This window comes from Nesoenas mayeri (assembly GCF_963082525.1).
Source record: "Nesoenas mayeri genome assembly, chromosome: 3".
Classification (NCBI taxonomy): domain Eukaryota; kingdom Metazoa; phylum Chordata; class Aves; order Columbiformes; family Columbidae; genus Nesoenas; species Nesoenas mayeri.
The window spans coordinates 38,593,895-38,738,073 of record NC_137544.1 but is presented as its reverse complement, the minus strand read 5'-3'; the positions used below and the strand labels follow the sequence as shown (position 1 = coordinate 38,738,073).

Sequence of the window (144,179 nt, the reverse complement as noted above, 5' to 3'; positions counted from 1 at the left end):
CAGAGATTGAACCCCTCAGTATAGTACTACAGCGATAAGTATTAAAATGAGGAAACAAAAAACCACATTATTTTCCAGATTTCTGCGTGGTGTAAATTCATGCAACAGCATACAGCAAAAGAAATGGACGTACAGAACATTATGGTGATTTTGATGAATGTATGGGTTTAGAAGTGCAACAATAAACCTAAGGAACAATGTTCACCTTGAAGGAGTTAATGTAACACTAAAGCTGAAAAGCAAATCATAGGGAGGGCAGGAACTGCCATAATTAGTCAGCTGCTGTTCCCGATGGTGCCAGCCTGCGCTTGGGTTCCAGGTCACAGCACCCACACAAAAGCACTCTCGTACCTCTCTCCAGCCCTGCCCAGTCACGGCTGCTCCTCTGCACCACACCAGGCATGTCCCCACTGAATCACACCTACACCATGACGTCTTTAAGGTTTACACCACCGCATTCTTTCCTTACAGTTTTTTATGTATAATTTCCCTTTTAAATAAAAGCCATAGAAACCCAAATATCCAGCGGTACCCCATGCCTCTACCTTCTCTCATCCTACTTGCCTATGCTACTGATCCACACAGCTTGTATTCAGGGTGTTTAAAACCACATTACACACCTCCTCCAGTACTTGGACTAGAGGAATGAGCACTGGAAGAAACAAACAAACAAGGCAGCAGAAGCAGGAACAGAGGAACAGAGTGAGGAACAGAGTCAGCTTCTTGCCAAGGACTCACACAAATATTTGTAAGACATGAGAGGAATGTTGGGAGTCAAGCTTTTGTTTTTTTGGAGTGGGGGGAAGTGAGGGAGGTGTTACTCAACAGTGAAAAATTATGTCTACTGGCTGGGTTCAGCATAAATGAGAACAGGTATGGCACTTTCTGTAAGTCAGCGTAGATGCAGGTAAGACTTAGGGCACCTGTTGTAATTGGTGTCCTCAACATGGGCTGGAGTGGTTTTCTATACCCATAAACATGATTATGAATATGAATTATTATTACAAATGTACGGATATAAATAATGCAGAATGATTGTACCTGTCTTATTTCTGGGGCTGTAACATAAAGCCCTGCTCAAAAGCAAACAAAAAAAAATGAAATGCACACATTAACACAGCTGGGTTGATGAATAGGAACTAACAGCCAAGACCTGTTGCCTTGTTCATCTCACTTTGTACAAGTTACAAAAACCTCCTTCAAACACTACAGCAAACTGCTAAAATACTTTCAGCTTTATTTCTCACAGCAAGTTACAGGAAAAAATTGCAGGAAACATCCAATGCTGAAGCCCTCAACATTTCTTTCTTCCATAATTTAACAGAAAGACCTCTAGTCCTTTACCTTTCCATTTCCCTCTCTCTAGAATTGTGTTGCATTTAAGCAGATAAAGAGTCTATACTTCTAAGTGGAAAACAGGTAAACATTTGCTTATTCAATTTGCATCTGCAGAAGTTAAGCTGATATCACCATTAAGTAGAAGGCAAACATTTTAATAGGCATGAGGATACTGTCTCTGTGATTTTTTTTTCCTTTTCTTCATAAATCAAGGCAGGAATTCTAAAGCTATTCTCATTAAAAACACCCCTTGGGTTCTCTGAAGACGTGTTCTGACATGCCAGTAGGATCTTTACAATTGCAGGTTTGGAGGGGGGCGGTAAGGGGCAGAGTTACGCTTGAGAAAAGGCTGCGCTGGGACAGGCTGCACAGCAATGACAGCAGCAGGCTCTTGGTATGAGATCTTCATCAAAAAGTACTGGGCTGAATACATTAGTAGGACACATTTGCTGATTCCGATGTTACAATCTGAGACTCCAGGAATAAGTTTAGTTTATACAATACACACTTCTGAAGACAGCCCCAGCACTGGGTGAATAGCATTACTGGCAGAGGTTTGAAGAATTACCTGCAAAATGCCTTCGGCTGCACTGACCCATTGCACACCGTGCCAGCTCTTGTTACACCTTCTACATCAGATCAGCAGAGCTGAAATTGTTTGCCAAGGTCTCAGTCCTTTCCAACTCCTTCACGTTCAAATATTTCAGATATCAAGTATTAAGGAATATCTTAAACCACAAAAAACATACATTGCCTGTAGAATTGCTTCTTGAGACAAATCTCTCCCCCACCCCACTCCAGGTCCATACTTCTCAGCCCTGCTTATGAACAATTCTGTTAAACCATCTGTGTACAGTTTTAATGGATTGTACAAAAATTTTCATACAATCTTGCTTGATGGAGCACTGTTCATTGCAAAACTAGCAATGATTTTTCAACCAAAAAGAGGTTAAAATATCCTTCTTAACCACTATCGAGCCTTAAGATACGGGTGCGTGAATTCCTTTAAGGTACAGAACATTCAAACTTTCAGATATATAACAAGAACACAAAACACTGCAAGAAACTATTAATAAGTAACCTGGACAACTAGCTCTAGGTGATGGTACCTGAGCAGGGGGTTGGACCAGAAGACCTCCAGAGGTCCCTTCCACTCTCAACCACTCTGTGATTCTGCGATCCACCTGAAATATATTCAGTAACTTACACAATACGGATTTATGGTTTTTAGTTAAGCATTTCAAGATGAATAAACTCGGTTGCTATGTTAGAAATCAGAAATTTGTAAAGATGTATTCAAGCATTTATTCCCAGGACAGAACAAAGACACAAATGAGGACCAGACCAGAGTGTTCCACACACATACGCTGAACCACTCTACTCCCTCAATTCATCCCAAGATGTTTAACTATTGAAGAAGAAATGGTACAGCAGCAATGTTCTCCTCCATGCACATCTGAGGATGTCCAACCCAACCTAAAGTAAGGCAATCTCTCTGCAGCAAACACAACTAAATCAATAATTCTAGTAAGCATATTGAAGTTTTGCTCCTGAACACTTCATATCCAAGGGTGCGATGCTGTGATGCTCAGATCTGTCTTGCACAGTGCTCTTGTTGGTAGTTTACAAGATGTAAAATAAACACAGGTAGTCGAGAACAGGGGCACTAGTCTAAAACTCTATGATTCTGCTCCTCTTACACACTTATTTTGGCAGGGAAGTTTAAAATGCATCAGCCCAAAGGACCTAGAGTGAGTGTCATGACCACACTAAGTACAATAGCATTACATTTGAATTTGTAATTCCTAAAGGTTTTGTTACTGAAACAAAAAAAAATAATATAGTTAATGCAAAGAAGAATTAAAACTGAAACAGGGTTTATCACTAAAGCTGCAAAGACAGAATACCACCACGGGAATTATCCTATGTAGAGAGATAAAGTTGGCAATTACTACATCAAAAATCAGTTCATTCTTATTTTTAAGTCAGTGGATAACTTGCTCGGGTGTAGCAAATCACCCATCAGGGTGGTTGTCATGAACCATGAGAAAAATATCCTTTCAGCAAGTCTGACAAAGCACATGCATAAGACTTGCAATTACGGAGGGAACATACGCATGTTTTATGCCCTATATCAGTCTGAAGGTTTTCTGAAGCTTTTCCCACTGGATGCTTCAAACAACAGAAAAGAACAGCTTAATTTTACCCCCAGGTAATTACAGAGTGTTAGTGGAAAGTAGATATCTGAAGTAATTAAAAAATGGGAAAACGCTGACAAGGTTGACAATACTGGACTTGGGGGACTGGACTGGGGACTTGATTCTCCAGCAAAACAATACGTCAGTGCTTAATGCACTCACCATTATCAACAAATGGCCAGGGACAGGAAGAGTGAGATGCCATGCAGATAGACATGTGCTCCAAGTTCTTTCAGAAGGAAGACCATCCAAAGAAACAGTACCTGTAAGAAATAGTCTTAATTGCCCTATGAAGCTGTAATTCTGTACAACAGCTGATGGTTAGCAGCAGAGCTCTCTTTTTCTGGTGTTTTCTGGCTGATGGATGGTCAAGCTGCCCTCCACAGCAGTATCTGTATAGGTGAGGTTTGTGAGTAATCTCCAAACTGGTCATGACACACACAATACTTTGGAAATCCTGATCCCTATGTCTGATTGCTCGGCAGACATAGAGTTGAAGGAGCTCCTGGTGCACTGTGGGCACCTTCTATGCTCTCTTTAACAATTGATAAATTTTCTGAAGTTCTGCAGAAGACTCCTCCCCACACCTTACTGGAGTCCAGTGGTGGGACTGTCATAGAATCACAGGATCATTTTGATTGGAAGAGACCCTCAAGATCATAGAGTCCAACCACAGTTAGTCAGGTAACAAAAGTCTGACTTACAGTCCCCTACACCAGGGATCTTCCATTTCAATGCACCAGCTAGCCCAGCTCCCAAAACATCCTTCCTCATTTGTTCTGGCAGGGTAAGGCCATGCAGAGCAACAGTCTGCTGCCTTCAGCTTAACATCTGACTCACGAGGAATGCCTCCACATCAAGCTCAAAATAAATAAAGTCCATGTTCCTGCCCTATTCTACTTGTATTGCAAACTAGGACCTCAATGAATTCATTTCAAAAAGTTGTGTATAGATACAAGGTACTTCAAGGCCAAGTAACCGAGCTTAGTCTTACGCAACCTCACTCAATGCAGGCTACAGCTTGATTAAACACAACTCAACTAACCTTAAATATCACATTGCTTTTCCATTTACGTCTTGAGAATCTTGCCAGCTGTACAAATATAGGAACAACAGAAGAAAGCAGGTATTACAAAAGCTTGGATCTTGCATCAAGTGACTATAATGAGCATTGCACAAGGTTGCTTTGATGTGACAAAAGACATAAGAAAATACCAATGCGTTAGGATGTATTCTTGCTATGTTTACTCTCTTACCAAAGGACATTTGTCAGACACATGCTATCTGCTGCATCAAAATGTGATACCCAGTCAGGTAAAATAAAAATCTCTCATACCAGCAGGATCTTCACACTGGTAAAAAGGAATACCACTAACATAATTGTAGGTGATTAAGGAGAGTCTTCCCTACAGAGACCGCTCCTCTAGCAGGACAGAATCTCAGCTCTCAGTGAAACCTCCGCCCTAATGGCTACATACAAGAAGTCACGGGTTCATCATCCAGAAATATTTGTACTTGTGTCAAGTACAAGGAGCTGAAAGTGCAAAAGGAACACAAATACCCTCGCTACTCCCTGTTTCCTCACCTCTTCCCATGTGCTCACTGGCCCTGCAGGACCCCAAAGGAGCAACCCTGCAATGGAAGCCATCTCACTGGGTTTAAAGAGCCTCTTAATGCTTGTGGAGGTTTCCCATAGCCTGGAAGATAAGAAAAACTGGAAAAGGCTTATTGCACAGGCCAGGCTACTGCGACTTGGTCACATCAGGATCCCTTAGGGTAAGCACCTCCTTGGTCAGCCACTGGTAGGAACCGTGGAGGACAACAGTATTTGTTGCACTCATTCCAGTCTCCTTATGATTCTGTTTTGTCTACAACCAAAAATAGATGCTTTGGCCTTATTTTGAGTACTGAAAAGGATCATGCAGTTCAGTGTACCTGCTTTATAGTTACTAAATATTTTGAAATTTCAGCGTATCTACGCCTCCTTCATATTTTACAAGGAGCTAGCTCATGCAAGGTAGTGTTACGACATGGAGAATATCCACATTATCCACCCACAAAGGCTGCCCACGTCCTGAACAGAAATATGATGCAAAAAACCAAAACCAATGATGGAATAATGGAGAAGGGCAGGCCCATGTTACAGGGACATCATGTTCCTGTACCATGTTCGCAGAACCAGGCAGGATTTTCCTCCTGGCCTTTTGCTTCCCTACCCTCACGAATCTCAGCACACCTGTGCCTCCTGTATTTCCAGACATCCCATTTCAACTTTCACAGCACACAGGAGAGAAAGAAAAAAAAAAAAAAGAAAAAAATCTCAAGAAGAAGGCCGTTCCTGCCTTCTGGTGAAGCAGATATTCCTTCACCTGTCATGTCCACAAAGGAACACAGTAGACCAGCATTATCAAAAAGCACTGCACCACTAAGGACTGGAAGCCTAACAAAGCTGGAAGAGCAACCAGAAAAGCCCATGAGCTGCTGATGTTGGAATAGACAGAGTGAAAAGAAGTCAGAGATGGAAAAATATGCCCCAAGACCCAAACATTGCTAAGGCTGAAGAGAAAGCAGAAACAAAGAGATTGCAAACTGAGACAGGTAAAGCCTAGAAGAGAGGATGAGGAAGAAAATCTCAAACATTGAGCTTTTAAAAAGTCTCCAAAGACACGTTACAACAACCAGTCTTGTAAAGAGCACCTGGAAGAGCACAGGAGAGGGACTGGGATCCTTTTTTGTTCTCTCACAGATTCTTTTTTAAAGGTTTGTTAAACTACTTTTTGCTCTATTCATGGTTTGTCTGGGTTCAAAGTAGTGACTCGGCACTCATTAACCACTGTCAGGAACACAAGTAGCAAAGGAACAGATTTATAAGGGATGAGAAACAGATCAAAGACAAGCAGATGATTCACAGATCAAGGATGAGACATTATAACTAGGACAAAAGACAAAGGTGAGGAGCAATACAGAGAAACTTTTGGAAGTGGCACAAGATGAAGAGGAATTTTGCTTGGGAAAATGAAACAGACAGTACCAGAAAAAAAGGTGGAGGGTACCTTCATTACCTTAAAATCACAACAGTGGTCTAATACGGCCAAAACACACATTGGCATTTCAGTGCAGACAAGAACAAACTGAATCGTACCTTATCACGGGAGCTGCATTGCCACACAACCATCAGCTCATAATAGTGTATAAAACAGAGAAAACTAAGGAAAAGGAGGACTTACTCTAGTGCCTTATCCTTTTTCATGCACAAAGAAAGCTGAGAATTTCTTTAGCTTGTTTACTGCTCCCGTGATTGTAACATACCATGCAGAACTGACAAGTATCTCTGTGTCAAACATCCTCCACTGAGAATGCATTGCACCTTCTTTTGCAACACATGTTATTTTAGTCAGGCTATCTGTACCTTAAAACACTCAGCCTATTGTTTCAACAGCACAGACCTGCATAAAGAATTATAAAGAATTGTCCATTATCATATCATCTTGGCTATGGATTTCATTTCACAGAATATGAAACTTCACTGAAAATCATTATACAACAAGACAAGGAAACACAAACGTTGGCTTCTTTTTCTTTTCCCTTTTTTTTTTTTAAGTGCAAGCCTACTACAACTCCCTCTGGGAGGATGCTTTTCATACGAAGCCAAATTCTTCGAGTCTTACTAGCATAAACAGATTCACTGAATTAAATGAGATCAGTCACACAAGCAGGGAAATCAGGTTTTAATCCAGCATCACTGTTACAAAGTACAGCATAAAAATTCATTTTTAAAAAGCCCAGGGTAATAAGCATCCATCTTTAAACTAATAGTGCAAAGATTAGTTGAAGGTTTTGTTTTTCAGGTCTACCCTTCTGAGATTTAAAACAGTAAACTAATTATAAATTTACTGCACGCAAGTTGTTGATAATTACCTCTCTACGGGCAATACTGCTATTCAAGTACAAACCAAGACAATTTTGCCATAAGAAGAGTAATTACTTTAGTATCATTTTATTATTGATCTTTAATTAAGCAAGGCCTGAAAATCCCATTTACAGAGCAGAAGAGTAGTTATTTTTAATGGTACTTGGTAAAATCTGCAAACTTTTGCATTACAGACACTTTTACCCTATCCTGTTTTTCTTGAAAGACCATGTATATTTGGAGAACTAGTAAGTTTAAGACATACAAACCACAAGAAACTTCTATGTTAGCAAAAGAGTGAATACTCATACTTAAAATCTGAAGGATGAGAACTAATCACATGAGAGTTTGTTTGTTTTTCTACAAATAAATAGCACAGACATACAACAGATGCTTGCCTGCTGTGCCAGAATTTAAAATGTGAATTTATTAGTAAGAATCAGACTGAGATACTACCTGTACGGTTAATGTATTTCAAAATCCTAAGATTTTAGAGAGGATGATGGAGGATCCTTAGAATGATAAGAAAGTCCATCTTAATCGCGTGCTGAGAAATCACATCCTAGTTTCACTCTGCTAACCCTCCCTGGCTTAGCTTACTGGAAAAGCACATTTGGTGTTTTTTCCACCAAGGCAAAGAAACCACATTTCATGAGAACTTCAGAGGAGTAAAAGACAGGGCAAGATCTCCATTTCACCAACACTCTTTGTTGCATCCCTGGGAAACACAGACACCAGGTTCCAGATAATACTGGCTTTACACCGCAGCCTAACCATTTGGTCAACAGTTGCTTCAGCTTAGTCAAAGAGAGATTCTTCATTTCAAATTATGGGAAGGCTAATAAATAAACCTTTAAAATGTTGTGTGTGTGTTTTGTTTTTTTTTTAAGTGCTGTGCTCAGTTCTACTGAATGCACCACTACCTGTTTTCTTGGTTTGCCTTTGTACTACCAAAAGCAGCTCATCCCATGTAATTACATTCAGACACATGCTGAAGATATAAACCCACGTACAATATATAAGCAAATCCATATTAACAAAAATAATTATTCTTAAAAGCTGGAAATACGTGCATCCAAATTGTGGATACTAGATTTTGAATAAAATATGCTTCTAGCTTCCATGCTAGCTTCCAAATCCACTTTGAGGATTAAAAACAAGAAGAAAAACCTGACATGATTCTAATAACTGAAGCAGCAACATCCTCATTTGTCTGTCTGCACAGCTCTAGACACGAATGGCTACATTCGCTGAAAGAGTAATGGAGTGTGGAGCCAGAGGTTTGATTTTAAACTTCTCAAGCAGTTGCGTTGGTGGGTAGGGATAAGGGGGAACTGATAGAAGGCAGAAAAAAGTTGGGATTTGTTTTTTTGACTTAAGTTACTCCTGTAGGCACAAAATTAATCTGGGAATAATTTTCAAAAACAGGTATTTTTCAGTTAAGAAACTTTGCCAAGGACTAGACCTTATACCTACGAATTCTGCTTCAACTTACGGGTGTGCCATGCTACTTGGTGCAAGTATTCATACCAAGCTTTTAATTCTGCTGTTCACTTTTAACATTGGGTTCCATCCGGCTTCCAGATAAAGAGTGTAAAATTGCAACTGAGAAAGGACTGGAGACTTTCTGAACAAGCAAGGAAGGCCTAAATGGATGAACTAGGAAGCAGAAGTGAGTTACTCCAAACAGTTTGTATTTGAGACCTCTCAAACAAATTCACCCAGAGCACTCTGACTAAAACTAAATCCCAAACAGCATACTGAAACTTAAAATTTTATGAAGCAAGCTGGGATGCGACTGTAACGTAGACTTAGTTATAGCTGACTGCTGATTATTTGGACACAAGAAAGATGTTTAAATTAAGCCACTTCACATTTGTGGTGAGTTTGTACATAGCCTGTTACCACAGCTTTGCTGATGTAAAGTTATTCCTCAAGCCACAGTAATATGTGTTCAGTCCCCAGGGATTCCCCTCAAAGGAAGGCAGGCTGCTAAAAAAATAAAAAAATAATAATTTAAAAAAATCAATATTATAAAAACTAGGCAGCTGTGGGATAACAGGAAAAGCCCTAATTTGTATAGAGAACTAGCTAGACAGGAAATAAATGGTAGAAAGAAAAAGCAGTCTGTCTTCATAGCGGAGGGACACTAACCCTGCCAAGCCCCATGGCCATCTATTAAGAATACATTGTGTTCAATATACCCACTAATGAATCACGGGGGAACAGGGAAAGATTACAACAGCTAAGTGACAAAACTCACTGATAATATTAAATTATTCAGGATAAAGGCAAGTGCTGACTACAAAGAGATAGAGAAGGACTTAATGACAGCAAATAACCAGCCAGTAAAATGGCTGGCAGAATGCAATACCATTTAAAGGCAGACTGATATTCATGGTGGGGAAAAAACACTTCAACTTCATATGCATAATTATGGGCTCTGAATGAAATCTTGGTTTTATAATGGATTCTTTTTATGAAAGCATCAGCACAGTCAAAAAGCAGGAAGAGCACTAGAAAATACTGCTGCAGAAAATAAAACCAGAAGCACCTTTATTCAACCATCTGAAAAGTTCAGCTGCATCCTGAAAGTTGTAACTCTGTCCCTCTCTTCTCAGAAAAGGTTTAAGAAAACTCTAAGACTTTCAAGGAAGGAGAATATTAAAAAAATCAAAGGCAAGACACAATGAAGCAGGAAAAAAACAGCTTGGAGAAATACTAAATCAGCATTAGATGAAACCAGCGGATGTCAAGCTCAAAACAAGTGAGAATAAATAGTTATTCTTCTCATAAAGCAATTTTCAAGCTGCGGTGCTCCTAGACCGCTCTTCTGGTTTTCTCAGCCTGTTTCCCACTCACTCACATTCCCTGCTCAGCTTGAGAGAGTCACTGACATGACTGTCTTAAAAGAAGACAAGGAATTTAGGTGATTATACACCAACCTTCCACACAAATGAAATACAGCCATGTAACAGAGGTGAGAATTAGCCAGACAGACCACGAAAGCCTCCCCCTCAGAACCAGGCTCACGGTGCCTGCAGGCGTCTGCTCAGCCGCTGGCCACCGCACGGGAAGAACTGGACAAAATCCTCCCCAGGTGGACAGTCCTGTCCCAGGCAGCAAGGAATTTTTTACAGTGAGAGTGGAGAAACACTGGCACAGGTTGTCTAGAGAGGTGGTAGATGCCCCATCCCAGGAGACATTCAGGGCCAGGCTGGACAGGGCTCTGAGCAACCCGATCTAGTTGAAGATGTCCCTGCTCATTGCAGGGGGTTTGGACTAGGTGAACTTTGAAGGTTCCTTCCAACCCAAACTATCCTATGATTCAATGACATATCCCTCCCTCCCTGTCTTCAGGTTGACTGAAACAATGTGATTCATGAAGATGGCCACACAGAGAAGCAGCTAACATTAGGCAGTCTGCTTTTTCAAGCTATGTCAAAAGCATCTGTATCACTTGGTAAGTTTCTTAAGGCTCTTTATCTTATTAGAATTTAAATAAATTAGATTTGTTCTTGCTTATTTTGAGACTAGTAGCAACTAAGACAGCTAACATCAACCCCTTCCTCTCTTGACTATGGCTTCACTTGCCCCAAATCCAGTCCCGCTTTACCAGGCACACTGGTAACTAAGCTGTCCGTCTGCAGAGGCATCTCCACTTGCCAGTCAAGACACCTGAGAAAGTGAAATGGATGACAGCCTCACCCAGTGCATGCCAGGTCAGGATTTCTTAAAAACAGGCTTCTCCAAACTGATAAAGTGTAATCTTATGGTGGAACAACAGGATCTAACTGGGTAGCTGATTATTCATTAATACAACACTGTACTTTAAATTCACGCTTCAGCTTATTCTACACTGGAGTCTCCCATTCATTTCAATAGACTTATACCACAGCTACACTAATGCAGGGCATTCCAGCCTACTGAACAGACAGACATTCCTGGAGGAAACCAGCACACCTCTGGAAGAAAACATCACACATTAAAACAGAGGTACCATCTTCTGTGCTGAAGCAAATGTATACCTGTTCAAAGGGTGGAACATGTGATCCTCCACAATAGCTTTTTGCGTGGCGGAGAGCATCTGGCATAACCCCAACAAGTCCAGAGACTGGATTTCAGCATGTCTAAGAGAACCTAGGCCCCTGAAAGAAGTGGATATTGCAGGCAGCATAACACAGAGGCAGGAGGAAAAAACAGTTTCCAATGACATCTTGCCTTTGGGTTTTTCCATGCTACCAAGTTTTTTGGGCAGAGACTCATATTTACCTGTAGGGCACCATACGACAGCACACAAAAATGATAACATAATACAAGTTAAAGCACAGCATTTGTTCTTATTGTAACTACCTTCAGACTCTTAAATGAAAAAACAAGCTGATTGGCAACAGCTGCTGTGACATCCGCCTGCAACTCCATCATCCAGCACTGGTCAATGAAAAAATGTACCATTGAAGACAGACAGACAGACAGACAGATAGATAGATAGATACTTCAGCCGTTTTATTGCCAACAAAAATCTATCCAACTGTCTGTGTTTCCACACAAGTGAATTTTAGATCTCAAGGGCTAGTCAAAGGCTGAACTTGTACCACAGTATAACAAAAGAGGAAGAATGTGAAGATTTGAGACCAATGCCGCTTAGAGGGAAAAAAAGGCACATAAAAAGACCATGGTGTGATTTTACACAGAAACTACAAAAATCTATTAAAAAAACCCTACTTTCAAGAATTCAGAGGCTGTAAATTCTGGAAAAGATAAAATTATAAGAAAGTGCTGTACTTTCAAAATCTGGATTTAAACCAGAATAATAATGTCAATGAAAGACTGCAGATGGCAGGCAGATAATTCCACATCCAGAAGAAAGACCAGCCCCAGCCCTCCTTCCCTAAATCCTCTCAAAAGACTTCAGCCAGACACAGTCTAATCACAAAAGTGGTCAGAAAGAAAATAAAGGAAAATTACTCACATGTAAGCTTTACAATACACTAATGAACTGACTTAAGCAATGAGTACGCCTTGTGGATGTTAGTTCAATTATCTGGCACAGTAGTGATATGGTGACTCTGAACCAGCTGCGATTTCTGCAACTGTAGCACACATATAGACATCAAACTCTTAATAGAAGTAAAACATACCTGAAATTATTCACTGTATTCACTACTAAAAGGTTACTCAAATATTGAGCTGATATATGATTACCATACATTCATGGTGCTTTTTTGTTTTTTAAAGCTGGCACCTTTCTCAGTGACTGATCCCATCTGAGACAATTTAGGGAATTCTGACCCAGAAGTGTACCAGCACAATATAAATACACTAGCAACAGGTCTTGCTAAGATGTCACATTGCAGATGCTGATAAAAGCAACAGAAAATATTTCTGACTGGATCAAACTGGAAAAGAAAACTACCCCGCTGCACTGTGGACACAACAACGCAAACCCTTCTGGAATTCATTCTCATCAAATCCAAATGCATTTTCCATAATATGATGAAAATACTTTCATCCAAAACTATGCCAGTTCATACACTCAAAAACCTTATCTTCAGTGGCCCACTTTACAAAACCAGATGGTGTTTATCTGGAGAAGAAGGCAAGTCACAAGAGAGAAAGGGAAAGGGATAGACTGTTAGAAGAAGCTTGTTTTAAACCAGGATTTGCAGGAGGTAAGGTTTCATTATCTGAAGAATACTCCAAATGCGCTTTTTATTGCAACATATACAACTTTCTTCAGGATGAGGGCAGCCCTGCTAGGGTGCCCACACTTGGTGCATCACACCCCAGCTGCCCCACAGCCCCAGTACCCTTCGCCTGGCACCCGCACCAGCTGCTTCCATCCTCTTCCCACAGATGCGCGCAAACCCCATCCCCAACCACAGCAGCTTCCCCCGCAGCCACGGCTTGGCTGAAATGCACTTAGGGTTTGGAGGACCAGCAGTCCAGGAGTAGGAAGAAGCGAGAAAGAAAGGAGTGGAGAGGAATACATGAGTGCTGGCAGTAAGACAGAACCTTCCTAATGATTGCAAGGGCCTGGAATTTCATGCCACGCATGGCAGCATCACTGACAAAGACCTATGAGAACAAAGTAAAATGGTGCAGGAACAAGGCAGCAACCTACAGCCCTGCACCATATCGTGAGCTAGCTATGCACTCAGTATTGCATCAGAAGTACACCACAGAGGCTAGGCTACCAAGACAACCAGATAATGCAAGAATTCAAGTTGTTGTACTGTACTCATTAGGTCACCCAATGTGGATTCCTTTATCACAAGAGGACTGTTTTCACAGGACATCTTCCTCTTTCAATACACCAGAATAACTGTTAGTAGCAATGTGCTAGATTTATTGTAACCGTAAAGTCCTGTGCAGCCTCAGTGCTTGATTTATCACATACTTCTCAAAAACATGTCCTAAATTGACATTCATTTAATCACTGTTTTTTGATAGCATTCTTAAGCCTGGTATCAAACTGCTGCACACCAGCAGAATCTGTTTCACTATCAGGACCGGCACGTCCGCAATCAGACCTCCAGAGTTTTCCAGAAAACACGAAAAATACCTGTATGGCCAGACTAGCACCACCTTGGATACAGAGCATCACTGTGTCAGGTACAACCTTATCCTCTGGGGAAACAATACCCAGAGAACATCCCGACAGGTGTGCATTTGAAAGCTATGCAACAAATAAACCAGGAATTGGCATATGTCAATTCTGGCTCTTCCTATCTTTTGAACACCTGCCTTCACAAGCCAAATAGTCTTTTGAATGGCAGCATGAGATACACCAAATACAGACATGAGGAGAAGAAAAAGTTCAGAAAGGAACCATTACATATAATTCAATGAAAGGTCACAGAAATAAACAGGGGAGGCTTCCCCCCACTGGCACTGTTGCTAATAAGAAAACTATATCGAAAAATGGATTTTTAAATTTAATACCAGTTAAATAACCAATCTCTAAAAGGAAATATTAACAAGCTATACTCATAATGTAATTTGTGGTTGGCTAAGCACAGATGACAACAATAACACAATCATTTAAATAGCCCTTTTTCATCAGTCTACCTCAAAACACACAAAACAGACAAACAATTTAAGTGCAAGAACCCAGAGTCAGAAACAGAGGCTGTCCCATGGGATTACCAGAGCTAGAAGCTCCCAGACGAAAAAAAAAAAGCTTTACAATCAATTAAATCTTACAAACTGCAGTTTGAATCAAAAATCATATCTTCTTGTATTCCTACTAAATAACCACATGTGTGCCAAGAAACACATTACCTATCAAACACTGGTTTGCTTACAATATGTAGAAAAGAAAGCTAAATCTGAAGTTCATGCTTATTTTAATTCCCACTACTTATCCTTGTATAATACATACAATTTTAACTCCTGTAATAAATACATTTGAATTTGAACAGAAATTTTTAAGAAGTTATTTCATTACTCTAAGGCCTATGGCAACCGGCCCACAAGTAATTATTTGTTTGACCTCAAACAGGCAGATATTCAGGTATTTTTCTGCTTGAAGTGTTAGGATGAAAAGAGTCTTCGGTTCAATTTCAGTCAAATATCTAGATTAAAATTCTCAGCAAGATGCTAAAATAATAGTAGCTTTAAAAAATATGTATTACTTATTTAACTGATGGCTGAAAAAATAATTTCTCTTCCACAAGTGTCATACTTTTGGAGGGTAAACTGTAAAGGCAATCAGAATCTAATGCTCTATAATGTGCTGACAAATGTTTTTCACTATTAATAATTTTTGCCTTTGCCAATCCTTAGAAATCTTAAGCCTTTGAGCACTAAAATAATAAAACCAAAAAATACAGCAAATAGCTCTTTTGTCTGGTGTCACTAATATGGAAGATGCTCCGAAAGAAGCTAAGAAAACTCTAAAGAGTTAAGCAGACACTAGGAGCAACTGCACCTGTCAGAGATACTGAAATTGGTATTTCTGCTTTGCCTCATGTAATCATTCATCCAGACTGTAATCTGAGGTTTTATTAGAAGGTTGCTTCCCCCCTGCTGAGTAGGACAAAAAATCAATTTAGACACAAATTTGATCCCATAAAATCCTAGTACGAAATTTAAATAACCTATATTTACATAACAAGTAAGGCTGTACTTCAGCCTATCACATTTCTCCTTGGTACAAAAGGAATATGCATGTTCAGCAGACGAAACTATGTTCAGAACAGATTTTCATAAACCTGTCAATAATTCTCTACATCATACACACCATATTCTCTACCAGTATATCCACCTTATTTATTCACTCTGTTGAAAAGACTTCCAGAATTATTTCTGAGTAAAATAACAGAAAATATTATTGCATACCATTGGTAGCTTATGGACCCTTTAGGGAAAGCTTAGTTACTTATCTCTTGACTGTTCCACTCCCTGTTAGCTGGTATTGCTGAAGGATAGTTTGTTACAGTATACCGATAATATTTGTGAGAGAGAAAAGTGAAATCCTGAAATGCATGGACAGGAGGCAAGGAAGAAAATTAGCCCCTTGCTATACTGTTCGGGACTGGGGTCTTTCCAAAATGCAGCTCTACACCTTCTGGTTTTGGTTGGATCATTTTTGAAGAAGTCACATATTTCATTCCTTAATAACCAAAGGGAGCTAAAGTGACTTCTTTCAATTTTTTATTTGTCCAAAGCAATTACAATTCATTCATGTCTTTGACAAACATTTCCCTAGGTCAATCTTGCCAGTGAAATATGGTATCTCACTTGTGGTTTTAATAAAATACTTCTGCTAGTGACATGTTGCACTGATGTATCTCTAAGAAAAGATACAACTGTGAGTTCATCCAAAGTCCTAACTGTTGAGGGAAAAAGAAGAATTGCAAATCTGAAACTAATGAGAAAAAATAAATAAAAACATCGTTGTCAGATAGTATAATTAAAGAACCTAAAAGTGCTTTACAAACATTCATGGTTATGCCATCCATCCAAACAGATAAATATTGTTTGTCCTGCTGTACAGATTTACAGAGTAAGGGGCGGCAAGGTTTTTTCTTACATCACAATATGACTCACTGGCAAAGCCAAGCAGAGGTGAAGCTGAAAATAAACTGAGAAATACATCTCAAGGGTCGATTGCTCATTACCCTACCCTGCAAGTATCTGATTTATTAAGATATCATTAATCTAATCAAGTCCAAGAACACCGTACATTTGACAGTGCAAACTCCAAAGTGTGCAACCTGTGACAGAGCATGATGCTCAGCCTGATGCTGCAACTACATTATATCAGCAAACACTGAAGCCCCATTTCTGGAGCCAGCTGCCCACAGTTTCTGTTCCCTAGAAGGGAAAAGACCTCTGCAAAAAACCTGAAGAAAAGCACTTGAATGATCAGGAGGTTAATCGCTTTATTTTTACCCATCATGTACTGATCATTTTATTTCCAGTGTTCAAAGGCAGTGTAATCAACATGAGGTTGGGGTAAATATCAAGAATTAGGGGAAAGTGAAAACACTCCCAAGTACTACTACAAAGCCATTTTTTTATTTTATTACACCTACTTTTCAAATAAACAATAGGGAGAGAAGCAACAAGAATCCCCTGTTACAGAATCCCCATCCACTCTTGCAGACTTAAAGGTCCTCACTGACACAAACAGGCATACATCATCTACATACCAAGCATCTAAATAACGATTTCTATAGACCTTAAGAACTCACTGAAATCTAAAGGCAGGTGCCTAATACTTTATGTAGCCTGCCAACTGTAGTTTTGGTACATGCAGTGGATGTAACTAGTATTTTCTGCTCAGAAATTGTTATGGAGTTCTGAACAAGTGTCATATTATGCCATATCTTGTGGTCTGCAGCATAACTGATGATGTTACAGGTAATCATACATCTCCAGAAACACTTTGTTTTCCAAGTATCTAGAGAATGAAGATTACACAATACTTGGAACTTGAGTCTGCCAAAATAAGTTGTTATAAAACCAGCTGCACACCTCAACATATCATGTTGAAAGCAAGCAAGTTAAGTAAATACCATTCACCTCAGAATAAGCCATATACTCAAACAGACATGCTAGAGGAGCTGGATGGTGCCTAACTAATGCTGCACAACAATTTAGTCTGTTACACTGTCCGCCTTTGAACAGAGACAGATTTACTGATCTGTCCAGTAGACTGCTCCTTTAAAATTGGTAGGACATTTTAAGCTCATTTAAACAACTAATGGAGAGAAGATGCTCCTGCCAGTAAGGCACTTACTCAGGATTTTCCCTGTGAACAAAAACTAGACAGTGGCAGACAAAATGTCCTTTTGGTCATGTATATTGTACAAATACCAAACAGAAAACAAAATAATCACTTCACATATAATTATAAAAATACGAAGATATTGGTTATGCCTTTTAAAAAAAGCAGAGCACTGTCTACAGCCTGTGCTGTAACACACACAACACCCCAGGGCACGATAAGCCCTTTATTAACGCTTGCAATAAAATGAACACTGCAGAACAATTACCCGCTGTAGCCATGGATTTCTGAGAATCAGAGCGCTCTACCAGCAGCGAGCGTATACTCACAGGGTGTTGAGTCCTCAGGGCAAGCTGCTGTTTGCAGTAAAGTAGTGAAAATATTTTCCAGCAGAGTTTTCAGGTGATGTCAACAACAGGAAGGATGACTTTGAGCCAGATTTCCATTTCTCATCAGACGTGGCCTTAAAAGTTGCAAGAAGAGCGTTAAGCCTCCTCGTTTATGCTCCCAAACCCACAATTAAGCCCCTACGTAGATCCAGGCTCCTGCATCTGTGCATCGGCCCGGGGAGTTTCCGTGTGCATGAAGAGGGGTCCCCTCCCCGGACCCTAATAAGGAAACACTTTAATTACTTGGGCACTGAGTACTGATTTTGCAGGGCCCAGGGGCAGCCCCGCACAGCCGCGCCACCCCCGCGGCCACCTGTCCGTCACAAGCGCTCCCAGCGCCGCCGCGGCCCCAGCCCCCCGCCCGCCGCCGCCCGCCACGACGCGCTCTCCCCCGGCCCCCTAGCCACACGCAACCCCGGCGGGTGGGCGCGGGTGCGCGGCCGGGGGCCCCGGCGTGCCGGCGGCGCCCCGCTCACCTGCGCTCCGCTCGCGGCACAGGCTCCCGGTCGGGCGCGGGGCCGGGCACAGCCCCGCCGGCTCCAACGGCGCCTCCGCCGCCCGGCTGGGGCTGCCCCGGAGGTAGCGGCGCCGCCGTGCCCGCTGCGAGGGCGACACCCAGCGGCCGCGCCGTGGGAGCGGGCAGCGCCCCGACAACCCGCCCCGCTGGCCCGGGTCGCTGCCCGCCCGGCCGAGGGGCCGTGACAGGGCGGCTCGGCCAGGCCTGCGCCCCGGCCCCTCGCAGCCATTCCCTGCCGAGGAAACGGGGAAGGTCGCCAGTGGAGGCGTGGGGCCACGGGCCCGTACCTGGCACCGGAGCTAACGCCGGGCAGGGGTGGGCTAGTGCGAGCCCGGAGCCAGTCTTCACAGAATCACACAGAATGTCAGGGATTGGAAGGGAACTCGAAAGATCATCTAGTCCAATCCCCCTGCCGGAGCAGGAATGCCTAGGTGAGGTTACACAGGAAGGCGTCCAGACAGGTTTTGAATGTCTCCAGAGGAGACTCCACAACCTCACTGGGCAGCCTGTTCCAGTGCTCTGGCACCCTCACTGAGAAGTTTCTTCTCATATTTAAGTGGAACCTCCTGTGTTCCAGTTTGCACCCATTGCCCCTTGTCCTGTCATTGGTTGTCACTGAGAAGAGCCTGGCTCCATCCTCGTGACACTCACTCTTTACATATTATAAACATTAATGAGGTCGCCCCTCAGTTTCCTCTTCTCCAAACTAAAGAGACCCAGCTTCCTCAGCCTTTCCTCATAAGGGAGATGCTCCACTTCCTTAATCATCTTTGTTGCCCTGCGCTGGATCCTCTCCAGCAGTTCCCTGTCCTTCTGGAACCGAGGGGCCCAGAACTGGATGGACACAATATTCCAGGTGTGGTCTCACCAGGGCAGAGTAGAGGAGGAGAACCTCTCTTGACCTACTAACCAAACCCTTTCTAATACACCCCAGGATGCCATTGGCCTTCCTGGCCACAAGGGCACAGTACTGGCCCATGGTCATCCTGCTGCTTGATCATCAGCATGGCCTTGAGAGGGGCAATTGATTCACCACTGGCTAGGAACGTGGGGCTCCAAGCTGGAGCGATGCTCCTGAAGAGCTGGGTGTTCTCCTGAACTGATGCTCCTTTGCAACTTAATTGTGGAAGTTCATAATAATTTGCATAGGAGCAGAAGTGCCACAAGGCCAATTTCAGGAAGGCCAGATGCCCTTCCCTCCAGCAGGGAGCCAGCCAGAGGGCTTTGGAGTCTGGGCTGAAGGTCAGGGAAGGCTGGCTGGAAAGCTGGCTGTGCCTGCTCACCGTCTCACCCACACCTCCAGCTATGACAGCATCTCAGGAACCTTCGGTTCACCCAAGTCGTGTATGTGTGGAAAATTACATGTGTACATCGGCAATTCACAAACTGATAGGGAGGCAAGTTAGATGGGACCATCTGTAGACACCAGCACAGGACAAAGTAGTTTGTAAGAGTAGGCCAAGTAAAATGATGGAAGTGGGATCTGAAGAAAAAGGAGAAAGCAGAAATCAAGCAGCTGTTCCCCACCTGGTCTTACAGGCACATCACTTTCAAAGGCTGTTCCTCTGGCTCAAAGGCATTTTCAGGATGATGCTCTAAATAAACTAAACGTTGAAGTATCATAGGCGCCATCTAGGTATGTAACAAATATATTCTTTTGCATGTTTTTGCAGATGATTCTACTTACACATTTTTCACTAAACCATTACTATGGTATTCATAATTCTGTGGCAATAGTCACATCACAGGTTCCCATCAAACTCCTGGTGTTCCAAAGGAAAGATTTACTCACTGAATTTTGTGTTCTGACCACTCTCTGATCTCAGCAAAACTTTATAGCTTTGTCAAAACTACACTAGCCTGAAGTCTGGTGTCATCACTGAAACGAGAATGTAATTGCTAAAATACGTAAAAATATGTTGTGGTTCCTCACACTATAATTTTGTTTGCTTATTTCTGTATTCAGGATAGGCCCACTTCATGGGAATTTTATTTTACTTGATATTGCGTAAAATTCTGGTGTAGGAATGGAAGTATTCATGTGAGTAACAGTTAAGCTATATGTTAAATAAGTTTCATACATGTAAATGTTTGCAGGACTACTTTGGCTGTGTTTGATCATTATGATTGAGAAACAAGACATTAACATATTACAGAAAAAGGCTTTCTTGGCACTGATCTGCCACCAGTCTATTTAACCGAAGTTTTCCCCCTTTAACAGAAGCAGGATGAGGCACTGTCATGATTCTGTAAATCCCTGTGTGGATGTCAGTGGGAATATTCCCTGTGCTTAATTATCATTAACCTTTTCTAATCCAGATAGCCAACTTTCTATTCTTCTTGATTTTATTTTATTTTTTTTTTTTGTTAGGAAAATAAATTAATGAGGGATTCCCTCAGTTGCCTGAAACAGAAAGTACGGCATGTCCATGAACTGCAGCTCCCCGCTGACAAAGTCCAGTCACATCTAACATTGTACACATCATATATTCAAAGACTCAGCCCTGTGTCTACCTGCCCTCAGTACAAATCCTGTGACTGAAGGCTGGGTGCTGCTTCATTATGTGCAACAGGCTTCAAAGTTAAATGACCTGACAAAAGAAAAAGAAGAAGCAAATTAAAAGGCCAGGTGCAGAGGGGCTGGAGAACAACTTGGGAGCAAAGGAGGAACAAGTCTGGAAGCTTATGTAGAGTCCAGGACAGATTATATTGCCAAGGGGCTTGCAGAAGTGCTTGAGTCCTACTCGAAAAAACCTTTCTGGTGATGGGCCTGGAGTCTACACGGCTTAGAACCTGAAGCTGTGGTCAAGCAGGAGGTGACTGACGTCAGTATTGTGGGAAGAGCTGCACTGAAACCAGTTGTGTCATTTCTGAGCTTCTACACCCTGATTTAGTATTGTAATATATCCAAATTATTCTCTGTCTTTCACTGGTGATGTTTTGTAGCTCTTTGTATAAAAGAAACCTAATACAGCCAGTCAGATTTCTGGGCAAGACCCATTTCCCATAGCTGACCTTGAAACTAATAGCCCTTCTGTGCAGATATGGTGAGCCAGTGAGTGAGATGGTCCTTCATTACAGACCTGGAAACTCTCCTCTTTCCTTCAGGCATTTTCAGCAGATTAAGGCCTCCTGGGACTGCCCCAGACACAATGCTGAAAACCTGACTGGTAAAAATTCCTACTCCAAACTTCACTCCTAATTCTGTGTAAGGGATTTAACTTTGAAGTGTTTCCCATAATCCTTTAATACATTGTTAATCTGTTCAAGCAAAACGTCCAAGCAGGTTGATAAACTGAGAATAAAGAAAGGCATTTCAATAAGTTTGCGTATCAGTAGATTTGTCACGATATGGAACATAAGAGGGGAATTTCTTCCCCTTCCTGGACAAAAGTGTGCCTCCATTATCTCAAGTGGGTTAGCACAGCCTGGAAGGCCTGGTGATGAGAAGACTGGCATACAGTGTAGACGTGGGAAGATAATCAGCTGCAGGAAACACGTGGAGACTCTGAACTAAGTCCAACCACTACATTGAATGCAAAGAAGGAGAACAGGACCCGAGGAAGTAGTAAGACAGAAACAGAGGAAAATGTGCTGCTGGAGAACCGAAAACTCAGCTGCCAGTCACCACAGTGGGCAGCGTGGGACGACAGTCGGGCTGACACACGCGTTCTGGTGCCTGTACCAGACAGCAAGAACATACTGGAAACTCCTGAGAAGGGGCCTGGCTGGGGCAGGTCTGTCTTCATGGTGCAGGTCTGGGGAAAGCAATGGCAGGCAGCTGAATGCACTTCAGTCTGCCAGGGGCTTAAAAATCCCACCCTTTTCCAAGGAAGTTTCACTGCTATGCCTTTCTTTAGTCTTCCTTGTTCATCCGGAGTATTATTTCTAACACGATATCGCCCACACTGCAAATCGGGTGCCAACTCTCAGGGCCAGCTTTCGGGCTCGGTGCACGGCGAGGCTGCAGATCTGGCTGACCTCGAAGCCCCCCAGGAGGGCTACCTGGAATAAAACCGCCAGCAACGATTTCGGTGCTGCAGACTGGCACACCTGGCCGCCCCGCTCACCCACCCCGGCCCCCGCAGGCCGCGTCTCGCGTGTGTGCAGCGGTCTCACGGGTGTCTCCAGGGCCGGGGCGGGAGGCGGCAGCACCCGGCAGGCCCCGCAGCCCGCCCGCCAGCTCTGCCCGCCAGCGCCGGGTGCCCCCGCGGGGCCGGGCCGGGCCGGGCCGGGCCGAGCGGCAGGCGCGGAGGCCCCGCCGGCCCCTGACCGGCCGCGTCAGGTGACGCGGGTCACGCCGCCTCCCCCGCCCGCCCGCTCCGCCGGCAGGCTGCGCCGCGCTCCGCCGAGCGCCGTGCGGGGGAGGGGAGCGGCGGCGGGCACGGTGCGGCGCGGCACGGCACGGCACGGCACGGCGCCAGCGCGGCACCTGGGCCCCCCCGCGCCCGCGGCCAGGCGCGCCCCGAGGCCGGCCGGAGGCAGAGGGGCCCTCGCAGCCCCGCCGGGAGCGCGGCTGGCATGAGCCAGGTGCCGAGGAAGCTGCCGGAGGAGGAGGAGGGGGACGAAGAGGAGGAAGAAGAGGAGGAGATCGTGGGCTTGGCGGGCTACGCCGACGGGGCCGAGTCTTTCTCGGACGGGGACGCGGAGAGCGGCGGCGATGAGGCGTGTGAGTGTCACCCGCGGCGGCCGCAGCGGCACCGGGGGCGGCGGGGAGCGGCGCCGCGGCCGTCGTGGGGCTGCAGGAGGCGGCAGCTGCTCCCGGGGGGCCGGGGGGTCAGGCACCCGCCTCGGAGGGGCCTGCGGGTGGCAGCGAGTGCGGGGGTGGGGGGCGAGAGTGGGGCAGGGCCGGCCCCGTGTGCGCGGAGCTGGGGGCGAGGCGGGGCGGGACGGCGGCGCCGCCGGGGTTTGGCAAGGTCTGGCTGCCGGGGGTCGGGCCTGGCTGCCCGGGTCAGGGGAGAGGGCAGGGCTCCCCGGGGATCTGGGGTACGGCGGGGGTGAGCAGGGCACGAAGGAGCCGGGATAGCGGTGTGTGGGAGAGGAGGCGTCCAGAGGGAGGGCAGGCCTCGCTGGGGCCGGGGGTGGGTGATAAGAGGCTGGGCTGAGTGGGGATGCTGCGGAGGTGCGGGTGGCAGGGGACAAGGTGCTCGATGGGCGCTGCCGTGGGTCGGAGGGAGCAGAGAGCTCAGAGGCGAGGTAGCAGGAAGGGCTGGGGGGCAGGGAGGAGGCAAAAGAATTGCAGACAAATTGGTGTTTGGGACAATCTCCTTTCAGTATTTTCCACGTCTGGGGTGAGAGTTATTAATTAGTGGCCACAGCCTGGTAATGTGACTTGAGTGCGCCAAGGAGGCGGGGGGGGTTGGGTGTCAGGCTATAAAAGGCAGCGGCAACACGCAGCTCCGTGTCCAGGGCTGCGCTGCAGCTGTAGATGTCAGTCCCCAAAGTGGCAGACCCCGTTAAATGTCTGTTATAGCTGTGTCTGGGCACATGAGGACCCGCATTACTTGCTGTGTATCTTTGTTAATGTGGACGATGATGCCAGGAAGGACAGGCTCACCAGGAAAAGCAGCCTCATTCAGTAAAAAGAGGCAATGCCAGCGCAGAGCCTGTTGCTTTCATTCAGAGCCTGGATTCATTCTTCCGAGACGCATTTCACAGAGGAGCTTGGAGAATTCTCAGTATCTCATGGCAAAAAAGGAATTGCATTTTATAAGAGCATAATAAAAGGCCACATGTTTTAAGGCCACTTTTATTATTAGCATGCAGAACACTTCTTAAAGGCCCAATCCTACAGGCTGCCCTGGGAGTTATTGCATTGGCTAATGCAATTTTGAGGGGAGGGGGAAGGTCCATGCTTTGAGTATCAGCCTTCATGGTGAAAAGCTGTGGGATGCCAGGATGTAAGAGCTGTAGCTGAGATTAACTTGAAACTTACTTGAAACTGCTAAAAAAATGCCTTTATTTTCATGCAGAGAGAATATATTTCAGCATATTCCTTTAGTGCTAAAATAACTTAGCATTTTCTGTAGAGAAGTAATCCATATTCTGTCCTCAGAGGAATTTATTTCGGTATTTTTCAATAGGAACTTTGTTAGAATGCTAACAATTTCAGTTGCTTCTTCGTAGTTACACCAGATTGTTGTATTTAACAGAAATAGACCTTTACATCCTGAATAGCAGGAGAATACAGTCCATGCAGAGACCTTTTTTACAAAGGATTAAAACAAAGGGCCATTTTAACAGCCCAGATCCCCTATCTTTCTTTTTCATTCTGAAGTGTCTAGAGAAAGAGCCACAGGGCATCTGTGATGGAGGCGGTTGGAATTTGGGTCTGTGTTTTGTGTATTTAACACTGGCTGCAGGGCAAGGGGCTTTCCTTTTCCTAGTTTTTGTTCTCTCTCTTCCTGGATCTTTACACTAAGTAGTCTAAAAGTCAGTGTCACAGCCTCCACTTTCCTCTCTGCAAAGCAAGAATGGGAAGGACAATGTAATAACACCTGCAATGCGTGGCCGTTGAAAGTGAAGGGAGAAGCCAGGCTTGAAAGTAAAAACATAATTTGTGCTTGTAGGCATATAGAGGATTTCAAAACTTCCTATTGGTCATTTCTCACTCCATACTGGTTTCTTGTCTCCAGCCTGATCCATATCTCTTGTCCTCTTCTCAATCTTTTTATTTCACACATGGGGTCACATTCAGAGACCTTAAAACACTTAGTTTACAGAAAGGCTAGTCATATATTTTATATATGGCATTAAAAAGTATTTAGAAGCAAGGAAAGCCTCTGCAGAGCACCCAAGGAAGTAGCTTTAAGACATATCATTGCAGGGTGCCACACTTGTGGCAGGCTGGAACCAGGTCTTCTGGTTCTGAGACTTTTCTTTAGCCACAATAATTTCCTTCCACCAGGCATTCCTGCAATGTTTATGAACCCACAGTAGCCAAACAGCTTTCTTGCTTGCATATGAGATTTTCTGGTAACTCTTTAGGCTCAAGCCATCTATTAGCATTGAAGATGTTCGTCGTGTGTCTTCTGTAAACCTGTTGTCTTGAAAACGCTCCAAAGTGCTGCAAATATCACAGCCAAAATGCTTTATTTGGATGTTTGAAAATTGGTGAGATCTACAAATACACCTTCCAACGTGACATCTCTGTCACAGATGCCTGTGAAGCACTGATAGGCACCTGCCATGACAACTAATTGCAGCTGATGTGGAATTCAGGATGGCTTTCAAAAACTGTTTTAGTTAGCAATGTGTCTAATAGCATGAAAGAGATATTAGAGTATTCATTGAGTACTATGTGTCCTGGTGAAACAGGTCAGGACTGCTGCATGCAGTTCTCAACTCCTCAGAGCTGGGCACTTCTGCGTGTTGCAACACATGCAAGTTGCACTCCATAAGCAAGGACACCACTGCAATTACAAAAATTTTGTAAGGAATTGAGTGCTTCTCTGTGGGGAAAGTGCTTTTGGGTTTGTTAAGTTTAATTTGTGAATACTTCAAAGGATACAGCCTCTAAACAGTGTGACTTCTGTTCTCTATGGCTGCTTAGAAAAGCCAAAATATGAAGGACTGTTGGTGTGCATTAGAAACTGGCATTTTATTACATGCACTCTTGGCAGAACTGAACAAAGCAGGAAATGTGTTGCATCTCACAATAGGGAAAATTATCTTTCCCATTGCAGAATAAGAGTTTAGTGTTTCTTTTAGACATGTTATGATCTCACTCAGCGTAGCCTGGGAAGTTGCAGTGATACATCTACTGGCATTTCTGTGGCAAATTAAAGAAGGAGTTGTCATGTACTCTGCAAAGGAATGTGGGCAGGCAGCGCATCGTCCAGTTCCTTTACATATAAGGTAATCTCTTAACTCTCTCGCAGAGGAAAGCGCTATAGCAGCATTGCTATCTAGTCAGGTTTAGATGACACATATTTGCATGTCCCTCTCTTTGAACTGGCAGGATTTCAAAAGCTAAATAACAGTCTTACTAGCAACTGTATTTTTTTAGTATGGCTTTAATACAAAGCAATTTCTAGTAAGTATTACAGTCCATAAAAATCTAACAGCTTGGAATAATTTAATACAACAACGTAAAACACCAAGTTATTTAAAATATTTTTTTAGATACATGTGAGTTTTTAGCCTGTTTCTTAAAGAGAAGGGAGTTATGTAGGTAGCTTGTCTTACGGTTGTCTCATCACTGATCAGAACTTTGGAGACTACTGTCCACCTTCAACCAAATTTGGACGAAAGACATCTCAAAGATCATTAAATTCCCTCAAGTATGGAAACTGGCACTCAGAAGTGAAGAGAGACCAAAAGGGAAGTGTCCTCGGAGAAAGAGGCAAGCAGATATGCGTGTTCTGTGTGGCAGCAGCTGGCAAAGTGGTGTACGCATGTGGACGGTCTAGCCAGCCAGCACGGGTTTAGCTCCAGATTGGCCACAGCCTGTCGTACTTGGAGGATATGTCATAAGACGTACAGAAGGAAGTTGGTGTTATTGTGGTAGAGAGAGGAAGGGGACACAAAGTACAAATCCATAACAAATTAGACCTCGTAAGTTCTGTTGTGTACAAAGCAAGTGGGAGTTTTAAAAATTTTTTTGAAACATGCAATAAAGCCTCAGCCAGAAGGCTGTTCTTTATATGCCTTTATAAAGTATTTTATTCGGACTAGTTCTTATAAAGCTTTGAATAGATTGGTTTCCCTTCTGATGGCCAAAATGCAAATTGCATGACGTATGGATATATGCACACTAATGAAATTGCAACTATGCATTTGGTGGCTGTGGAAAATCTGCACGTTAGAGAAGGGATTGGGATGGAGGAAACACCATTAAATCCTGTACCTTTTGTTTGCTTTATTGGCAAGACTACACCCCCAAAACACAAAATGTTGTTACATTGTCCTAGAGCAGATGTTTATTATTCCTCTGTAGGTGTGAAGTATTGTAGACACATGTTTCTTGCAGCCACTGAAGGGTACTATCACTGTTCAGGTTGGTAGGAAGAGTAGAGCAGCGTGTTGACTGTGGATCAGCAGAAGCTGACTGTAGCTGTGTTAGGAGGATGATGTTCTTACAGAGTTACCTGTTGCTGTCTGTTTGAAGGGGTTTCACCTGTGCGGTGCTCCAGCCTGGCAGTGTTTCATGTGTGCTAGTTTACAAGGGCACAGTAAGTGGTAATGCCCGTCAAGACTTTTCAAATGTATTTAAAATGGGTAGGATCCCACCAATAGTGAGTTTTCAACTGCTGTCCGTCACTGTGGTGACAAGAGCCCACGTGGAGTGGTATGGCTGCTCACAAGCCAGTAGATGGTGCCAAGAGGATGTTCTGTGCCAACACTACAAGACCTTCTGTTGAGAAGCCCTGATTCTCCATGAGTGTAGCTCAGGAGGCACAAAATGAGGTGAACAAGGTTCTGTGCCCTCCTGGCAGGCACATCCTGCACTTGCATTTCTGGAAGTTGTGAGTGAGGCTTGAGGAACACAAGAGGATGGATGTGATCACCACCCCTGGGTGCAAAACATGCTCCAAGGCAGAGGATTCCTTCAGGCTTTCCAGGTTTTTCAGCCCATAAGGCTATATAATAAATTGACAGGGACAAAATGTTGTGGCTGAGGTTTCTTGGTCAGGATTTTTGTGCTTTTGGAGTAAAGTTGATCACTTAAAGTATGCAGGGCACATGGAGGAAGGATGCATATGAACAAATGTGTGCCGGTTTTCTGCAATTCAAAATTTCTCCCAGCAGAAAAAGACAAGGAAATGCAATTATGTTGTGCTCTAAATGATGTTGAATAGTCTGTGCTGCAGTGGGTGGGAGGTCTGCCTGACAGCTACTGTGTTTAGCCTTGTGTCTCATCAGTATTTTAAACCTGAGCACTGCGTGCTCTGAGCCTTACTCTGCACATTTGGCCTGGACAACTAATTTTTTTGCATTGCTTGTGTTTGATGCTGCAGACAGGATATCACAGAGTGGTTCAAAAGCTTTTCACATCTATGTGCAGTAGTTTTCAGCTGGGACATTTCAAAGTTATGGCCCAATAAATGCAGCAATTGAGACTGTTGTAGTTGTTTTGATTAGAGATACCTGAAGCTGGTGTGCTTACAGGTGTGGATAGCTGTACACTCATGTCCTTACAGATATAACAGTATCGTTTACTCCCATAGCTACCTTTGTGCTAATATAATTGCATCAGCACAAGAAAATGTTCTGCTTCAGTGGTACCAGTTTCAAACTGGGGTAGGTAACACAATGAAATCACTGTGTTCCCAGGCCTTTGTTTTGCAAATAGGCAGGGGATATGCTGTAATCTTATTTATTGGATAACAAACTTTTACAGGTTGTGACACAAATTATTCAGTAGCAGGTGAAATCCTAACTACCTTAGAAAAGGACTCCTCCTGAGCTCTGTACCGTGTTGTAAGCCCCAGCACAGAGGAATTGTTTGCCTGCTGAGTTATCCCCATAGCTCCTGAGATATGTGATTTAATTTATTTTAGAGGAATGAAGCCTTTGTGTAGCCTTAGGAAGATCGCACAGATGCAGCTGACACAAAATTACTCCTTTCTTCCAGCAGTGTGATGTAGCTATCAGTTGACAAGGGTGTTTGTTACTGGATTATATTTGTTGTAGGTTGGGTTAGAATGTGTGTGGTTTGGTGTTAATTACAGTAAAATTAGGTATTTTAGGTTTTCTGTGTGTGATAATACATTTTTCACATATAAACTGAGTGATCAAACCTTCTGCGGTAGTATGTGTCTTGCAGGTGAGACGTAGGTTTTCTGATAGTAAGGGGCAAGTAATTCAAGTTAAAATGCCTGTAGCATTAGCCTCTAAGCTTAAAAATTGGGAACATTTGCATAACTCCAAGTAAGAATGTAATGAAAATAGATGTCAAATGTATGTTATCTGACAGTTATTAATTATATTGCCATAGTATATGACTTTTCTTGTTGTGTGGTTTTATTCAGTCTTGGATTTCAATGATCCCTTCAGTACTGAAGTTAAGCCAAGAATCCTGCTCATGGGATTGAGAAGAAGTGGGAAATCTTCCATTCAGAAAGTTGTCTTTCACAAAATGTCACCAAATGAGACTCTGTTCTTGGAAAGCACAAACAAGATCTGCAGAGAGGATGTTTCCAACAGCTCCTTTGTCAACTTTCAGATATGGGATTTTCCTGGGCAAATTGACTTCTTTGACCCTACGTTTGACTATGAGATGATCTTCAGAGGCACTGGAGCACTGATATTTGTTATTGATTCTCAGGTAAAAAAAGGGGATTTAAGCTACCTTTTTATTTTCTTCCTTCAGCAATAGACAAATGGGTTGAAAAGCACAATTTTTTTCAAAGCAAATGAATAACTTGCATCACAAAAACACACATTAAAAGAAAGTAATTAAAACTTGAAGAGCTGCTCAGTTATTTTTGATCTCTCTCTGCAGTATGTTCAAAAGTTAGCTAATTTGCTTTAACATCTCGAGGTTCTTGCTCAGACTCCTGAATGCTGAGAACATGAGGCTGGTGCACATGCTGGCTGGAGTATCAGGCTTCTACTTATAAGAAATAAAAAAAATAAGCTGCTGTTGAACTGTAGTGATATTTAAGTATCCTAAAGTTTTATATATATTTTTAAGAACTTTCCTACAGTTGTAGCTTTTCTTTTTCCTTTCATTAGGATGATTACATGGAGGCATTAGCTCGGCTGCATCTTACTGTGACCAGAGCCTATAAAGTGAATCCAGATATCAACTTTGAAATCTTCATCCATAAAGTGGATGGTTTATCTGATGATCACAAGATCGAAACGCAAAGAGATATTCACCAGAGGGCAAATGATGACCTTGCAGATGCTGCATTGGAGAAGATTCATCTCAGGTGAGAAAAGCTCCTGTATAGCGCATCTTAAAGAGGAGAACAGCTTATTTGACAAGCTACTATTTTCTGTTCTCTTGAAGCAGCAGGCAACAAGCTATTGGTACATGAAGGAAAAGGATAAACAGAGACATTGCATTTGACCTGAGCCAAACTAAGTGTTATATTTCTGATTGCTGTCTTGGAAGGAGAGATGTACCTAAAAACAAATAACAAATATGCCAGAGTCCTACCAGTTTTTGCTGCAGCTGCTGCCTTGAAATAAGTTGCTTGGGTAGCGGCAGCAACGAGTAGAGCTCCAGGTAGTAGAGTGTATATGCTACCTACATAATTTTTAGCTTCTTTGAAACCTCTTTGCTTCACAGTCCCCTCCCAATCCATAGTCCTCCTTGCTGCAGCCTGCTTGGAGCCACTTGGGAAGACAGGTGCTGTATCTTTGCTTTATGTCTGCTGATAAAGCAGGTTGTTGTAGAAAATAATGAAAAATAGTGGAATTCTGCAGACTGGGAACTAGTGGACATGACGTTGTCATGTCTTTCTTAGCATTTAAAGCCAAGTACAAATGCATTAGAAAGAGAGACCAGCTCTGTGACCATGCCAGCTCTTTAGAGCTCTTAACAACTTGACTGCATCGTTACATTGATAAATGTGTCAACAACTTTCAGAAAGTAGATCGCAACAGACGTACTCGGTAATATTCCTTTCCTGCAATTCGAAAAATACTTTCATAAGAATACCAAGGTGGGAATTGCATCATGAAGTTCTTCATTGAGGTCTATTTTGCAGTGTCTAGTGTTTGTTTGGTTTTTTTGGTGTAGAAATGAAGTCCTATGCTTCAATCATAACATGTGACTTTTAATCACAAGAGGTAATTGCATAAGTGTAGGCACTTGCTGTTTGACAACATTTCATTTCACTCATATTATGAAAGGTACATCATGTTCACAGTATGTGGCTAAAAGGAAAATGTGGTGACCTTTTTTCCAGCTTTTATCTGACAAGCATATATGATCATTCTATATTTGAAGCATTTAGCAAAGTGGTACAGAAACTGATCCCGCAGCTCCCAACACTGGAAAACCTGCTTAACATCTTTATTTCAGTAAGTACTTGTTATATTTTGTCTGTAGATCTGGCTATGTCCACCATGTGTGTTCAGATATTCTGTTCACTGCCTTCTAAGAGATTATGAGCAATGTGAACTCTCAGAAAAATTAACAAACCTTAGTTGAAATGCACCCACGTGCAGCTTGGCCTCATGTCCCTGTCTATTCCTATAGTGTTGCTGAGCTGCTGAGGTACAGTATTTCCCAAATTACATCAAGTGGGTTAGCAGCCATCGCTTTTCTGCTCACACATTAATCTGAATGTTGCAAAGGTCTGTGCTGCATGCATTTGTTTAAGTAGTACTTAAAATTTGTGTGAATGAATTTTCAAAGGAACATCAGCTAACCTGACTTCTTATGGAGAACTTCCTAGAATTAATTCTACTATGTATCACAGTTTAACCCACTGAAGAAAACCTTCTCGAAGTTTTTAGAGGTAGAGTCCATCACAACTTCCACAGTTACTCCCGAGGCCAATTAGAGAGCTTTGTATATCTAGTGGCTTGTTACCATTCTGGAGGTAATTGCTGCTCTGCTCTTCCTGGAGGTGCGGTCCTTTCGTCTCCTTTGTGCTGGTTCTGACACTTACCTGTTCCCTCCTGGAGTCACTGACACACACTATTGCACTGTTTCATGTAGTTAAAAATAAGCCACTGAGGAATCCAACATCCTCTTGTTTTAGCACAAGATAAAAGGTGGGAACGTGTGGCCATGAGCAAAGGTGAACACAGTGAAAAGGGATAACTCCCTATTTTGGTGGTGGTTAGATCATAGCAGCTCCTGAAACTGTACCCTTTCACACAGTATTCTAATTTTGCACCTTGCATCTAGCATCTATTTGTTAAGTTTCAATTTGGAGCAAGGTATTTGCTTTTGCCTTTTTGTAGCTTTGAAGTAATGAAATTATTTAATATCATTCAACAGCCTGTAAGATAAAATTAGACTTCACAGTTTCTCAGTGTAGGGTGTGAAAATGGAGAGAGAAAACAGTTGGATGTGTTGCTGAAAGGGAGAGCTAGGATTAGAGGAATGTCTGCCAAAACTTACTGTCTTACTATTAAGGAACAAATGATGCTATTTCATAATGAGTGGTTCGTTATAAAGATCTGTTTCTACCAAAATGACTGGACTGTATACCAGTTATCATCCAGTCTTGAACTCTACTTAGGATGGAAGAGTAATGAAGGAGTTTATGACAGCAGTTCTGGAGCAACTGGATATTGATTATGCTACACAGCCTTAAAGAGAAGGCTGAGTGGTAGTCTTCCTTGTGCCAGAGTCACCTCAGTCATTGTGAGTCCTATCTCTGTATGGGGTCTTCTCACTGTCTAGAGTCAGTGAAGAATTCAGCAAACCACCAGATGAATCAAGCACAAACTGCTTCCTGAATGACTGGTGACAGTCGCCTCTGTCTCTGGAACACCCAGAAGGCAGCTCCAGTAGTATCTAGAATATCCGACGTAATTTCTAAAGGAGAACAAGTCTTTCAAATGAATGGGAAGTCCAAAAAAGTGTGAGAGGTATTCTATTTCCCCTATTCAATAGGGGAAACAGTCTCAGACTGTTTCTTAGCTCCAAATAGAGCAAAATCCAGTTTGTTGATGACCTCTGCCAAGGTGTAGTTGCATCTCTATGTCCTCAACATGCTTGCTGTCTGGTTTTACAAGTATCTTCTGTCGTTATAAGAGAGACTCGGAATGACTCTATTTGCAACCATGACAAGACTGAACTTTATTCTCCAGCACAGAATTAGGTAGCAGATGCCTCTTTGGCAAATTAGTGACAACAAATCTTGACATGGATTTTGGTCATGCCTTACCTCAGGAAGCCAGTCTGCTGGATATCAGAGTGTGGGTGTGTTGGTGTTCTAGTTTGGGTTTTGCAGCAAGATTCATGAGGATTTGCTTTCATTTATGCCATAAAAACTTCCAACACGAAAAGATGATGATTACAAAAATACATCTGTGATCACTCTTGAGTTCACAGCAGGTTTTTGCCTAACTTTGTAGTGCCACAGTGTGTTAGCTTGTACATCTGAGGAACCACCAGTGTGATAATACCGCTTCTACGTTCTTTAATGTAACTGTTTGTAAAGCATAAAATGATGGTTGGTTGGCATTCAAAACCCCTGTAAATCTTACCTGACTAACACTCTATCAGCTTCATATAGAAGGATGTCTGGTTTTTAATTATTGTGGGCTTACCAAGCAATCAACTGGTGTGACACAGGAATGTGGATTTTCATTTTAGGGTTGCTGGGGTTTTTTTGAGGGATGTTAAAAAATATGCATTAAAAGCAATGAGTTATTGTGGTAAAAATAAAATTAAAAACACTTTTGTTTATTTAATTATTTAATTTTCATAATATGTAAATTCAAATGTAGTATTTAAAATTAAAGTTCATTCACAAAAATCTGCTGTTTGCCACAAGACCTTTTTAAATAACTACAAAATTCATTCCTAAGTGTAAGTGACTGGTGATGTCCTGTAAGTTCTTTTAAAAATTACTTTTGTAGGGCCAAATTCTGGCTTACTTTTCATACTTCCAAGAGGAAGAAGATAGGCCCATTTACCTAACCTAGGAATTGGAGTAATACTACCAGTTGTACTGAACTCATTCCATTTGAATAATAGAAACTGCCTTCTACTTGATCAGCCTCAATATAGTTGGCAAACATGGCTTGAATTTCAACTACCTCATGGATTTTACTTATCCGAAATAAAATCTCATATATTCATTGCTGAAGATTTTTCTCAGTGACTCCCTTGGTTCAGATTAGCCATGGAATACTCTTACATTGATGCAGAGTACTTGATGATGCTTCTAGCACATGTTGCATCTTCTTTCCAGGCTGCAGCGTTGTGTCAGAGATGACTTGCTTATTCTGGCCCTGCTGTCATTGACATCAATGGCAGCTGCTGGCCTTTGTTTCTCTAATAAGGAACCCTCCTGCTCTAGCAAGAGAAACAGTTGATTTCTTATTGTCATTTTCCCTGACTGCGCATTAATGACATAACGTCTCTTTGAATAGTATTTTTTACCCACTATTTCCTGATTTATTTATTTTTTTTAAATGACTTGTAATTATTGTTTTTACTGGTATTTTTTTTTTCCTTGAGTAATTTAATCACAAACGTTCTGGCAAATGCTTTGCTATTTCAGTTAAAGTTGTACTAAAAACCCTGGCAAACTTTTTAAACTGTCATTGCAAGTACAGGCAGGCTGCAGCAGCCACACGTCTGAGATGGAAAAATCACTTCTCATTATTGTATTGTCACCATCATCTTAATAATTTAGGGTACATCTTACCTGTACAGCTGAAAACATCACTGTCTCTCTTTAGATAATACAAAATTTTATAATTGACTCCTTATGAATGACACTACAGGGCTTGAGTTCCAATTTCTTTTGTCTAAAAATATGTGTATTTTCAAATACGTATTTTTGCAATGAGTTATGGCTATATACTTATGATATTTGCAGGTGAATCTTGTGATTAATCTTATTTGACAGCATCTCTTGAAGTATGTGAGGTGCTGTCAGAATTATTATTTAAAAATTGAGAGAACTATTACATGTGGCCAGAATAACCAAAATAAATATGCACACATTTTTGTTCTTAGTGCTCAAAGAATGTAGGCTCATATAGCCCTGTAGGCTGAAAGGGACCTTTAGGGATCAGCTCCTGCTCAGTCACGCCAGTAGGAACAGGTTGCTCACGGCTGGGTCCAGTCCAGCTTTGTGTATCTTCAAGGATGGAAACTCTACAACCTCTCAGGTCAGCGTGTTCCCAGCGTTTCACCACTTCCATCCTAAACTTTTATTTTCTTGTATCTAGTCAGTATTCTAGCTTGTGCCTTTTGCCTTTTCAGTGCTACAATGTTGAAGGACAAGAGAGTTTGGCTCTGTCTTCTGTGCACCCTTGCATTAGGTATTTGTACGTAGCAATGTACCTTTTCTTCTTTGGGCTGAACAAGCTCAGTTCTCTGAGACTCTCCTTGTACATCATGTACTTCAGCCCAGGTACCTAAGGTATCCACAGTGTATACTTTGATTTGAATAGTTCTTTCACGAAGGAATAACCAAAATGTGCCACTCATAGTCTTTTCCATAATGAAATGCAAGAAATTCGCCTCTCTATGCTATTATTACTGATGGGTGTTTCCAGTCTTAGTTGTATGTGTGATCGTGGCAGAATTAAGCTTCTTCAAGAAGCAAATGCCCCAAATATTGCTGGCCATTGTTCAGTATATCATACTTAGGGCTGACCTTTCCCTGCCTTTTTCAGGAAATTTGAAAAGTGAGAGGATCACTTTAGATTCTTACGTGTTAAATAGTTGACTTAGGAAAGAACAAAAAAGGAAAAGTTCTGCAAGTACACGGGAAGCTGAAGCTATTAAAACTAGTTAGGGGTTTTCAGTATTTTTTTTGGTAGTTACAAAACTGTTGTGGCAGCAGTCCCACACCATATTAAAAAGGGAAGCCCATAAATGGATAAAATTCCGTTTGATGGGAGAAAGTTGCTTCTCTTCCTGTGTAAGTGGATTCTGAAGCATATTTTATAGCTTGAGCTTTAGCAATATTGAGAAATTGCCCTTTGTGTTCATGGTGGGACAGCTGCCCGGGTGCAGTCCCTTGATATCAGCAAGCAAAGCTACTGTTTTCGGTTAAACGGTACACATATTTTCCTCTTTTCTTTCCCTAAGAAGCAGAGGCTTATGGCAGTTTGCTTATCTACACTGAGAGCATGAGCTAGCATTCCTGGCTGGCCGCTGAGAGCTGCAAATACAATACATCTCCAGTACGGAGAGAGTCTTAATCAGCTTGGCAGGATGACAGGGACATAGCTGTCATCACATCAGCAAGCCTTAGAATTACAAACATGGCTTTAACCACCACCACCACCAATACTACGTGGAAACTGAAAGAGCACTGTCAAAATACTGGTCTTTCTTTCTGTGATCTTAAAAGATGTTCTAAGGAACCGGACGGTAAAACAGCTACAGACCCTGATGAGACAATTTCTTAATTTCCTGGAGAAATTAGTTCCTGAACACTACTGCCTTCTTTGTCTATCCTTTCCTTTCCTTGTTTCTACCTTCTTATATGTCCGGCTAAAATAACTTTAAATCACGTCTCTCTTCTTATGTCCATTGTTACAATCAAAAACCCAAAAGCTTTATCTTAGAAGATTTCCCCACATAGGCACACATTTTTCACTGAAAATAAAATGTAATCTCTCCAGATGTTTTCCAGAGAGTGGAATTTTGGGACTGTATCTTGGCATTATGTCTGCTCAGAGGCAGAAACTGTTGGAAGGTCTGTGAGCATTGTGGTTTGCTACAAATATGACATTGCTGTATGTGCAGTTCTTTCAAAATGAGCTTGGTTGCAGCTTAACTTCCACTTCTTCAGCCTAGATTTTTGTATAAGAGGCAAGTAGGGGAACAAAAAAGCTTGGTATTCATTTGAAGACATGGCTTCCATTTTATTTTTCTTTCTTCTTTTCTTAAATAGAATTCTGGGATTGAAAAAGCATTTCTATTTGATGTAGTCAGTAAGATCTATATTGCAACGGACAGTACTCCAGTGGATATGCAAACCTACGAGCTCTGCTGTGACATGATTGATGTTGTGATTGACATTTCTTGTATATATGGGTAAGTAAATTGGTAATGTTTTTCATAAAACTGTGTACCTAGAGTCTGAGCAGCCTCAGAATTAGAATGATGTGGGTATAAACAATAATGAGAATGTTTAATTTGCCAGAGTAATTTGTCAAGACAGGGGAGAAGGAGGAAACAGCAAGCCTCTGACGTACAGATCCCCTGCCAGCAACAAGTACTGTTCCCTGCCCAGGGTCTTTTGTGAACACTTTCCTCTTTCTATGCTAATAATTTTATTTGGAGGAAGGAGTGGGAAGTAACCAACCTAAAATAAAATGAAGCATTATCTTTTTATTGCCAAGGGATGAATCCAACAGAAGGATGCATCCCCAAAAAAAGTGGGGCCATATTTAGCTTTCTTTAATAGCTAGTGGCCTCTACTGGCCTCAGAGAGCTGCTTCACTCTTGCTTCAGTTCTCTGTTCATCCTCTTTTTTCCTACATTATCTTTGTGGGTTTTTTTCAGTTTCCTCTTCTTATGCATTAGCAACTGGAGATCTCCTGGGGTAGCATGTACATCTCCTTGCAAGTTATGTTTAAAATGGCTTGGCCCTTGGCCAAATGTGATGCCAGCTATTCCTGTGGAAGGCAGAGGCACATAAAAAATGAGTGCATGAAGATACATAGACTTGTAGGCTAAACCACAGCATGCTTAGACTGTGGTAGTCTTTGGTAGCCTTGCATTCTTACCCATTGATGGATATCCTGCACTCTTGGAGGAAGGTACAAGGGAGGATCCTAACACAGATGTGCAATACGCATTAGAGTTTAAAAAAAACCAGAAGATTTTTGAATACCTTTCTAAAATTTCTTAAGATTGTATATTCTACTCTGTGTTTCAAATTTTGGAGTCAAGTCACTTCAGTAACTGTACAAGAACTTGAGTTTTACAGAGGTATACAGTAAAGGGTGCTCATTCTGTGGCATTTTTTGGTACCATTATCTGTACAACATCACTTGTGGGGAGCTCTGTTCACAAAATGTCATCCTGCCACTGTCTTTGTGTAACCATTTAGCATTTAGAAATCTGCTTGCAATGTTTTTAGCTATAAAGACATTATGTTAGTTTCTTGTCTTTTGTTCCTGGAGCATCTGTGGAACTTGCTACCTTAATATATTATTGATACTCATTGTTTTGGGAGATCAGTGATTAACTACCCACAAGATCTGTGTGTGGATTCAGGAATGAGTCTAAAATTACAAGGGACAAAACTAATACCTATCTGGAGGCGATCAAAACCCGCCTGGATGCCTTCCTGTGTAACCTCATCTAGGTGTTCCTGCTCCAGCAGGGGGATTGGACTAGATGATCTTTCGAGGTCCCTTCCGATCCTTAACATTCTGTGTGATTCTGTAATACAGTGATCATCATGACACATTATCTGTGAAGGAGAAATTTCATGAAATGATGTTGCAAAAGCCAGCATCTTGTGAGGAAAGTCTCATGATGGCTTGAACTGAGAGTCAGCTCCCACTGCTCAAGCAAGGTTACTGAATCTGGAATTATCAGCACAGACTTACTGGTTCACATGTTTTAGATAAAGTTGTAATATAGTGCATTGATTAAAAGAAAACACAACCTTGTGGTAAATGGTTGTTAACTAACAGAGCTAAAAATAAGGTGCCAGTTCAGGTACTTGGCAAACAATCCAATTTCTAGCCCTAGATCTAAGATTTGGGGTGTAATTGGATAAATGATTTAATCTTTATGTCTTCTTAGTTCACATAGTGTGTAGTTTGAAGAAGAGTCTCCTTGAAAGGCTAAAATCAAAATTTCATGAAGTTTGAGATTATCTGGTGAAATGACCAATGTGGGTATTTTTTGTTACCTCTTTTCTTATTTGTTTGTTTGAATATTGTGTTTTAGGCTTAAAGATGATGGCACTGGAACACCTTATGACAAAGAATCAATGGCAATCATAAAACTGAACAATACAACTGTCCTTTATTTAAAAGAGGTGACAAAATTCCTTGCTCTTGTTTGTTTTGTCAGAGAAGAAAGCTTTGAGAGAAAAGGTATTTTTCCCTTTTCTAGTATTGCTTTACTTTATGTTAGCGAGTTAATTCATTAACTGTGGTTGTCATTAGCTGGTAACTGTCTCTAGCTGCATCACAATATTAAAGGTAAGTACAGCTTGCCAGAGCATACATAACATGTTTAAAGGCATGAAGTATTTGTGTTGGCATTAAGGTAAAATGAAATCATAAATGTATTTGACAGCTTTTTGATATGAAAGCTTATGAAAGTTTACATCCAACGCAGTAAAGCTTCCATCTGCAACAGTAGAATGTGTCAGTTTATCTTGGCTAACGTCGATTTCTACCTGTTGATGCCAGAATATGCATTTGGAACAGCTTGCATGCCATAACTAAGGGAAAATTATTGAAACTGGCTGATAGAAGTATGTTCTTGTTTTTCTCATCTCTGAGAGGAGGCTTTTAGAAAGCTTGGGATCTAGGTGGCTTTCATATTTTGCAGTTGAAGTGTTTAAAGTTTCTTGGTTATCTCTCTGACCCTGGTCAAGGTCAATACTGAAAGCATATTTTCTGACTGTTCTGCTCGCTGGCCTGTTGTTCACTGAGTTACTGGTCTTAGTGAAATGCCCGGGGACCAGAACTGAGTGGTGGAAAAAAGCGCTGTCACCTGGGACTGTGTCCCCATCCTGTGATGTGAACTCACAACCAGCGTTGGTGTGTTTGTGAATGCAGCACTCACGCCGTGTCTGCTGGGCCATCTGACAGGCTATTTAGCTTTTGTTTTATAGAGCTGCTCAAATTTCTCTTTCATGCCCGTACCACCTTTATTATCTATGAATGTTAGATGTGTTCACTTTTTTTTCTGCTATAAGCATAGGAAATATTACTTTGACAGACCTACTGACAACAGTTTCAGAAAAGACACTGTGTTGAATAAACACCCATTAGAGTTTGTCCACAGCTGTGTCAGGTTGTTGTGTCTGTATAGTTTGGAACACTTTGTGCTGCAGCCTGTACTCCTTTAGCAGTACAGTTCTGGTATTAAAATGCAGATCAGCTTTTGGTGCCTGGTGACTTCCACGTAATATTTTGTCTGAACTCTAAGGAGAGGGACAATAATTCCTGGAAAAAAAGAGTGTAATACAGTGGATTTAAACCACTTAAAATATGTATCATCTCCTGTTAGGGAGAGTGAAGTGGAAAACACTGCAGTATTTGAGTTAAGAAAGCTTATGGCATTAACCTTGAATGAGTTCATAAGCTCAGTACCAAAATTCTAAAATTGTATTATGATATTACACAATTGTGGCACCCAGTAAGTCTTCCAGTTGCCTACCAATATGGCTTTACAGCCTTTCTGTGGGATCACATTCAGCCCACTCACACGGTAATGCTATCTGCCTGTTATGTATATATGTCATCTAACAGCGTGTCTACTGTGTTATTTTTCAGTTACAATGTAAGACGAAGTATAGCTGTCTGTTATTTGGTAATATTTCTATCAAGTATTCATTTAAAAGCTTATGCATTGTCAGAAATGAAAATTCTTTGATTACTAGATGCTACTTATTTTTATCACAGTCTGTAAAGCAAATTTACAAAATGACACCATAGTTCATGACATTTTAATTTTTCTGAGCACTTCTTCAAAACTCTTTATTAAGTTAAAACTTTGTTATCTGCCAATAAACTTCTATTTGCTTTCTCTTAAGACTAATAAGCATATTTAATATTGGCTATAATATGAAGCTATAACGCTTACAGAATTATTTGTATTTATCAAATGTGCTTTTGCTTAGCGCAGAAAAAAATGCCTGGAAAATTCACTGATTATGACCTCCAGAGAGAGAGTATGATATTTCACTGTGTGTAGAAAATAACCATTTTTTTCATTACTTAATTTGTATAAATGTCTTTATTAATATGGAAAACATTTCTGTCTCTGTAGGATTAATAGACTACAATTTCCATTGTTTTCGAAAAGCCATACAAGAAGTATTTGAAGTAAGAATGAAGGTAGTAAGATCTCGAAAACATCAAAGCCACATGCAGAAAAATAAAAGACCCACTCCCAATGGGACACCAAGAATGCCACTGTAACTGAGGTTTTCTGGCAACGTAGCAAGCAAAGTTTTTGTGAAGTTGATATGACTTCTGCATCTCATTGCACTGAGTGAAGAGGAAAACAAACGGAACTGATGTATTATATGAATTCTCCCTGAATGTTCAGAAAGCACTGTTTAAATATTTTTATCCAATCAGTTTTTTTCATATAGTGAGCACTTTGAGCAAAATGTTGTATATATAAGCGTTGAGGTGAACACTTGTAAGAATTTTCTTAATATATGCTGTAAACCTTTTTCATGTCATATTAAGAAAAAACAGCTGTGACAGAAATACTGGGTACATAATTTGCACTTTTTTATGTTTTCCTTGTGGAGTTGGACTTTGATAAACTCAGTTTTTATGGTGATTTTGATGCATGGTGTCAGGTAAAATGTATGCTGTAGTTTATTTACCTGCTACAATCAAATTGGTTAGTAAACAATTCAGAAAACTTGGTGCAATGCTTTTTAAAATTTGTGACAGCTAATACCTAACATACAGATCGAATTTCGTATATTTTTCAATTTGTAAATTGAATAATTTTGAAGTATTACAGCAATAAGCACCTTACCAGGGATCATAACTGGAAGGTAAATATTAGCTTTTATAAAACAGACTTTTGGCCAGATTTCATCCAGAGTTCTCCATAACACTGGTCATGCCCTCTGTTGGGTCTGGTTTTATGATTTACCTCAGCATACACCACTAAAATACCTTTCTATAAAGATAATTGTTTTGTAAAATGGCTTTGTGTTGCACCGGTATTTTTATAAGGTTTCGGAGGAGGGTGTTGTATCCAAAAGGTTGAATTTACATTACTAAAGTTTGTTTTGAGAACCTGCACATCTACAGTTGGTACCGTGAAGAATCTGTATTTATTTCCACCCTGACATTCTGATGTACTGATAGAAGTTCTAAGGATGTGAGCACTGGGTTCTGATTCCCTATAATAGGGGGTACATCTGTGATTGAAATCAAGTGGAGACCATTAAAATGAGGACTGGACAATCTACCTGCTGTAGTAATCAGCATACATCACTATTTTTTATTTTAATATTGAATATGGGCAGATTCGTCACTGGGTCAGCGAGGACAGCAGAGTACTCAAACGTAAAAACAAGTAAAACTTGCTTTCTGAGTTCTGTATTCACTCGTTTTGTTTAATCAATTATACAAAATAGTAATTTCTAGTTAGAAGAGGAACATCTTTTTTTCCCCAGTCCCACTGCAAACCAATTGCACGTGTGGTCCGCTGGTGTTGTCAGCGGCTCTTGGGAGCGGGAAGAGTAAGAGGGAGGCAGCTTGTTAGACACCAGCAACGGGTAAGGGGACTCTGCCTCACTCATTCATAGCTCGTCTGCTAAGCTTGTGTCTCTCTGGAGACACAAGAGAAGATGGAATTTGAACGTTTTGTCTTAGGCGAGGTAAGGCATAATGAGTGTTTGTCAGGGAGCTCAGAGCCCCCAGTGTTTGCTTTCTTCTGTTGAACACGGAAGGGTTTAACCCATGGTAAGCAAGTCTAAATTCAGTTGTGGTTTGGATGCAAATGCGGAGTTTCTGGATGCTGTTTCCTGACACATCTTGAGGCTCTAGCACCATACTGAATACACAAGCTGGGAGAGCTGGTTGGCATGAACGCAGAGGCTCCCTACGCAAACATCTGCCAAAAGGGGGACCAGTAGTCTCCAAGCCGTTTACTGCTGCCTGGTACGTGTGACTTATCTTTTGGAACAAATTGGCTCTTCTGGCATGAGTCTGTTGAATATATGTGGCGTTCTTAGAGAAAGGTGCTAGTCAACTGATGGAGCTCAGCGCCATCAAGGCTCACTTGGGAAGTAACACCGTTCCTGGTGCTCAGGAAGGTGAGAAACACTGAGAACATCCAGAAGTACTGGTCTTGGTGCCACTGTGAAGGGTAGTGACAACGGCTCTAATCAAAGCAGAAAACTTCAAAAATACAGAGTTTAAATTCCTTTCAGTACTGTTACCACCTTTCATCTTAGATGAGGGCAGCTCTTCTGGCCAACCTTCAGTTAAAGTAACTCAAAGTTGTCTTCAGAGTTAACCATTGCTGTGGTGAAGAGCCCCCTTTTGACAGCTCTCCAGTCCATAGGACTTTCATTAAAGGGCTGCTGTAATTTCTGGCCACACATTTGTTGTTCATTCTGTTGAGATCCACCATTCAGTCACAGGTCTCTGTCCTCCTTTCACTCCTTCAGGTATAAATGACTATGTGGGACAAAGAACACCTACCAGGCTGGACTAGACACTTCTGTTTATTTGCTTTTAAATAAAGTATCTCAGCATACTGACCATGGCATGAATCGTAACTGAAGAATGTAGTTTCCTTATATTAATATTTGGCCTCAGTTCTATGTAGTCATGAATACTCTTGCATTTAGAGACTATTCAACTTATTTAAGACAACAAAGTGAGCTCTTGCAGTCCCCTCCAGAATTTTATATAACTATGTTGCATAATTTAGTGGAGGTGACTTTAGAGAACGTATAAAATTTCTAATCGGATATTGTCAGAGCAAGCATAACTTTTATCAGATTCCTTACATTTCAATATGTGTAATTATAAAATTGAAAGAACATTAAAAATGCATTAGTTTTACTGTTTAACTTTGTTATTTTCAGTTTAGGTGACGACTTGCATGCTTCACTTTTGAGTAATCATTTTGGAATTAATACCTCAGATTTTCATGTTCTAGCTGAAGTGATTGAGCACTGAGTGAGGCATGAAAGGTTGTAGGGTTTTGGGTTTTTTAAGAACAAATTATTTCAAGTCTTTTGCCTTTTAAATTTTATTGAGATTTTTAGTTTTTATTTTAAAGGGATGAAGTATCCCATATGCTACAAGAGCCAATTCTGACAAGGCAGAGTTGAGATGCCTAATTTTTTAAAATTAGAAATAGTGCAAGAATTAATCTCTTCCTGAATAGTGCTGTATTTCCTAAATACCTGATCTGTGAATCTCCATTTTTATATATATCATCAGAGTTGTCTGGACATAGTAGGGATCATTATTGTACAAGCCATGTCTCTTTAAAACTCTGATTCAGAATAAACCCAAACCAATTTAGTATCCCACAGATACTTTAAAGTCAGGAGCTGAAAAACTATAAAACATTGGTTCCAGCAACTTGTAGTTGAGGAAATCTCTGTAAGTAACTCAATGGGCAGCAGTGCAGAGCACGTAATGGATTATTTGAAGAGTTAAAATGCGTCCCTGGAAAAGTAGCTACTTAAAATGTCACAGAGCTGGAGTGTCTCTCTAAAATTCTGCATTTACAGACATGCTGTGCATGAGCGTGGAAGTGTAATTGACAGGAGCCAATTACTCTGATAAAGCATAATTCAAAAGCATCATTTGCAATCTCATGTTTTGTGATGGAACAGGTTTTTTTTCTTATTAAAACAAAAATTCTGGGTTTTCTTGCACGTGAAATTGCACTCCTGTGGTAAAGTTTTATACTAAGGGAGTTCATTCTGTGAAAGTACTGCAGTGATTTTTAAAAGAAACTTTAAAGAACCTATAAACTCCCTCCATTTTATGCCTTATCAGATTAAGTTGAAGAATTAAAGAAAATAACCCTAAACAAAGAATCATATACTGTAGCAACTGTGTGCTTTAATGACATATTTACTGCCCCTGTCGTTTGCAATAGTCATTGGATAATATTTTTTTCTTAAATTCAACATTGAGGTTTTTCCATTTTTGTACTGACTTGTGTACATAACATCATTACATAGTGATTTTTGTTGCTGCAGCTTTCTAGCTGTCCTGTTCCATGGGGAGATCAGATAATTAATACTGAAACTTCTTATTCAGACTCTTAAGTTTTTATCAACAACCACATGTGAATTTATTCAATTACAGACGAGCACATCAACTTCACCCATTTCAGCGCTGTGGGAAATGAGAAATAAGCCTGGTTGCAAAATTCTTTTTGTACTTCTCTGATACGGTGGCGTATGGTTGACATCCCACTTGATTCCCCACTGTATTAATATTTGCACATTAGCTCATGCACATATCCTCAAATGGCTATATTTTTAAAAATACTCTAACAGCCTGTTTGGTTTCATTAGTTTTCTCTCTGGTATCTTCTGTGTTACCTTTGTCATTTTGCTGTCTCTGTCTACATGTTTCGTTGCAAACAAGTCAGATACCCAGTCTCCTTGGTTCCTGCCAGCCTATTTAGCTTATATGCATTATGAGCTACAGGCTATAGCTCTTGAGCAAAAAGCTACTGAAAAAATATCTTGTACAAAAATATCTAAATTGTATAAAATCCATTACATGCCACAAGCATCCTTAAATTATGCAACATTTATGTAATTGTGGTATATATGCACACTGTATATTATGTGTTCATATTTAAGTTACAGCTTATACTGGCAGTCAGATTTTAAACATTTCTTAATCATCTCCAGGAATGAAGAAAATATTCATATCAAGAAATACAGGAAAAAATTATCTGTCACAATATCTCTTGGACTAAACTAACGTATTTTTTTATAAGGTAAAAGATTTTCAGGAGACTAGTCAAAGGAGATACTCAATATTTTCCTTAATAATGCTAATACCAAGAGCTGCTATGAGAAGGATTATTTATTTCAGAATTGCTAAGTGCCAGAAGGTAGAGAAAAAAAATTACGTCCTTTCTTAGAAACAAACAAAACCACCAACCGCTAAACATGTACTGGCCTAAATTGAGAAGGGCTGGAATTAAACACCTCGTAGATAAGTGGGAATGTGAGAGACAAAAAAAGAAATGGTGAATGGCCTAGTATCTGGGCCAGAACATTTCATAGTGTATTCCAAGCTGCCATTTTTCACAAAAGGCCAAGACAAGACGATGGGTTTATCACAAGGGGATGCACGCATGTACATCAAACCATGTGGAGGTGTCTGGGTGAGCTCAGTTACACTGTATGGTCCTCAAAGGCCCATGTAGTAGTGACCAGGCAGGAGCTTACAGGACAGTATCAGAGCTGCCTTTGCTATTATAACAGAATTTACCCTTTATAGAGGTTTTAATCTCCACTCAATGTGAACTGAAAGGCATTCTGGACTCTGCTGATCGAAAGGGTAACATTGGTACAAACCAGGCCTGAACACGCTCACATTGGAAACTGGAAATGGATTTCTAAAGCAAAAGAGCTGCAATGTTGTGGAGCCTCTGCTCAGCACAAGGGGAGCAAACAGCCCAACTGGGTTCAAGAAGAACCTCGACTTGTCAGTGAAAAGGGGTAGTCAGTTGTGCTGAGCATGTCAATTCCTTGGGAGTGCTAGCTTCACTTTCATAGAATCATAGAATAGTTTGGGTTGGAAGGGACCTTCAAAGGTCACCTAGTCCAACCCCCCTGCAATGAGCAGGAACATCTTCAACTAGATCAGGTTGCTCAGAGCCCCATCCAGCTTGGCCTTGAATGTCTCCAGGGATGGGGCATCTACCACCTCTCTGGGAAACCTGGGCCGGTGTTTCACCACCCTCATGGTAAAAAAATTATTTCTTGTGTCTAGCGTGAATCTCCGCTCTTCTAATTTAAAACCCATTACCCCTTGTCCTGTTGTAACACACCCTTCTAAAAAGTCTGTCCCCGTCCTTTTCATAGGCCCCTTTTAAGTATTGAAAGGCCACAATAAGGTCTCCCCAGAGCTTTCTCCAGGCTGAACAATCCCAACTCTGTCAGCCTGTCTTCATTGTAGAAGTGTTCCAGATGAACTCTTGTTTGCACATAGGTGTTTATATATCATTTAGGTGTCCACTGAGCCAGTACCAATCAATTCACTGCAAGTTTATGTTCGTGGTCCTCCTAATTGGGCTGACTCCTTGCTCCTTCCCATAAAAAACCAAGGCTCATACCAAGTGCGTGCTTCCTTGAGAAATACTGCCCTAGTCCTTCCTCAGCTTTCTGCTATTACAGATAAAACAGCCATGCAACTGTTTGGGAGGCAGAAATGCCTTCAAAGTCCTTCACGGTCAATGCTTCCAGTTCTCTTCTGCAGCTGTGGTCCTCCGATGCTGCTGATAAAACTGCCTGATCGGATGGGTGGTGAATGTCCCAGTGAGAACATTAACATCTCTAACCAGCACTCCTGGGGTTTCTAGAAGCCCCACGATCCGCTTTGCAGTGGTATCATTCAAGTGTCCTGGCACCTGTGATACAATTTGTACTTGTTCTGAGGTTAAATCTACTGCTACTTGAATTATCTCTTGTTGCTCATGCTCCCCCACATCAGTTTTGGGGACTACTTTGATTATAGCCACAGCCATGGGAAACATAATCTATTCGAAGTAGCAAATGGAGAGAACAGGAGCGTGCCTTGTGGGAAATCCTGTAAAGCCAAATCAAAAGGATTGAGTCAAATCCAGAGGGCCCAGGGACCAACATCTTTGAGTCTAAACCATGCCCTGAGAGGTAGAAACATACCCTGCTTTTCTGCCTTGCCCTTTTTGAAGTCTGAATCATCTTCTGGCAAGCCCAATAGTCTGATCCACAAATTGTTTCTCTTTCAATGCTCCCTTCACAGCTGTTTGAACATTTCCACCTGCCACTTATGCCATCCATCACGCTGCCTGGTCTCACGCCCAAAGTGCTGAATGCAAGATCTGCAGCAGAGACACCCAAATCAGCTCGCTCCCTCAAGCCCTGTTGCCTTTGCTCAGCACTGTCTCCAGTCCTGTTCCTTCAGCAATTTAATTTCATATTTCAATTCCATGTTTTGTAGCTATAAAGCAGCAGTTGTCACTCCAAGTTCTGCAATTCTTCCTAAAGCCCATTATGCAGAAACTTGAGTATTGGCTTTAAATTTAGTGTTCTCTTGACAGATTATAAATGTCTTTTCTGCTTTTTTTCAGTGCACCCTGTCACGTGAAAGCTTCCCACTCCATGAACTGCGTGCATCCTTAAAAGTTCCTCAGGATGGGAGAAGTTTGTTCCCTCCTATCCGCCCTTCTTTATATTGCCAGTCCCCATTAACAGTCCCCGTAAAATCCAAGCTATAAATCTCTAATATGAATAGTTATGACAACACTAAATGCACAGTTGTTCAGCTTTTGTTATTCCTCTTTCAGAATAACAAAATTCTTCTGCAGCCTGTGTCCCCTGCCAGTTTGCATGCCCCCATGAGTCACTTTGCTAGACACCTTCCACTATCTGAAAAAGAACTGTGCAAGCAGATATAATTTAAAAGTATAAAGTCGTAATATGTTGGTTAATACAGGTAGCTATGACTAGCAAGCTACTAGACGAAGTATTAGCATGCTCACCTCCCTCTTCAAAACACCAGATGAGTCTTCACTGGCCAGTGTCGCCAAACTGCCATGTTCTGACGCTGCTTTTTCGTTACAGCATTTTATACCTTTTCACATCGGTGTTTTTCTCCTGGAGCTGATCTCAACAGCTCTGCCTTCTGCCTTATCTTGCCTGGCTCTGCTGTGCAGCCCTTTCTCATGGTGCAGTGATCCCCTGAGCCTGCTGGACCATGGCCACGGGCCCCACCAGGCCTGGGCTGTGGAGCCCAAGCAGCTGGAACTGCAGAGGGAGATGGCTTGTTAGCAGGCAGGGGAGAACAGGTCAATACGGTGGGCTGGAGCCCAGAGAGTGGTGCAATTTGCTAGAGGGTAGACATGTTTGGCCAGCAGAGACTCTCTCTGGGCTTTCTTGACCTTTGTGATCAGGGATTTAGACCAGTTGCCCACATGGGTCCCTCGTATCATTGAAGGTGATCTAGACACTCCACCTGGCCTTCAGCCATGCTTTGTTTAGAATGGCACCAGTATCCCATATCATGCTTTTCTGCTCCATATGGATGTCTGGCATACCTTAAGATGCCTCATATGACATCAAATGATTATGTGTGTGCAATTGAATCAAGACCTAGATTTCCACTAACCATCTGAGAATGTCCCAGATCCCTACAGGGGCTGTTGGAGACATCTGACAACTCAGTATATCTTGGTTAATGACACAGTGAGCTTTAATCACCCTTACACTGGTTGTAAAACACTTTTTGAGGAGCTTTAAATTAAGAGCTTGCTCATAAATCTTTTATTCCCATTGCTGAGTCAGTAGGAGCTATATGCAAGCAGCTGTACACAAGCTGGTAAATGCAAGAAGTTCACATCAGAGTCTTGAGTAACATTTTTGGAATGGATGGGGTGGAAAGACTGCTTGATGGCAGTTCAACAGATGCAATCCTGACAGCTTTCCCTCTGGCTGCCATGTAAGTGTGAAGACAGATGCTCCTTTCCCAGAAGGAAGTCTAGGGGAGTAAGTTACAGTGAAGGGGAACGGGGAGCAGCTCACATAGAGAAAAAATAACAAAAAGCAAATCTGGGGCCTGGAGCCCTGAAGAGGGAGGACTGTGGAAATTGGGCTGCCTGAGTCAAAGGCTACGCCTGGCATTTTCTCCCTAAATAGTGGCACAGGAGCAAAATAATTTTTAATCGGACTAGTTCACAACTACTTTCCAACTATCTAGCTCTCTCTGCAATTTGCATAGTAAAGAAAGAATGCACCAGATAAAATTTCTGCCATTCTCTGTAGCTGCTAAGGATAGAGTAACTAGATTGGAGAAGTGCAGAGTCACAAGCAGCTGTCACTTGCAGAGCAGCTTCAGCTTGGATTTTTGCCTTTGCACATTTCTTCTAATCCAGGAAACCATCTCACTTATTACAATGATGATGCCAGAGGGCTGTGAGTCAAGAGACTGGCGTGACTCTCCCTACTCTGCAGAGAAAAAAAAGGTGAAAAATTAGTATCTTTATTTTGACTTCACATAGTGTGGACTACTGCAAGATGTTACACAAACTCTGCACTGATGGTCCACTTGCTTGGGCAGTTACAGCAATCTGGTAACTTCTTTGCTCATTCTCTTTATTCCATTTGTGAAATAAAGTTAATTAAGAATAATTTGGCAAAGCCTCCCATTTTGTGAGACAGTTGCTTTAGAACTAAGCTTGAAGAAAAGACAGTAATCACTTTCTGAAAAGCATTGTGCATCTGTGCAATTGCTACAAGGCATTGGTTACAAAATGCCACGCTTGTTTTTATCAGTGAGGAGGAGGTGCACTTATTGAATCCAGATTTACCGGGTCTGAATTCACATAAAGGATTTTAAACACTGAGACTGTATTAGTCACCAATGAGCATAATAATGCTTTCTCTTCCAAGTGAGTCATATCTGCTCCCACTGATAACACAGGCATCTCAATATTAGATTCTTTAATTCCATTAGAGTTTAATTCTGCAGCCAACTGTCTGTATTGAAAGGGCAGCATTATAAATGAAGCAAACCACTCCACATTTTGTGAATTGGTGAAAGCAGGGTGTGAATGCTTTGTACAAGGCAACTATTGTATTTTCAAAAGCTTTTGTGATCTCAGGCCTTCTCTAGAAGAAATGATTTGTAGCGGAGTTCAGAAGACAGCCTACAAAGCACACAAACTCCACTCTGAACCGACTTTAAGTCATCACTTACCGTATAGTATACACTGTTGAAATGTACCTTACCTCACACAATTATGACCTGCACAGGGAAATAAAAAATAGTTCAATGTCACATTACCTAGCTTAATTCTGCAAGAATGTACACTGATGCCTCAGACCCAAGTGCAAAAACTGAACTCCTGTGTCACACAGGTGTCCTGCCTACAAGGGAGAGGTTTCGAGAGTAACTCCCTATTGGGGGGTTCCTGCTCTGGGCTTCTTGGGGTCCATCCCCCCAACTCCACGTAAAGAACTCTGCGATTCCTACTCCCGCCTGTTGAGCTCCCCTCTTGGCTCTTTAGCATCAGTTCAACAAGAGTCTTAACTGTTAAAAATAAGCAGCTCTGTCAACCGAAATGCTTGTAAACTGAGGGGAAATGCATTATTCATTTGTATCAGATATAGACCTATCTATACATACAAAAATACCTAACGATAACTGTCTATAACACAGATGACTTAGCCTAATCTCCCTTTGCAGCTGATAGACAAAACGATGAACTTTTAAAGAATGATTTCTTGGATCTACGGCTAACATGTATGCCAGGTAAGATGAACTCTGCTGTAAAAGCTCCTGGTTCTCTCCATTAGCTGTGAATTGCCAATCAGCCCAGAAATGTATATCCATAGTCCGCAATTGTCTAGTGGAATTCTGCCTGTATGTTTGCTCTGATTTAGCCTTTTATTCACAGTAGAAATGCCTGCAATTGAAGAATTATGCATTTTATCAGACCTTAATGATTATCAATGATTTTGTAATATTTTTTGCAACAGAAGGGCCTATATGGTTCTTTGGTCTGCAGCTACGTGGCTGTGCCAGAATCTTTGTTTTCATCCAAAAGAAAACAAAATCAGTGCACGACAGGTGCAGAATATAACTAGAAACATGATCAGAAACATCTTACTGGAGACTAGAAATACAAAAGCAAACCTCAAAATTGTTAGGTTGTGTGTGTGTGTGTTTTGTTGTTGTTTTGGGTTGGTTTGTTTGTTTTTGTTTGTGGTGGTGGTGTTGTTTTTTGAGGTCGAACTGAAGCCTTACTTCAGTGTAAAACATCTACTAAAGCCAAACAATTTTTAATATTTCGAATTGCCAAAAACGATTATTCTCACTGTCTTGCAAGCAGCTTGGTGAAGTTGCACAAAATCTTTCTGAAAGGATTAGTGTGGTATTAACGAAAACTTCGTTGCAGCAGTGTTCAAGTGAACTTTCAGTTTCTATATGCTTCAGCTGAGCATGTTTATTTTTTCACCAAGCTGGGTCATATGACAGGATACAGAAGCTACATGAAGTGCTGCCAGCATGTGGGATTTGACTGCAGTTTTGCTACTATATTTGGCGCTTGTTTTTTAAAAAGCCACAAGTCCTAGCACAAAATGGCTTATCCATGCAAAAGCCTAAACAAAAGGCAGATGAAAACACAAATCCAAAGGGTATTTTTGATCAGAGGCAGGAAGAAGAGGTAGGTTTGTCACTCCAGACTGGCAGCACTGACTGTGCAAGAGCTCCGCAGTGCCTGCCCCTCGCCTGCCCCTCGCCTGCCCCAAGCAGTTGCTGACATGTGGGGCTGGGAATTAAGCCCCAGATTTTTACCCATATGCTGACTACCTCAGGGGAATTGGCAGGTTCGTCTGGCAACATTTGCCGCCTGCAGCTTTGAACTTTAACTAATATCATGCCTGAAAATGAAAGCAGTCTCATACTACTAGCTCTGTGCAATTTCACATGGCGATTACCCCAGCACCCAGCCAGGCCATTAGGTAGCTTACTTAAAAGGGGAAAACGTGTGCATCCTATCAGTGAATTTCTGTTACTTAAAATTTAAGTCTATTCAGCTTATTTTCAATAGTGTTTAACTGTCATGCAGTTACAGTGACTGTCATTTCTTTTTTTAGCTAAAAGCCCAAGTTTCATGTTAGCTGCAGGTGCTTCCTCCTTCAGCTATATAAAATGATATTTTAAGTGCTGCCAGGGTTAAAGGACAGAACCCAGAAGAGAAAACCGAACTCCATGTTACTCTTAACTAGTTCACAACAACTATAATTTCTCAATTCATGATATTATTCACATAATAACACAATTTTTTGACTTACCTTCTGTTAAAGTAGATCCCAGAATTTTTTTTTTTAACGTGGAAGTCCAGATCTCTGAAGGAAGGCAAAATCCCGCTCTCCTACTTTGGGGAAGGGCAAGGTTTAGTCACAGATGGTCCTAGAGCCCTTCTCTCACTGCACAGCAAGATGGTTCCAGCAAATAAGGAAAAAAAAGGACATATCTGCTAAGAATGAGAAAAATAGTTTGTAAACGTGATGCTGAGTGCCTGCAGCTCACCATCTTGAGCAACAAGATCAGCTGATGGTAACCAGAGATGCTGAGATATGATCAAGAGTTGTATTCCATCAAATACACCCTGGGGTGCTTTTGGTGTAAAAGCAAAGTCTGGCACCATCTCTTCCCTTGTGCTATAAATATTATTCACTCTATACATTATTTGTAGAGGTTTGTCCTATAATAAGGAAGATCATTATGCCCTTTTGAAAATTCAGCTACTTGTTAAGGTGGAGTAAAGTTGCTTTATTTATTTATTGCTGTTACCAAAATGTCACTATGCAACAGAACAGGAAAGGGAAGGGTAACACCTTGTTTTGCAGTTCTGAAAATATGAGGAGGTGAAAAAAATATACCTACTCAACTGGTTTTGTTTACAATTGTTTTCCATTGCTGTTCAATCAAACAAGGAAAGAGGAAAAGAGAACTAGGGCATCAAAAATGAATGAAATAGTTTTATAAAGATGATTAGGAAGAATATAAATGTAATGTAGACAAAATTAAGGACAATTCATGAGCTAAAACCAAGAAAAGTTCATACAAGTTTCTTTTTTACAGTTTGTAGTGAACTAAAGGGAAACTGAGACTGCTGAGAATATGACCACTTTATTTTTTTAAGTATTTCCATAGCCATAAACTGTTGCAAGTGCTATCCCAAATGTACTGTGGCTGTAACAACATGGCAGAGAAACCAGTTGTAGGTGTAAACAAATATTCCTCTGGTACTGTGGGATGGACAATGGGATCTGCTCATCAAGTCCAACTCTTGCTGATAATTCTTGCCTAAACTAATAGCTGTTGGTATGTGACATGACTGCAGTCTTTCATGATCCTGAAAACCAACAAACAAGATGCTGTAAAGTCTTTTGGGCAGGGTGTTGGTCGGTTTGCAGGGTCCTGGAAGTCCCTTTTCTAAGTCCCCAGTTTTCGAACCAATCTACTCTTGCTATGAGGTCTTGAGGCACTTCACCCCGTGACCTCTATGGTTCAAGGCAGAGACGAGATGGGGACGTTGCAGCCACTGCAGCAGAACAGCGGCCAAGTGTAGCATCATGTCCCATCCCATCTCAGCTGTGCCTGGAGCTGCAGTTCTGCTGTGGGGCCTGAGTGTCATCCATTGCTGCTGGAAACCGGCTGCTTCTTCATGCTATGACAGAAAAGGGTGGGCAGCTTGTGAATTTTAACTTGTGCAACACAACCATATGAATTCTATGACAAGGTGATCTGCTTCATGGATGAAGGAAAGGCTGTGGGTGTTGCGTACTTAGACTTCAGTAAAGCCTTTGACACTGTCTCCCACAGCATACCCCTGGAGAAACTGGCAGCTCCTGGTTTGGATGGGCATGCTCTTTGCTGGGTAAAGAACTGGCTGGAGGGCTGGGCCCAAAGAGTTCTGGTGAACGGAGCCAAATCCAGTTGGTGACCAGTCACAAGTGGTGTTCCCCAGGGCTCAGTATTTGGGCCAGTTTTTTAATATCTTTATCAATGATCTGGATGAGAGGATTGAGTGCACCCTTAGTAAGTTTGCAGATGACACCAAACTGGGTGGGAGTGTTGATCAGCTGGAGGGTAGGATGGCCACACAGAGGGATCTGGAGCAGCTGGATTGTTGGGCTGAGGCCAATTGTATGAGGTTTAACAAGGCCAAGTGCCGGGTCCTGCACTTAGGTCTTAACAACCCCAGGCAGTGCTACAGGCTCAGGGAAGAGTGGCTGGGAAGCTGTCTGGAGGAAAAGGATCTGGGGGTGTTGGGCAACAGTGGCTGAACATGAGCCAGCAGTGTGCCCAGGTGGCCAGAAAGGCCAACAGCATCCTGGCTTGTATCAGGAATAGTGTGGCCAGCAGGACTAGGGAAGTGATTGTGCCACCGTACTTGGCACTGGTGGTGCTGCACCTTGAATCCTGTGTTCAGTTTTGGGCCCCTCACTGCAACAAAGACATTGAGGTGCTGGAGAGAGTTCAGAGAAGGGCAATGAAGCTGCTGAGGGGTCTGGAGCACAAGTCTGATGAGGAGCAGCTGAGGGAACTGGGGCTGGAGAAAAGGAGGCTAAGGGGAGACCTTATCGCTGTCTACAACTACCTGGAAGGAGGTTGTAGCATGGAGGGTGTTGGTCTCTTCTCCCAAGTAGCAAGTGATAGGACAATAGGAAATGGCCTCAAGTTGCACCAGGGAAAGTTTAGATTGGATATTAGAAAAAAATTATTCATGGAAGGGTTGTCAGGCATAGGAACAGGCTGCCCAGGGAAGTGGTGGAGTCACCATCCCTGGAGGTGTTTAAAAGACTGAAAGACTTAGGGACATGCGTTAGCGCCAGAGTTAGGTTATAGTTGGACCCGATAATTTTCAGGGGCTCTTCCAACCAAACTAACGCCATGGGCACGCCCCGCCCGGCAGCCCGCGCGCCATTGCGCAGCCGCCTCCCGCCCGTGCGGGCGCTGCAGCCCCCGGCAGCGGCCTGGCCGCGGGGCGGGGCCCGCCGGCCCTGGGGGCGGACCGGGCGGCAGGTGCCTCCCCCCGCGGTCACTGCAGGGCCGCCGCCACGTCAGGGGAGTTTCCCGACGCGGGGCGGGCTGGGACGGGCTCGGCGTTTCTCCTCCTCCGCACCCGGCACCCGCTGCCGGAGACGCTGCGGAAGGAGCGATCGAGGGAGCGGCGTCCGCTGACATGGAGGCCCGCTACAACCTCAAGAGCCCGGGTAGGCGGCGCGGCAGCCCGGCAGGCCCTGGCGGGAGTTGCGGAGGCGGCCGCCGGCCTCGCCTGCAGGCCGCGGCCGGACGGGGGAACGTGGCCCTGCCGTGCGGGCTACCCGGGCCGCTGCCCTCGGCGGCGGGCGGCCGGGCCCGCTCGGGGGCTGCCGCGATTCGCGGGAGACTTTGGGGCCGGTGCCGGGGCGCGGCGACGGTGGCGGGGCCGGCAGTCGCCTCTGGGGCGCGGCGGGAGCAGGTGCAGCGGCCGGGCCGAGCCGCGGTGGGGAGCAGGGATGGGGGCTCTGGGCCGCGGCGATGCCGGGGCCGTGGCGATGCCGGGGCGGTGGCGCCGTGCCGGCGGAGGCCGGCTGGGTCCGTTCTGCCTTCGCAGTGCGGTGGCGTTGGAGACTCTCTCCGAGCTGTGATTGGGTTCACACACCCTGGCTGCCTGGTGTGTGTGCCCATGTTTTTTTGCTGGTTCGTGTAAATGTACCTTTGAACTTCTGTCTGGTGCCTGTGCCCTGTTCCCCTGGCTGTCACCTCCTTTCCGACTAAGTGCGTGAGGGGACAGATTGGCAATGCTACCTTAGTCTGTGTGGCGTAAGTTTGTTTTACGGAAGTGTTACTGTACATGCACAAGTGTCTGTTTTTTTTCATATGATTCTGTGTTAAAATTTATGCCTGATAACTCGTAGACTTCCTTTTGAGTTCTTGAAGTGGGAGAGATGCCTCAGGAGATGGAGGAGATGTCTTGAGAAGCAGCGCTGGAAGGGAAGGTTTTGCTCCCTGGAAGGGGAACTGAGGTCAGGTTGGGTCTCTCCCATGGGGCAGTGTTGGAGCAGCCCCTCACCTCTCTGCCAGGCTTCGCCTCCAGCCAGCTGTGTGGGCAGCCTGTTGCTGCTGGAGCAAAACTTCTTCCAGAGCTTGTAAGGCTAGTTGAGTTTGTGTATCGGTTGCTGTCCTGCCCCTGCTTTCCTCTAATCTGGTTTTGGGAACTAGGTAGTTGCAGCTTCATGTTATTATGATGAATAATGACTTCATTCTTTAATCACACTGTCCTATTACCAGCATGGGAGGTGAGGAAAAACTTAACATTATGATGACTTGTACTAACAAACATATGTCAGGCTTATTTACAAAACATGCCTCACGTGGATGATGTATCCATTGCTAAACTATGTCTTTCACCATCACACCCAGGTTGCTTAACTGAAAGATGAGAAGAATCACAAAGCAAATGATGTACTTGTTATAGTTTAAAATATCAGGAAGAAAGGCCTTTTTATTTAATTTTTGAGAGATATGCTGGATATGTTGCATATGTGAAATTACAAGGCCACAGGAACATGCTCACTAGTTGTGGTTTGCCACGTCATTGGAAATGGTGGTGGTGTGCTGTATGACGTGCTCCTGGGATCTGAGTGGAGAGGGCAAATATTTATGGTTTAATTTAGAAATGATCCTCCCCTCTGTTGTTACTAGTCCCCCATGTTTTCAAAGAAAATTATCTTCACTGGAATTCATTTTCAGCACCTGTGCCATCGCATAGCAAAATGAACCTTAATTGACAAAGCTTCATACAATGGATTAGTATTGTTCCCAAAATTAAGCATGCTCTCTAGCATATTAATATCGTAAACCATTTCTTTTCTATAGCGATGCTGAAAGTCTACAAATTATTTAAATCACTATGATTTAAATTGCTACTTTCAGAAGTCACTTAACATCTGTGAAGTCTTTTATTTAAAAAGATGGGCAAAAAGGTATTAAATAAATATGAAAAAATATTTTAAATAAATATTGTTTCTTCAACAGTTGTGGTCCATTAAAATAAATTGATTATAGTTATGTATAGGCATTATATTTAGTCTGGCACATTTCTTGCTAACCAGGTAGATAAGCATATGCAATTATTTAATATTTTGTGGATGTTTTACAAATTCCTATCTTGGTACGGTTACATGGGCGGTTTAATGATGATATCTTACAGTTGCCATTCAGCTGAAGGCGTAAGATGGAAATGTAGAGTGCTCTAATATGGAGGTGGTTTTAATTAATGTAAATGCACTGAAATACATCAAACTGAATCCACCATGTCTCCTATTTCAGATGATTGTGTCATCTGTGGACTGAAGGGATGATTTTGGTAACTGAGCCCTCTAAGGCTTTAGAACTAGTAGCTGTCCTTGTGCCTGCTGTTATTGTTGACTTGAACAGAAGGCAAACCAAGCTGTTGACCTTCAGGTCCTGGTCAGCCTTAGGCATTTGGAATGTATTACCTTGAGACAGAGTGAAGAAAATAGCCATTTTGTACCTGCACAAGAGGCTTCTCCCGTTAAAATCTGCTTTTGAACTCAAGAAAACTCTGTTTGCCGATGGTGACTTCTGTCTGCTCAATAGTGTTAAAGAGAATGAATACTACTTACAGTTTTAGCGTAAGTTATTTTAATGATTATAGTAGGCTTTTCTTGAAATATCATAGAGGAAAACACATTTTAAATAGGAGAATTTTGTTAAAAGAAACCTTTATTTTTACTAATCTTACTTTTAAGCCAAATTCTGCCGCAGGGCTATGACAGGAGCTCAGGGCCTTCTGTGGTTATACATGGCTACATGGATCCCTCTTCTGTGAGTAGATGTGCTAGACCAGATTGATGAATGAGGATCAGTTGGGTGCTCTAGGCCCTTTCTTTTTTGTGTGCTTTCAAACAGACCATGTAAAGAGCAATATTTCTTCACAGCTTTGTCCTGCTGCTAATTGCTACTAGTCAATATATTCATCTTCCTTATCCCAGTTTCTCCAGCTAATGTTAGTTCATGCCAGTGTTTCTAAAGACAGTAACTCTCCACAACATGGAACATGTTGTTCCCCTGCACGCTGTGTCTGTGTTGATGAGAGGCAGCCCAGCTGGTGCTTTGGCAGCTCTCGCTTTACCACAGGTACACGTCGTGGCTACTGAAGGTCTGGGCTTGGCGAGGGTGGTGTGCTAAGCTGCTGCTGGTTCCTGCCAGTTACCCTATGTAAGGGCAAGCAGGTATGGGGGCATTCGCCTGAAGCTGTCTCCTCACACCATCTATGAATGTGGGGTTTTTTTTATTTCTTCCTCAAAAGACCATTAATTTTGGAAGGGAAAAGATTTCACTCTCCACAATTCAGGCTGCTTTGTATTGCCTCAATAAGGCGAAGCCTTTAAAGCTGTTGCTTCATATTTTTATGTCTATTTTTGGCACATGTAGAAGGACAAGCTATTTTCTGTTGAAGGATTTAAAAATGGATTAGTCAATGTATATCAGCCTGCTACCATATGGCTGATAAACCTCTCCCATCAATATTAAAGCTCAGCTGACTAAAGCACAGACTTCATCCTCTTCATGCTTCAGGAACATCCCTATTTTCTGAAATTTATAAGACAGCTACTTGGAATAATCTCTTTACTTTTTTTTTGCAAGAGCTGTGACCCTTAGCCTGCTGCAAGATCAGACACCAAATCTTGTAGTCACTCTTCTTGTAGTGACAGTCTCTTTCTTTCATGCAGGATGTTACCAGTCTTCTGAGCAGAGATTAGTGCACACACACTTGAAGAATTATGAACAGCTACTTACAGTGACTTACATAGAGACCACAAACAACGGTGCATTTTATTTTGTTTTGGGTGGGCTTTTTAATTTGTTTTCAGCAGACTGCAGGCATCCCTATCTAGAATTTGCCTAGTGAGAGCACTGAAGGACTGGGGAGAGCATGCAGGGGAGGGCATGGCATGTGTGTCCTGTAGTTGCTGCCCAGAGGTGATGCTTTTGGATCTTGGACACACAAGGAACATAACATGCCAAGGTTGTGATCCTCTTAGCCATCATCTTCAGTACATTTACTGCTTTTTCTACAGACTATACCTCTCTCTCCACTCCTTACTTTTTACAAATAAGAAGTATTCCTTGACAACAAGCATGCACCAGTTCTTTGTTAATAAAAAACAGTTCATAGAAAATAGCCAGTAGGCACTGTGTTGCTTCGTACCTTCTCTGTATGAAATAGAATTTTTTTTTTTTAAATTAGATGTTGAATAGGCATTAAAAATGATTAAAACTCAGTACATTGTTTGTTCTGAGTATGTTCAACAAGCACCTTACATTTGGTAAGTTTTCTCTTTCTTTGTGTTGACTGAACAGTTGTTTTGAACTGTAACTGCAGGAAGAGTCCTGTGCTTCCTGCTGCTCTGAGAGAAATGCAGACTAAAGGTCTGTCATTTCTGAGGTGAGAGGAAAGAGAGAATAGACTAATTAAAAGTATTATCTTTTTTTTGTTTGTTTTATTTTCTCTTGCAGTTGTCAGTACTTTATATGAGTACAGGAGGGTTGTTCGTCTTGGGGAAGAGGGTATCTGAGACCCTGAAGATGTAACACAGATGGCCTGTCTTTTGGCAAATGGTGTCTCCATTTGTTTTGTAGCATAAGTCAAAGGAACTGTGAAACCAGATTTTAAAATAAAGCAGTTTTGGAAGCTATGGCTGCCTTACGCAGTTTTTCTGCAATTGCACATGTTGGTTTTGTAAGAACAATTGCTTTGTCACATGAGATCAGCATAAAATGGGAACTCGATGAGTGGAGAACATCACAGAAGCTGTCAATGATGAGCAACTTTATTGTCTCTGTTTGCTTTTATTTAGGCAGAGAAGTGTGGTTTCTCTGGTATGGAGAAGCAATGTTCCACACATTATGATGTTTAGAATAGTGTTGAAACTCTAATAGATTTTGATAGAGATGACTTCAAAATGGTGATGCAGTGTACTTGAGACTGAAGGTTTAACTCTTCCTCATTTTGCTCATTCCTCTGTCACTGGAGGATGTTAATGTGATAGGGTGATCACTGACCATATGGGAAGGATCGTTAGCGTTATGGGTTGCTTCCACTGCTGGCTTCTATGCCTGTTTATCTGTACTTCTGTTGCTAAGTTGCCAGAGCAAAGATTTGGATAGCCTACTGTCCCATCATAGAGGCAGTAGGGAATGATTTGGAAAAGAGCTTTAAAGGAACAGAATATGTAGTATGTTCTCCTCATCAGCGGTTCAAGGACTTGTCCAACTGGAAATTTTATCTGTCTTCCAGGGATTTTGTTTTGGATGGATGTGACTAGGATGTGTGTTTTTTTAATGAAGAAAGACCACGTATTTTGGTCCTAATGAAACTTTAAATGTGGTTTTGATTCAAAATTAAGTGACTATAAACTACTATGCAAATATTTTGTGAAAATATAGTAACATTTTTTGTGAAATGATGTACAAAAATATATACAGGAAGTAAAAAATGTATTTAAAGACAGATGTGAACTCGTAAGGGTTAAGAAAAGTGGGGACAAAATGAATAAACACATGGAATGCACAGGTAGAGGAGAAGAGCATTAGTAATGTGGAGCTCACTTGGAAGTGTGGTAACGTGGGTTTATTCCTAGAGGAGAGACCATTTGACGCAATTCTGCAAAAGGATTGTAGTTTATATTTCTGGGTACTTTGTCTCCTTTTCCCCCTTCTACTGTTTTTAATTCACTAATGATCACATATCATTCACAGCTTATAAGCTGTCCAGGAAAATCACATTCATAATGGAGTAGGTGACACACACTTAGTTAGTGACACTGTGCAGGTCACTGTGAACCTGTTAAGAGTCTCTGAACGTTTAGATTTAATAAACTATTCTCTAGAGAGTACAGCACTACTAAAAAAATATACCATTCTCCATATCAAAGAACTGTGGTAAAAGTATTTAGTAACTCTTCAGTCTGCTATGACCCTTTAAGTATGTTTTTTGCATGGTTTCATGACCACACCACTTAAAGTGATTTAAATGATTTTTTTTTTCTTTTACTTAAAACATCAAAGCTTATTGAGTGATGTTGTCTTACAAGAAATCCTATGTACTTTACATACAAATTTAATCTTGACTTTTTTTTTTTTTAATTGTGTGATCTAGTCATTGTGCAGTCGAACTTGTGACTGTGATTCACTGTTATTTTTCCCTTTACATGAAATTTAAAGTTACCTTTAGTAAACAGGATTTCCTTTTGAATGCGAATACAGGCAGTTTGTGTGAATGGCTTCCCAGATGCCTTGGGCTGCTGCAGCAACAAGTGGTGGTGGTGGTTCAGCAGGTGACCCTGGGCACTGTGAGTTCTGAAGTCGCTTGATGGTTACACCAACCACGGGTCAGCCATTCTTGTCTCAGTGGTCACATAATGAGTGGAGCTAGACAAACCAAAGCCAGCTAGATTTAAAAAGACTTACCCAAAATGTAATCCATGAGAAATGTCATGTAATTAAAGGGCCTTAATGCTTGTCTCAAATTGATTATGTGGTTTCAATTTCTTTCTTTTTCTAATATTATTTTCTAATGTTTTTCCTAATTATAAATAATAGCATCATTAATAGACAAACACATAACAAAGATGACTTGTATTTTACTAATAGCTTAAGTGGGCTTCATCCTAGAGAAACTTTTTATGAGTTTTACTAATTCTTTGGAGCACCTGGATTTGAGAAGTAAATCACATCCTTACTTACGCTGTCTTGTCAGCAGAGCCATTGGAAGAAATTCCTACTCTTTCTTTGTTTCTCCTGAGTAGACCTTTAAGTCTTATTTAAATGGAAAAAAAAAATAACAGTCATTAAAAAATAAAAAGTAGAAAGCATTTGCGGAAGCAGTAGAGTCTGCCAGATTGTTGTGGGGGTTTTTTTTTGTTTGGTTCGTTTTGTTTCGCTTTCCCTCAGTTAATGTGGGTAGCTGCATGCAATGCTGAATTAGGGGGAGTGCATTTCTTTTTCCATCTTGGTCCCTTGTTTGGGAAATCGCAGTAACAGAGTTGTCTGCCTTATCCATGACTATTCTGTCTTTGTTTGGCTTCCTGATACATACTATCAGTTTTCTCATGGTTACCCTTTTGTTTTAGGGAGGTGTTGACTCCTGAATTAGCTCACCTTGGTGCATGCCACTGTTCTTCTGAAGGCAAGTGTCCACACTTGTTGGCTGTGAAGCATTGCTGGGTCTGAAGCCATTTCTGGTCCAGGCTGCTTTTCTTACTATTCCATGTTAATGAACTGGCAAACCTTAATGCGAATGAAAGAGACAAACTGTTTTTCAGTAGAGTCTGGATGCCACTGCCTGTGGTGTGACATTATGGGCTCTGCCAGGTGTTTAATTGACACCTGCAAATTTCCGCAGAGTCCGTTTGCTTTTTGGGTTGTAAGAAATGAAATTATTGGAGTTTGAGCTGTTGTTTATAGCTGTCAAGAAATGTGAAGGAGGAAAAGAACTTTTCACACTAGATTGAAATCAGAACTCCTCTGTGGGAAGGTTAGAGTAGCTTCCCTCACAGCGTCATGACAGTGAGGAAAGCCCTGGAGTCTGAGCATGCTGCACAGCCTACAATCAGCTAGTCATTCCAGGCTTTGTAAATCGACTACAGTTCACTTTCACCGTAATAGAAATGGGGCAGTGTTTCTCCTTCTTTGTAATTAGATAATTACATGAGTGGGAGGGACATCCATGGCTTGAACTGAATATTGAAAATGGATTAGGGGAATCTATTCCTACCTAGTTGCATGAAGAGGTAACTGGTGCTAGGAACTTTCCACCTAACCTTATTCATGAAGAGCATCCTTGAATTTGTCTGTAGCTCTTATCTGTACTCTGCTTTTCAGCTGGGCTGAGTTCTTCATAAGGCATTAATGCATGATGCACAGGAGGGCACCTGTCAGGACAAGTGATGTAACACAACTTACTAAAGGGGAAGGAAAAAGGATGTGCAGAAAAATGATGCTGGTGATTCTGAAATAGAAGATTGGAGAGGGTGACTAATGACTATCCTGAATTTAGTATAGAAGAATACCTGTGTGTCAACACTCAGTTGTAGGTTCAAATTACAAAGGCCCTGGGTAAATTTTTCTGGCTGGGCATATGCTTTTTCAAATTTAGCATAAAACTTTGTCTCCTTTTAGTAGCAGTGTGTTGCTTTCTCTCATATCTTGTTGTGACCTCCTTTGGAATAATTAAGGAAGTAGTAATGTAAGTCACAGGAGGTGTCAGGGTAAAGCTTTTCAGCAGTTGTTGAAAAATGCACACAATGGCTTTTATGATAAAATATTGAGGTTATTAGTCTTGTACATCTTGTATTTAAAGTCTGAAACTCTGTTAATTACGCCTATGTTTTTCCTTTTGTCTTTGGTGCAATTAATAATGTAAAACTACTTTAATCCCAGTGTTAAGCATTGAGAAATGGTGACTGTGCAATGTAATTTTCAGAACTTTGTGCTTGCGTAACTCATTTAAGATTTATTCAGGATGAGTAATTTCTATTGTGTCTTGGTTTATTAACTCCAGTGAAGAAGCTGGGATGTGCTGAAAAAAAGTAGATGAAAGGAGCTCTGCAAGAAGTGTTTATGTACTTTTGTATGCAATGTGTATTAACTTTTTCTTTATTTCCATTTCTTTCTCTTTTTCAGCTGTCAAACGTTTGATGAAAGAGGCTGCAGAACTGAAGGATCCTACAGATCATTATCATGCACAGCCTTTGGAGGTTTGTTTCTCTATATGTTTGCAAGAGCTTGTAATTAGACTGTGTTATTAATATATATAATCTAAGTTCTCTATGCATATGTGTTTGAAATGTACGTATTTAGATACTTTAAATATTGATTCAGTTCTTTTTTTCCTGTGATGGAAATCAGTAACAGAATTCTATTTCAATGGTATTGTAATTCCAGGTTGTTAGTGAAAGTACATTAAATCAGTTTTACATTGCACCTGAGTAATTTTGTCATGCAGGTGTAATATGTTCATTCCCCCTCATCCTTCCTGAGACCACATAAGTGCATTATGTTTAAGTTAAGCTTTTTACACCCAAACATGACGTCTGGCTCAGCTGCTTAGTTTTCAACGAAACACTTAAGCCTAGGTGATCTATGAGGATTCACTATTTTGTGTACAAAAAACCTGAAAACATAAAACGGTGTAATTCTGGATGCATTTTATTAGAGAATGCTTAGATTCCACTTCTTGAAGTCTTCTAAACACCCATTTAAACTTTTTAGGCTGAGAGGACATTGGAGTTCTGATGGTTCAAAGATTAATAGAAATCTCTTCTGATTTTGCTGGAATAATGAAAAAGGCAGTGTTCTGTGGTATTTGGTTTGGGAGTTTGATTTATCTGTTCACAGAAATGCATAGCACACTTAACATGCTTACAGAAAATAGCATGTTCCTGGATGCTGTAAAATATACCTTATTATCTGTTTTTCTCTGTACCTTGTGTTTCCCTTTTTTATGGCAAAATGTAAGGTTTAATTCATGCTATTGCTTGTAAATTACATGAAGGCCTTTTTCCTTGATTAAAACAGTGGGTCGCTGGGAAGAAAACAGTGGCAGGGAAGGAAGGAAATGCTGGAAATGTTGACAGTTACCTCCCATCCTTGAAAAAAATTGTAACTATGTGGACAGTCCCAGCCCTGTGATAGCAGTGTGCAGCATTAGTTGAAGGATCTCATTCACTGACAGCAAGACTCATATGGACTCCTAACAGCAGCTGTTACTCTGCTTGGAAATGTTCAGGAAGTTGTGGGCATCACGAGATCTGATACATAAAGCCAGACACAGAACCTCAAAGAAATAATGCTTATAGAGATGTTATTTATATGTCCAATGAAAATAACATTCCAGATTTCAAAGTGTACCTGTTGTGCACTTAGGGACAGTAGCGGTTTCAAAATTGTTTATGGAGAAGCAAAGAGGATGGGAATTCTCTGGGGTGAGAGTCAAAACCCTCTGACTTGGGTGTGGAAGGGACTTAGGGGGAGCTGTCATTAATGTTGCTTCTTGGAGTGGGTCTCCCCGCAATTCTCCAGAAATTATTGCTCACTGGGCCAAAGACCCGATTTTCCCTTAGTTGACTCAGTTTTCCATCTGTCTGGTAATAATGCTCTTGTCATAATTGATCTAACTATAGTGAAGAGCTTGAGTAAAATTAATTTTAGGGTTTTAACAAAGCTAGTGTGTGAGAAAATTGCCAGAAGCCACAACATTTTATCCTTTTAATTAGAATCTTAGTACTGCGTTGTTTGTCTTACTATCCATTTGATTTTGACTTTTTAAAATTTCTGTTGTGCACTGTTTCTTTAGCCTGTTCTTGTTCATTAAAATGGTGTTTAGTTGCCTAATTCTTTGACGTACTCTTTTTTTTTTTCCCCCCTCCCCTTCCTTTGGTGGAATTTTAGGATAATCTTTTTGAATGGCACTTTACTGTTAGGGGTCCTCCAGATTCAGATTTCGATGGAGGGATTTATCATGGGCGAATAGTTCTACCACCTGAATACCCCATGAAACCACCCAGCATTATTTTGCTGACGGTAAGCATGTTTACTGTTTTTTCCTTTTTTATGTGATCAATTTAACCATAGGTGTCTTGAGAGACTCTTTGCATTTAAGGTAATCTTATTTTTATAAGAAAGATGGGAGAGTAGAATCATAGAATGGTTTGGGTTGGAAGGGACCTTAAATAAAATCTAATTCCAGCCCCTCTGCCATGGGCAGGGACACCTTCCACCAGACCACGTTGCTCAAAGCCCCATCCAGCCTGGCCTTGAACACTTCTAAGGATGGGACATCCGCAGCTTCTCTGGGCAGCCTGTTGTGTCTCAGCACCCTCATGCTGAAGATCCTTGTATCTAACCTAAATCTACCCTCTTTCTGTTTAAAACCATTGCCCATTGTCCTATCACTGTGTGCCCTTGTAAAAAGTCCCTCTTCAGATTTAAGTCCCCTTTAGGTACTGGAAGGCTGCTATAAGGCTTCTCTGGAGCTTTCTTAGTACAGTTAATGTTGCCAGTTTAAAACCAGAAGTCTTCCAAGGTGACTTTGGAATACTATAATTACCTGGAGCTTTGCACCTAATAAATGAAAGTTTTCTCCAGGAGTAATCGCGTTGCTGATGTGATTGTCTAACCTTCTGTTCTTTCCATGCGCCCTCTTGGTCTCTCTTGGAGACATTGGTCACACGTAGGAAGGCAGACCTATGGTTTGGGGCAAAGACCCACATTTGTGCGTAGTTTCATAGGGTTTTCATAGCTTTTTAGGCTCTCTGCACGTGGAGTGTGGGTTACAGGAGCAACAGGAAAGCCACGATATCACACTGGGACGTGAGGTATCAGTTAAGGGTTTCTTCATGCATGAATAGAAGTGGATGGCAGACTTCTTTAGAAAGCTGAATGCCAGTTTTGTGAGGTTGGCAGTAATATGGTTATAAAGAATTGTTTGCATATAGATTTGTTTGGTGATGGTTTTTACAACTTGTACCAAAACCCAGGAGTTAACTTCCAGCATGTTTTATTATGTCCTCCTTCTTCCTTTGAAGGCCAATGGCAGGTTTGAAGTGGGGAAGAAAATTTGTTTAAGCATCTCAGGGCACCATCCTGAAACATGGCAGCCTTCATGGAGTAGTAAGTAACAATTATTTAGAAAATGTTACCTCCAGCAAGCAACTAGATCTTTAAAATGAAAAAAAAAAAATCACAAAGAATGACTGTAGTGGAAAAGAGACAGATTTTGAGGGAGTAAAAGTATTGGAGAATTTGAGAAATGTAAAGTCATGAACGAGAGACATAGGAGGATTTGGGAATGGTATTTAATAAATGCAGCGTGAAAGGGTTGAGAAGCTGTGGAGTGATGGTAAGCTCTTACTTATTTGGATGCACAAGCATTAAGAATTCACAGACTACTTACAATCTTTTCTTTTTTTTTTTTTTTTTTTTTTAGTTGTTCTTATGAAAATACTTAAATCCTATTACTTTGCCCTGTTTTTGTATAATCACTGAACACAGCTTGAATATTGATAGAGAGGAGTCTGGTAATTAATTCTGATGCTGTACTTCTGAACACTCAAGAGGAAAGACAACATGGTCTGAGTTCAGAATAACCGAGTGTTTTCTATCTTTTTAAAAAATTTCATTATCGCAGAAATTGAGAGTTAGCACAATTTCTCCAAGCCAATATTTCTGTGTTTATATAATTTTATTTTTGTTGAGTGCAGTACTTGAATTATTTCTTTGGATATCAGTTGCACTTTTAAAATATCTTTGTAAGATCTTGGGAGTTTACTAGCAGACTATTCATCAGCTTTTGTAAAGTGCCTTACATCTTTTTTAGTGTAGAAAATACTGCCTTCTAAATAGGAGGTGTAAATACCCTATCTCTATTTTGTGATACTTATTAATGTGTTATTTATTTATCCAATCTATGAGCAAAGTGTCTCGAATTCTTAAATTTCACGATTATGTAAAACAAAATTGAAAAAGAGAGATTGTCAAAAGAGATGTTTTAGATGACAGTTCTGTTATGAGCTGTAATTAGTCTTTAAGTAAGCTCCTTTCCCAGCATGATCACATAAAAGGAACAAATTCTGTGGTACGTTACATAAAAGAGAACCACTGAGCTTGTGTGCACTAAATTGCAGAATTCATGTCTAATAGAAAATGTGCACAAAAAGAAGAATGCCTTATGAATCCTCATCTTTGCCTCCCTCCCCTCCATTTATATGTTAAATCTGCCCTACCTTTTTTCTTCAGAACTTGTTTTTAAAGTCTGGGACTGTAATCTTTATATTGAAGCAACATTTTTGTGGCAACTTACCTTCTCTGTGTTGGCTGAGGGAAGAATAAGGCCTTACCTTTCATTTATAATGTGAAATCTAAAAAATGAAGAAAGCCTTTCTGTGTATCAAAAAACCCAGTGCTGCGTGTATGAAGTTCAGACTGTTCCTCTAGACAAAAATGAAGTTTTGCAGGCAGAATTGCAACTTTTCTATACTGAGTATAGAGTGAGTTGAAATAACAGTTGTTTCTGCAACCCTGTTTGTACCTCTGTTCTCCCATTTTAGTAAGAACAGCTTTATTAGCCATTATTGGATTTATGCCGACCAAAGGTGAAGGAGCAATAGGATCTCTAGATTACACACCAGAAGAAAGAAGAGCTCTTGCAAAGAAGTAAGCACTAAGTTTATTACTATAGGTACACATATATGTACTTCTTTTAGGGTAAGGCATTGAGTAGAAAGTAAGTCATTTCAGTCTGTTCTTTTGAATTTATTCCAAATATAAAAAAGATCTGTGACTTGTATATATACATTTTTTTTTCCCGAACATTGTGCAAACTTGGAACTTGTGGTCAAACAAAATACTTTGAGAGGACTGTGTCCTTCCAGTGTTGTGTGGTCAAATTAGAGGTTTGTCTGAAATTCACGCCTAGAAATGTAATTAACATTGTGATATGGTGGTAATTGCAGTGTGGAGGGAAAATAAGTATGATGGAATTGACAGTAAGTGGGGGAGAAAACACCAAAACAGTGATGTATATTTCCCTTAAATAATAATGAAACAACAACAACAAAAATCTGAAGCAACTGCTTCTAAATTATATTTGGGAAATTAACTTAAAATGAGATTTGTGGCTCTGATGAAATAATTAGCTTAGTGGAGAAGGGGAAGGCGATGGATGTTGTTTATCTTGGCTTTAGCAAGGCTTTTGCTGCTGTACTCCGTACCATACACACAGAGAAACTCTTGAAGCACAGCCTGGGTGAGTGGGGACAATAAGGTGGATTAAGAACTGGCTCAGAGGACTGTGGTGAGCAGCACGAAGTCCAGCTGCAGGCCAGTCACTACTGGTGTAATCCAGGGGTCGATATGGGGCCAGTGCTGTTCAGTGTCATTAATGACCTGGACAATGGGGCAGAGCGCACCCTCAGCAAGTTTTTAGATGATACAAATGTGGTAGTAGTGGCTGGTACATCAGAAGATTGTGCTGCTGTCCAGAGAAACCTCAAGGAGCTGGAAGAATCTCATCAAGTTCAACAAAGAGAAGAGCAAAGTCCTGCTCCTGAGGAGGATTAACATCAGCTGACCAGCTGTAAAGGAGCTTGGAAAGGGTGGGTCCTGGTGAGACACCAGGCTGATCATGAGGCAGCAATGTGCCCTGGCAGCAAAGAAGGCAAATGGTAACCTGGGCTGTGTTAGGAAGAGCGTTGCCAGCAGGTGGAGGGAGGTGATCCTTCCTCAGCGCTGGTGAGACATCTGGAGTGCTGGGCCCAGGTTGTGCTGTGTCTGGGTCATGGTGCAAGCAAGATACGGACATACTGGAGTGAATCTAGTGCAGTGCGACAGAGGTGACTGAGGAGCTGGAACATTTTTCTGAGAAGAGGCTGAGAGAGCTGGGAGAGTTCAGCCTGGAGAAGAATCAGGGGATCTTATCCATGTGTACAAATATCTGAAGGGAAGGTATAAAGAAGGCAGAGCCAGGCTTTTTTCAGTGGCATGCAGTGACAGGACAAGAAGCAATGGGCACATACTGAAACCTACAAAATTCAATCTGAATGCAAGAAAATGCGCTTTTTTTTTTTCACTGTGAATATGGTCAAAGCAGTAGCACAGTTTGCCTAGGGAGCTTGTGGAATCTCTATCCTTGGAGGTATTAAAAATGTAGCTGGATAATGACCTGAGCAACGTGCTCTGCTTGACCCCGCTTTGAGCAAAGAAACTGGACGGAATGATCTCCAGAGGTCCCTTCCAACCTTATCTGTTCTGTGATTATACTTACATGAAATCTTATACCCGTGGGTTTGGTTTTTTGTTTTTTTCAATCTTTCTCCTTTCTCTATTGGGGAGGAGGAGGTACTTGAAAGATCATATCCCTATCTTACAAGCAAAGTTACTGTATTCCAAATTGCAACTAGGACCTTATTTTGCAGGCAGATGTGAGCTTATTCTGCTTATACTCTGAGCCATTTGGAAGCTGCCGCTTTCCTGTTAGCATGACACTGAGTCAAAGCTAATAAAACTTGCTGAGAGGCAGAGTTTTGGTCTTGCTGCTGTAGTGTCAAGGCTGTGTGGTTTCTCATTGGCTTGGAGACCTGCCCGCAGCAGCGTGTCCTATAGACAATTTGAGGTGCAAGTGCCTGGATTCAATTTAGTGTTAGTAATAAGAGTGAGATCTTCATAATTTACAATTCTACTTCGCTGCGGATATAAAGTAGGTTTTAAAGTGGTAACATGATTAATAAAGTATAGATAATAGCAATATGTAAGTTAGTTACTAATATTTTCCTAAATTACATGGTAGAATATGTATTTGTAATATAGATAATTTTAACATAATTTTTCGAGATAGTGTGATTTGGGGTGGGGGGAAGTAATTTTAAGCTACTGGTCTTGATATCACTTGTCTTCCTGTGGATTGTTTTGCAAATAGCTTGTTTAAACAAATGCACAAGAATATTGTGAGAACATATTTCTAAGCTATTCTAAGCTATGTCGTTTGTGGCCAGGTCACAAGACTTCTGTTGTGAAATGTGTGGCACATCGATGAAGACAGCCCTCTTACCACTAACATCCGGAAGTGTGTCAAGCCAGGCGGACAAGGAGGCCAAAGAACTTGCCAGACAAATTAGCTTCAAGGTGAAGTAACAGTTCAAACTTTTAGCTCTGTTGTATAGAATTTAAAAACAAATATTGAGGAAAAAATTGTGAATTGCATAAACATTCATCCTTTCATAAATTTTCATCAGTCACTATGTGGATACCAGTTTTTTTAGGACAGTCTGAAAGAGAAAGATAGAAGTCTATCTCTTCCAATGTGCCAATTAATAAATTGTGTATCTCAAGCACTGATTGATTTGCTTTAATTGCAGTGGTGAGCTCTGTGTTAAGAACTGCTTAAGTATGTTGCTTTTACTTCCATGTTTTCAGTCACCAATAACTTGATTAAATTCTCCAGAGTTAGTCTTATCATAAAAGTGTCAGGGTAGTTTGGGCAAAGCTAAGCTAATTCTTTTTCCTTTGTGATTTTTTTTTTTTTTTCCCCCTCCTTTTGACTTATGGAAGGAATAAAACATATTCCTACTGAGAAATGGTTGCAGATTCTTTTGAACTGCTCTGCAGCTGAAGATACTGAAAGCTGAACTCTGGTATGGAAGTTGCTGTTACCCAAAAATGTGTTCTCTAGCTTGTGTTTCAGTGAAAGTGAGATTTGTCTAGCCAAATACGTGCCTTAGAAAATTGCATGTCTTGCATGCACAGTATTGTTTTTCACTGGGTTTTCCACTAAATTCTGTAATCAGCTGCTAAGGAAGGCTGCTACGCATGAGGGCAGGGAACTACAGTGAAATAAATTATGACGATGTGTCATTGGTGCAGAATACATCCTCAGTAAGGTCAGGGATGCTGATGTGTCCCCTTTTAATCACCAGTGTTCTATTAACACTGTCCTAAAGACTACTTTTGTGTGTGTATGTACCATGAAAGTTAAGATTCCCTCCTGTGGAGCATTACTGTCAGTTTGGCAGTGTTCCTGTGTGATCTCAAATCTAGACATGTTGATGTGGTTTGGTCTGTGTGTAATAACGCTTAGGAAAACACCTCAAAGTATCTTACAAAGATGAGGAGATATAGGGACAAAGTCTTAAAACTGAGCTGCTCAGAGAAGCAATGGACTACCTGCTCCTGGCTTTTTTATAGTATATAAGGGTTACAAAGTGTAGGATTAATTTTTATTTAAGAACTGCTAATCTTCATCACAGAAATGCTAGAAATATTAGAGGTAGATTTTTAAAATTATTTTTTAGAAAGAGCTGCTAACTTACATCTCGTACCTTTTACAGTTTTAAAATTAAAGACTTAGGGACATCAATCTCTAAAGAGTATTGGTGTGTTCCATGTATCCACATACTTAATTGCACTTCCTACAAACAGTACTCAACAAGGGAAAAATGAACAAAATCCTCAGGTTTCTACAGCCTTTTACAATCCATTGTGGGTTTTTTTACAAGGTATATCAGTTCTGTCCTCTGGTTGCACTTTCCATTCCTTTCTCAAATCAAATTTTGGGGATTTTTTTTTTTTTTTTTTTAATTTAAGCTTCCTGCTTCCCTGTGTTGCTTGACTTTATTATGTGTTTGACTGATATGAGGCTGAGGCATTTGGTTGATGTCTTTGTAGTAAACTAATAGTATGAATTACTAGCAGGGAGTAGAATATTTTTAATCATTTTGATATAGTCCATGTCAATTTATGGGGTAAGATTTAATGTCAGATTGCTGATTGAGTGTATAATTTGAGAGAGTCTCTCTACTATCAAACATGCTATTTATCTCTGCATTATCTTGATCCTTATAGAAGAAATTTCCTAACTTTTTCTAGATGATCTTGGGATTATGAGAAATTATTTCATACCAGCATTAAGTGAAATGGTAACTTATTAAAAAATCCCCATGTGTGGTATTGAGAAATGAAGGTTAAATTCAGGAGAAAAGATAGCAAACCACATTTGCTTATTACCATTTTCTTGCTTCTGTGAGCCTCCGCCTTTGTTTCTGTCTCTTTTAATAGAAAACTACATTTTTGAAAGAGTCAGGATTACATTGACTTCAAAATTGTTTTGTTCATTTCAGGTGCTGTACACTATAAATTCCATTCCACTTAGAAGGAAAAAAAAAGAATACATGACTAATAGCATACACATTACTGTAAAACAATATGATTTATCTACAAGTTGGCTATCACAAGGCATATTTTGTAGTAAAAATAATTCTCCACTCACCCTCATGATTACTTTTGAATATGTTGATCTTCTTTCCTTGATGTCTGTGTTCCCTCCAGCTTTTCTGGAAGCAGAGGTAAGGGCTGGAGAAAAGAAAGACTAAGTGATGAAAAAGATATTTTGGTTTTGGGAACTTTCAAGTGGTTTGTTTGATTAGCATGACTTCAGTCTGGCATACTAGACTTAGTACTTTTATAAACTAAACTAAATCAAATGTGCATTTTGTAGTGTATGTGTTTTATAGACATAAACAGTAAAGATGAAATGAGCTCTTTTTGGGAAAATCAGAGGTATGAAGAGCAGTGGTGACAGGTTCTGGGGAATGAACTGGATGTGGGCAAGGAAAATTCAACCTGCAGGTTGTCAAAGGCTGGAACAGGCTACTCAGAGAGGCTGTGGAATCTCCAGCTTTGGAGATACTCAAAACTCAACTGAACATGACTCTGCTTTGGGCAGAGAGTTGGACCAGGTAACATCTAGAGTTCCATTCCAGCCTAAATTAGTCAGAATCATGTGTTGATTTCTTGCTGGTCCATATTTGAGTCATAATGTGTCCTATCTAATACTAGAGTTCATAATAGTCAAGTGCAAAAGGAAAGCACTGGTGTCAGATTATAACTGGTTTTAAATCTTGAATTCATCTTCAGGTCATTTCAGTGACATATTTTTCAGATTCCCCTGTGATAATATACATCAAGAAACGGAATTTAATTTCTTCAAACAAAATAGTATAATGAAATAATATTATCTTGTGATCTTTTCAGCTTGTTGTAACCATAACTGGTTGGTTTCTAATACACTGTTTGTATTTCTTACTACTACTACCGCTACTTATATCTGCATTTAAAGACAGGGATTAGATTTGGAATTGTCATTTTTATAATAAATTGAGATCTAGATACATGACTTGGGAGTGGACTTGCTTGCTGATAAAAATTGATATGGTTGTGACTTCTTTTTTTAATATGTGTGAATTTTTAAGTGTTTTGGTTCAGGACTATGATGCTATGTCCTCTTCTGTTCCTAAGGGATTATTGCAGGCATATATACTGTTTTAACAAAAGGTTTGTTTTTGATCATCTGTGCATCACTGTTGATCTCTTGTCTCAAGTTTCCAAAAGCATGAAGCCTAAATTCTGGGAATTGATGCTTATTAGACATTTTATATGTGCATACAAAGCAGTATCAAAGACTTGTATTTTTTCCTTTTGCTCTGCTTGTGCTGAAACTTAAATACTAGAAGCTGAGGTGTGTGTGCCTGATACAGTGTAGTGCCATATATAGGTGCACACTCTGGCTGTGAGGCAACTTCGGTACTAGAACCAGTATAGCCACATTAAATTAGCACTTATTGGAGGTTAATTAGCCCTGCTGAGATACAGGATATATTAGTTCACTTGTAACAGTGGTAGTCAGCATTCACTTAAGGACATGAGAAACAGAAGGTTTAAAAAATGCTGTTATTTCTGGCATATTGTTGTCCTGGATCTTCTAAAGAATTTTCTTTTTTGCTCTACATCTGCACAATTTTGAATGTTATACTTATTATGTGCAAACAAATTTAAAATTGTTTTCTAAATTGATGTTTGCACAGCTGTAGTCTTCTCTAGTCTTATTTCTAAAGACTGAGAATTTCTTACACCTGTTGGTGTGTAGTTGAAATGCATTTGACATACTTGATTGTTCAGTAAGTCTCATATTCCCACACATTAAAATATGCATTCCAAAATAAGCCAAATATTTTTGGAGCCATTTTGAGCTTGTCTCTGAAGCGTACGTATGTACTCCTTGTAGGCAGAAGTCAATTCGTCCAGAAAGTCCAGTGCTGGGCCCTCAAACGTGTCGGGACTGAACCACCCTGCTGCTTCACACGAGCCCCAGCAGGATGGTGCAGCTGCAGCATTCCAGGATCCAGCGGCTGCAACGGTACAGTCCACCTTTGAGTTTTATCAGTGCAGCTACAGGCGTAGTCTGGACATTAAATCAGTACAATTCAGCTCATTGGGGGCTTGCTTAAGAGTATGTAGTTCTCAAATTTCTTCTAGAACTTCTGCAACCTTTTATATAAAATCTGTTTGTAAACTTCAGCAAATAGTATGCTGAATCACTTTCAGAAATAGCAATCTCTTTGCTTTCACTTCCTTCTCTTACAAACAAAAAATAATGTTCTTTTAGCAATTCTTGTTCTCAGTAGTTCCTTTAATGTGTGCTTTAACAGTTTGTTAAAATATTACGGTGTCTGAATTTACCATCTGCATAATATATCAAAGTTTTTTGCAATAGAATTCTTAGCCAGAGACAAGAAAAATGTTTCAGTGATGATTTGTAGCTTTTAAATATTATTTAAGGGTATCTCACCTCTTAAGTAGATCTGACTAAAACATTCTTACGATTTGAAGTATGACACATCTTAATACTGTGAGGTGTAGAGCTTACATAATGGTTTCAGGAGTGACCGAGGCTTGGTGATGGGCCAAGGCAGCTGCTGTTGTGACTGTGGCAAATGCAATCTAAATTCACTGATAAATTGCAGACAAATCCCAGCTAAGCTGTGTTTTTTAGAGAGGATGGGGCAGCAGATCGTTTAAAAAAACTAAAACACATCAAATAACGTCAGACCATCTGTTGCGTGTTTTCAAGTTATGTAGAAATATAAACATGCTAATAGCATAGTGTGTGGTTTTTTTTCTTTCCTCACAATAAGGATTTTTCCAGATTGTTCAGGATTTAATAAACCGTTTTATTTTATTCTTCTTATTACCAATCCTGGCTAAGATAGTAGAACTAGCTGAAATGCCAAGGCATTGCTAGCGTTTTCTTGAAGAAAAAAAAAGACTGATTTTTTTTATTAGTCTCATTTCTAAGAAATTTGTTTTAATCAATTATGCTGATTTCATAAGTAATGATTAACTTAATTTTCAACAAACAGTCCCGTGTGAAATGTGACCTTTAAACATGTGAATGTGTGTAAAACTATGTGATAAACTATAAATGATGGAAAGTGGATTCCTGTTTTACAGGGATCAGACTGTTGCACTCATGATTGTTAGTTTGAGTTTGAAGCAATACGCATGTTTCTGAGCTGCCACATTTTGAGTGGTAGGGATTTTCTGGAGCCATTGGTGAATGAAAATTTACAGCCATACAGTGGAAGAAAGAAGTGTCTGAAGCCAGTGAAGAGTGGTCTTACAAAACACCTCTGGCTGGACTACTTCTGACAATATACGTGTCTTCTTTTTTTATTATTTGTAATAACTGTTGATGTCTATTCAGGGCATAGTAATGGTATATTACTCCTGTTTGAGCATTCAAATTGCAAGTAAAATTGCTGGAATTTGGCTTGATAAAAATAATTGCCCTTAACATTAAGAAAATGAGATTCTTCCACATCTAAGCAAAAGAATGTTTTTGAATGAATATATTGTAGATACTGAGGTTGTACTTGGGTCCAGAGTAAGTCACCTACTGTGCCAGTGGTCACCTAAATGTTGGTACCGAACTTTCATCGCAGTCCCTGGGACTGGTTGGTGGAGGCTGGAGGGCTCTGCAGCTCCCCAGGACGCGGAGGTTGGTTGATGCTGTTGCTCGCTCTGTCCCACTAGTTGCACTGATTAACTCCACATGGACTATTATGGGAGCCTGAACTCCTACCATGGCTGTGGCAACCTACATTTAGTGTGTTGATGTGGAATGGTGTCCCACCTTGGTGCTTATAGTTGATGAATAAAATTATAATCCTTACCAAGTATCAAATTGACAAGCTAAGAAGTGTGGTTGAGACTTTTTTTCTGATAGCTGGGGAATACACTAAACCTCAGTATAACTGTTATTAAACAATATACTGTAGTAATGTCCTGCACTAATATACTGGCTGGATGAAGTGTTGGAATGAGGAATAAAGAAATAAACAATGTAACTGAAGTCAACTAGTCTTGAACTGATGAGGGAGGTTTCTATGAGAAAATGAGACTGTGTTCTGATACATGGGATTTATAGAAAGCCTTGCTTTTAATCGTATGTTTTGAATGATGTATCGTTAAAAAGTGTTTCCTTTTATCACTATTAGATGGTGTCTTAAGTTTTGTCATAGTATGCCAATATTTTTAAATGTCTTGCCAGTCGGAGGTGCTTGGCCTTACTTTGATTAATCACACAATGTACATATTTCTTATTAGCCTTTAAGTTGTGCTGTGTCCAACTTCAGCTGTTCTTCAGCTGGAAGTTATATGGACAGCCAAGTATTTCCCCTATCCTTGTATCTTCTTATTTCTGTGTGTGTCTGAGATCATGAGTGTAACTGAAAGAGGCTTCAGTAATCCAGAGGATTTATATGGTTCTGAGTTCCTAGAGTTTGCTGTATTTTTTTAAAACATCCTTTCCAATGTGATTATTTAATACTTCCAGCGTTCTGATAAAAATGTTTAAAATAACGGCCTGGATACATAAGTGATGCGGTGAATGCTGCAGTTCTTCAGTGGACTGAACATAGTACAGATTTCCTTACTTGTATTTTGTTGTATGATAGGACTTTTTGTTAATTCTAATACGTGTACATTTTACTAAACTAGCCTTATTTGTCAAGTTCTCTTGTCTTTGGAGCAAAGTTTTCTACCAGTTCTAACAGTTTTGGAAGTTTCAGAAATAATATGACATGTAAAGTGCATATTCAAGAACTGTGAAGATCAGATGGTAAAGGTGGCTCAATGTAGCTCATGTTATGTATATTTTTTTTAGTGTATTAAGCCCTCATTCCAAAAATTTCCAGTATGATTTTGCAGAAAATGACTTAAAATTGGATGGAAATTGTGAGGTGTTGCATTAGTCTAAAAATTTTTGCCTAAGGAGAATTTATAAACTTGCTGTTAAATGAAGACAAGATTGTGATTTATTTATTTATTTATTTATTTATTTTAAATTTATAATCTGCCATTTTTGGGATTCTTAATAATTAAGTTTTAAATAACATACACATCTAGATAAATATATTTTTAAAGTTACACTAGCATCTTGTCCCAAATTTATATCAGGTAATGATCATTACTTTCTTATCTAACTTGCTTCTGCATGTCTGCTAATAGTTGGTCATTGATGATGTTGGGAGTCCCAGGGCAGTGGATTAGCTCAGCTTTGGGTGAAGAAGCCTTGCAGTTGTCAGTGAGGTTTCTCTTGAATTACAGCTCTGTTATGTCAGTGTGTGGCACCTTGGCTCATTCAGAACATGGTCTTTGTTTTATTTTTTTGCATTTCCAGTGGTGGGAAGAAACTCAGGTGTGTATAAGTATGAAGGATGAGAAATATTTCTAGACTCCTTTTTAAATTCCTTTTTTTAAGTTGCTTTAAGAAAAATAACACTCTGCCTGCTGAATTTGCAGTTATTGCTTCCTGCATTCACCTCTCTCCCTCTTTCCCTTTGAAAGATGAGGGTGTAGGTGAATCTAGGAACTTAATTTTCAAAGGCTTGGCCTCTCTAGGTCTTTATTTTCCTTGGCATGAAGGACTTTCAAGTGGGTTCAGTATAAAGCAGAATGGTTTTCATTTGCAATGTGGTGAAAATCACGGCAAGCTGCTCGTGGTGTTTTTTAATGTCTCTGCTGATAGAATAAATATTTTAAAACCATTTTTCTTTGAAGCTACCCAAGCTGCTTGCTTGTTTAGGCAAGAAGCATGTGTAAACGGGCAAGTCGTCAAATGCGGTAATTATGTCAGTACTTCCTTGCTGATAATAAACAGTGGGAAATAGTGATGATGAGGAGGTAAGAAAGGAAGGTCTGTTCCCTGGGCGAGTCAAATCGCTGACGAGGTGAAAATTTGGGAGATTCTCAAATGCAGAATATGTGGCCAAAGAGTGACAGGAGCAAGTACTGTCTTGTGGGTCATCAAACCTGATACACAGCTGAGGACATTCCCTGTCTGCCCATGTGAAAATGGTGTCTTTTGTGGACAGAGTAGCTGGACAGAACAGCGCTTAGGGTTACAGACATTGTGTCCATTAAAGGGCTTTTGCTTAGAAGCAAATATAAAATGTCCAGACTTCTGGTTTTATCTGCTGTAATGATACCATTTTAGAAGAAGGGGGTGGGAGGGAACCTAACTCTGGAAAAGAGCTGCAAGTTGCTTGTGAGTGGGAATACTGAGAAGTGAAAAGACATAAGTAGCTCTGACAAATAAACATATTTGACAAAGTTAAAATTTAATTTCCAACAACTGCTGTGTTACTGGCTCACATTTCCAACTTTTTAATATTAAAACCTTTTAATATTGCAAGCAGGATTCTGCAGTGGGATATCAGAACCCATAGTTTCAATCTTACAACCTGAAAAATTATTTTCTTTAGAATAGTACTCTGAGCTGAACACCAGTTGCTAATGTTTATTTTCTTACTACCTATAATGGTAGCAGTTTGACCAGTAGAGGGCAATAATAGGCATGTGCATCCTTAAGTACAGTGCTCAGTAATGCCTGCCGGAATCACTTTGGTGCTTTGTGTTCAGGATTTTTGTTTTGTTTTCCAGTGTTAGTGCTGGTGATGAGAACAGGCGTTTGGACCCAGCTGGCCACAGGAATTGGTGCAGCGTTGCTTAATTATGGTTCTCTGGGCTTCTTGCTTTCTTTCCCTCTCTATCTTGTTTTCCCTTCAGTGGAGGTGACATTTACAAATCCTCAGAGACGTAACTATCTGGAGAATTATTAAAGATTTCTTGAACTGCAAAAAGTTAAGCAAGTTCTAGCCTGAGACATTTGAAATCTCCCGATTTGGAACCAATCTGGAATTCAAATATTTTTTTACAGACTTTCTTCAGACATTTCCTGTCCTTAGAACTGCTGATGAAATAAGCTTCTCAGGATAGTGTATGGACAAAAAATGATGGCTGTAACTATCTTGTCATTACTAGTGACAGGCGTTATCAGGCCTTCAAATGTTAACTATTATCTGAAGAGTGCGTTTTAGCCCTAATGGCTTTATTCCTTGCTGGTGTTATGCACTGTTTCGCCTCACCGCTGTTCATGTTTCCTTTTCAGGCTGAATCTCAGAGCAGCGGCGCAGCGGCCGGTCAGGAGCAGCCCCCCCCCGCAGCCCCCAGCACGTCGCTGAGCCCCCGGCAGCGCCGGGCCCAGCAGCAGGGCCGGAGACGGGCCCCGTCCTCGGCCGACTTCAACCGGGGACAGCAGCCCAGGGTCAACACCAACCACACAGGATCAACCGTTCTGATCGTCCTTCTGACTTTTGCGTTGGCAGCTCTTATATTTCGTAGGATATGTTTGGCTAACGAGTATATATTTGAATTATAAGGTTGTTTGTCGTGACGACGTTGAACGTTCTGTATTGGGTATGACGAGAACTGTTTACAAACGTTACTTTTTGTATTTACGCTTAAATTCTTATGAATGTTAATGTACCTACAGATACATTGCTTGTAAGAAAAGCCAAATCGGACTTTTAACTACAACAGGTGTTAACTGCGTACCCACTAGATACTTGGAGAGTCAGTGTAGTAACGTCAAAGCATGTGGGAGGGGAATCAATCTGAGAAAAAGACAACTTAGAAAAAGTGGTTGATTCACTTTTTTAATGGAACATAAATGCAATTAATCACCCCATCTCAGTTAGTGTAAGATTTTACATTGGAGAAGGAAACTTCTATGTGTTTGTGTCCAGTGAACTCTTAATTTAGAAAGGATACAGTTTTGTAACCACTTTTATTTACCGTGACACATTTCTGGAGAGGGAACACATAGGGATTGATTGTGATGCTGCTTTGTGTGATAGGGGGAAAGGAGTAGGGGAGGAAAGAAGGGGCCAGAAAACTACTTGCATTATTCTTTCTTTTTTTTCTTTTTAAGAAAAATTGGGTAATATTTTGCAAGATTTGAATGTCCTCTTCTCATACTCTCAATTGTATGTCTTGTTTGTTTTTAAATTTGAAGATGATATAAAAGATGTCTTTTCTTGCAATAGTTATAAATATGTAATATAATTATTTACCCGCAGCTGTTGTCTTTTAATTATACCAGAAATATACGTAATATGTTAAACTGAGTCTTTCATATGTGGTTTTATTTACTAAAGAAAATTTAAACTTTATTATACTTAAACTCTCATATATATGAACGTACTTAAGAGAAATATTTATTAAAATCTTGGTAGTAATAAAGAATTTCAAGCCAGTCTTCGGTTGTATTTCAAGTATCACATGGACTGTTTTGTTTGTTTTAAGTTATTTTATTTTTTTTAACCTAAAATCTATATTGGACCCAATATTAAATTTAATAAATAAATTTAATTTATTAAAAAATAAACAATTGGTAATATTAATGAATGCTGTGAAATCACATATACAAGCAATAGACTTACCGTTCTTAGGGTTTTGAGAGATTTTGTCCGTCAGTATTTAAGTATTGCAAAAAGCAGAAGAAAGCCATCAGTGTGATAGTTTTCCTCTTGTGTTATTGTTCAGATTTCAATGTATTGTAGCATGTTTATTTCAAGGACAATGAAATTTAGGTAACTTTCATTTTGTTGCTGTCGAAGATGATATCACTGTCTTACGCAAGATTCTCATCCTGTTTCTCAGCAGTATTTATCAAACTACCTACAGCTTTCCTAAATTTTGTTAATTATAGTATGTATTAGTGTTTTGAGATATTAAAGTAGCTATAATGACTTCTAAAATAAGGAAAGCCCAGTGTGTGTCTAAGGGGGATGTGAAAATTTAAAAAAACACAAACCACTTCTTTTATAGCACTTCTTGTAGACTTGATAATCTTGTTTGCAGGTACAATGGAACAAATATTCAAAAATAGTTTAAGAAGTTTGAATGGAAGTGTGTACCTTGTTGAGCAATTACTTACACATTCTACTGCAACATAATTTGATGTCGATACTGATCATGTCAATTGATGTTTTTACCAACTTTGTAGATCTATTTCATTAAAAAAAATACAAAACCTCACCCCCAAACACAAAAACCCCCTCTTCATCCCCTGTAGCTTCTAAAATAAAAGTACTGTGTTTCCTAGTTGGTAAGTTGCTGCATTACCTGTTCTGTTCAGGTATCGCAAGCCTGGGCTTGCGGAAGAAGAGCTCTGGGCAAGGTCTGACCCAAACGGCAGCTTTGCTGGGCTTAGACTTGCTCACTCCCCTGGGAGCTTTGCCCTGGACTTGCTTTTCCTTTCCTAGAGACTCACTAGTGGGCCGAGCAAACTGTTCTCCTACCAATACCACACGCTGGTTGGTGGTAAAGCAGCTCAGTCCTTCAAAGAGGTCATGGCAAAATAACCTTTGAATGGTTTCTGAAAACAGCCTCTTCCTTGTGGTCAAAGAAATAGCTGCTTTATAGCTTTTCAATTTTTATTTCAGACTTTTTGAATAAAAATAAAAATGCCTGGTTGTGCAGATACCTATTTCAAAAAATAGATATTAAGGTTGACTTATGTAAAGAGTCTATTGCATGTATAGATACTTTGGGGTTACTGTGTTTTACGTTTCCTTTAAAAGCAAAGAGTAAATAAAAGATGAGCTATTTCCTCCAAAAATCATTTTATCTTTAACAGCATATAAAATAAAATCTCAACTGCTATAAAACCATCAAAATACGTATGTTTTACAATGACACACGTATCTGGAACGTGGCACGGGCGCTTTCCAGTTTAAAAAGATTCCATGCAGAGGAGCAGAAAATCTGGAAAAGCCTAATGAGAAGGGACAGCGCGGTTTGACACAGTCTGGCAGGAGGATAGCTCTGTCCTCAGATTAGAGGATTGAGCGAAAAGCTGGCGTGCAGAATTGCAGGTTTTTATATAATAGCTTTAGCAAATATCCTTTAGGACCCGGTGGAAATGTTTGGGGAACTGAACTTGGTGGGTAATGGCCAATCGTTCAGCCGCGATGGGGGAAAAGCTTTTTGCGAGGAGCCCCTGAAAGCCTGTCGAAAACATCACGTCAGGAAAGCGACGTTTCCAGCGCCGATCCCCGACGAGCTCGCCGCGCCGGAATTCGGGTTAATTCAATGTTTAAACCCGGGGGGACTTGTGCTACCGGAGGTCACTGGCGTGCAGGCTGCCCGAGTCCTGTCTGCAGCAAGATGCCTTATTTTGCAAAACTCCTTTTGTTGATCTTTTGCTTGGTTCTTCTTGTGGAAAGCAGAAAGCACCGGAGGAGGAGGTGGACGAGCCAGGCAGAGCTGCAGAGGGCAAGGTAAGGGCTATTCAAACACAGGCGTTTTTCCTGGAGTGTTATAAGTACATCGCTACATAGACATAAAAATCTGCCCTGTCAGTGTCTTTGTGCATATTGTATGTGCAAACAGCTTTATACATAATATTTTTATACTCATCTGTGATACTGCATTTAGTTTTAACTGTAAATGGACACATTTAATGATAATTAACTCTTAACAAGGCAGGTTTTGCAGGTAAGTTGGCCACTTCAGCATAGGTTGTGATAAAAATGTTCTTAGCCCTATATGTGAGTTACTGAGAGAATTCAAAGGAGTTGTAATTAACAGAGAGTATCAAATCTATGTATTGTTTCAGCACTGTTTGTGAGTTACTGAGAGAATTCAAAGGAGTTGTAATTAGTAGAGATTATCAAATCTATGTATTGTTTCAGCACTGTTTCAAGAGCATGTTGCTGGAATGTCTGTACTACTTACGTTCACTTGAAATTGTATATTATTCTCTAACAAACTGAGGGGAGGATGTTTGTTAGCATGGATTATACTAATTAATAACAAATAAATCCCTGAAAGTTATCCAGGGATTGTAAAATTAAAAGTATATTTTGAAGAAATACACAGAAACTTTAAAAAAACCCCAGATTTTAAAGTCAAGGGCAGGCACAAGAAAGAGTTAAAGATCTTAATAAAGTTTATTAGATTTACTGTTGTTGAAATTTGACCAGAGGTTTACATTAGAAAAGATAATATTCCAAACCTGTCAGACAGACCAAAGTATGTTATCCTTATTTGTAGTTATGTCATTCAGTGCCAATTGTACCTTACGAGACTGTTCATTGTTTGAATGGCTCAAAAATAAAATCGGGTTAATCCATCTTATTAAATGGCTTCACTGTGGCTGTAAACCCCCATCTTTTCATTTATTTTGTTGGGTTTTTTTGCTTTAACTCTTAACGTATTGATTTTATAGGAAGTGGTGGTACTCAAACATTTTACAAAAAAAAAAAGTGATGTAATTGAAAGCAAAGAATATCTAATACATTCTTAGAGTTACACTAGCTGAAAACCACAAGAGCACATGCTTTTAGTGACATAAATGTTATAAAGCTGAAACAGCTGGGGCCTGATCCTGAAATCCTAAAGCAAACTGAAGTTTTACCATGGATTTCCACAGCATCTCTGCTATTGAATGGGATCTTTCAGTTAACTCTGGGCATTTTTCCAAGTCTATTTCTGAGAAATGTGAGGGATTCAACAGTATTTCCTTGCAAACCATTCACACGTAGTAGAGATCGTCAACTTTGAAGTTAAAAAATAGTATAAATCCTCCTTTTAAGCACGACTTTATCCAAAAGTAGTGCCATTCTCTGTTTTAATAAGTTTGAATATTTTGTACTACATTTAAAAGTTTCAAAAATAATTTACAGTTCCTACAGTGCTGGTTTTTTGTGAAGTTGTGATAGAGTGGAGGTCAAAGTACTGATAACATTAATTATGTAGATTAATTTACTGGAAAGAATAACTGATGCTATTTGGTTTCTTGATTTTAATGAACAGTTTTCCAGCCAAGTAGAACCTGAGGATCTATATGCCTTATATACACAGATATATTCTTTTTTACATAACCTATGCAAACAGTGTACTTATTTAGAAGTATATGAAATCAAGTTTTCGGGACTATTAAATGTGAATGACATTTTAAATACAGAGAATTCTGCAATATTGCATGACCAAAATGAAACAAAAATAAAAAAGAGCATCTGGAGCAGTGAAATTTCCACTTTCACAGAAAAAAATACAGTTGTCTCTAACCCAGCAATGAATAGTGGACTGTTTCAGTAAACACAAATTAAAACCAGTACCTCTGCTAGTTTTCTAATAATGTAAGAGAAAACAGTGTCCTTTTTAATAACTGCCTACATTTTCTGCGTAGTATTTATCTCGACTTACCCTAAGAAATACAGTGAATTTTACATTAAATATATTAGCGAGGAACGTTTTGGTTTGGATCTGTATTTGGTAAGTTTGAGATTTGTGTCTTTGAAGTTGATATGCCATCCTGATCTCAAGATCTTTATATTGATTTGAAGAAGCTGGCTTGGCTGGCGCGGGTGCGGAACACCTTGGGTTCTGTGGTTCTTTACTTGAATGTGGAGTCCTGCGGGACACAGGGAATCCAGCCTGGGCCCACCTGGGAAAGGAAAATGCTGAAGCCAGGTTAGGGCTGTGGGGTTAGGAACCTGATAAGAAATGCCAGGTTAAAGGTTGCCTGTGCATCCTTAATTACTCCGCTTGTTTTACATGAATATCGAACTGTAATGCGTTGTTTTTTCTGGGTGGTACCTCGCTCAGCATGCAGGATGGATAACGCTTCATTAGAAACTGTGTCACTTTGCATTTTCTCTTACTCCTGCACCCCTCGCCTCCCTGATAATGCAAATCTCCTACAAAACAGCGGTATGACCTAAAGAAGGAGCTGCATGTGTGTGGCATTTGCACCATTGCTTGGAGCAGCTTCATGTTCTGCCCTGGAGAGCCTGGGCTTTGCGTGGGAAGCTGGAGTGTGCTCATTGAGTAGCAACTCCTGCCTTTCCTACTTTGACAGTAGGTTGTGGGTTTTTTGTCGTTGTTGTTTTAACGTTTTCCACAGATACAGTCTCTGTTTCTTAACCTTACAAACCTGGATGAAGGGAGTCAGTGATTCCTCTTTGTGCAAAGCTGAAAGCCTTTTTGCCGCTGTACCCGCTGGCGAATGATGCAGGGAAACAAGGGCTCACAACTCACAGAAGACCTGTTGGCTAAAAAAACCCCTAAATTTCATTCTGTTGTAGAGAAATCAAATGCTAAATGAAATACAAAGTAAAACCCATCAAAGTCACCTGGTTGACTGCCGGGCAGGGGATGTTGGCCCCAGTGTTACCTGCACACCAGGGAATACATTTCCAGAGAGGAGGTAAAGACTTTGGTGTTGAAGGAAAGGGTGCGAGTGTGGAAAGGTGCAGATTTCTGTGTTGGGTGGGCCATGGTCTGTGCTGCCATGTTACCAGCCAGGATTTCCCAGGGAGCGTGTGATGCTGCCAGGGCCTGTCACACTTGATACGTGTAGTACTGACCATACAGTGCGTGTGCATGTGTGCTTGTAGTGTGCTCGGAGCATCAGCCTTACTGTAAGTGCCAAGCAAGTGCTGTTGGCATGTCCAACACTGGATTTGAGACAGCCTGGGGTACTCTTCAGTAGCTCTGTGGTGGCTGCATGTCAGGAATTGCAAACAAATGCTGGCAGTCCTCCTAGACTACCCATCTGGGCAGGATTTCCACACAGAAAAAGAGGAAGTCTGAAAAAGAGTGCTCTTGTTAATATTCATTGCTCTATAAAAATTCCTGATAATGCTTCTGTTCATTGCTCTGCATAAATTGTCCTAGAAGAGAGGGCTCAGGAGACATTTGCCATCTCGACTGTGCTTGTGAATGCTGTGTTCCAGACAGACAGACAGACGCAGCCTGGCTCCGAGCCTGCTTGTTTCTCTCTCCTAACAGTTGCGAGAAGCCTCATGCTTCAGCCAGCAGAAACACTGCACTTCTGAAACAGAAGCGGCTTTGAGCTTCTGTTAGCTACAGACTTCCTGGCAAGGTTTTTGGAAGCGGTCTGTGATTTGGAATGCCTCATGAGAGATGTGATTTTCAGGACGTGCTACACGCCAGCCTGAGGTTGGGACCTAGAGCAGGAAGGAGTCCATCAGGGCATGGCAGCACGAACCTCAGGACTATTTTTCCAAACAGGGTTCCATGGGGGAAGCAGCTTGCTGATCCCTGCTGAGACGGCTCCTGCTGGCAGACGTGCTCCCTTTGTTGCCTTGCAGGGCTGCATTTTTTCCCCAATTGTCAACCAGGTTCTGCAAACATGTCTTCTGGCCTGTGGTACCTCCCAGACCCTGCTGATCCTCTCAGGTGTATGGTGCTTTCTTAGAAAACGTGGTATGTGTGAATGGCTCAGTGGTTAAAATGTTGATAACCATTTCCTACAGGTGTGTTGCTCGCCTGAGGTTCATGCCCAGGGCATCGCACAACCTCTAATTGTGTAAGGTCTGATGTCTCCTGAGATTTTTTTCACCAACACTGCAGCATCACGGCAGGGCCACGAAGCAATGTGAACCAAAAGCAGGGAGAAACATGCACACATGCAAATGGCAGCAGCAGCAGCAGATGTGAGAAGCAAACCTCATGCTTTTTTCTTGGCTGTGTGCTCCATGTCTTCATGTTTGCTGTTGTGACTCCTTGGCTGTTGCTAACGTTGCCCCTCTGACCTTGTAGTGGTTGTGCAGTTGTCTGTGTAGACTGTGAGATGCTCAGAGGCTCAGCACCACCTCCTCACAGCATTCAGCGCTGTCTCTTTAGCAGCTGTGCCTTGTTCTCCCCTTCAGCAGAACAGCAGCTGTTGGGTCCCTTTGCTAGACCTGTTCCCCTCTGCCGGAGTTAGTAGGGCTGGCTTTGGGCTGGATGGATGTAGGAAGAGGCAAGGAGTGCAGGGTTTAGGATACGCTTGGTAAAAAAGCGGCTCCATACTGAAGTGTGGTAAGATTTTAGCTGGAAATGTAAAAATACTTTAAGGAATCCCAATAGGAAGTAGGATAATAGGAACTGACGTCCAATGACCATGAGATATCTGGTGACCAAAGCCAATGCTGAGTTCTCCAGAGGGACGTGCAGACTCAGGCTGGAGATCCCGTCTCCTTTCAGGCTCACCACGTAGCCGTTGCCTTACGCCCCACAGCACTGGGACTGATTGCAATTTTAGAAGTTTTATATCTTGCTCTGGACAAGTCTGAATGTCTGCATAGATACCCACTGCTTTTTTGACTCCTGCTGAGCTATTATCTGTCATTTCTCATGCCATCAAAATTTAATTTTCTGTGATATATTTGGCAATATAAAAAGGATCTATTTTATGCAACTGAGAAAAATTCTGAATAAAAGTGACTGGGAAGGAAAATATGAAAAAAAATCTAGGGCCTTTACAGAAGCTCAATGAGATACCTGTCCCCTTCTCTCCTCTGTAAACAGGAAAGAGTCCTCACAAAAGACAGTTTAATCAATCTCATCCCACTTGAGCAAAATGTAAACAGCAATAAAATTATATATGAAAAACATGGCAAAGCAGAGGAAGGGAGATGGGTGGCTTTAAATGAAAAGTGGTGAACTGTGGAGAGTGCATAAAGCTGAAAGAAACCCTGACAGATCTATAATCAGAAGTGCTAAAGACCATAAGGACATCAGGGAGGATTTATGAGATACCAGTGATCAGACTGTCAGTGAAGACGCCTGATGTGCAGGTGTGTTCAGTGCATCCTTCAGCTTTGCAAAGGCACTGGCAGCTGCATCCACCTCTGCTGCAGATCGTGAGATGCTCCTGGTGCCAACCGGTGCTGGGGTGGCACAGGACACCTGCCAGAGAGGATCGGGCGACACCAGCATAGCTGATGTCATGCACTGTTATAAAGAATGTATTGTGGGTTTTGGGTTTGTTTGTTTGTTCGTCTGTTTGTTTGTTTCCAAACACACTTGGTCTTGTTTTTGAATTAAATTGACAGGAAGTTATTATACATTTCAAAGGCTGCGTAGGTTGCTTGTCATTAAAAATAGCTTTATACAAAATCTTTTGTAAATGGATTAAATTGATTAAAAAATAAATGGTGGACCTCAGTCTGTAAATTCTGAATTGTCTGTGATGTACCTGAAGGGCTGCGCATGAACTCATGATTCAATGCTGGCTCTTAAGTGCAACTGCTGGCTCAGGACTTCCCTGAAAACCTGTTTTCTTCCTAAGGCAGCGTCAATGTCTCCAGCCAACCCTCTGCAGCCACAGACTTGTTCTTAGCGACTCTCCTGTGTCCTATTTGCTGTTTGATGATTTTTAAATTAATTGATCAGAGCCTGGCATTTCAGTGAAGCCATGCCATTGGTTTACAAGATGGCACTGTAATACTGTCAGGGTTTTCCATACTATTTACTCATACAGCATGCAATCCAAAGATTGATTGGATTTTTAACTGGATTTTTTCCCCATTCTTTGAGCACAGAGAGTCGACTGAACATTCACTGGTGCTCAGGCCTTTTCCTGATGGTTCAAGTCAAGCAGATACAGTCACATCATTCTTCTCCACTGCCAGCTTCTCAGGAACAGAGGCAATACTGCAGACTGTGAAGCAGAGAGCTTTGTCAGCAGCCCCAGCCTTTGCAAAGAAACACAACCTGCCCATGCAGCAAGCAGGGAGAAGCTAAACTTTTGCCTCACACCATCCCCATTAATGGCCGTGCTCAGGTTTGTCCCCCTGCTTTTAGGTAAACATTAATGCATCTGTGTTGGGAATGCACTCGCTCCAGCTGGCTCCTTTTCACAGCCATCAGGGATGGAGATGCTTGCATATCCCAATTTAAACAGGGCCCAAAAGGAAGTGAGTGGGACTCAGATTTTCATATGTAACGTGTGCCATGAAGCACAAGGGCTTATATTCCTTCAAAACATCAATTTAATACATTTTTAATAAATTCTGTTGCTTCTTTTTTACCTCCTTATTAAAGTAAGCAAGTTCTCCATGTTAACTGCAGCTATCAACACCCCTTAGGTTTTATAATTTCTTTTCTGAATTCAATGCTCTGATGCAAAATTTTTCTTCTGATTTGTGATGTATGCTCCCTTTGCTCATCATGATCTATATTTTAATGACCCTAAAGCACATCCATGGCCGTTACACAGCCACACTTATGCGTGTGATGATATTTTTCTAAGCTCTGAATTTTTGACCAAGGTTTTAAGCCTAATGCATCTTTGGGTTTGTATCTGTTAGAATAGTCAATTTATTTTTCCTCCGAGATTTTTGTTCTCTACTGTCAGTAATATTTCTCCCACACAAGCAAATGAATCTAAACCACTTTGTATAAAGTTATTTCTATTTATTATTATTCTTTTTAGTAAGTTGATGACAAAAAGCTAATTGCAGCAGTATTTACAACTTGGTCACTTCTTATGCCCAGAGCAAAGAGGTTGAGGAATCTTAATGGTCCAAATCCTTCCTGCACCACTGGGGAATGCCAGGGTTGCCAATCAAGATTTTCTCCAAAAGTCCATGCAGTACCTGTCTGTCTGCTGTTAGTTACCCACTTGTGCCATTTTTGTGACTTTCTTAACACTTTCATAAGGGGTTTGTTGTTCTCCTTGTTCTACTGTTACATGATCTCTCAAATAAAGAGTTAGGACTTATTCCCCCTTAATATTTGGAAAAGTGGAGGATTGCAGGTCTTGCTGACTTCTTTAGGTCAGACCCCTCTTTTCCTGCTGCTGTGGATGGAAATGCGTGGATTTGTCTCCTTGTTAAAAGTCAAAAGCCAAAGCGAGCCCTCTGTCCTCACAAGTTACTGGTACCCAGCTGATGTCCCTGGGGCAGCTAGCCTCAGAATAGTGTGTGACACTGTCAAACAGAGCTTTCTCGTGACAATGTCACCTTGGTACCCAGGCAAGTCCTGGCTGGGTAACGTGGGGCAGAGTCAACTGCTTCTACTGTTGCTTGTTCTGTCATATTTGCTGCATCCCAGCTGCTCTGTGAGAAGTTGCGCACTTGGCCTTAGGTCTCCTTGGGAGCCGTGGTGTCTGGGGTAGAGAGAGCACCGTGTCCATCTCAGATCCGTCTGAGATGGCAGGGCCAGGTCTGAGTTGGTGCTGGGGCTGCCATGCTGGCCTGTGCCATGGTGCTGGCACCAACCGCGCTTCCCTCTGTGGGGCTGTGCCCACAAGGCCGCCACTCCTGGGGCTCCAAAATGGGCCAGGCGGTGTTCAGCCATAGAGTGCCGCAGAGACGCCACACCAACGCTATCGCTGTCTTTTGCAGTCGCATCTATAACAAGAACAATGACGTGACCAAAACTTGGAAAGGAAGGACGGAGCAGCTTCTCAGGGTTGATGACCATGACTTCACCATGCGACCGGCTTTTGGAGGTGAGGATAAAGTTGTTCCCTTGATTTCATGCTCATCTAATTGAAAGGCGTCAATCATGTGATTAAAAAGAGAAAAAAAAAGTCTCTGGCCAGCTGCACTAGTGAGAAGGGAAAGGGCTTGGATGGTTTCAGGAGATACTTAAGGCAACTCAGAGAGGCCTCATCCTCACCTTCCAGTCCTCTATACAGCTCCTTCATTCCTTTCTGTTTCTGAAGTTGGCTCTATTTTTTTGGCTAGTGGACCATCCTGGTAAGTATGTTACTGTTGGGAAGGTGAACAAGCTGCAGGTTTTAATGTTCACTTGTAGTTGTGAAGTTGCAATGACCCTTTTAGCCGATGTGATCAAACTGCAAAATAAAGAGCTCTTTGGGTGGACCACATCACACCCTTCCTAGGAGAAAATGGAGTATTTTTGTCCAGATAAAATCTTGTCTCTCTAAAGCAAACACAAGGGCAGGAGAGGATGCCTCCATCACCTGCACTTCTGTCTTCTGTTGTACCCAGCTACAGGAACATGCTCACCTGGTCTTTCTAAGCTCACCACTGCAGAGGTGGAAAGTTACCTGAATAAAAAAATGTGCTGATATACCAGCATGGACATCCCTCTTCTAATTAGATGAATAACCAAGACCATTCAGAGCTAAGGACGGAGATTTCTGCAGCTTTTGATGAATGACTAATATTGCATCCTTTGTCAATCGGCCTTCTAGGATGAAGGGCAACATCTCCCTCTCCAGTTGTTCACTGAGGTATTTTGCATTTTGCACCTAGTCCAAGAGAGCATCTCTGACCTTGTCCATTCCTGGCACAGCTGGAGAGGTATTTCTCACTCCACAGTGCAGATGTGCTGATCTGATAGCACAGTGCCGTCCCCATGCTCACAGTTCATACATATCCCAACTCCAGAGTTCAAAATGTGTCATTACCCGTGTTTCCTCCCCACACACACTGTAATTTGCTAACAAGTTGCAGTCCAGCCTCCCCATTGGAAGTAACTCTATTGATAATCGGTGGTAACTTGACCTGCTCTTTCTAGGGTTGAAGAGTTTGCCTTAAATTGTCCTCTAGGTGGAACATGAACAAACCTCCCTGGGGTTGGTGTGGGCACATCTGACAAGCTCAGGCATGCAGCTGAGGCTCAGGGCTGAGGTCTGGGCACTGGTTCTGGAGGCTCTGGGTATGCCTGCTCCTTTTTGAATCAGCTGTCAAAGTGACACTGAATGAGTTGCCCTTGGGCCCCTCACCTGCTCCAGATGGGTTTCTCCCTGACAGTGACACTGCTGCTCCACCCTCTGGTTACAGAAAGGGAGATTGTGGCTTATTGCTGGTGCTTCCTCTCCTGCCAGGTTGTTTCTTTTGGAAGGTGAGCCTTTCAGCAGGGCGGATTTGGGAAGAAACCCGACCTCTGGAAGCTGAAAGGACCAGGGAGCTGTGAGATTTGTTTCATGGACTGACCTAAATCCTCCTGGCACCAGGAAGAGATGGACATTGTCAGGATTGTCCAGCGAGCCACCTTGTTAGCTCAGTCTCCCATTTGTTTGTTTATTTTTTGATCTTGGTTTTCCTTACCTGAGTTTTTAAGCTTCCTTTTTTAATTCCACCGCCCCTTCCCCCCCATTCTTCTGTTTTGTCTGCAAAGCCTGGATCTGTGAGGTGTTGGCTGGATGTCCATAGCCTTCAGTCTGGCTTTGTTTTATTGGCACGCTTCTCTGTCACGGATATTGGTGATCATGTGTCATCCCACACGGCTTTCCCAGCAAAGCAGTGGTTTATCACAGGATCACAGGATGCTATGGGGAGGCTTCAAAGGTCATCCAATCCACCCCTCTGCCATGGGCAGGAACGCCTTTCACTAAATCAGATTGCTCCAGCCTGAACTTGAACACTTCCAATGATGAAATCAACACGTGATATCACCACTGCACTGTATTTCTGTAAACAGATAAAATTTCTACTATTTTTTATCAAAGGCACAGACCACGTGAGGAATACCTTTGTGCACAGTTCCCACCAAGCAGACACAGAGTTACACGGTTACTCTTCCAGTGCTAACGTAACTGCATTTTAATCCCATTGTCTTGTTTTCCTATGCTACCTCCCATCACAGGCATTAGGATACTGCTAGAGCCTAAAAACTTTGAGTAACATGTAGAAAGTTGAGAAATATCCTAGCAGCCTTTGGTGAGAAGGTGACCTTTGGTAAAGGAAAAACATTATGCTTCTGTAATTTTTCCTCAAAACCTTCTTATCTTTTGGGGCTACCTGGGACAAAGGTGGGGTGTTAGGAAAGTTGCACTAAAATTTGTACGGTGAGGAAAAAAACATAGCAATGACTCTTGTTGAGGCTCCAGCCTTGGAAAGCACAGTTCACACACATGGACATAGCTTGGAGGCTACAGGTTCTTGTACAGCGGCAGAATTATGCAGCAGAGTTTTAGTGACAGATTATAAGCCTGAGGGGAAAAAAAAATAAAATAAAGGAGAGAAACAAAAGCCTGGTAAGATGCAATCCTTATATTTTCTTCTGTAATATTATTCGTCAGGCAGTCACAGTGATTTGCCATGCCCTGTGAGTCTTTCCAGATTTTTGCATCAGCAATGCCAGTCAAACTGATGTGGTCTGACCTGCGTAGGATAAAAAGGCTTTTGTACCGCTGAAGCGGAGTAGAGGAGCCTGTGAGATGTGTGACTGTAACTGGTCACTGCCCTACGCCTGGCTCTGCTCTCCGAGGGCAACTCAGTGACCATGGGCTAATGGAGAGCCCCGTGGCATTGCACTGGGCCTGTGATGTTGTGGTGCAGGTGAGAAAGGCAATTCATCTCTGGAAAACATAAATAATATCATAAGGAGATTGTGAGTGATGTTAGACTGTAAAGATACCCAATACTATAAAAGCGATGGTTCCCATGCTTGGTGGAATAATGGGCAGCTGTTAACCTTCAGCATTTTTAGTGGACCAGTCTACCACTTCACCACTGAATTTTAAGCTAAAAGGGGATGGGGTCTGTAGCTGCTTTAGTGTGGGCATGGTGACTCTTGCTGCTCTGCATGGGATGGTCAGCACGCTGCCAGCCCAACACAGCTGTGACCATGGGGCAGGGCAGGCCGGGGTTATGCAAGGTGAAATGGAAGGAAAACATTAGAGAACGGTGAAGGTTTTTTCAAGAAGTATCTTTGTAAAGAGCAAGTGAGCAAGCAAATGTTGTGTAAGTTGTGTTATTAACAGCCCACTAGGCATGGTTGTCTTGCCTGCTTTCAGCCCATTAGAGACGAGCTATTGGGTACAGTGGTAATGACAAAGATTTTTGCTTTGCTGATGTTCAAAGTAGCCTCTATAAACTAAAATAGACTGTGCTTGTTATGACCCTTAGGGAGTTATCTCCATGTCAGTGACCTTGTTCTAGCTAGCAGATGTTCAGGTATTATTTACAAATATTAATATTTAAAGATTATGTAAATGTTTGGTTTGCTACCTTCCTTAAACATCCAGTTTAAGCACTATTTCATCTATGACATCTCATATTTTACAGGGATCCTGTGAATAAGCAGCTTTAGCTGATACTTAAAATAGCTGTATCTTCTTTGCTGAGGAACAGCCTATTGCTGTGCTTTTATCATATTTCTTCATAGCCTAATAACCTAACGTCAGCTGGTCCTCGCTGGCCTTTCTTGGCAGAATTTTCATCAGGATGGATGAGTGGTGGTGTGAATGAAGCATCAATAGTTCACTTAGGGCTCATACCAAGTGCTGGAAAACTCGCTTGTCCCTCAATGAGATGCAAAGAAATGAAGGTCTCTGCAGTCACGTGGCGGCTGATGAGTGCATCTGGTGGTGACTGCTTGGAAACTGCCCGTGCCTAAGAGGACCTATACATTAACATATATATGTATACACGCAGACATACATGCAGAAACACTGAAGATTGTTTTGCAGCTTGCAGACCTGGGATCCCTTATGGACATTTCTGAGCCTCTCTGCGTGTATGCAGTATACCTGCCAGCAAAGTAGTCTCAAACCTGCTTGTTTCCCATGTAGGTATTTTTATCCTATATTTGCCTCCCTCCTTCAGAGACAGATGAGAGGACAGAGAGAGTGTCTCAGGGAAAGGCAACGAGACTTTGAAATCACTGCCAAAGAGAAAAATTGAAGAGATGTCACAAAGCTTTAGTCTCAGAGCTGGAGTGGAAAACTGAGAGCAGGCATTTTCATGCTAGTGTGCTATTCCCTATCTTCCAAAGCCTGCTGCAGTCTTAAAAGATAAAACTCATGTTAGTGTCCAGTACCTGTTTCTGAGTGGGAACTGGCTGGTCCTTTGCAGCTTTCCTGGCTGCTTCTCAGTGGGTGGTTTTAGGTGCCAAGACATCCTGGGACGTGACCAGCTTTAATGTTGGGCACCTTCTGAAGTAATTCCTGAACGGGACTTGCAGAAACCTCCAGGGTTCCCTGGAGGGGTTAGCCCCAGACAAGACATCCCACTCAACCTGGGACAGAGTTTAGTATCCAAAATGGAGTTTTTGCAAGACAAAACAAGCCACAAAGTCTTCTTGGTGTCAGAACCCACCCAAAATGGAGACTTGTTGGGTCTGTCTATTCTACTTGTACAACCACTGAATGAGGATGCAAATCGGGTTTGCTCTAAAGATGCAGCACCTTTTCTATATGCAGCACCTAAGTTGAGTGTGTAATGGCTTCCAGTGAAGAGCAGGTCACAAAACAGAGCAGCTCACTGCAGAGAAAAGAGAAATGAGGGAGCACTCTCACCGCTGAATCTCAGGACACTGGGTTGTGAACTTGGCAAAGGAAGAAGGACATATAAAGCAACAAATACCTTGATAGGCTGGTCCCTGAGTATCTTTTTAATATTCAACTTTGATTTGAGGCGAGGACACTGACATGCAGTAATTTACAGAAATAAGATTTTGCTGGTGCAGATTCAGAAGATGGTACGTTTATAGTGAGAAGATGCAAGGGTACTCTATCACATCACTTTTAAATCCCATGCAGAAACTGTGGGGCTAATGGATACCGCCCTATACAAGAGAGAAAGTAGAAGTGCTCCCATCAACCTTGGGTTATACTTAAATCCTCTCTCAATGTGCAAATATAAATATTTCTCTCAGAATTAAAACCTCCTCTTTTCCATTTCCAGTTTTCCTATAGTCAAATTTGTTAATGACTGTGCGAGTGCCTTGAGCTTGCTTGGAAGCTGCTGCGTCTGAGATGCAAGGGGAGCAGTTTACTGGTGGGCTCATTTCTGTGTTGTAAGTTGAAGTCTGTGACTTCTATGAAGGTTTTTAAGAGTCTAGGGCTTGCTTTCTGTTTGTATCAGTCCTGCTGAATTAGTATTTGTATTCTGCAAGATATTGCTGTGGACAGTGACGGAGATAATGGATGTTGACACTTTTGCTGTTTCTGGAAGAAATGTTTCTGTTGAAGGTTATACAATTTCTCTCTAGACCTTGATCTATAAATAGTTGAGCTCATGTTTAATTTGAATAATTCCATGAATTTGGCTGGCACTTTTCAGAGACCCTAAAGTGTGAGCTGAAAAGCTTTGCTGGGCTGCAGTCTTTGAGCAAAGCAGCACGGCTTCCTCTTCTCAGCCAAACACACAGCTTTTATGTGGGTCCAGTTAGCTTCCCGTCCAGCAGAGAACATCCTAGGGAGGAGCCCGAGCTTTGAGATTTTTCCAGTGTCACAGTATTCAGGTCTTTCCCTGCTTGTAATTCTCAAAGCGGATCCTTCTGTTCTTCCTCTCTCTGAAGAAAAAATGAATATTGATAACATATTGTTTGTGGCAAGGAAAAGCTAGTTGATGAGGGCCTTTTTACATTTAACACTATAATCTAAGTTACACTGTTCAGTGTGTCAGAGACCATCTCAGCTGTTCTTTTCTCTTTCCATTCATACCTTCCTCATCCTCTACTCCCCCTCAATAAAGGGTTTTTTTTTTTTTCTGTTTACTCATCCCTAGTGGCATTTGATGGAGAATTTGGCATCTGGAGTCTCAGCAGTTCAACAATTTAGTTTCCAGAGGGACAGGACTGAAAAGCTCGCAGTTCCCAATTGACTCCAAGGGTTAGTGAGACCAAACATCTCTTGACATATTTCTGTGACTGATCAACAGACATTTAATTCAATGGTTCACACTGTAGCCAAGATGACCTTCAAGGAAACCCAGGGTTGGTTTCTGTGGTTTAAAGAAGGCATTTCTTCACAGGGCATTTACAATGTTGCTCCCATCAAGTGCCTCTACAAAACTGCATCTTGGTAGAAGTTTTGAAGAATGAAGGGCCAAGTGAATAAGCAATGATCATTACCATTTTTGCTTATTGCCTAGAGCAGGACCTGGTGATCATTCAATTCCTATCACTGGGTCCCAGGCAGCAACATTTGGGCTGGCCCCACTGGCCCTTCACCCACCCTTCCCTGCTCAGCCCAGCTTCTTGTTCAAGCTTCCTCCAAAGGGTCTTGGTGTCTCAGCATGCCCCCGTTCCCATTGATAGGCTTTCTCATTGCCACAGCCCCAGGTGCTGAATGAGGAGCAGGGGGAAGGGAAAAGCAGCAATTGCTTCTGCTGGCTATAGGAGGATTTTACCCAAGAAAGGCAGGGCAAATATTTCCACTGATAAGTAAATTTTACATTCTTATCTTCATACTGCTTGTATTAAGAGACCCACATTTCAGTTCAGAGTTCAAATGATTTCTCCCTCTCTCTGTTGTATTCACTGTTTAATCATCCCTCAAATTCATGATTAACTGCAGAAAAGTAAAAAAGTAAAAGCAGTTTCACTGATGTACGGACACCTAGCCCAACCTCAGGCCTCTTCTCTGAAGAGCTTTCCAGACCATCAAGCTTTACACTGAACACCCTTTATTTTGGGTTTAATATGACTTCATGGCAGCTCTGGACTTGACCTTAGACTTTGCCCTTGCAATGAGGTAACTGCTGGTTATCTGGGAACCAAACTGAGTGTTTGGCGCAGGAACATGAAGAAAATAAAAGAGTATGGACATGGTATTTTATCTTCCAGAGCAGATAGGGGAGGAATAGGAGAGAGAGATAAATACCAACTTGGCAGTGTTCCTCTGTTTTTTGTTTGTTTGTTGTTTGTTTTTTAATCTGTGCTTAGTGTTCAGACAAGCATGGAAATTGCAGCGGTAAATAGACTTTGGGAGGGTTGTGATTTCCTGAATCAAGGCTAAATTAAGCACTCACACACAGAGAGTATCTCTTACAGTCTGGAAGCTGAGGGTGGCTGCTCAGTGTGTGCTGGGCACACAGCCCTTGGGCACCAGAGAGGCCTGTGGGTCCATGTCTGACCGCTGCCTTCCTCTTCTGGCACAGCCTGGTTGCTGTGAGGCTGTCCTGGCAGAGACTGTGTCTTCTCTCTTAGCACTGTCCTGAGCACGACATGGTTGTCTGGAAGCACTGTGGGCACTGCTGCAATGTCAGCAGCTGTGTGCCACTACAAATAATATTCATTACAAGTGGTTTCTCTGGCAAGAGTCAGAGGCAGTGCTGAGGGCAGCCTCGTGCCTGCCCTGACATGGGCTGTGTTGGTTGGACTGTGGAGCCTTTCTGAAGTGACTTTGAGCATATATTCATCAACGACTTGGATGGGGCAATAGAGTGCACTGTCAGCAAGTTTGCTGATGACGTCAAACTGAGAGGAGTGACTGACACACCAGAAGGCTGTGCTGCCATTCAGCGAGACCTGGACAGGTGGAGAGTTGGGCAGGGAAATATATGAAATATGAAATATAACGAGGGCAAGTGTAGAGTCTTGCATCTGGGCAGGAACAACCCCACATTCCAGTATAAGTAGTTGGGGAATGACCTGTTAGAGAGCAGTGTAGGGGAAAGGGACCTGGGGGTCCTGGTGGACAGCAGGGTGACCATGAGCCAGCACTGTGCCCTTGTGGCCAGGAAGGCCAATGGCATCCTGGGGTGTATTAGAAGGGGGGTGGTTAGTAGGTCGAGAGGGGTTCTCCTTCCCCTCTACTCTGCCCAAAGAGTTGTAGTGAATGGAGTCAAATCAATTTGGCGGCCAGTCATGAGACAACCAATGATAGAACAAGGAGTAATGGGTTCAAATTGGAACACAAGAGGTTCCACTTAAATTTGAGAAGACGCTTCTTCTCAGTAAGGGTGACAGAGCACTGGTACAGGCTGCTCAGGGGGTTGTGGAGTCTCCTTCTCTGGAGACATTCAAAACCCCCCTGGACACATTCCTGTGTAACCTCATCTAGGTGTTCCTGCTCCAGCAGGGGGATTGGACTAGATGATCTTTTGAGGTCCCTTCTGATCCCTAACATTCTGTGACTCTGTGATTTTGGGATTCTGTGATTGAGACTTGCTGTAGCAGAGGTCCAATTTAAGTATCCCAAACATGACTACACTGAAGAGCTATTAGGTATTTCAGGGCATTAAGGGCATAGATAAGTATTTGAATCATTGCCCAGGCTTTCCTTGACCACCATATATGACTTCACAAGGTATCTGAGCAAAGAAAGTCTAATTGGCTACCAACAGGGCACTGCCTATCAACAGGATTGCATTGTTTCCCTGCTGATTATACTGCACATCAAAACGTTTGTTATCACCACAGATACAGCGCTTTTTGCCACCTTGTTTAAAGAAAAACAAAGCACATTTTACTGAACAGGAGTAATGTCCTACAGAAATTCTTTCTCCTGGTGTTGTTTTTAACTTTTGTTTACTCAGTCCCAAATAATCATGGAGAGTAGAAGGAAGTGTGGCTGCAACCAAGGTATAAACTCATAGAGTGATTTCAGATTGAAAAGGACTGCATTAAAATTCTATAGGTAAGACAGGCATGGTATGTAGTGAGACCTACCATCACTTATTCAGTCAACTGAAAGAACTAGAAGTAAAAAACCATCTCCTTAAACACAGCGTTCTATAAGCTAATTTGCTTTTTAGACCTTACCAATCTTCCACAGCTACCCAACTGATGAGGATGAAGGGGAGCAGAATACTGCAAAGCCATTGCTACAATATTTCCACTTAATGAAACCATTGTTTCCTCTAGTTAAACCAGAAGATGATGCATTTGTGAGGTGACAGAAGGGCCATGTGCTAGTCATTGTCTGAAGGATGCTGGATTGTGCATTAGGAAGGTCACATCTGCCTTGGATGTAAGCAATGTCACCTCTCAAAGCAAGGAGCCAGTCAAAAGAAAGGATTCATGGCAAAGGTGACAAGGAAAATATATCTGTAGTTTTGCCATGGACTTGCCTGTCTTTGATGAGCTACAATGGTCTGAGAAGGAATCCACTGGCTGATGAATGGTTGTATCCTGTGGCCACATCAATAGGATTGAGTGCGTTTCCTGACCTGGAGGGCAGGGACTGGCTTATGAGGAGCTCAGCTGGTACCACCAAAAGCAGAGGGCTCTCTGACCTGCTGTACTCCTCCTCGCCCGCCTCCTCTGGCCCTGGTGGCCAACTTGGCCACCTGACAGGTCTTTCCCTGGGCTGATGCAAATCACTGATTTGGAAGAAAATACTCCATATGCTGCTGCTGTTGGTCTTGGCTGGGTGAATTTTCTGTGGGTCAGTGAGCTGAATGGTCTTACAGAAGGTCCCACTGCAAGCTCAGTCTGCTCCTCTGTGCAAATTCACCCTTAGTCTGTGTTTCACCGGTGGCCATGCACCAGGGCTTTGTGGGTTTTACCAGTTTTGAGGAATAACTGAGAGAAGAGGAACTGAACACCAGTAGGGTGAGAATTTCCTTGGCCTCCAGTGATTCCTTATAATACTTAAGCAACTGAAAGAGAGCAAGATGGGCTCGTGTTGTTGGAATGAAAAATCTTACCAAAGTCTCTGGCTTCTGAGGAACATGCCAGTGCTGATTAATTGGAATTTCTCCCCAAGTAAATCTTCCTGCAAACACCCTTTGGTTTGTCCAGGCACCACCAGGAAACTAATATGAGTGAGGAAATATTTGCTGGCATTTTTGGTCTTTTTTAAGCATAAAGTGCACAGCTCTGCTTCTGAATATGACTTATGTTTGTGAGCATCTAGGAGTCATCTAAAAGTGCTGGGTTAACTATTGCTGAGGGCCGCAGACACTTAAATTGGAGTTGGTGGTGCTGAGGAGCCTGGTTGAGCTCCACAGGTTTACTTCAGGGTGCCTGTACTAGGTGCTAAAAATCTTTGCAAACCATCGTAGAGGCCACTATGGTCCTCAGAAAAATAATTCCTGCTGGGCAAGTCCCAGACATGTCTGTAGAGCTGCTACTTCCTTCACCATGGTCTGTCTCACTGGCAGTGCCAAGGCTGGACACATGCTCTAGATACACACATCAGCATGAGTCCTGTGAGACCCACTGCCACACACTGAGAGCGCAAGGTAACAGTGGATACACCTGGACTGGTCCTCAGCAGTAACTGCTGACCTGCCTCGTTGGGTCATGCTTGGTGTGCACATCTCTGTAGGCACGCACCTCCTCAGTGCACCAGAAAAGGGAAAAAGCTGTGTGAGGACACACTGTGTGGAACTTGGGTAACCTGAGGAGGTCCTGGTCATTAATGAGCAGCAAAGTACAAAGAAATTGTGATATAGGGTTTCTAGTAATAGAGCAGTATCTATTTATTATGGGATATTTTCCGCTTATTTACTCTTTGTGAATTCTCTGGTTGTGAATTTTGAAAAACTACTGTGGAAAACTATTCACATCATCCGTGAATCATATGAATGAAAATGGTGATGGGCTTGTTCTTGAGAGTTTGATGTAGCTTGTGTTGTTGATATGAAATGAGAAACCCACGAGGAAAAGCCAAGTGCTTGCAGTTTCTTCTTCTCAGTCCCCTGTTCTTGGGGCCAAATTTGTTCATAAAGGCCTAAAATTTTTGATGGGATGGCTCAGCTTTTAAACACATATGCAAATGTTTCATCCAAGCTCTGGATTAGCTGGTCAGTGTCAACATTGCAGTGCATGCCAAGAGGAAGATAATTCACTGTTTCAAAAGTGGCCTTACATGGTTATTCACTGGCTTTTCCCAGGGAAGAATCATGGACAGAAAAGTATAAAATTAGCTCAGAAATGTTCTGCATGCTACCTTATAGTGCTAATTAAACACACATAATATAAAAGAACACTTATTTACATATCCAAATCTCATTCTCCTACAGGCCCTGCAATTCCTGTTGGGGTGGATGTGCAAGTTGAAAGCTTGGACAGTATTTCTGAGGTTGACATGGTATGTAATCCTCTTTTAAGCCTCAATTTTTCCTAGTCACAAAAAGTCCCTCCCACTTGAAACCTGTGGATTTCGAATTATTGGTCAGATGAAAGCAAAGGCAGCAAGCATTTGGCAAATTCAAAAAGGCTGATACTCAGGACTGACAGCTTGATAAAACCAGGTGATCAAAGGCTTATCTATGTATCTTCAGATAAAGATTAAAAGCATGAAGAAAAAGGGACCTTAAATGGAAGAATAATCAGTGCTGTGAAGGATCTATCACAACTAAAAATATAAACAGCTGCCTACAAATGTTTGGACATACATGGTGAAGTTCACATAAGATTAGTTTGCTACTAGTTTTCTTCCTTAAAGAACCATTGAGTCCATTTGTTTTTAATGCATGATTCTTGGAGGTGTATGAGAAGATTAAGTTGGAAACATAAATAAGAAGGGACTGCTTCTGCTTCTTCATGACTGGGAGTAACCTCAGTGAGGTGCATGAGTTGGAGCTGCAGGGGAGAGGCCGAACTTGGTGGAACTTGGTGTGGAGCGACAGTCACTGATGATGCTGTTCAGGAAATTTGCACGAAGGTCAATTGTGATTTAGTGTCTTTATTTTTTTATTAATTAAAAAGAGGAATAAATACATGTAGTTGTTAACCCTCAACAGGTTTCAATGTCTTCTCAGCAAAAGGAGTGTTCACAAGCATTTTGCTGTTTGTTTGTTTGTCTTTATGTGTAGGAAATGGAAAACAAACACTGGAAAGAGAAGTGGAAAGGGGGACATAGGGGACAAGAGGAAGCTTCTTGATTCCTTCATCCTTGTGCCTTTTCCTCCCTGTTCTCAGGCACCTTCTCTTGTCTAGGCAAAACGTGAAGACTTAAAGGAAGAGCTTTAGGCTGATCAGTTTTTAGTGTGGTGTAATTACATCTTCATTAAAAGAAGGGAGCTTGCCTGCCTGGATATTGGAAGAGAGAGTGTGGGGAGATGTGTGCAATGAAGCATGTAGGAGGGAGCTTTCAGCACAGGAAACAGCTGTCGCAAGGAGACTTGGGGCTCTATTTTGAAATAATGTCATAGCAGCAAAAGGACCTAATCAGTGCAAGTAAATAACTTGCAATACTTTCTGTCAGGAGCACTTGATTTCAACAAAAACCTTGGCCATCAGAAAGCCTTGAGGGCAACTTTCTCTGCCTTTGCTACAGCCAACTCCGCAGTCCTTTTTACTCAGCATGGGACAAGTGCTTTCCACAGAAGCTGCTGATTTGGGGTGTCCCGGTGTCCCAGGTCAGTCTGGGTTGTGCTAGTTTGTTTTTTCCAGCAGTTTGTCCCACAGTAGGTGTTTGCGGAGATGAGAGTGAGCAGTCAGCTGTTCACACGGCCAGGGGAGCCAGGCTGGCTGTGCCTGCGCCAGGGTGACCTCCTAGGCTCTCCAATGCAGGAAGGGTTGAACTGCAGGCAGGACTTCTTTCAAACCACTCTGAAGGATTAGTGGCCTTGGAAACAGTACCCTTGGTTGGGAAGCCTTTGCCTACTGCTGCTTCAGCAGGCGTCTGGTGCCCCAAAGAAGCACCAGACAGAAGCTGGGTGCTGCTGGGTACACTGGTGGCGGATGCTCTCGAGGCTTCCTGGAGCGTAGCATAAGCATGAAATGTGCTGCCAAAAGTGAGGCACTTGTGTGTGCTCATTCGCTGCACCTCCAGCAGGTACTATCGTTCTCTCAGTTCACTGTAAAACTTGTTTCCCAAGGTATTTTCCTACTCATGGGTAGTGAAATAAACCCCTTTTCTTGGTTCATAACTGGTGTGTGTGCTGGTCAGAAAGGAACAAGCTGTCAGCGATTGCAAAATGCCTCATTTGACTCATACCACGAGAAAACTTCCACAGGTTGCATTTTGTATTTAGAAGCAGTTGTCAGCTGCTACTTGGGCTTGACGTTTGCAGCACTTGGTGCCCTGTATTTTGGCCACTGGAGGCCTGTTTGGAGAGAGGAGGATGCTAAAGGAGAAAGAGGAGAGGGCTTCTGCCTGGTAAAACATGGAAAGAGCCACACCTGGGAAATGATGTGTCCCTTTCAGTGCTGTCCCCAGAGGCAGACTCTGTGCCTCCCTACAGTGGCTGTAAGTCACACCAGGGGTGCCTGGCTGATGCCACATGTGTGCCTGTCCCCCTGTGCTCCCCTGTCCCTGTCCCCCTATGCTCCCACGATGGAGCTGCCCAGAGGCCTTCTGCAACCACAGCCTCAGACTGCTTGGCCATCCTTCCACATCACGGGAGAGGGCTGTCCAGGGCTGGTGACCTCAAACAGCCAGGCTCATATTTATCCCTTTTTTTCCTTGTGGTGTAAAGAACACTGACTTGTAAGAAATCATCAGTTATGCATTTTCTTTCTTGCTTTCCCTTTTCCTAGCTCTAGTCAAGCTGATGTGCTTTGCTGGTCCAGCCCTTGAGGTTGACTTCTCCAGCCAGGCTTCTCCTAAACGCTGCTCACAGCAGCAGTCGCTGGAAGAGTTTCTTTGGTACTGTAGCTGTAAGGGGAAGGTGACCAGTGCTGGTAGGGAACAGCAGCTGGCAGCACCCCTGGAGTGAGCGGGGGTGGAGGCTGGGCCCTGTCTGCCAAGGTGGGGACCTGCAGGTGGGTGAGCAGAAGTGTTCCTCTGGCTGGTCTCTGCCATGGTTAGAGAAGGACCAGGCAGGTCTGGCCTGTGCAGGACAACAAGGTGAGGTCTGGCACCGCAGACTTCTTAGATTAATTCATGAAAAACTTATTGGCAACGCGAGACTGTAAGGGTGGATGCCGAGAGGATGGGACCAGACTCTTTTCAGTGGTGCCCAACGACAGGATGAGGGGCAATGGCATAGGAGGTTCCATCTGAATATGAGGAAAAACATCTTTACTTCGAGGGTGCCAGAGCACTGGAACAGGCTGCCCAGAGAGGCTGTGGAGTCTCCTTCTCTGGAGACATTCAAAGCCTGCCTGGACACATTCCTGTGCAATCTACTCTGGGTGAACCTTCTTTAGCAGGTGGGTTGGACTGGTTGATCTCCAGAGGCCCCTTCCAACCCCAGCCATTCTGTGATTCTGTGACTGTTGCCAGGGCAGCTCTTTGGAACAGAGAGTCAGGTTAACTGATGTTTTCTCATCAGTAAAGCAAAATGAGGTTGTGGTGTAAGTTTTAGAAAGCAGTTGCTGAGTGGCAAGGAAGAGATCCCAGCCTGTGCTGCTGCCTGCCTGGGCTTGGCAGCTGCAGCTACAATAACCACTTGCTTAATTGGGAATATAAAGAAAACAAATGTATTTGATCTCTCAGCATGAGTAGACTCAGCTCTGAAAGCAGCAGATGCCAGGTTGGGATCAACAAACAGATGTTTTCCTTTGTGTGACTGAAGCTCCTTCCCCCCACAGCAAGCTTAAAAAAGAGCTTTATTTATACACTTGTACAGTAGAAAAAAATAATTCTCTCACTTGGTTGCTGTTTGCAACTATTTAGTTAATTTGGGCATGAATTGCTTAGTGTTCAGCCTGACCATTAAGCTAATTTTGAAAGTTTTCCTCTTGAACATCTTTCAAGCTAAGTTTTCCAGGATTGAAGAATAATTTCTGCAGGGCAATGCTTCTCTTGAGGCATATTTATATCCCTTTTAGGACTGAATGTTACTGAATGCTGTAATACATTGACTGGAGGTTTATGTGTTTTTTTGGCTGAAAGTATTTTGTCAAGAAAATCTATTCACAGAATCTATTCACAAAGAGCATAGATCCAGGGAAGAAACAGGATTTGATGGAGGAGGGATTTCATCTACCTGGTAGAAGTGAGTTTTCTTTCTGGTCTTTCCTAGATGTAGAAAGCCACACTGACAGATCTCTTTCTGGTTTTCTTTCTATTTCATGAAGGATTTCACTATGACTCTGTACTTAAGGCACTACTGGAAGGATGAGCGTCTCTCATTTCCCAGCACCACCAACAAGAGCATGACCTTTGATGGCAGGCTGGTGAAGAAGATCTGGGTTCCCGACGTCTTCTTTGTGCACTCCAAGAGGTCCTTCATTCACGACACCACTACAGACAACATCATGCTGCGAGTGTTCCCTGATGGTCATGTCCTCTACAGCATGAGGTAAGGATGCTGGTCCTGAACACCCCCTGGGGTTTCACTGTCAATTTTGCTCCCAGCGTGGCTTTGGTGACCAAGCAGACTGCTACTGCCAACCTTCCTACTCCCACTGCTGGTGCAGAGCCCTGTTTCCAGCGTGTCCACTACAAGATGCAGGAAACTGCAAGAAACCATGCTGTGGGCAGTAACAGGATAATCTTCTCCTGGGGGAAGCATTCCCCTAATTCTTTGCAGTCAGAGGAGGGCTTAGTCAAGCAGGAATGTTTGTCCCGGGGTCAGTGTGTGATTAAACTGGAAGCTGCTGATATACCAGATGGTGAGCTCTATAATTATCCTATTTTGCTTCCTGTTTGTCTAGAAAAACTTTTTTTTTTTTCTTTTTGTATTTGAATGTTGATGTAAAAATTTATGTTTATTTAAGCCAAAATGGCAGCATTAAAGACACCTTTTAGTCCCTGATTTTCTAGCAGGTTTGCTGGCTGAAAGAATCCTGAGGCATGTCTGTCATGACCTAAAGGGTTACCCAGCCTGCGGGCATAGAGATCACAGAATCACAGGTCATGCCTGTGGGTTTGTAGGATTCTGTAATACACAAGGACACAAAGGCTTTATGCTCTAAACTTGTCTGTCTTATTGCTGTTTCCAAAAATACCACAAAAGACACCACTAGCAAGTAAACTAACACAAAATCACCACTAGCAAGTTTCCATATGATTAATAAAATGTTTACATATATATATATATATAAAATGCTATTACAAATTACTATCAACAATCAATAATATAGCATGAATAAATGGCATAGCAACAGCGAATAACAGCAATAACCAAGTAGGTATATCCCGTTACAAGTTACTACGAAGCAACAAGTTACTTACTGGAGCAACTCATCAATAACATAACAGCAGGTATGACAGGTTATTTATCTGGATGTATAATACTGGTATCAAGTTCTACGATCATCAAATCAGCCAAATCATCCCACAAGTGGGAGGACAAACTGAAGGAACTCCCAAAGTGGGCCCAGAAGAGGACCAATGAGACAACAGACAGAGTCTCACTTCAGAGATGCTTCGCATCACAGAGTCTGGAGTCTGTCAGTTGTCCTCAGTTAGAGGTCAAGAGCTGGTAGAAAGTTCATCCAGTAAATTCAGCCTCCTTAGGAATGGAAAAGTATGTGCAGCATGGGAAGTTCTCAGAGAGAGAGGTGTCGTTTTGGAAAAAATTTAAGTCCTTCTTATATTATAGAGACATAGGAGATTGTAGGACACCATCACTTTGAGCAGCCAAGAGATGCTGTAATTTCAATTTTTCACCTGGTATGGTTAATAGATGATCGTGTTTGTTGTTCTTTTAGACAAACCTTTGCTTTCCAGACTGTTTTTCACTTTTTCGGACAATACGTTGCCATTACAGTCCCTTGATTTTGTGCTTAGAGATGATATCTTGATATGTCTTGGGTTTCTAAGTACCCAGCTTCTCTTCAAAGAAGCTGGCTGTGCTTCTCAAGAATGCTGCAGCTTCCCAGGCTGGCAGGCCCTTCTCTGTTGGTATTTTAAGCAGACATGCTGTTTTGTTCAGTAATTTTGCCCTTCTAACCAGGCCACCTTTATGGCTGCTCACATCAGCATCCCAGCAGATTTCATTTCCTTCAGAAGAATACAAAAAGAGATGCAGAGAAAAATATACTGCTAGAGGAGGAAAACCTGAGAGCTCAGACAAAAGAACATTTCCCCAGGACAGAAAATGGGCTCTCAGTGTCCAGTGACCTTTGATTGTTTTGTAACACAAGGATTTCTGTTCTAGGATCTTTCTGGAATTCATTAACTTCAGCTATAGCAAAATAGTTTTCAAAAACAAGGAAAGGATCTTTATAAAGCTTGATTCAGGAGGCTATTTCTCTCTGAAGAATGAGCATAGTGGGCCATATTGTTCCAAGTATGACAATATCTCACAGACCTAAAGGGCACTGAAGTTCACTGTTTTCATAGTTCAAATACAGTTCTACTGATTTGAAAAAAACAAAACAAAACAAAACAAAAAAACCTGCACAATTTATTATAATAAAACCCTAAAGAAACCTGTGTGTGTATGTAAGAAAGAACATGCACCATATGGCCACTTCATTTTGCCTGGTCTTCATGATGAAAATCCTGTCTTGATCAAACACTTAGGAACACTTTCACTGTTCTGATCCCATTTAATAAATCCATTTGTTGCACGAAAGTTCTGATTACTCACACCTTAACTAAGCAGCTAAAGATGCTGTCTGTTTTATTAGAACTGGATGAGGATGAAGGTGCCACACATCAGGAGAGGCAAGACGGACAAAGAAAAAAGAAGAGGTTAGATGTAAGCTTGGGTCAGGACTGAGAGGAGAATAGCAGTAGGAGGGTAGGGACCTTCTCTACAGATTGTAACTGAATATCAGTTTCCATTGATCACATCCCACAGTTCTCCTGGGCTGAAACCAACAGCAGGACATTAGTTAGCAGTGCTCAACCGCCAAAATGAAGGAACAAGTGTTTTTAATGGGAAATATTAGCTCTGCTCAGCTCTGCTCATTTGCCCACATGAAGAATTTTTAGTTTGAAAGTTTTCTGTGAGCTGCTGAGGTGGTGATGTGCCTTTCTAGTGTTACCCCATGAGAGAGAAGGATGTGAATAACAACAGTTGACTGCGCAAGAGTTAAATGGAAAAGCTGATTAATAAAATCCAATGAGAACAAGAATCTGTGTGATATTTAGACTGGTGATGTTTAGGACACCCAGAATATGACCTGACTGCCCAAGCATGGGTGTCAAGAGGTGTTGGAAATGTCCTCCAAGATATCTCAAGATGTTTTGAGATATCTGCATGGAGTTGGCACTGGGCTTTAGTTGAGGAATATCTAGTAATGACCACAGGTTGTACCACAGTTTAGGTGACCCCTGGGAAAGAAAATAGCACATTGTAATGAGACTGAGTTATGCAATGTTTAAATGCTACACAGAGCTATGGGAGGTCATTGCTGTGATATACCTTCTGGAGCACATCCCCAAAAAGCTTCTTTACATTTAGCTCATATGGCAAAATTCTGCTCTATTTTTATAGTCAAAATGAACAGCGTGTGTTTTTCAGGGATGATAAGCGTGTAGGTCAGAGTAGGATTTGGATCACAATCCCTTGAACAGAAGAAAAGTTCTTTATTAACATCTGGAATGAATCTAGAAAATGGTCACAGTGAACGTAAGTCGGCCTCTGAAATGATGACTCACAGATGATTTTCCCCTACTAAATCGGGAGCTCCACTGCAAATCTGTCCGCAAGAGAGAATTCAGTGACCCACTGGAAGACTTGTTACATAATGTGCACAAATGGACTCATTTAAAAAGGGGAGCCGTGATTGCTGCAGCTCTTTAGCGCAGACATGAACTTAACAGAGGCAAATCTCACTTGTTGAAAAACAGCTTCACCCATTATATATCCAGTGTCCCAGAATTACACCTCCCAGATTTAAAGGATTTGATTAAGGACTGAAAGAAACTGCTTTTTCCTTAATAATGTGTATACCTGAGGAGTTTGCTGACTTGCAGTAAGGTTGGTCATGTTCTTTAAGCTTGAGTTATTGTTGGGGTGACTGTAGAGGAAACTGAGCTGTGGGGAAAATGAGGAAACCTTAATCAAACTGGACATAAGGCAACCTTCACATGTAAATGGTGAAATTATTTTATGTTGTTGTCTTGTAGGGAAATACTTGGATATAACACAAGGCGGAAGTATCTGTTCTGACATTAGTATTACCGTAATGTCCAAGATAGTACTTCAGTTTCCTATAGGTATTGAAATTACATCTTCCGTTGGAGTGTCGGGGTATAATGCCTCTCACTTGGACTTGGAGAATTGGTAGGCATTTTCCTGGGAGTTTTATGCTAATGTTATGCATAACTGCTGCCTTTAAACCTGCAGAATGATTTATCTGTGTTAACATTCTCCCTTCATTGCTCCCGATAGAAACAACATTTCTTTTTTTTTACTTCTAGGATCACAGTGACAGCAATGTGTAACATGGACTTCAGCCGCTTCCCCCTGGACTCTCAAACTTGTTCTCTGGAGCTGGAAAGCTGTATGTTGTATCTGTGTTTCTAGCTAGACATGCTTCATGGCTGGCTGCACGTGACCTTAACACTATCAAGTCCAAACATTACCCAGCACTGCCAAGTCCACCACTAAACCATGTCCCTATGCACCGTACCTACATGTCTTTTAAACACCTCCAGGGATGGTGACTCCACCACTTCCCTTGGCAGCCTGTTCCAGTGTCTGACAACCCTTTCCATGAAGAAATATTTCCTAATATCCAATCTAAACCTCCCCTGGTGCAACTTGATGCTGTTTCCTCTTGTCCTATCACTTGTTACTTGGGAGAAGAGACTAACAGCCACGTTGCTACAACCTCCTTTCACGTAGTTGTAGACAGTAATAAGGTCTCCCCTCAACTCACTTTTCTTGAGACTAGACAACTCCAGTTCCCTCAGTCACTCCTCATCAGGCTTGTGCTCCAGGCCCCTCAGCAGCTTCATTGCCCTTCTCTGAACTCTCTCCAGCACCTCAATGTCTTTCTTGTAGTGAGGGCCCAAAACTGAACACAGGATTCAAGGGGCAGCCTCACCAGTGCTAAGTACAAGGGGATGATTGCTGCCCTAGTCCTGCTGGCCACACTATACCTGACACAAACCAGGATGCTGTTGGCCTTCTTGGGCACCTGAGCACGCTGCTGGCTCATGTTCAGCTGGCTGTAGATCAATGTCTCCAGGTCCTTTTCGTCCAGGCAGCTTTCCAGCCACTCTTCCCTGAGCCTGTAGCGCTGTCTGGGGCTATTGTGACTCAAGTGCAGGACCCGGCACTTGGCCTTGTTAAACCTCATACAATTGGCCTCAGCCCAACAATCCAGCTGCTCCAGATCCCTCTGTGTGGCCATCCTACCCTCCAGCAGATCAACTCTCCCACCCAAATTGGTGTCATCTGCAAACTTACTAAGAGTGCACTCAATCCCCTCATCCAGATCATTGATAAAGAGATTAAACAGAACTGGCCCCAGTATTGAGTCCTGGGGAACACCACTCATCACAGAATCACAGAATGTCAGAGATTGGAAGGGACCTCAAAAGATCATCTAGTCCAATCCTCCTGCTGGAGCAGAAACACTTAGATGAGGCTACACAGGAATGTGTCCAGGTGGGTTTTGAATGTCTCCAGAGTAGGAGACTCCACAACCCCCTCGGGCAATCTGTTCCAGTGTTCTGTTACCCTTACTGAGAAGAAGTCTTTTCTCAAATTTAAGTGGAACCTCTTGTGTTCCAATTTGTACCCGTTACCCCTTGTCTTATAATTGGTTGTCTCATGAATGGCTGCCAAATGGATTTGACTCCATTCACCACAACTCTTTGGGCCAGGCCATCCAGCCAGTTTGCCCAGTGAAGAGTGTGCCCATCCAAGCCAGGAACAGCCAGTTTCTCCAGGTGAATGCTGTGGGAAACAGTGTCAAAGGCTTTAGTAAGGTCTAGGTAGACAACATCTGCAGCCTTTCCTTTATCCACTAAGTGGGTCACCTGGACACTTTTCACCACCATGTAGCCATGCTGCCTAGCAGGGAGAGCTCAGAGGAGGCTCACCTGGGCTGTTACATTTATGGAATAAATTGGTTGCCTTGTGTCAAATCGTATATGGCAGGAAAGGTATGCATAAGATTCCTTGTACTCACAACTTTCTTTTTTCCTTTATAAATGAGTCTTTGAAAAAACACCTGCTATTCATGTATCTCTCGCATGATTGGTGTTCCAAGCTCATATGCAATGGTGCTCACTGTGTCACTCTGCTCCTTTTGAACTGGAGGAGTTTTTAATTTAAAGTCTTCAAATGTCTCTAGATTTTACTTCAAATCACACCTGTCCCTTTTGCTTTTATCATTCTAAGATAGTCTGAGGTGTCTGTGTTTCCTCCTTCCTCTAAATTCAGGTGTTTTACCCATGACTATTTCCTGAGTAATTCTTATCAGTTTGCAATTACATGTCTAAGATTTTTTGATATGTGATGCTCAGAAAAGTATCATCCTAGCGGTCATTTCATCAGTGTGGAGTAAAAAGAGGATGTGTTTTCCTGAATCAGGATGACCAGGATTATTTGTTGTTGTTGTTATGGTATATCATATGGCAAGATCTTTTTAACTCACTGTTTTTAGCAAGCTTAGTTGTGGAGATACTTCATAACAAAGAAAGCTTTGTATTTTTAAATTTTGTCTGGATCTATTAACTTTTGCTTCCCTTTCAAGGTAAAGTCACATCACATCATGTTTTTTATTTCCCTAAGATGCTTACACTGATGAAGACCTGATGCTGTACTGGAAAAATGGGAACGAATCTCTGAAAACTGACGAAAAAATTTCACTGTCTCAGTTTTTGATACAGAAGTTCCACACTACATCGAGACTGGCTTTCTACAGTAGCACAGGTATGGCCTTTTCTGATTTATTGCTATTGCTAAAGCTCATCCTGTATTAACTACTCGTGAGAGAGCTCTTGGGGTTATATGTCACCAAAATGTAGTCTCTATGAGCTGGACAATACATGTTTTGAAAGATCAGTTTCTCTTTTCACTACCCTTTAGAAATAAAAAGTCAAAAGCAAGATCTTGTGTCTCTGTGCCTACCATCCAGGCTGTTCTCATTGATTCTGGCTTTCTTCCTCCCTCAAAGGTTGGTACAATCGCCTCTACATAAACTTCACTTTACGCCGACACATCTTCTTCTTCTTGCTCCAAACCTATTTCCCTGCCACCCTCATGGTCATGTTGTCCTGGGTGTCCTTCTGGATCGATCGCCGAGCAGTTCCTGCCAGAGTCTCTTTGGGTGAGAGCAACTGCAATAAACCATGACTATACGAAAATCTTCTAACAGGAAAGGCAGAACTGTTCCTTTAGCAGGAAAGGGAACTGCTCATTCTGCTGGTTAAAGATATTGGGCAAGCAAATATTTGTTCTATATCTGATGATTAATTAAATGTAAAACTTGCTGTTTGCCTTAAGTCCTTTATTGTTAAGCATCCCTCCTAATTTATATATAGTTCAGGACAGAAAGGACTGTTTTAAAAATGAAGTTGGACGGAGAAGAGAGGTTTCAGTATTTATGAGTAAATGAATCAAGATTTTTCCCTGTTGTCCAGTCCTGCCGTTCTGAGATGCATTGCCATGGGTGAGGGTAGGGCTTCACAGGAGTTTAAGGACTTACACAAGGTGAAGTCTTATGCTGCAAGTTTCATGAGCGCCTTTTGTGGGCAGGATCCTGCCATGTCCCAACTGCCATAGTGGATGTCCCAGCCCAGGTATGTGTCTTCTCAACCAGCCAGCACTGGTGTCATGGCCAGTGGTGTTCTGTAGGCTGCCTGGATAGTGCTGGTATGGCACATCTTCACAAAGTTGGGAAAGAAAAGCAGCAAGGTCTATAGTCCTATCAGCAACTACAGACTTAGCTGTCCCTCTACCTGGTGTGCCCCTGGGGACACTCAGGGCATCTCTGTAGCATCAGGCCTTAGGCAACAGTGGAGCAGTGAAGGGGACGTGGCTTCCCCCTCACATCTGCAGAGCTGGGGATGATGAGAGGCCACCAGCCTTGAGGTGAGGTGGAGGCTGGGCTTCTCCTCTCCCCAGGAGAAGGACTTGCACCGAGGGCCCAACGTTTCTGGGGTAGGGAGGTCTCTTATTTGAAGAAGTGTGAAAGCAAAGAGGGAGCTGCTTGAAAATCCTGCACACACCACCCTGCCTCTCCGGACATCTAAAAACCATCAGGAGGAGCTTTGTTTATGTCAGGACTGGAGCAAACTCTTTCAGCTGTTTATCACTCTATGCATAGGTTAGCGGAAGGCAAAAATGTAATAGGAAGAATCTCTGAATGTTAATAGTTCTCATATTAAAAGCATAAACCCAGTATTTTAGCCTCAAAAGTCTATATCTCTTAGAGAGCTATGCACTGAAGCAAACAGAAGAGGCAGTCGAGAGTCTGCTCCACTGAAATAAGTGTGTTCAGTGGATATTAAAAAAAAAAATAGGTCCCGATGAAAAGTGAATGGCAGTAGCTGTGTTTACAGTGGTCACTGTTTTGAAATGGCTGAAGTAGCTATGAATGCTTTTTGGCTCTGCTTTATCTAAGTGTTTTGGGTACCTTGTAAATATTTTTTCTCCGTTACCATCCAAACACAGTCTATACTATTTTGCAGGATTTTGTCTATATCTATCTCTCCTTGTACACATATATACATGTGCATATGCGTATTCACACACATATATAGACTTAAATACATTCATATGTGTTCGTAAACACATACACATATCTATATATATATAATTCAATGGTTGTTCAAAGATTTTTGATTCCCACAGCCTGAACTGTAGATGACATTCCTAGAGGTAAAAGCATAAAGCCTTTCTTTTGCATTGTTTCATGCAAAACATTTTATCATTATTGCAGCTCCCTTGTAAGATCAGTCATTTAGATCAAATCCCCTTTAGCTGTGACCAAAAGCCAATACTCGGTTGCTTTTTGGCAGCGCCTGTAGCACAGATGGATACAGCTAGGGAACAGGAGACCTTGTCACCGCTGAGCTTATCAGGCCTGGCTCTAAGTGCTGTGTTAAAACCCTAGAGGTTACAGTGGGAGTTAAATACTGGTCCTAGCAAAACAATGTCTGTTCTATTGCCCCTTAAAACTAAACGGGTCATGCTCACAGAAGTGCAGGCAGCAAAACAGTTCTGCATTGTCAGGAGATACACATCATAAATTTATACCCAACATCTTTTAGAGTATCATGCAGAGCATAATTTCTATTTTTCTTGACACAAAAGCTTTGCTGCATCAGTCAATAACATTAATTTCTCTTGGTTCTTGCTAGGGATAACCACTGTGCTGACCATGTCCACCATCATCACTGGGGTGAACGCTTCCATGCCGCGTGTTTCCTACATCAAAGCAGTGGACATTTACCTGTGGGTCAGTTTTGTGTTCGTCTTCCTCTCGGTGTTGGAATATGCGGCAGTGAATTACCTGACTACGGTGCAAGAGCGGAAGGAGAGGAAACTGCGGGACAAGGTGAGAAAAACCTTTTGTTTTGTTCATCCATTTGTTCCACCCCCCCTTTTTTTTTAAAAATTTCAGCTGATGTGGTCTTTATATTGACTGGTTTGTGTCTATAAATAGGAAAACGCTGACATCCATGTGAGTATAATTGGATCTATTTAGACTGCTTCACTTCAGGCTGAATTGCCAACCCCAGAAAAACAGAAGTTGGTCTCGTGGGTCTTTGTGGAAACAGCGGAAAGGGGGAGAGTGTGATCTGAACTGGGGAAGTTTGCAACCCTGGACTGTGTGAGCATGACAAGAGGGGAAAGTATCAGATTGGATATGTCACTGCAGGTGCCACAATCACTATATTTTTAAAATAAAGGTGTTATGTGGATCAAATTCATTTTTCCCCCTCCACACTCAGCTTTTTTCTGGAAGCTGGATTCAATGGATGCGATAGTGGAGTTGTCTCCATTACCAAACACAAATAACAATCAGCCAAGTTTGCACTTGTACATTTTAATATGCTGTGAAGGGTCTTATCCATCATGCATCCTTGCAGGTTTTCAAGACCTCACCAGAAACATCCCTGAGCAGCCTGGCCCTGCTGTGAGCAGGAGACAGGACTAGAGACCTCCTGAGCTCCTTTCCAGCCTGAATTATCCTACAGACCTCTGATGTCTTCTTCTTTGTCATTAAACAAAACACCATCACCTTTTGAAGACTAAGTCTTGGGACCAAATTTTTTCAGTCCTAAACGTACCCAGAATATCATCACGTTTTACAACTTCTTTCTTCCCATTAGCAACTCCCAACATTATTTCACAGGTAACACTGGTCACTTCTACTGCCTTTGACTCCTGGAGAAATTTGTATCAGCCTTTCAGAAATGCCAATGCTGACATCATCTTTCTTATGATTTGACTGCAACGTTTCCCTCTCTGAACTACTCTGTTGACTTTGCATGTCCTTCTATTCCCCTTACACTTTTTCCTGTGACTTCCCAATACCTTTCCTAGTTGACTTATCTTCAAAAATTTAGTCAGATGCATTTTAAAAAGCAATTGGAATAAGTTCAACAGACTCTTGTGACAAAATTTTACTTCTCTCCAAGGCCTTCTCAGAGATAGGGTCATTCTGGAAAGCTACTAGAACAGGTCCTGGGTATCTAGATTTATCAAGTCCTCACCCAGGACCCAGCAGTTTTCTGCAACACAAGGTAGAGATGCTCTGTGCAAGCACAGCGAGTCAAGCGTGTCTTACTTGCTGTGCATGAGCAGTGATCTGTGACCTTTTAGCCAGCCCTGCTCAGACTCCCCATGTCCAAAGAAGGCAGTGTTTGTATAAATCCTGTGCATCTTGACAATACTAAGGAAATAACAAAAATCACCCTTTCTAGGTTCAACTTGCCTAGAATAAACCTGTTTTTTGTAATAGCAAGAAAGCTCTTCTGTGTCAGAGGGATGAAACAAACTCCAGAGGGTTTGTTACCATTTTGCTAAGTTTTCAGGAAAGTTTTCCCACATCCAGCAGGGGTAGAGCTTGTTATTTATATCACAAATCTGCCCTTTATCAAGTCTTGTGCATTGAACTCTGTATTCAGCAAATACCTTTTTACTACACAAAGTAAAATATTCTATCCACTCTTCAGCACATGACACTACCAATGCTCAACAGCAGTAATAGGAACAGAGATAAAAAGCAGCGTTACTCGAGGGGATTGTGGCAAAATGTAGGTGAGTGATGTTGAAGACGCAGAAGAGACTTTCCTCACTGTAAACTTAGACCTTGCCTGCTGATGTTGTTCCTCTGTGAAAGATCTAAAGAATAAAATACGAATAAGTTAGGTTTCCCAGAAAAGAGCTCTATGTTATGTGTACATTAAGAAATTAAATGTGCCTGAAACCAAGGCTGTTGGACTCAGAGTATCTAAAACTAAACCGTATTTCTCTCAAAACTGGAGTAGTTGCTGTGAACTGCCTGCGGCAAATGGTCCGTGGCCCATGCTAACTCTCAAATCGTACATGAGAACTTTCGGTGCTTGTTGGACTGGACAAAATTCAGGCCAGAGACATTCCTGACACTGTAATAGTATTTATTGTCAGCTGAGCTCCCATGCCCAAGGATGCTCTTTGACTGTATTTAATTTATTAGTGTAGACTAAAATTGCTGCAGGGTGAAATTACGTAGCATACTTATACATGTATGTGCCTGTGTGAAGATGGATGTAATTAAGGACTCCATGGAGGTAGGTTTCTACTACATTAGGCTCACTTGTCCATAGGAGTGACTGTTATCACATGTACACAAAGCCATGGGAATTGTAATTTGACTTGGGGGCTAAGAGTAAGTCTGCAGAATTTGTTTCTCTGCTGGGCCCTGCAGTAATTACTTTATTGCTGTTAATTGCTTTCACTTCCATCCACCCACCATCTCCTAGACCTGTCATCAGTTGATGATAAAGAGCCTGATGTAATTATTCTCTCTTTGTGTGTGTGTGTTTGGGGGGGAAGGGGAGTGGGGTGGTGTTTATTTTTCAGGGTTTTTTTGGGAAGGAGGGGTGTGTGTCTTAACACCCCACTGATGTTCAGCTATATCCATGGAGTGCTCCAAAATATTCCTGAAGTGATGAGTCTAACAGTTAACAAGTAGAGCAAATGAGCTACAAAACTTGCCAAGTTTTTCTGTACACAATCTGCTGATGCCAAATCATTTGGTTATGATTAGAACAAAGAAAACAATTCCTAAATTGGTTTTAAGGTTTTCAGTAAGCAGTGTGATCTTTTGGTTAAATAATTTGAAGAAAAAACCTTGAGCACAGAGTTTTCCCATGACATTCTGAATATTACATATTCAGGTATAGGTACATTTGTATGTATTTTTTTTTTTTCCAGGATATATCCATTTCAGTGTATATATACTGAATTATTTTAGTGGAACTTATCCTTGAAAACAAGTCACTGGAAAATCCACACACCAAAGCTGGTGGAGGAGGGAATGGAGAGTAAAGTGTTATTGTGTACAGAAAGGAGTCTGTGGGGAATCAGAGGCAGGAACTTGTAGCAGAAAGGAGGTTTTGTAGTCCATTTTCATTACATACAAATATATAATCCATATTGCTGAGACAGAAAACCTGCAGATTTTAAATGTCAGAAGACAGTATTTGCTATTCAAAATTCTACCTGTATTAATTGGCTTTTTTAGACTTGTGGGATGCATGCTGGTGCTGCTGAAGCCAATGAAAGTTTTGACATCAACTTCAACAGAGCTGGGATTTTACATTAGGCTTTTAACTGGTCCTCTCCTTGGTTTAAAATCAGATTTACAAAGAAAACGTGTATCTGTGAAACCAGAACTCAGCCTTTTTTTCCCCATAACACGTACTGGATAAGCCACTTCCACAGATAAAAACTGCATCTTGTTCTTGAATATTTGTAAACACAAAGACTGCAAAATAAGGAATCTCAAGACAACAAGTCTGAACAGAGCTAGATAAGAAAACCTTTTTGTTAGTTTTTATGTCTGCTAAAGCACTTTTCTAATCTTTTCTGAAGCTGCTTGTACAAGCAGTGTAGCTAAACCATGTTTCTTCCTTTTGGAACACAAGAAAAAGACATTTTTGTTCAAAGAGAAACTTACGATATCTCAACTAAAATGTCAAGCTCAACAGTTTGCAAGCTGTCTGTTAATAGAAAGGCATAATTTGTGTTGCTAATGTGTTCTTCCAGTGTTCAGCTATATTTCTTGTTTATGTTCCTAGTTTCCATGCACGTGTGGAATACCTCATTCGAAAACTATGATGCTGGATGGAAACTACAGTGAATCTGATGCCAACAGCCTGGCAGGATATACAAGAAACCAGATGGTCCCAGAGGAAGAAAAACAAGAAAAGATGGTTGTGCACTTGGCTATGAGCAATGAATCTAATTCATCAAGGAAGAGAGGCCTGAGGGGCCATGTGGGCTTGCGCATCATCCAGAACACTCATGCAATTGATAAATACTCAAGATTAATATTTCCTGGCACCTATATATTTTTTAATTTGATATATTGGTCTGTCTTTAGCTAAGCATGCTGGCACAGCAGTGACTGAAGCAGAAGACATTTACAAATCTCTCTTTTGTTGGTTCTTTTTCAGTCTAATCTGGATGCAAAGCCAAAAAAACTGATTATTTTATTGCTCCTTTGGAGGACAAAAGAGAGGACACATCCTCCAGTGGGCAATTCCATGCACAGGCATCATGGAGGAACTTGCTCTGCTGGTTGCTTTTCAATCCACACCACAGCTCCTGTTTGCTTTATGACACGTCATTTCTCATACTTGAAAATATGTGCTCACCATTTGCCCAAAAGGTGCTGTATGTTCCTGTGAGACCAGCAACGCTGGTGGTGCCTGCTGTGCAATGCACAACCAGAGACATAGGCTGTCCTGAAGGATCAGACAAATGCAGCTTGCAAAATGGGGTCTGGACCGTGCATCTTGTGCAAGGGAATTGAATGAGGCCTTTCCTTTTCAAAATCTCTGTTTCTGAGCAAATCCTTTTATTTTTTTTTTTTTTTTCCTTTGGTGTATGAGCATCATATTTCTTTCCATTGGTTTATGAACAACATTTCCTTTTAGGGTTCAAAGGCTGCTCTCTCTGGACAGAACCTTCATCAGTACCAGTAGGACAGCTGACTGGCCAGAACTAACAGGGTTGGTTACAGAGTGCAGGCGGTATGTTTGAGTCAGTGGTCATTTTTTTCCAGATTAGAAGTAAGGAGTGGTGATAAAGTAGAGCAAAGAAGCTCACAGACTGACAGCAGATGGCTCCCAGGGTACACGAGTAATGAAAACAGGGAGGTTTAGGCATGTGTTCTCCATATAACTTGAGCAGAGAATATGATACATAGCACCTGCCCTCTGAAATGAGAGGGGAAGACAGTGTGTAGCAAGTACAGTCATCACATGGTGAATGAGCATCATCTCTGGGACCACCACTTTCTCTCTCCAGGAGCAGAAAACAGTGCTGAAGGCAGCACTGGTGGCTTTCAAAGATTTTCCTCACTCCTGTGAGGCAAGTGCAGCCCACAGAGAAACTAAATTTCTCAATATGCCTCTCTCAATCAACACATTGTCCTTCTTTTCAGGCATTTTGGATCTAGAGGCAGAGATCCTTGCCAGGTCTTCTCTCTGCAGAAACATGGACCTGTCAGAGATTAAATGGCCAAGAATAATACTGTAGGACTCAATGAGATCCCAGCTGGCTCTTGGCTCCTTAAAGCTGCTGGAGAGCATTGTAACAAGCTTTTGTCCTTGGCATTTCATTTTTCATCCCACAGTATCTCCCTTCCTTTGATAACAATGCTGACAGCAAAACTCAAATATAGAAATGTGGTAGCAGGGAGACAACAATGGCCAGGTTTGTGCACTCTGTGTTGTTAGAAAACACTATCACTTTGGGACTGTGGAGTGGATTATGTTCATCAAAACATTTGGTTACCACGCTGAAACTCAGCAGGATGGGCAGAGCCTGAAACATGAAGACCCACAACTGAGGCTACAAGCTGACTCAATTATAAGACTAAGTTACACATCTGACTAGGGTTGGGCCAAGAAGATTCAGATAAACCACATGAATAAAGGAAAAGCAAACACAAATACTAATAAAACTGTAAACATTTGTTGTTGTGTGAAATTTTCAGCTTACCATAGAAGTAATTCTTATATCTAAAATCTCAAGGGATGTAGAAGATGGCAGGGGACTGTCAGTTCCAGGCTGCCAACAATTCTCAGTGTTTTTCTCGTGTCTCAGATATTGCTAAGTCACACTGATGGTCACATTGATTTTCTGGAAAGAAAATTGATGAAACTAAAATTAATGACTATGTTCCCTTTCATCAGCTGTGTTAAAAGCTGACATGAATGGAGTTCTGTGTGGTCATACAACTGAGAAAATACAGCCCTGAACTTACTGATGAGAAGGGGAGCCATGGAAGAACAGCGTTTGAAAGGAAGGGTTGCCCTGTGTCCCAGTCTGCCACTTCTCTCCTGAGCTACCCAGTCAGTGCATTTACCACACATGGTTCTTGTTGGAGCTGAAACCTGGATACATCACACATTTACAGGTGGAGATCACTACAATAAAGAGCAAAAAAAAAAAATTAAAGAAATATCCCACTCATCTTTTGAGAGGTTAAAGTCTGAACGTAACAGTGTCCATTCTTCAGCATTAGCAGTGGTGAGTGCAAGACAGGAGCCAGCACCATGGCTGGCAGCAGGACAGCGCAGCCACGGGGCTTTTGCTGGGGACAGAGGTGAGGGAGCAAGAAATTTGGTTCCCGTGCCCCTCATTTTGCCAGTCTTTCTGTGGTACCTGTGGCACGTGCCATTTGACCTCTCAGTGCCTCGTGTCCTTCCATCTGGAAAGTGGGGAACAATAACATTTACCTACCTCATGAGGTTCCGAGGGGCTTAACTTGTTTAACTGGCATGTGTGCGGGGCATGGTTATGATTTGTGAGCTGGTGACCCAGTGGGAATCCAAAGGTTTTGTCTTAGATACCAGTGAGTTCTTCAAATGTGTCCTCTCAATCAGTCCAGCTGGAAGAAAGTGGGTAGTTCCCCCGCCTCATAATGATATTAAGCCAGATAATACTCCCGCATTATGATATTAAACCAGCGATAAATGTAGCTAAACAGCCAAAAAGTGAACATTGTCAATAAATAATGCCTCCTGGCACAGAAAAAATGAACATGCCCTAGTGTTTTACTTTGCCATTTGTTTTTATTACCTCTCCTGTTCCTTAGAAGTTACCAGGCAACACAGACAGTCCTTTAGACCCTATTTTCTTTGTACTAGTGATGCCAGTAGTTTAAATGCTAGCTAATAAACATGTTTTGGAGAGTCTACCTTACTGTTATTTTATATGCATGTGTACATAACTGATGGACATTGATGTTTGATTCTACCAGACACAATGATACAACCTACAAAACCATCTACAAGGGTATTTCTCCACTAAAGGACAAAACAAATCTATCTTGGGCACCACTTAATTTTATTATTCGTTAAAACAATAGATAAAAAGTGTAGATGCAAATAAAACTAAGACATCTCCTTCAGGCAGCATATGAATTGTAGTTTTCTGCTTGTTAAGAGGAGAATGAATAGGCATGAAGCTAGAGAAGATATCTGAAGTGTGGTCACGAGCATGTGTTTCACCTTTCATCTCCTCTGGTGTACAAGAGATTTCATGAGCACTAACTTCTAGTCACAAGATCCAACCAATGTTTTGAGGAATAGTGCCTGAAGCTGGGCTCTCAATATTGTTTGATGGATACAGCCCAATTCTGTGAAGCACTGAACATCAGGACCATTAAGCTATGGAAGGACAGGATTTCCAGGAGTGCACAAGGGATTTGGGCAAATGAAGCCCATTGATGAATATGCTTTCTCTGAATAACCTGGTCCAATTGCAAAGAGACAAGATGTTGGCCTTGCTCAATCTGCCTCTGGCTCCATTGTACTTTTACTCACTTCTAATCAAATCATGTCTTTAAAAGAAAGTGACTCTCTCTATATATGTACACACATGTATAACACATGTGAGGGTAGCATACAAGAAAGGAAGACAATGGGACACATACCTACGTTAAATAGTGCACATTTGTGAAATTGTAATATATTGTATGTAAATTACTTTTTGTTATGCCCAGAAAACTTACTATGTTGAATTGAAAAAAAGTCTCTTATTGACAGTCAAGGGCCAAGAAATGAGGTACTGACAAGTTATTCCATAAATCAAAATTATGGATTCTCTCACATTTTCCTTCTGAAAAAGTAAGTGTTGAGAATTTTGCAAGAAAGGCCGATGCTAAACTCATTGTACAATGGGTACAATCCACTGTGCTGCTCACTGTAATCAAACTTGATAATAAACTAAGAGATGGAAAGGGTGGAAAAAATTCATTTCATGGTGTGAACCTTAAAATGTGATTTAAGTTCTGTTTGGAGCTCCGTTACCTATGAGTTAATGCCCAGTGGTAAAGGATTTGAATAAACACCTCATTTGTAATTGATTTTAAATAAAACACATCTCAAAAGATGGAAGAAAGGTAGTGGAAGCATGCAAGTACTTTGAAGTATGCAAAGCTCCTTGGGAAAACTGAGCTGTTAATTACAGCTATAAGCTACTGAGACCTTTTGTGAAAACTGCAGCCCACAACTGAAGAAATTTTAATAATTACGTTACATTTAAGGGCATATTTTGAAAAGCCCAAATAGAAGGTATATTTCTTAATCTCTATTTGACTATAAATGAGAACTTGTCATTTAATTCCTCCTTTGTGCCTTTGAGAAGATTGTCTCCACACTTACCGAAGAAAGATAAAACCACTCTGAGGTCCCACTGCCCAATCTCAGCCATTATCCCTAATGCAGACAATGGGACTAAAGGAAATATGCACAGGGAAGGCTGATACCCGGGCCACTGAATAATGGCTCTTGTCTGTCAGATTTCCACAACGGAGAGATTACAGCAAGGTACAGACTAACTAAGTGAGATACTGCCCTGCTGAAATTTAAAGAACAGAAAAATGTATTTAAAAAACAGTAAGACTTTAGCACTATTAAAATTAAAATGTAATCCAGTCTCACGCTAAGCTGATTAATTCCTTTGCAAAAATGACATTTGAAATAATGTATCGGGGTCATTACTTTCCTGGTCAGAGGAATTACCATTTCAGATGAAGCGAGAAGGGTGGGGAGGGGAGGGATGTCAAGCATGAGCAGGGGGCAAAGGTGTTGGGCTCTTGTGGTGGTGCAGGGGTGACCCCAGGCTGAGCAGAGCTCACTGCAGAGGAGAGGGCTGGAGGATCCATCTTCCCCAAGGCACTTGGTACCTGGGCATCACACATCACTATCACACAACTCCTTGATTTGGGCAAGAAAAAACTGTCTTCTGCTGCGAACTCAGCTTAGGCTGCCTGTGGGCTGGGGGAACTTGAAAGACAAGCAATATTTGCACCCACAACTGTCCACAAAATTTTCTCTGAATGGATTGTGCCTCATGCCACCGACTTTTGATGCTAGCCTGCATTGCACCCATAAAAGAAGACCCACAAACCAGAACAGCCCTACATTTCCTGCTCCTCAGAGCAAGCAGCAAAGCCCTCAGTAGATAACATGAAGACTGATTTTTGAGATTTCCTACCACTGAGAAAACACACAAGACTCATCTTGGCCTGTCATCTAAACTGGACTTCTCCCACAAGTCTTTTAGGTGGCTCTGAGTGTGGATATGAGCACTTGCAACCATAGAAATTAGCTTAGGAAAAGTGCTTGACAACTCAATCCATGCAAAATGCATATAAATGATGTGAAGAAAAAAAAAAGATTTTACTGCTCCACTTGTCACACAGATTTATAGAAGAAAATTGTGTGTTTAGCTTAGAGGGAATTCAGAAAGGGAAATGAAAGGACAAGTTAATTGTAACGACAGTTTGAATTACTTGAACAAATATATTTTGGGAAATGGGACAGAACATTAGAGCTGTAAAATTTTCTAGCCTCCTGGCTCTTCTCATTTTATCTGGATTTTTATTAGGGTCCAAATTCATTTCACCCATGAAATTTTAAACTTTTCTTATTAAGGTGCATAATGACCACATTTTTATAGGTATGGCTGGGAGGAGACTTTCAGTGCCACGCACAGATTGTAATTGCAGCAGCCAATACTGCTTTTGCACTTGTTTTGTTTTGTTTTGTTCTTTTATCTAGAGTTTCAGGAGATCTGCCGTTCCACAAAAGAAAGACCATTTCATTTGTACCACCAGAGAGTAGCCTCGGCATCTAACGCATATTGCTAGGTGTTCAGGTGCAGTGCTGGGGATGACTTTGTAAGACTATGTAGGGAGGACAGGAAACTCCTGCTTAGGCCACAACTGGAGACACTAACTATCTCAGATGATCACACTAACCATCATCCCCAGCCATGATGGTGACATAGATATAAACTGCCATCCTGGGGAAGGTGACAAAGGATGTTTCCTCAGGGCTTGATCCCATGTGCTGTGCCTCTGTGAGACCCTTTCTTTGTGGGGTCAGTGTCCACCTGCCCCAAACAGCTCTGATCTGGCCATGGGACAGTGAACTGACAGAAACTTTTCTCTTCCTCTGGGGCTGGGGTGGGAGCCCTTCCCTGTGTGTTTTGCCCGTGAGGGAAGCTGGTGACCTGTTTTGCAGATGTGGTGGCTGTTTGCAGGATTTTCCTGTCAGATTCCTGCCACATCAGACGTCCCTTTCATCCCAGCGGTGGCCCACAAATGGAGGAGGAGGAAGAAGAGGAGGAGCCCTTGCTTCAAAGGGCCGGTTCATTTGGAGGAGGGCTGGTGAACAGCACAGAAAGCAGAAGAAATGATTGAAATGGGAGGCCCCGATGATTACTTGGGGTTAAACAGTCAGTCTCAGGCTCTTGCGGACTCTGTGCCCTAAATGGCAGAGGATATGAAAACTGTGCAACTCAATTCTGAACCAAGCTGCTAAATGGAAATTGCACTTGCTGAGCTGTCTAGAGCCCTCACTGCCACTCACAGAGTAAGGCTGAGGTAGGAGCTCTGTATGTGTCATTCTTTATCTCACTAGCATGCACAGGAATGCCTGATGCCCAGCAGTGTTGCTGCCTGTTGGTGATGGTACCCAGCAGTGATGCCACCCAGGAGCAACACTGCCCATCAGCTTGCCCTTCCCTAAGCTCAGCCTCCCACAGAAGGCTCGTCTCCTGCCGAGCCTTATGCCAGCCCAGCCATGCAGTGCTTAGCAAGACATGACTTCCTTAAAAAAGAGAAAAAAAGTAGGGAAAGAGGGAAGAAGAGGAAAAAAGTCCACCCACATATGGAAGTAAGTATTTGTGTGACTGCGTCAAAGGCAGTATTTTTGCCAAGCCATTAGCTGCTCCTCACTGTTCCAGTTTTTCTTTAATTGTGGCTGTAATGTTTGTGCTTCCTCTTCCTCAGTCCTCTGGCAGCTGACGTAAACATTGCAGCAAGCCAATATTCTTCCCACTTCTCAGCTGGTGACAAAAGCCATGAAAATATGTGACTAACAGCTCCAGTGAAAACCACCTTTGTGCTGGTGCTCTGTCAAGGGAAGAAATCACTGAGGTTGTTTTGTGAGTACAAACTCCTAAGGGTTCTTCCTTGTCACATGAATCCAATGAACCAATTAGTTGAAGCAATTTAATTAGGAGGAGGTAAAACAGCCTGGTACAAATAAAAACAAACAAACATCCCTTGCTGCTGGGCTGCCACCTAAGCCCTAAAATACCCACAGTTGCTTCCAGGCACATCAGTTCCTAGGACAGATGCTGCCCTGAAGCCTCATGGCTGCTCCAAGGCATGCCCCTGGTCCTTAGCCCGGCCTATATGGAGCTGAATGCCTTGATGTTAATTTATCATGACCCACCCAGCAGGCTGTCAAGTTCTGCTCAGCACTGCGGTGTTAAACCACCTCTGGTGCTGTTTCCCAGCTATCTCCTTGAACCTGGACGTGCCTCAACACCTTCAGCACCTTGCCTATACCTCAGCCCAGCCTCTCCGCTTTCCACTGTCATTAAAGCAGGTAGCAGATCCAAAGACTTCACACATGCTTGCTGCCAAGCAGACACACCTCCAGCCATCTTCTGGTGTCTATTCTGATCCTTGTTTCTCCTCCCCACGAGGCTGCAAGAGGAGAGCAGGAATCACCCAGAAACAAGGCAACAACAGCTGCAAAAGAGGGAAAGAGGTTGAAAAATGTTTCTTGAGGGATGGGAAGGCTGGAGTGGGTAAAGATGCTGAGCTCAGTCCCTGGGTGCTTGGGCAAAGCCCACATGCATGATGCAAAGGTTTGTTGGGTGCTGAGGCTCAGGCATGGCACAACGAGGCTCAGCCCAGCTCCTACACCAACACCTTGCTGGCCAAGGAATGGCAGACTGGGGGCATGTCCCTGTCGCCAGAATAGGGTCACCATGCTGAGCACAGGCTCGGCGGGTCTATGGGGAGGCCGGTCAGCCGGCTTCCGCACCCAAAGGCAGCATCGACTACACTTTTGTCATTTCTGATAGGAGTGCATGCAGCCTGCTCTTAAAAACCTGCAATCCTACAGCCTCCCTGGGCAGTTGAGACCAGTGGTTAACCCAGTTTAAAATTAGAAAGTGTTTACTGGTAGCTAGGCTGAATGTCCCTTGCTGTAACTCGGGCCTGTTAGTGGATATGAAGGAACGTTTATGTACTTAAGTTTGTGCAGATACCAACAGGTTTCCTCTGATGTTCACTTCTTTGGACTAGGCAGCTTCTGTGACCCACCCTGAAGCCCCCACAGCTCGTTTGCAGAAAATCCTCACAGCAGCCCTGCTGCCATCAAGCCGTACGAGGCCCATTCACCCCCACCACTTCCTTCTGTGGAGGAAGCAGCAGGACAGGGTCTATGGGGATGCACACCCAACTGCAGAAACTGCTTAATTGGTTGACCAAAGCTTTTTGCAAGCTCCATCTCAACCTACTTTTCTGCCAAATAAGTGGCGCCTCTGCCTACACAGCCTCTGCCCCCATAGAAGCCAATGGCAGCTGGCACAGGCGCCTTTGCTTTTGCTCTTCTCTCGGCCCATGGACAGCATTTCCCAGCATGGACATGGACATTGTCCAGGGACCATAACCAGTAAAAGAGAGCTGTGTGTCTTTTTCTGATGCTAACTTCCTGTGGCAGAAGAGAACAGTGCCATAGCCCAATCCCTTCCCATGCAAACAGGTCAGTTTCTGATCCTACAGAGGCTCTCCAGAGGATGCAGCTCCTGCTGCCATGGAGGGAACAACTTCATTGCTTCAGCAACTTCCCTGCACGGAGCTGAAAACATCTTCAAACTAACAGTTGTCTCTCTACACAAAGCTGCAAATCATAGTTTGGAGTTTGGTTTGGTTTGGTTTTTTTTTTTGTCATATGTTTTTCAGCTTTTTCATTAAATGTCTCATAATGCATAGAGGTGATAACACATGCATGAACAACATCTCTATCTTTTTCATAACACCTGCTAAGATTACTTGGCAGCCCAGAAACGGCTAGTTTTGAATGTTTACAAAAGCTCTCCAGGGCAGAATAAACCCCTCACCTGACTTAATTATCAGTAAACTAATGCGTCCCATAAATGCATAGAAGTTTGTCCATGCCTTTTGCACTGCTGCAAGCCTGCCATGGGTGCAAATAATGCCCGCCTCAGTATAATCCAAAACAGAACATTCACAGGATGGCTCTTTTATCAGCTCTGCTCTCCAGCAGCGAGGCTCTGATGAGCTGAGGCCACATCCTGCAGCTGGGCAGCGGGGAGACAGGAGGAGGCTGAGCCCCTGCCCTGCCCGGCTGCCCTCGCTCCCTGCACCAGCACAACCGTGGGCAGGCGGAAAGCTGGGCCCGTGTGCGCCTGGGATATGGATAAGTGCATTTTCATATTACATCTAATGTAATAAGTCAGTTAAATGCCCCTAGTCTGGGGAGGGCAGCATGTTAATAAACGGTTGTTACCAGCAGTTGACAGTTGGTTAGCACAGATTAATTCCTAATGAAGAAAAAAAACTCTTTATGTAATGTAATGCTTCTGGCTGGGATCAAGGGTTGCAATCATCCACCCACGGTAGACCTTTAAATCCGGCTTTGTTCCACTGCTGGAAAAATAGACCAAAAAAAAAATCTGCTATTTTTTAAAGGTTATGATTCAGCCAGCGTCACTCGGATCCTAATTCCAGTAGCTCTGAGCTTGTTTTCTAAAGAGTACAATATGTTGCGCCATAGCCTGGTGATGCAGATGTGGTGGAGGAGGTGGTGTGAGGCAGGAGGGGCACACCGCACCTACCCCACACCCCAGGGATGCAGGAGATGGCCTTGTTCAGCCTTGGGCATGTTAGGGCTCTTACATCTGGTGGGATGATGCTGGCTCCCTGGCCATGGCCATGGGTGCTTGGGGCTGGTGGGTGGGTGTTGGGGTGCATTGGGTTGCACAGAGTCACCCTGGGAAGGTGTGAGGAGTAGGGGTGCAGCTCTACGGGGCTGTGCTTGCATGTGGGGCCAGGGTAGCCAGCCCTCACCTTCCTGCAGTGGTAAGGAAAGTGGCTGTGAAAAGTAGGAGGTCAAACCCAGCTTAGGCACCACAGGTTTTGGCAGGTGATTGTGCGGCCACTTGGAATTTGGCAGCCAGTGTGGTGGTGGATGCCCACACACAGGTTTTCACCCTGGCAGCTGTCAGGAGGCTCTTGGGACCTTTATTTCCACTTGCAAGTGAGCAAGGCAGTTCACACACACTCAACGACTTTCTTCTCTCCCAAGACATTAATTCCTTGAGATGAGGCTTTAGGAGCTTGTTTATGGAATCCTCCTCTCCAGGCTGTGCCAGTGTCACACTTGCAGGAGGGACTTACAGTGGCACCGACCCCAGCAGAGGGTCTGAGACATTCTCCCAAAACTGTGAGATCAAAAGCAAAACTCATCAGAAAGCCAAACCCAATCAAAATCAGTAAATGTTGTAAATAATTACTCTACCAGTGAAGAAGAAAAATCTCTATGATTATTGTGGGACCTAAGGATACCGATATAATAAAACTGATTCACATACAGAAAGTGATTTGTACTTGTGAGGATTGTTGTTGTTGTTGTTGGTTGGTTGGTTTATTTTACAGTATTTAATTTTATTCATGAGCTGGTAGAAATCTTCCTACTGGTTTACTTTTCCCTGGAAAATTTGGAAGGAATTTTACAATTACAGTTTAAGGCAAGAATTATTCAATTTTACTTTAGCATTTTATATTTTACTGTATCTTGACTTACACAAAATATATATGCCTAAAGTAGGAGAAGCCCCACAAGCTGTGACATGTGAACAGGAGAAGGCAAATGAAAGACGCATCTTCTGAGCAGCGTGGGTCCTCAGCAGGTAAAATGGCATCTCTCAGATGTTGGGGTTTTTCTTTCGTCTCCTTTCTGTTTTGCCTAGCTCTTCCACAGAGATGCCAAGCTGCAGAAAGGAGATTATATCTGTAAGCACTGTGAGAACAAAGTAAGTTCTGTGCAGGCGAAGGACTTCAAACAGGGAGAAAGGCTGGCGGCGGAGATACTGTCAAAGGCAGAGACTTCAAAAGAAACGGGGCAGGTGATTAACTCTGCAACTAATCGGCGCAGCCCGATCGAGGTTCACAGGCTGCATGAGCGAGGCTGAGCTCTGCAAATCACTACTTAAGTGACTCCTTAGACTTTTTGCCATTTACATGTGTACATGTTAAGGGGACCTGGAAGAGCCCCATGCTTGGGAGCATTATGTTGCCCCTAAAGGCTCTCCATCTCCCCGTGTCCCAGTCATGGGAAGGCAGGGGCACGGCCACTGAGGGATCCTGCTGGCAACGCAACAGCCTGGCCAGCAGCACCCAAACCACTCTGCAATAACCTCTGTGTCAGGGGAGAGAGGTGAAAAGAAACACCTTGGGTCTGCTGCCCAAGCTAACACTGCCCAGGGAAGACACGTCTAGATGTGCCCATCCAGCAAAGAGCCATCAGCTGATGCTACCCAGGTGCACAAATGAGGTTTCCCAGCAGCCTGCCATGCAAGCAATGGGGGTTCAGTACTGATGCGAGAGGAGAAAATGATCATCAATTCCTCTCTGAGCCTTTTTCACACACTGTTTTTTCACCAGTAAAGACCATGAGGAGCTTTATGTTTCTCAACACAAAGCAAGATCCAACTTCTTGTTACTCATGGGTAACTCTGCATGTGCTGTAACGGAAATTACAGGCCACAATTGTAACCATCAGGAAATTTTGAGACCAATACCAAGTGAGTAATGAGATAAAAACTTTTGATGATTGACATCAGAGAGAGAACAGCCCCATTAGATCATCTTAATCTCAGAAATGCTGGATATTTTCTAGTACTTTGTCTGGGCTATGAAAGAAGTTACTGTTAGAGATGCCAGCCTTGAGATTGTTAATGGCTTTCTTGGCTCTGGCACACTGGACAATGTCTGTAATGCCCAATGGAGAGACGAGCTCTGCTAGGGACCAGCAGAAGCTGTGTGCAAAATGTCTGTACACATTAACACCAAAAAAGAACAGACATTTCAAAGAAATGCCAATATGTTCTTGGGGCTTGGGGTTTTAAAAAATCAAGTCTTATGAAAAAGTTCACCAATACTTTCTCTCTCAGAGCATGCTGCTTTAGAAATGTTTGCTTTGTAGGTTTTCTGGCTTTATTTCAATTCCTTCCAGAAGCTAAGGAAATGAAGGAAGTGAACAAAGGGTGAAAGTCTGAAACACTTACAGAAATGTGTTAATGGAGAGAGGAAGATAATTCTGGGGTATTTTGCTCTGGTGTAATTTTTGTTTTGTTTTTTTTAAACAGCGGAGAAGCAGCATTCAGAGGGCTCAGCTCTGGGTGGTGGTGGACACCGCGCACTGATGCCTGATGACAATGGGGCTGGGGCTTCGTGGGTGCATGGGGCAGCTCTTCCACATCTCCCTCCTCTGCACAGGGACCCCTGATAATTCTCCACCCTTCTTTATTTTTCTCTGCCAGAGATACAGTGATCCCTCCTGGGGTCCACTGTGCAGAGAGGAAAGCAGGTTTGTCCCATAGGGAATCTCTACTTACACAGGAAAGTCTTCAGCGCAGTGGCCCAAAAGAAACACGTGTCCTCCCTCTGGCACCATAAACACAGAGGAGAGGAGCATCACAGTACATGAGCACCCACCCACAGTGGCATGTGCTCCCAGTAACCCTGTGAGACACCCCAGGTCTCTGGGCCACACTTTGAAAGTGCTCATGTTTGGAAAAAATGTGCAGTTCCAATTTCTACAGTGACTGCAGGTTTCTAATCCACGGACAAGAGTAATGGCATCATACTTCCAACTTTGATCATGGAAAGCCTACTTTTCCTGTTAAAATCAAAAGTTAAGTCTGATCTTAGAATATTCTTTCTTTTGTCAAGGGCATGCTGTTTTCTCAGATGTACTATACGTAAGATATTCAGCAAAAACTCGGCCATTGCGTTCCTACATATCACAGGCTGATTTTTATGAGATTTCTGCTGTTGCTGGACTGTTTCCGGGCTGACATTATCATGCTGTGCTGCAAAGCCATAAACTTGCAGCTACGCATGCCCACAGTCTGTGTTTTGGGTCCTTGCCCAGAACATCTCAAACCACTGTCTCCCCTTCTATTAGCTCTACTCTGTGTTTCTCTCTGAAATAATTACATTATTTTCCTTTAAAGATAAACCATCCAAATGCTATTAGCAGCAAGCCTGTGGTAACAAATTCATTCTTGCCAGGGAGGGAGGGAAAGTATTTGGCCTAAGAAATCGGAGCCCGTTTTCAAGTGCCTGAGAGTTCAGAGAGACTACCTTGTAAACCAAAGCCATAAACAAACCCGCTAATGCCAGGTAGCTTTCCATAATTAGAGAGTGATGTCTTTTGATGAGGGAGGGGAAAGAAAAGATAGAAAAATTTTTATTTTGTTTTTCACACCTTTGGGTGAGTTTTACTACCCATGGGAGCTGCTTGGCTGGCTCCCCTGAAATCTCCAGTTATCCGCACATTAGGGCGGCAACCTGATTTTTTTCACACTTCCCCCACCCTGGGCAGTTTTATGGGTTGTGAGGGACCTTTCCTTCCCCAGAGGATACAGGAAGGTGTCTTTCCTTCTAGATACAAACACACATCTGCTGACAGTCTCTTTTTCATGCTGAGCTAAACTCCCCTGATACACCAAATTGCATGAGCCAGATCCTCAAAAGCCACACTTATCCTAAAGAAGGGTCTCTCGGTCAAGCTTTTTTTTCATAGGAAAAAAAAAGATTTCTCCCCTTAGGAGGAGTTGTTTGTATTGCTTTTATGTCCCCTTCCCTTTTCCACTCCTGCCATGACTTGCTCAGGGTAATGAATGTGTGACCAGCCCCAGACCTGCTCCACTCCAGCGGCTCCCCAAACCCCTTGCACCTCCTCTGCCACCCACCCTGGTCCCTGGGTGATGACGCCGGGGCTCAGTGGTGTGAACATCCCTGCCAGGCCCCATCTGCTGGGAACCGTCTTGCCTAGCTGAAAATTGGAAAAGTGGCTGTGGAACTGCTTGTCTCCAGCAGGTGGGAGCCTGCCTGCACTGCTGCCTACCTGCCTGCCTGTATTGCTGCTGCCTGTGCTGCTGCTCCCTGCACTGCTGCCTGCCTGCATTGCTGCTGCCTGCGCTGCTGCTGTCTGCACTGCTGCCTGCCTGCACTGCTGCCTACCTGCCTGCCTGCATTGCTTCTGCTTGCACTGCTGCTGCCTGCACTGCTGCCTGCCTGCACCGCTGCCTGCCTGCCTGCACTGCTGCTGCCTGCACTGCTGCTGCCTGCACTGCTGCCTGCCTGCACCGCTGCCTGCCTACACCGCTGCCTGCCTGCCTGCATTGCTGCTGCCTGCACTGCTGCCTGCACTACTGCTGCTTGCACTGCTGCTGCCTGCACTGCTACCTGCCTGCACCGCTGCCTGCCTGCATTGCTGCTGCCTGCACTGCTGCCTGCCTGCACTGCTGCCTACCTGCCTGCCTGCATTGCTGCTGCCCGCACAGCTGCTGCCTGCTCTGCTACCTGCCTGCACCACTCTCAGCAATATAGCCCCAGCCACTGCCCACCCGCCTGCCCCACTGCACCCACTGCTTCCTACCTCCCTGCCTGCACCACTGCCCACATTCTGCTCCAGAAGTGGGGCAGCCATGACACAGACACATGTCCTGGGGGACAGGTGGCTGCTCAGGGCTGTGTTGTCCTGCTGCTGTGGCTTATTAACTTCTGCGTACCTTGGCTTGAATGTGCAATGAAATGAGAACAAGAGGTTGAATTAGGAAGGTATGGTGCTGGCTGTGAGAGGATATAGAGGACAGCACAGAAAGCAGTTATGTGAAAACCTAAAATGGTCAGAGCAAAAATTGTATTAAATATACTTGTGCTTTTGTAAAGGTTTTCCTCTTTTATGGGTGTATCTAATATATTTTAAATTCTACCACTCTGCTAGTGTGCTTGTGAGGAGGTGTACATCCAGTTTTCTCTCTTTTATCTGGAAATAGAGCCATGTAAGACAAATGTTGCATTTTCTATCTGTTCCCCCTCAGTGAGCTGCTGAGACATTTCTGACGGACCTTTTGTGCCCTGGTTCCTTCAGTGCTGCCTCTCATGCTCACTCATACACTTCAGTGGGTCTTTACAAGGGCCTCCACATGTGACCTTTTTAGTGCATGGCTTCATATAGCTGGCATTGACCTGATTTGGAAAGAAAAAGTAGAAACAATGGTGAAACCAGATGGAGAAGTTAAAATTAAAAAAAAAAAAAAAAAGAGGACAGGCTTTTACTGTAGAGCAGTTCACCTACCACATTACAACCCCAATGCTGTTCCCCATCCTTTTCAACATCTGAGACTTTGTTTTTCGCATACAGCTTCTGCTCATTTCAGGTCAAGTCGTCTCTGACCTTGCTGAGCTGGATGTGCCCTGCTTAGTCACTGCCCCCAGGTCAGTGCAGGAAGCAATGCTTCGCTCAGTAAAGGTGACAGCATGTTCAGGGGGCTTCTGTGTCTTCTGGGAGACATAAGCCTGTTATGAGTGATGCTCAACAAAAAGCAAGTGGCAATATTCACAAGCTGCAGCAAAGTACTAGGAGAAAGGTGCTCAGATAGGCTGTGGAAATTTTACCTATAGAGGTATCCAAAACCATAAGAAGCCTTTTCTAAGTTGGATCTCCCAGGTTTAAGAGCCAAAAGTGCCATCAAGACTTTTTTAGTAGATTGTACAAGAAAACAAGCCTGTTCCTCATTGTTTGCTCATCAGAAAAGAAATGCAAACATCAAAACTTCCTCTTAAGGTTTAGTTCATACTTGTATAATAATTCAAATGTTCTCACAAAACAATGGGAGAAATTAAAACCACGGCATGGGATAAATACATCAGCTCTAGACACTGGTTGTGTTAATAAAAGGTCTGGCTTCCAAACAATTTCTTCGAACAGCAAGAAATCAGGTAACAAGGCTGATGGTCTCACATCCAAGCCCCATTGCTTTATGACTTTGATGTGAAATGAGCCTATCGAACACTTAAATAAAATCTCAAGAGATCAATGATAGTTTGTGCTGCAAAAGAAACATCAAAATGACACCAATAAATATTTTAAATGATATGAAGACTGAAATGAATAAAAGCTCTGTTCCAAACACAAATCTGTGATGCCAAGAAGACTTGACAGTTCATAGCTGCTTCTGGCCATGCAGTCTGGGAAATGACAGGATTAAAAGTCATGACTTCTATCAAGTCATGACAGCTACCAAGCTCTGCTGAGTCCCTGAGAAATCTCAGCAGCCTCCATGGGGGTAACACCAGGAGCAGAAGAGACAAAGACAGGCAAATGGTCACCTCCGAGCTGTGAGCAGGACGCCAAACACCAGCGGGCCCACCCTGATGGAGCACCCGTAAGGGATGGATAGTACCGTGCACATCACCCTTACCTAGAGAGACCCCACTGTAAGTGAAAACAGACCCTGTCATACAGCACTAGGGCTTTGCCTCACTCTATCAAACCCCTCTTGCCTTTTGCACCATTTTGAGGTCAACTGAGAGCCCAAGGGAGTTTCATTATGCAGCCATCCTCTGCTGGTGACAGTGTGTGACATCAGGTAAAGATCTGCTGTTACTGATGAAACTTTTGTATCTGGGAAACCTGCATAAAGTTCTGACATTGCTCCTAAGTGCTGATGGGCTTGTCAGTTGTAAGTGGCTGAGGAGAGAGGTTTGACCATGTTGGTCAAGCAGAGCATCTCTGCATTTATTAGGGATGTGAATTTCTATCCCTTACTAACAGGGCCTTGGAAAATTTACATATTAAATACAATGCTAATGATGCTCTAGCTAGTGACTTCTTTGGCAAAGGCAGAAAATACTATCACCAGGTTTAGAGTACTTGGTAAAACCTCATTTTTAATATTTTGTACAATTTTGGTTACCTATGTTGAAGAAATTTGCATGTGAAGAGGTGCAGGGAAGGGATCCTAGAACAGTTAAGGAAATAGAGAGGCTGTCTTACAGGGAGAGAATCAAAGAGCTTGTCTTGTTGAGCCTTGCAAAATCATGGCTGTGAAGGCATATGATTGCAGTCTGTGAACACTTCAGGAAGGATAAATGCCAGACAAGGAGAATTATTGATGTCAAAGGGTAAACTGGAAAAGGTTCAAATTAATAGATCTGAATAATGCAAAACTGGAAACCAGGAGACTTCTGACTATCAGTAATGTTGAGAATCTGAGTTACCCACCAAGAAGTGAGGTAAGAGAAGCTAAAGTGTTACAAAATGGGGCTTGATGAGTTTACAGAGATGAGTTTGTAGGCTTTGGGCATCCATTTTCTTGGTTTCTCTACAAGGGTGCTGCAAGGAAAGCTGGTGGCAAGGGAAGTAGATGTAATTTGTTTGAATCACATGGCTTTAGGACACGTATTCCAGTATTGAGCCAGTTACCTTCAAAGTCTGGGACACTGCCACACTTGTTTGTTTTCATATATTCTACTTGGGTGACAGAAAGGGCAGGGAAGCTTTGGTTTTGTCTTCTGATAGTACAGCGGAGATTGGCGACAGATAGAGGCAGGACACTGAACACTGATGTATCCTCTCCAGACTTGTCCTGGAAAAGCTCTTAGGTGTCTGCTTGATGCATTTTTCATATGTGTCCAGGATTAGCCAGATCACCAGTTCTGTAATCTGAAAGGAAGTTTTCCCTGGGGTCAGCCTGGCAGAATAACTTGTTGGTTTCTTCGGGTATTTTTTTGTTGTTTGGTTTTGTTTTCCTCTGTGACATGAGCCACTTCTGAGAGCAGTCTGTGCCCACACCTGAGGAACTCCTCGATTTTTCAGAGGGACAAGCAGGATGCCTGTCAAGAAGGTCTATAGCCATACTAAGCTTACTCATTTGCCAATGGCAGTGATTTCTATGCTACATAATCATCTGTTGATTCCTGTACATTTGCAGTCTCTTTCTGCAAAACAAGATCTCTTATTAATACTTTATTTCAGTTGAATATTCCAATCAGACTAATGTTCTACTAATTACTGTCTTGTATCTTCTCATATTACACCATATGGTATCTGCAGACAAGGGGCAGAAGCTAAGCTGGTGGAGATACACAATGTGTTTCATTGTGGATTCAGCCCACTGTTTGTATAAAGACATTAACAACAGCAGCAAGACAAACTGAGCAAATTAGTATTTTGCTAAACTGAGATCCTGGACAATAATAAAAGAGGCAATTGTCTCAGTTAGAACAGAATTTTTTAAAAGAGCGCAAATCCAAGCTGCATCCAGCACAAGAATTTTTGACAGGGAATTCATTGGTTGATAAAGTGGTCTAAAACAACTGCAGTTCACCAATGTAAATCTGGAGGACAGAGCAATTGCGCACCAGTGGGGTGACACTTAGTGGTAACAGACTGAAGGGACACACAGTGGGGAATGTCTGCTGTGGCATTTGTTTCATCACAGATCTGAAGACCTGGAAGGACTGCAGGCAGTCTGAGATCCAGAGGAGGTGAACACTGCCAGCTGCGGGGGTGAAACTGTGTCAGACAAGTTTATCTGTGATAACCCATTGAGTAGCTTCTAGAAGTTGGCCACTGAAATCAGAATGGCATGTTAGAGATTTGTGGCTCTTGTTTGCTGTTCTCTTCCTGGTGCGTTTCTGTGCAGTTCATAATATCTTTTTGGTCTATTTTTTTTATTGCATCATTGTTATAGTGATGAAGATCAGTAGCAAAAGAAAAGGAGCCAACTGATGATTTTCCAAATGACCATGTATGATCCACAGAGCTTCAGTACATCCAAATGTCAGACTAACATCATTTCAGCACAGAAATTCGAGGAATATTATTGTTAGAGTCGCCCCAATCTGCAATCATGTTCCAATGTTAGTGCAAAACCATGAAATATCAGAATCGACAGACCTGGAGATGTTGCAGCATATTCACAGAGAACAATAAAAGCTGCTGAATTTCTTTGTGTCAAAAGTAAAAGGTTGCGGTGACTCCAGTGAGGGGAAACATATAGGAGCCAGTTGGGATAGGCTGTCCACCGGCATTCAACATACCAGAACAAAACAAGAGTACAAAGGTGGGACTTGCTGACATTAATCACACCATTGACTCTGCACACTTAGAAAAATACTCTCACAAGCCCATGAGGAGGATCCCGCGGCGCAGCTCTCTGTACGCCAGCCAGCTTTACCAGGCTGCTGTCCTCAACAGCCACACAGCCTCTGCTGGAAGGTAATGCACCGGACTGACAGCTGCCTCCTGATAAAATGCAGTTCCATAGAAACTCATCCCCAGCAGTCCCTGATGGCTCGCTCGGATGTGGCTGTCAGTACTGCAGATACGGAATTTGGACATGCTGGGAGGTGCAGAGTGCTTCAGGTGCAGTCCAGGGGCTGCCAGTACACCATGTAGCTTGGAAATGGTTCACTCATCTCATTCATATGTTCATCCCTGAATAAATCCAAGATGAAATACACAGATGCCTAGTGTTTGACTGAAAAAGTTAAAAGAGACGCTGAAGCCATATTTGAAATGTGTGAGTCCTGTGAACAATGGCCAGACAGATAATTTGTGGCTGGTTGTCTTTTTTAAACACACAAGCTAGGAAATTTTGGCCACTTTTTCTGTGAGAGAAGGTGCTTGTTCAGATAGTTTTTTGAGAACATTCTTCAGTGATTTCCAGGATTTCTCCTCCCTAAACTAAAATTATGACCCACGTTCTCTGCTTTTAGGTGCATAATTTTGCAATAGGCTGTAGTCAAAGACCCTAGTAGTTTCTGGACCTTTCCCTATATTATTCCATTTTCTCCTTGTCAGTGATCATTCAGTTTTTCTGATCTACTTCATGCCACTGCAGGCTTCAGCAGGAAGCAGTTTGTGTTTTATTCTTGCTCATTGACAAGGACAGAACAGGATAAAGAACCAGTCTCTTGGGGGAGACACTTTTCCTGACGAAGATTTGCCATTTACGGTCATATTGAATATGGTGCTTTTATACAGTTTTAAAATATTTCCATTATTTTATCTTGATACAGTATTGTTGCAGTTCCTTAATCAAAATCCCGTGTGGTGCAACATCAAATGCCTTACAGAAGCACATTGCACAGCTTAATTTCCTCCAGCAAACACATTTTAAATTAATGAAAAAAGGATTAGCTTGGAAAGATATATTTTTCTTTAAAGCCATGCTAATTGACATTAATCAAATTACCCTCTAACTCTTTATATATTGAGTGTCATATCAGCCATTCCAATATTTTGCCTGGGATCAGTGTCTGGGCTGTAATTACTCCAGTTGTTCCTTTAATCCCCTCTGAATATTGGCAGAACAACTCTCTTATTAAGCACTTCTGCCTTCTCTGAATTTCTATTGACAGTTCTGTGGTGGTTATTCCTACCTGCTTTAGCTTTTGCCTCGAGATGGCCCTGTTGGAGTCTTGGTGCATCTGTCTAAGAATTTCTGACTTATCACCCCTATTTTTTCTTCCATTTATATTGCCATCTTTCGAAAAGAATTTTGATTTATTTCTTGGTCAACAGGCAGGGGCCCTTAGTGTATTAGTGATGAAATTCCCCACAGGTGTGTTGCAGATGAGCTGTGAGAATGGGAGAGGAAACTGGGAAACCCTTTTTAGCTGGGGTTCTATGTGTAAGAGATGTACTTATTACAAAAAAGTGGAAGGATGTGGGCTGGATAGGGAGACTGAGGATCAGAATCTAGTAGTCAGAGTGAAATTAGTTCCTATCCAGGATGTGCGGAGTGTAATTTCAATCCAGTCTGAACGCTTTCGTACCTTTTAGTTCTGGATCTTTGACCAGAGCTAAACTCACACCCTTTAAGGGAGCAGTCCCTCCTGGTAAAACAGTGCCCTGTGTGCTCTGGGGTTAGGATAGATGGGGGAGGATCAGGGTAATCCTTAACACCCATAGCATCCCATGCCTGCCTCCTCTACTATATCTGCTAGCAGCAGACAAATATACTTCGCAACAGGCTGCACTAGGCACAAGTGTGCATGTTTCGACATTTTAATTCAGCCCTCTGAATTAAAGTATTAAAGTATCCTTCTAAAAGTGTCTTCTCAGCTTTTATTTATCTTCTACTTTTGAAAGCCTCTTTTTCCAGTTCCCACAGCAGAACCTGCGTGCAAAAGGTCAGGTGCCCCGTGGCCGAGCACACACAAAGCCACCTAATCCAGCTAACGCAGCTCAGGGAAATCACAGGACAGTCTGAAACAAAAAGACGCAGCTCAGCACGCAACACACATAATCTCTCAGATGGAGTGTACACTTGCAAACTCAAATACATCCCCATGAGTATAACGACGCATCCTGTGGGGAGAAAAGAAGCGATCGCTGCACAAAGACATCCCTGAGGAAGGAGCTCTAACAAAATGAGAGCAGAATCAAAGATGTGCCTTGTTGAGTTGCTGTAGCATTGTTGTTCATTTCAGCGGTGAAAAACAGCAGCGAATGCATTAGTCCTGAAGCACTGCAATTCACTCAGGCACATTGTTTGCTGTAGCCTTTCAGGTTTCTGCCCAGTGCAGGCTTGGCCTATTTCCCTTGCCTTTCATACAGTGCACAATCCATTTAGGGATTTATAGCGGCTTAGAGGCACATGTACAGTGCCTTGCCTCTATCTGATTTTTATTCTGTGATAAGAAGGCTTGGGGTCATGGGTTCATTGGCTCTTCTCTCCTCCCTGGCATAGGTTGCATAGAAATATAATTATTGATTAGTGTTTGTGATTTCTTGAGGTCCACCAATGTCCCTGTGTCACGGTTTAACCCCGGATAGCAACTAAGCACCACACAACCGCTTGCTCACTCCCCCCATGGTGGAATGGGAGAGAGAATCAGAAGAGAAAAAGCAAGAAAAGTTGTGGGTTGAGATAAAGACAGTTTAATAAGCACAGCAAAACCTGCACGTGCAAACAAAGCAAAACAAGGAATTTGTTCACTACTTCCTATGAGCAGGCAAGTGTTCAGGAACGCCAGGGTCCATCACGTGTAATGGTTACTTGGGCAGATGAAAGCCATCACTCTGGACATTTCCCTCTACTTCCTTCTTCCCCCGGCTTTATGTGCTGAGCATGATGTCATATGGCACAGAATATCCCTTTGGTCAGTTGGGGTCAGTTGTCCCAGCTGTGTCCTCTCTCAATTTTTTGTGCACCCTCAGCCTACCGGCTGGCAGGCTGGCGTGAGAAGAAGAAAGGGCCTTGACTCTGTGTAGGCACTGCTCAGCAGTAACTAAAACATCACAGTGTTATCAACACTGTTTCCAGCACAAATCCAAAACATAGCCCCATACCAGCTATTATGAAGAAAACTAACTCTGTTCCAGCGAGTGCAAGTACCTTAAAGATCATGAGGTTCCAGCCCCCCTGCTATAGGCAGGGACACCTTCCACCAGACCAGGTTGCTGAAAGCCCCATCCAGCCTGGCCTTGAATGCTTCCAGGGATGGGGCATCCACAGCTTCTCTGGGCAGCCTGTTCCAGTGTGAAGAATTTCTCCCTTATATCTAATCTAAATCTACCCCCTTTCAGTTTAAAGCCATTACCTGTTGTCCTATCACTACATGCCCTTGTAAAAAGTTCCTCTCCACCTTTCTTGTAGGCCCCTGTAAGATCTCCCTGGAGACTTCTCCTCTCCAGGCTGAACAATCCCAACTGTCTCAGCCTGTGTACACAGGAAACGTGCAATTATAAGCAAGAGGTGCAGGAGAGATCAGGCAGGAGCACAGGCATAAAGACAAATATGATAATAAAGCACAAAAGCTATTTGCGGTAAAATCCTTGGCCAGTATAAAGCAGTACATTCATCTTAAATACTGAAAAGTAAAATATTGCTGTTCAAACATTCCTGCCTGCCCCAGTCTTGCCAGCAGCTCCTGGTCTCTGCTCTCCACAAACTCGGTGTATTTGCCTCTTGTGCCTGCAGAGAAAATATTATCTTATTTCTCTTCCTGCAGGGGCTTCTTTAGTTTTAATCACCTCAGTGTAAACACATGTATTTACATTTCTCACATCCTCTGAATTTCCTGGAGTGTTTGATTCTGGGTCATGCAAAGAGCAGAGCTATGAGTGCTATGAATGGCCACCATGTCTGCTGACAACAGCATAGTGAAACTCAGTGGATATGCCACTTATCCCAGGTTGTTCAAATTCTATTAATCATCTGTACTAAAACCATCCTCAGAGATGGTCCTATATCCAACAAACATGAAGGATCCAGCTGACGTATCTCACCTTACGCAGAGTGAGCATGAGTCTCCTGTCAACATCCCGAAGGATGGAGGTGCCCTTGTTGAAAAGGAACACAAGTAATAGATTCAGAAACCCTACTAACTTGATATTAAACCTGATTTTGAAAGTCTCTGACAATAGCCATGACAGAAGGCCCCAAAGAAGTAAAAAATCAGACTCTGACAGTGTGCCCTGGAGACACAAGAGTGCTGTTTCTGAAAGAAACAGAGCTGCACAGGGGAAATAACTTTCCAGAAGTCAAACAGCATCCTATCAATTAGGCAGGTACCCTTGTGCTCCTCCAGCTACTGACAATAGTAAACAACAATGGAGATGCAGTGTCACATTAATCCACATTTGCCTTAAAAGCTGTTAGATAAAGGCTTTTAGACAAAGGAAGAGGTTAGAAAATGTAAATGCTATGGGCTCTTTTATGTGTGGCTGCTGCAGTCTGCCTATAGCTCCAGGGGTATTTACAGGGTGTATACTGTGTGTTCCTGCACTAGTTGAAGCTTTGGGTAATTAAGTATCAAGAAAAGGCTGAATTCATTATTTGGCTGGAGTTATGGTTGTGGCCGGCACACAGCATTGTGTCTGGCCCTCTTGGGCACTGAAAGTACTCCTGGGTTCCTATGGTGGTTGTGTTGCTTGTTTGTGGGGTTTGGTTTGGTTTGGTTTTCGGGAGATTTTTTTTGTTCCTTTTTTTCCTTCTGACTATGCTCTCATTTTAGAGATAGGTGGGTTATAAATAGAATTGGGCAAAGAGCTGACTTTTCTGTT

General features: G+C 42.2%; 3 protein-coding genes across 4 annotated transcripts; all 3 read left to right on the top strand.

Annotated features, from left to right (window-relative positions):
* The first annotated feature begins 22,941 nt into the window (after positions 1-22,941).
* On the top strand, positions 22,942-42,990 carry RRAGD (Ras related GTP binding D). Its single transcript, XM_080342909.1, has 7 exons — positions 22,942-23,258; positions 29,563-29,858; positions 30,269-30,468; positions 31,453-31,567; positions 37,090-37,232; positions 39,105-39,253; positions 41,163-42,990. Exons 1-7 carry the CDS (start codon positions 23,111-23,113, stop codon positions 41,312-41,314), a joined length of 1,203 nt encoding a protein of 400 aa, XP_080199035.1. The 5' UTR covers positions 22,942-23,110; the 3' UTR covers positions 41,315-42,990.
* Positions 42,991-55,716: 12,726 nt separating this feature from the next.
* On the top strand, positions 55,717-81,842 carry UBE2J1 (ubiquitin conjugating enzyme E2 J1). 2 transcript variants are annotated; one of them, XM_080341644.1, is made up of 8 exons: positions 55,717-55,851; positions 64,334-64,407; positions 66,101-66,232; positions 67,237-67,321; positions 68,758-68,863; positions 71,200-71,329; positions 75,264-75,395; positions 80,490-81,842. In XM_080341644.1, exons 1-8 carry the CDS (start codon positions 55,821-55,823, stop codon positions 80,757-80,759), a joined length of 960 nt encoding a protein of 319 aa, XP_080197770.1. In that variant the 5' UTR covers positions 55,717-55,820; the 3' UTR covers positions 80,760-81,842. The 2 variants fall into 2 exon arrangements, with proteins under 2 accessions (XP_080197770.1, XP_080197771.1); XM_080341645.1 differs by lacking the exon at positions 75,264-75,395.
* Positions 81,843-83,476: 1,634 nt separating this feature from the next.
* LOC308038379 (gamma-aminobutyric acid receptor subunit rho-2) lies at positions 83,477-120,128 on the top strand (the record flags this gene model as incomplete). Its single annotated transcript, XM_080340876.1, has 9 exons — positions 83,477-83,664; positions 91,528-91,634; positions 102,799-102,866; positions 106,748-106,971; positions 110,991-111,073; positions 113,317-113,457; positions 113,702-113,854; positions 115,890-116,086; positions 119,820-120,128. The coding sequence occupies 9 exons, from the start codon at positions 83,477-83,479 to the stop codon at positions 120,126-120,128; spliced, it is 1,470 nt and encodes a 489-aa protein (XP_080197002.1).
* Positions 120,129-144,179: the final 24,051 nt, after the last annotated feature.

Coding starts and splice junctions, on each gene's coding strand:
- RRAGD (XM_080342909.1), top strand. CDS start 23,111: ATGAGCCAGGTGCCGAGGAAGCTGCCGGAGGAGGAGGAGGGGGACGAA. Junction 29,859..30,268: donor TATTTGTTATTGATTCTCAG/GTAAAAAAAGGG, acceptor TCCTTTCATTAG/GATGATTACATGGAGGCATT. Junction 39,254..41,162: donor AGAAAGCTTTGAGAGAAAAG/GTATTTTTCCCT, acceptor CTGTCTCTGTAG/GATTAATAGACTACAATTTC.
- UBE2J1 (XM_080341644.1), top strand. CDS start 55,821: ATGGAGGCCCGCTACAACCTCAAGAGCCCGG. Junction 66,233..67,236: donor CCAGCATTATTTTGCTGACG/GTAAGCATGTTT, acceptor CTTCCTTTGAAG/GCCAATGGCAGGTTTGAAGT. Junction 71,330..75,263: donor CCAGACAAATTAGCTTCAAG/GTGAAGTAACAG, acceptor TACTCCTTGTAG/GCAGAAGTCAATTCGTCCAG.